This window comes from Rattus rattus, chromosome 3, assembly GCF_011064425.1.
Source record: "Rattus rattus isolate New Zealand chromosome 3, Rrattus_CSIRO_v1, whole genome shotgun sequence".
Classification (NCBI taxonomy): Eukaryota; Metazoa; Chordata; class Mammalia; order Rodentia; family Muridae; genus Rattus; species Rattus rattus.
Window position 1 is genome coordinate 163,563,704 of NC_046156.1, and position 144,179 is coordinate 163,707,882.

General features: G+C 35.3%; 1 non-coding gene and 1 pseudogene across 1 annotated transcript; one reads left to right on the forward strand and one right to left on the reverse strand.

The window, feature by feature from the left end:
• Positions 1 to 56,909: 56,909 nt before the first annotated feature.
• Positions 56,910 to 120,962, reverse strand: LOC116895987 (annotated as a pseudogene).
• A 22,828-nt stretch (positions 120,963 to 143,790) lies between these two features.
• LOC116897392 lies at positions 143,791 to 143,897 on the forward strand. Its single transcript, XR_004387436.1, has one exon. It is a non-coding gene; the product is annotated as a U6 spliceosomal RNA (small nuclear RNA).
• The last annotated feature ends 282 nt before the right edge of the window (positions 143,898 to 144,179 follow it).

Genomic DNA, 144,179 nt, shown 5'->3' on the forward strand with positions numbered 1-144,179 from the left:
GAAAACTGTTAAAGACCTGAAAATGGAAATAGAAGTAATCAAGGAAATACAAACTGAGGAAATTCTGGAAAATCTAGGCACTACAGACATTAGCATAAATAGCAGACTAGAAATGGAAGAGAGAATCACAGACTTTGAAGATACAATAGAAGAAATCTACTCATTAGTCAAGAAAATGTTAGACCTAAATAATTCTAAACAAAAAACATTCAGGATATCTGAGACAGTATGCAAATACTAAATGTAAAAAGTATAAGAAAAAAAGATTCCAATCTCAGAAACGCAGAAAATATACTTAACAAAATGATAGAATAAAAATATCCTAACCTAAAGGTCGACACACCTCTAAAAGTATAAGATGCTTAAAGAACACCAAATATTTTGTACTAGAAAAGAAAGTCCCCATGCCACATAACATTAAACAACATAAAGAGACGTAACAAAGAAGAAATATTAATAGCTGTAAGGAACAACGGCAAAGAAATATAAATATGCAGACCTTTTCAACAGAAAATCTAAAAGCCAGAAAAGTCTGAACAGGTAGATATCTTGCAGAGTATAAGAGAATGCACTACACATCAAATCTTTCAATCAACATAGATATAGCAAACAAAATATTTCATGACCAAATCACAGTATCCACAAATCCAGCTGTGAAGAAAGTATTAGAAGAAAAACCGAACCCTAAGAAGGTTAATTACCCCTACGAACACACAGGCTATAAATGATCACACGTCAGCAAAACCCAAAAAATGGAAATACACACACACACACACACACACACACACACACACACACACACATATACACTATACTATACTACTACTGCTACTACTACTACTACTAATACTAATACTACTAATACTACTACTACCACCACCACTTCTACCTCCATCTCCACCACTAGAAAAACAAAAATTAATAATCATTGGCCATTAATATCTCTCAATATCAATGAACTTAATTCAGTAATGAAAATGACACAGGCTAACACAATAGTTATGTAAATAGGTTCTATCTTTCTTCCATATACCAGGAAGATACCTGAACATCAAAGATAGATATTACTTCATACTTAAAGGTTGGAAAAGGTTTTCCAAGCAAATGGACCCAATAAGAAAGATGGTATAGTTATTCTAATATCTAGTAAAATAGATTTCAAACCAAGTAAACAAAATCGATGGGAAAGGACATTTCATACTCATCAATGAAAAAATCCACCAAAAGGATATTTCAACTCTTCACACCCATCCTTAAGTGCAAAGGCATCCACATTTGTAAAGGAAACATTTTTGATGCTTAAATTACCAATTGAACCTCACATATTAATTGTGGGGAACTTGAATACCACACTCTCAACAATGAACTTGCCATCCAGACAAGAACTAAATAAAAATGATGGACTTAATTGACACTATGATGGACTTAAAAGGTATCTATATGGTCTGTGAATTTTACCTTGGATATTCCAAGCTTTTGAGTTAATATCCCCTTATCAATGAGTGCATACCATGTTTCTTCTTTGTGATTTGAATACCTCACACATGGTGATATTTTCTACTTCCATGCATTTGCCAAGGAATTTCATGAACTCATTTTTTATTGAATATTTTCTTATTTACATTTCACATGTTTTCCCCATTACAGGTTTCCTGTCCATAAACCCACTATCCCATCCTCCTTCCCCCTTCTTCGATGAGGGAATTCCCTCACCCAAATACCCACACCTTCCTGCATCCTGGCCCTAACATTCCCCTACACTGGGGAAGGGAGGTCCTGCCTTGGCAGGATCAAGGACTAATCCTCATATTGGCTCCCAACAAGGACATCCCCTGCTACTTATGAAGCTGGAGCCATGGGTCTGTCCATGTGTATGCTTTGGATGGTGGTTTAGTTCCTGTGAGCTCTAGTTGGGTAGTGTTGAGGATGTTGTTGGGTTGCAAGTCCTTCAGCTCCTTCAATACTTTCTCTAACTCCTCCAATAGAAACCCCATTCTTAGTTCAATGGATGGCTGTGAGCATTTGCCTAAGTATTTATAATGCCCTGGCAGAGCCTTCCAGGAGACAGCTATATCAGGCTCTAGTCAGCATGTACTTCTTGGCATTAGCAATAATATCTCGGTGTGGTGACTGTAAGTATTATGGGCTAGATCCCCAGGTGGGATAGTCTCTGAATGGTCATTCCTTCAACCTCTGCTCCAGACTTTATTTCAATATCTTCTCCTATGAATATTTTTGTTCCCCTTGTTAAAAAGATTGAAGCATCTGCACTTAGATCATTCTTCTTGAGCTTTATATGGTATGTGGATAGTATCTTGGGTAATCTCTGCTTTTGGGCTAATATCCACTCACCAGTGAGTGCATACAATGTGTGATTTTTTGTGACTGGGTTATCTCACTCAGGATGATATGTTCTAGTTCTATGAATTTCCTGAAGTCATTGTTTTTAATAGTTGAATAGTACTCAATTGTGTAAAGGTACAATTTTTCTGTATCCATTCCTCTGTAGAAGGACATCTAGGTTGTTTACAGCTTCTAACTATTATAAAGAAGGATGCTATGAACATAGTGGAACGTATGTCCTTGTTATATGTTGGAACATATTCCTGGTATGTGCCCAGAAGTGGGTCCTTAGGTAGTACTATGTCCAGTTTTCTGAGGAACCTCCAGACTGATTTCCAGAGAGGAAGTATGAGCTTGCAATCTCACCAATCATGGAGGAATGTTTTTCTTTCTTCACATCCTTGCAAGCATCAGCTGTCACTTGAGTTTTTGACCTTAGCCATTCTGACTTGTGTGAGGTGGAATCTCAGGGTAGTTTTGATTTGCATTTCCCTGATGACTAAGGATGTTGAACATTTCTTTAGGTACTTCACAATCATTTGGTATCCCTCAGTGGAGAATTCTTTGTTTAGCTCTGTACTACATTTTTAATGGGGTTATTTAGTTCTCTGGAGTATAACTTCTTGAGTTCTTTGTATATATTAAATTTTAACCCTCTACTAGACATAGGATTGGTAAAGATCTTTTCTCAATCTTTTGGTTGCCTTTTTATCCTAATGACAGGGTCCTTTGCCTTACAGAAACTTTGCAATTTTCTAAGGTTCCATTTGTCGATTTTTGATCTTAGAGCATAAGCGATTGGTGTTTCTGTTCAGGGAAATTTCCCCAGGGCCCATATGTAAAAGTAAGGCTCTACCTCACTTTGTCTTCTATTAGTTTGAGTGTATCTGGTTTTATGTTGAGGTTCTTGATCCACGTGGACTTGAGCTTTGCATAGGACTATACGAATATATTGATTTGCAGTCTTCTACATACTGAACTCCAGTTGAACCAGCACCATTTGTTGAAAATGCTATCCTTTTTCCACAGGATGCTTTTAGCACCTCTGTCAAAGATGAAATGAACATAAGGGTGTGGGTTAATTTCTGGGTCTTCAATTCTATTCCATTGATCTACCTACATTCTTATACCATATAGTTTATATCTCTATTACTCTGTAATACAGCTGAGGTCACGGATGGTGATTCCCCCAGAAATTCTTTTATTGTTGAGAATATTTTTTGTTTTCCTGGGTTTTTTGTTATCCCAAATGAATTTGCAAATTCCTTTTTTTAACTCTATGAAGAAAGGGTTGGAATTTTGATGGGGATTGCGTTGAATCTGTAGATTGCTTTTGGCAAAATGGCCATTTTTACAAAAAAATCCTTCCAATCCCTGGGATCTCTTTCCATCTTCTGAGATCTTCAATTTCTTTCTTCAGAGACTTGAAGTTCTTGTCATACAGATCTTTCACTTGCTTCATTATAGTCACACTGAGATATTCTATGTTATTTGTAGCTATTGTGAAGGGTGTCATTTCCCTATTTTCTTTTACAGACTGTTTATCCTTTGAGTAGAGGAAGGCTTCTAATTTTATACCCAGCCACTTTGCTAAAGTTGTTTATCAGTCTTCGAAGTTCTCTGATGGAACTTTTAGGGTCATTTAAATACACTATCCTATTTTATGCAGATTGTGGTATTTTTACTTCTTCCTTCAAATTTGTAACCCCTTGACCTTCTTTTGTTGTCTGATTGCTCTGGCTAGGACTTTGAGTGCTGTATTGAATAAGTAGGATAAGAGTGTGCAGCCTTATCTAGTCACTGATTTTTATATGATTGTTTTAAATTTCTTTCCATTTATTTAGATGTTCACACTGGTTTGTTGTTTATTGCTTCTACTACGTTTATGTATGGTCCTTGAATTCTTGATCTTCCCAAGACTTTAAACATTAAGGGGTGTTAGATTTTGTCAAATGCTTTCTCAGCATCTAATGAGATGAAAATATGGTTTTCTTCTTTGTGTTTGTTTATGCTGGATTACATTGATGGATTTCTGTTTATTAAACAATACCTGCATCTCTGGTATAAAGCCTACTTGATCATGATGGATGATCTTTTCAATTTTTCTTAGATCCAGTTTGCTGGAAGTTTATTGCATATTTTTCCTTCAATATTCATATGGAAAATTGGACTAAAGTTCTCTTTCTTTGTTGGGTCTTTGTGTGGTTAAGAATAAGTATAATTGTGGCTTCATAGAAGGAACTGGGTAGTGTTCCTTCTATTTCTATTTTCCAAAATAGTTTGGACAGTATTGGTATGAGGTCTTCTATGAAGGTCTGATAGAAGTCTGCACTAAACCCATCTGCTCTTGGCCTTTCTGGGGTGGGAGACTTTTAATAACTACTGCTATATTTTTAGGACCTTTGGGACTGTTTTTATGAATTATCTGATCCTGACTTACATTTGGTAACTTGAATCTGTCTAGAAAATTGTCCATTGTATCCCGATTTCCAATTTGTAGTAGGATCTGTTGATTTTTTTAATTTCCTCAGATTCTACTGTTATGTCTCTCTTTTTATTTCTGATTTTGTTAAAGTAGACAATCTGTGCCCTGTGGTTTGCCTGGCTAAGGGTTTATCTATCTTGTTGGTTTTCTCAAAGAATCAGCTCCTGGTTGTGTTGATTATTTTTTTAGTTCTTTTTGTTTCTACATGGTTGACTTTAACCCTGATTTTGATTATTTCCTGCCATCTCCTCCTCAGATGTATTTGCTTCTTTTTGTTCTAGAGATTTTAGGTGACCGTCAAGCTGATATTGTATGTTCTCTCCAAGTTCTCTTTGGAGGCACTCAGAGTTATGAGTTTCCTCATATTACTGCTTTCATTCTTTCCCATAAGTTTGTATGTGTTGTGCCTTCATTGTCATTAAATTCTACAACTTATTTAATTTCTTCCTTGATCAAGTTATCATCGAATAGAGTGTTGTCCAACTTCCCTGTTTATGTAGGCTTTCTGCTGTTTTTGTTTGTTTGGTTTTTGTTATTGAAGACCAGCCTCTGTTCCTAATGATCAGATAGGACGCATGGGATTATTTCAATCTTCTTGTATCTGTTGAGGCCTGTTTTGTGGGCATTTATATGGTCAATTTTGGAAAAGGTAACATCAAGTGCTGAGAAGAAGGTATATTAATTTGTTTTAGGATGAAATATTCTATAGATATCTGATAAATCCATTTGTATCATAACTTCTGTTAGTTTCTCTGTGTCTCTGTTTAGTTACTGTAGCCATGATCTGTCCATTACTGAGATTTGGGTATTGAAGTCTCCCACTATTATTGTGTGAAGTGCAATGTGTGCTTGAGCTTTAGTAAGGTTCCTTTTATGAATATAGGTGCTCTTCCATTTGGAGCATTGATAGTCAGGATTAAGAGTTCATCTTGGTGGATTTTTCATTTAATGAATATGAAGTGTCCTTCCTTATCTTTTTTGTTAACTTTTTTGTTGGAAGTCAATTTTATTTGATATTAAAATGGCTTCGCCAGCATGTTTCTTGGGACCATTTTCTTGCAAAATTGTTTTCCAGCCTCTTAGTCTGAGGTAGTGTCTATTTTTCTATGCACCAAAATCCTGGGTCCTCTTTCTGTATCCAGTCTGTTAGTCTATGTCTTTTTATTTGGGAATTGAGTCAGTTCACGTTAGGAGATATTAAAAAATAGTGATTGTTGTTTCCTGTTATTTTTGTTGTTAGACGTGGAATTAGGTTTGTATGGTTCTCTTCTTTTGGATTTGCTACAAGAAGATTACTTTCTTGCTTTTTCTAGGATGTAGTTTCCCTCCTTGTTTTAGAGATTTCCATCTATTATTCTTTGAAGGGCTGGGTTTGTGGAAAAATATTGTATAAATTTGGTTTTGTCATGAAATATCTTGGTTTCTCCATCTACGTTAATTAAGAGTTTTGCTGGATATGGTAGCCTGGGCTGCCATTTTTGTTCTCTTAGGGTCTGTATGACTTCTGCCCAGGATCTTCTTCTTTCATAGTCTCTGGGGAGAAGTCTGGTGTTATTCCGAAAGATCTTGCTTTATATGGTACTTGATCTTTTTCCCTTACTGCTTTTTAATATTCTTTCTTTGTTTTGTGCATTTGGTATTTTGACTATTATGTGAAGTTCAATCTTTTTGCACTTCTGTAGGCTCCTTGTATGTTATTGGCATCTCTTTCTTTAGGTTAGGGAAGTTTTCTTCTACAATTTTGTTGAAGGTATTTACTGACCGTTTAATTTGGCAATCTTGGCTCTCTTCTATACCTATTATCTTTAGGTTTTATCTTCTCATTGAGTCTTGGATTTCCTGGATGTTTTGTGTTAGGAGCATTTGCGTTTTACATTGTCTTTGACAACTGTGCCAATGTTTTCTATGGTATCTATGCCCCTGAGATTTTCTCTTTTATCTCTTGCATTCTGTTGGTGATGCTTGAGTTTATTACTCCTGATATCTTTCCTAGGTTTTCTATCTCCAGGGTTGTTTCTTTTGTGATTTTTTTTTTATTGTTTCTCTTTCCGTTTTTAGATCTTGGATGGTTTTCTTCAATTCCTTCACTTTTGTGGTATTGTTTTCCTGAAATTCTTTACGGAATTTTGTGTATCCTCTTTAAGGGCTAAACTTATTGTTTTTGATAGATGAGTAGTACTCCATTGTGTAAATGTACCACATTTTCTGTATCCCTTCCTGTGTTAATAGGTATCTGGGTTCTTTCTAGCTTCTGGCTATTAAAAATAAGGTTGCTATGGACATAGTGGAGCATGTGTCCTTGTTATTGCTGTCCATTAAAGATTAGGCTCACAACCAAAACTGAACTGAGAACTTTTCATATAAATGAAGTGATTTCAACGTCAACATTAAAACAGTTTCCAAACCTCTGGAGAATACAGTTACCACCGAAAAGGAGAAGTGGAGGAAGCAGGTAATAAAATGCAATTGCCCTTTGTGATTTGAATAAGAATGTGCCCCAAATGGTCATATAGGTGAATGCATGGTCCCTAGTTAGTAGACTGTTTAGGAAAGGATTAGAAGGTCTGACCTTCTTAAAGGTAATGTGTCACTGGGAATTTTTATAGTTTCAAATGTTCATGCCAGTGTCAATCTCTCTCTCTCTCTCTCTCTCTCTCTCTCTCTCTCTCTCTCTCTCCCACCTCAGTTAATGGATCAGATATAAACTCTTAGCTATTGACCCACGGGCGGAACATCTTGCCTGTTGCTATGCTTTTCACCATGATACCATTAAGATTATGAACACAATTTCTGAGATTGGAAGCAAACCACAATTAAATCCTGTATTTTATAAGTAATTTTGGCTCTGTGTCTATAGTCATAGGTTTAGACAATGACTAAGACATTCCTTATGGGCAGAGCTAAAGAAACTAGAAAGCTGAGATTTTTGTCATATTTTCTCTGCCCAACATTTTGCTTTAAAGAGCTATATTTGTCTGATGATTTTTAACTAATGATGTTTTTATTGTTAAACAATAAAAATGGTGTCTATAGCACATTACAGCTGATGACAAAAGAATATATCTTACTGTCAGCAGCTTACACATCAGTTCTCCAAAACTGAGAATATACTTGTTCACAGAGCAAAACTCAATAGATATAAAAAAAAATTGAAATAACCATCTGTATCCTAAAAGATCATCAGCGATTAAAGGTGTACTTCAACAAAAACAAGAACAGTAAAAAAGCCTGAAAACTCATGGCAACTGAACAGACCTTCCAAAAAATTTTGTGGTCGCAGCAAAAACAAGTAAGAAATAAGACTTCCTACAATTCAATGAAATGGAATGCACAGCATCCTCAAACTTAAGAGATATGGTACAAAGCAGCCTAAAAAGAAAATTCCTAATACCAAATGCCTTTATCAAGATATGGGACAGGAGGCAAAGTTTAGAACAGAGGCAGAAGAACTCCCATTCAGAGCCTGCCCCACATGTGGTCCATACATATACAGCCACCAAACTAGATAAGATGGATGATGCAAAGAAGTACAGGCTGACAGGAACCAGATGTAGATCTCTCCTGAGAGACACAGTCAGAATACAGCAAATACATAGGCGAATGCCAGCATCAAACCATTGAACTGACAATGGGACCCCGTTGAAGGAATCAGAGAAAGAACTGGAAGAGCTTGAAGGGGCTCGAGACCCCATATGAACAACAAGGCCAACCAACCAGAGCCTCTAGGTACTAAGCCACTACCAAAAGACTATACATGGACTGACCCTGGGCTCCAACCTCATAGGTAGCAATTAATAGCCTAGTAAGAGCACTAGTGGAAGGGGAAGCCCTGGGTCCTGCCAAGACTGAACCCTCAGTGAATGTGATTGTTGGGGGAAGGGAGGTAATGGGGGGAGGATGGGGGAGGGAACACTCATAGAGAAGGGCAGGGCGAGAGGTTAGGGGGATGTTGGCTCGGAAACCGGGAACAGGAAAAACATTCGAAATGTAAATACGAAATACCCAAGTTAGAAAGATGAAAAAAAAAAGATATGGGACAGATCTCATACTAGCAACTTAACAGTGCAACTGAGAGCTTAAAAACAAGAAGAGGAAACCTCACTAGTTGGATATGACATCAAAAAAAAAATCAAACAGCAGGCTGAAATCAATACATTATGAATAATTAATCACTGAAACAGGACTTGCTTCATTGAGAAAGTCAACAGGATAGACAAATTAACTAAAAGGCAGAGAAATAATAATGAAACAAATAAAATCAGAAACAAAAAGGAGCAAAAAACAGGCACTAATGAAGTACAGACAATAATTAGTTCTTACTTCAAAAACCAAGATATCATAAATTTTGCAGGCAAATGGATGCAGCTTGAGTATATCATCCTGAGTGACTTACCTTAGACCCAAAAAGACATCCAGGGTATGTACTCACTTATAAATGGATCTTAGCTATCTAATACCGGTATCATGTTAAATTCTACGAACACAAACAAAGCTAATAAAGAAGGAAAGCCCAAGCAAAGAAGCTTAAATCTCACTCTGAAAGGAGAATAAAATAGTTGTAAGAGGCAGATGGAAGGAGGGATGGGTGATGACGAAGGGAATGGGGGATTCAGGTTCAGGTGTAGTGAAAGACAGGAAAGATGGCTAGATGGATATGAAAATGAATGGAAATCTGCAACTGACATGGGCAAGGAGGTACGGGTATCTCCATGACAAGATAGAGACATAGGATAAGGGAGATGGACAGGATACAAAGGGGATAACTCACTACATGGAGATATGGAAACTGAAGAGGCCATTTCCTGTACCAAAACTGGAACCACAATGAAACAATAGAGACATCAACCTACCCACAAAACTTTCAACTCAGTGTTTATTCTGTCTACAAGAAATGAAAGGACAGGCGATGAAGCAGAGTTTGAGAGAATGGCCAAGCAACAACCATTCCAACTTAAGACCCATCCCATGGGCAAGCACAATCTTTAACACTATTTAATGAGAAACTGTTTTATTTGCAGTGAAGAGCAAGTAGTCCTCTGAGAGGTTCTGCCTAGTAGCTGACTCAAACAGATACAGACACCCACAACTAAAAAGTGTATGGAGCTTGGGGACTCTTGTGGAAGGAAGGAGGGAGGATTGCAGCCCCTGAGGGATAGGAATTTCATAGGAAGACCAATAGAGTCACCTAACTTGGACCTGTGGGGCTTGTAGTGTCTAAAGCATCGATCAAAAAATATTTGCAGGCTAGAACTAGACCTCCCTGATCATAGGTAATAGATGTGCACCTTAACCTTCATGTGAGTCCTGAACACCTGGAACAGAGCCCATCTCAAAGTCTGCTGCCCGCCTGTGGGGTATCTTCTACTAGCTGTGCTGCCTTGTCTGGCCTCAGTGGGAGAGGGAACACATAGTTTTGCAGAGACTTGAAATGCCAGATTAAGTGGATAGACAGGGCAGGCCTACACTACCCTTCAGAGAGGAAGGGGAGATAGGATGGGGGTAGAGTTGTTCAGGCAGGGTAAGGTAAGTAAGTAAAAAATTAAATTAAATTAAATGAGAAAAATAAAAATAAAACTTGTCTTCCACAAAATTGGAAACTCTAAATAAAATGGACAGTTTTTTACACAAATCCCACTTTCCAAAGTTAAATAAAGTTCATGTTTTGATTCAGCATCCAATATATGGTACAGTCTTTCCCATAGCCAAGATCCATGGGTCCAGGAATCGGGGGGGGGGAGGGAATAATTCCACTCACTATCACTCCTGGTGACCCCCTAGGAAAAAATTGCTTCCTCTCCCCAGAACTCTATGTTCTGCAGGCCTAGAAGTTTTGGTTCCAGAGTGGAGAGTGTTCCTACCAGGAGCCACAAAAAATATTCCATTGAATTTGAAGTTCCTACATCCTCCTGGTTATTTTGAGTTTCTAATGCCCTTAAACCAACAGACTCAGAAAGGCATAGTAGTGTTGTAGAGGTGATTGATCTAAATTATCATGGGGAAATTGGATTGCATCTCCACAATGGAGATAAGAAAGATTATGTCTGGAGTGCAGGAGATCCTTTAGGGCGTCTCTTACTACTAACATGTCTTGTGATTAAAGTGAATGGATAACTACAACAGCCTAATCCAAGCAGGATGACATACGAAGCAGACCTATCAGCAATGAAGGTATGGGTCACTCCTCTGAGAAAAGAGCCCTGCTGAGGTGGTTGCAGACAGAGGAAGAAATACATAATTGGTAGTAGAGGAAAGTAGTTATAAATACCAGCTAAGACCACATAACCAACTGTAGAAAGGAGAATTATAAAGCAATAGGATTGCTGCTTTATTTTGTTAAGAACACATTTGTCTTCCACCTTCTTTAACATCAATTGGTATTTAAATTTTGATACTAAAAGAATGTTCCCAAAGAACATTTCCCCAGTGTAAACTTACAAATACTTTTGCGATTGTAGAAGGAATAGTTATATCATGTTAGGTGTATTCATGACCTTGTTATTATTTCATGTGGACATGAAATATTATTTGTGTCAAGTAGAGAAGGGGTGGTTGTAGTGGCTATTCATGGTTGTCAGCTTCTCTACATTTGGAATGAATTACAATCCAGAATTGGAAGGCTTACTGGTGATCCTGATCTTCAGGCTGGGAGGTACAAGTTTCTGACCTGGATCTTGTCATGGAAGTCTTGAGGCATAGTGGCTATGAATCTCAGGAGACTAAGGCAAGGAGATTTCTGAATTCAAAGCTGTCTGGTACAAAGCAAGTCCCACACACAGTCATGGCAGTATTCAACTTTAATCTGGGACACACCTTCTGTTGGATAACTACATAAGGACACTGGAAGAAGGAAGATTCTCTCTCTTCTTTGCTGCCTGCCTTGTGAGACAAAGTAACTGCTAATTACTTGGACTTCCATTTGCAGCTACTACGAACCATTGTTGGGGAGTTGGACTACAGACTGTAAATCATCAACAAATTCCCTTACTACATAAAGACTACCCATAAGTTCTATGACTGTAGAGAACCCTGACTAATACATTTGTCATTCATTTTATGAGAACACAATTACCCTGTAACACAAAACATATACAGATTCAACAATAAAGGTGAATTGTACACCAATTTCCCTGGTGTGTGTGTGTGTGTGTGTGTGTGTGTGCATGTGTGTGTGTGTGTGCAAAAATACTCACAAACTGAATTCAAGAATATATCATAGCATAATGCACCATAATGAAGTATACTTCATCCCAGAGATGTAGACATGGTTCAACATAAAAAAAAAAATATGGCATTTCAATCCACGATAGAAACAACCTGAAAAATAAGCAGCACACATGCACACACACACACACACACACACACACACACACAAATGATAATCTCATTAAACATTGAAAGATTCTTTGATAAAATCAACACCCCTTATCCCTTCATCATACAAATCTTGGAGGGATTAGAGATACAATGCCCATACATAAAACATGATAATGGCTACTTAGAGCAAACCTATACCCAATATCAAATTAACTGAAGGGAAACTAAAGGGAATTTTAATTAATAAATCAGAAAGAAGACAAGGGTGTTCAATCTTTCTGTATGTATACAAAATGCTGTGTAAAGTTCTAACTAGGGCAATAAGAGAAATACAGGACATCAAGAGAATACAAATTAGAAAGCAGGAAATGAATCATCTATATTTTTCTGTATATAGATGATATGATAGTATAGTAAGTGTCCCAAAAATTTCTCCCAGGAAACTCCTTAAGCTGATAAACACCTTCAGGGAAAGGGACAGATACAAAATTAACTTAAAAAAAATCAGTACACAAACGAGAAAGAAATTGGAAAATATAAAAGAAAGAAATCAGGGAGACAACATCCTACACAATAGCTGCAAATAATATAAAATATTGTGGGGTAACTCTAACTAAGCAAGTGGAAGACCTGTATGACAAAACTGGAAGACTTTTAAGAAAGAAATTTAAAAAGGTATCATAAGATAGAAAGATTTCCCATGGTCATGCGTCAGTAAGATTAACATACTAAAAAGAGTGACCCTACCAAAAGCAATTGGGTGAATCAATGCAGCTACTATCATAATTCCATGATAATTCTTTGCAGTCCTTGAAGAAGAATATTCATCTTCATATGAAAAAAATTAAAATTAGAAAATCCTGTATAATAAAAGAATGTCAGGATTTATCACCATCCCTGAATTCAAGCTGTTCTATACAAGTGTATTAATAAAGATTCCACACTATCGAAATAGAAACAGATACCTCAATGAACAGAATCAAATAAAAAGCCCAGACATAAATCCATATAGCTATGAAAATTTGTTTTTTTATACGAAAGCCAAAATTATTCAATACAATAGAAAAATAGATAGAAAGCAGGTTTAAGGAATGGTGCTGAATATATATATATATATATATATATATATATATATATATATATATATACATGTAGATCAATGAAGATCTGAAGTCCAAATGAATCTAAGGCCTCAACATAAAACCAGATACACTCAACCTGATGGAATAGAAAGTGAGGAAAATCCTTGAGCACAGGAGACAACTTTCTGAATAGACCACTAGAATGTTCTGTGTGCATGCTTAGTGTCTGAATAGGGAAGCAACTAAGATGACTTTATGAAATTCATAGGCAAATGGAAGGAACTGGAAAATATCATCCTGAGTGAGGTAACCCAATCACAGAAAAACACACATGCTATGCACTCATTAATAAGTGGATATTAGCCCAAATGCGCAAATTACCCTAGATGCACAGAACACGTGAAACTCAAGAAGGATGACCAAAATGCAAATGCTTCACTCCTTCTTTAAAAGGGGAACAAGAATACCCTTGGGAGGCAATACGGAGGCAACGTTTAGAACAGAGGCTGAAGGAACACCCATTCAGTGCCTGCCCCACATGTGGCCCATACATATACAGCCACCCAATTAAATAAGATGGATGAAGGAAAGAAGTGCAGGCCTACAGGAACCGGATATAGATCTCTCCTGAGAGACACAGCCAGAATATGGCAAATACATAGGAGAATGCCAGCAGCAAACCACTGAACTGAGAACAGGACCCCCTTTGAAGAAATCAGAGAAAGGACTGAATGAGCTTGAAGGGGCTTAAGTCCCCATATGAACAACAATGCCAACCAACCAGAGCTTCCAGGGACTAAGCCACTACCCAAAGACTATACATGGACTGACCCTGGGCTCCAACTGCGTAGATAGCAATAAATAGCCTAGTAAGGGCACCAGTGGAAGGGGAAGCGCTTGGTCCTGACAAGACTGAACCCCCAGTGAACGGGATTGTTGGGGGGAGGTGGGTAATGGGAGGAGGATGGGAAGGGGAACACCCATATAGAAGAGGGGGGGGAGGGGTTAGGGGGATGTTTGCCTGGAAACCGGGAAAGGTAATAACAATTGAAATGTAAATAAGAAATACCCAATTTAATAAAGATAGAGAAAAAAATTAGATGTCATGAAACCAAAAACCTAAAAGATACTGTCAATAGGAAGAAACAGCCACTCCTATCACAGTAAAAGCTTTTCACCAACTCCTCATCTGAAAGAGGGCTAATATCCAAACCAAATAAAGAACTCAAGAAACTAGACATAAAAATTTATGTAATCCAATTTAAAAATGGGTATCGACTTAATTTGAACATTCTCAACGTGGGAATCACAAATAGATGAGAAGCAATTAAAGAAACATTCCTCTTTAGCCATTAAGGAAATGGAAATCAAATGTACTTGAGATTGCATATTATCCCAGTCAGAATGACTAAGAACAGAACCACAAATGACAGTTCATGCTGGAAAGGATGTGTCACAAAAGAAACACTTCCCCATTGCTGATGGGAATGCAAACTCACACAGCCACTTTGGAAACCAGTTTTTTTTTTTTTTTTTTTTTTTTTTTTGTAACTCAAATTGGAAATCAATATACTTCAAGACCCAGTTTTAGCACTCCTGTGCATTTTCCCAAAGAATACTCCATCCTATCCTAAGGACTCTTGCTCAACTATGTTAATTGTTGCTTTATCCATAACAGCCAGAAACTGGAAACAACCTTAGATGCCTCTCAACAGAAGAATGGATAAAGAAAAAGTGGTACAAATATAAAATGGAGTATTACTCACCTGTTTAAACAATGACATTAACAAAATTTAGGCAAATGTATGGAATAACACAAATGTAGACAGGAGGATAAATGTAGTATATACTGGCATATAAGTGGATATTAGCTGTAAAGTAAAAGATAATCATGTTAAAGTCAATGGATCCAGAGAGAGTAAATAACAGGGAAGGTTTAAGACAGGGTGAAAAGATCTTTTGGGGGAGGAAAAATAGGATTGGTTTTTGGTAGACTTGGAAGCAGGTAGGTTTGGGGTAAAGGAGGTATCAGGTTGGGGAGGGAGGGAGGGAAAATACTGGAAGAGATGATTTAAATTAGGTGGTATTTTTATTTTATCATTTTTACTGGAAAAATATTATATAATGTGTTCTAATTAGAGTTTCCACCCCAGATCCTTCTACCTCCCCAGCCACCCAGAAGAGGTGCAAAGATTGGAAGAGCTTTGGAGATGAATGACTCCAAGTAAACCAAATTAGGTTCTCTGAATTATGCATATGAACTCACAGAGACTATGGCAGACTGACTGACTTTCTTTCTTTCTTTCCTTCTTTCTTTCCTTCTTTCTTTCTTTCTTTCCTCCCTCCCTCCCTTCTTTCTTTCTTTCTTTCTTTCTTTCTTTCTTTCTTTCTTTCTTTCTTTCTTTCTTTCTTTCTTTCTTTCTTTCTTACTTTCCTTTCTGTTTGTTCAAGACTATTTAGGCCAGACTGTCTTTGAACTCACAGTTACATAGATTCACCTGCCTCTGCCTCTGAGTGTTGGGACTAAAGACAAGAGCCATCATGCCAGGCTAGACATTTTATCATTTAATCCAAGCAGCAGTGACTATTCCCAAGAGACTCTCAGAAAAATCAGGTAAATTAGTGAGTATTTTTTAAGGGACTGAACATTTCGCATTGGATACCTAAGTATGAAACTCATCCTTAAGTGAGGCTAATTCTCCATCTCCCAGTAGTCACTAGTTGTAGATCTTTCTCTTTGGTAGACATCTTGTAATATTACCTCATTCTACATTAGCATCTATTTTGATAATGCCCTTGAAAAACTTTATTTTAAGTGTTACCTCTTCGTGTAGTAGAAAGTATATATCTCTGAATTTAATTTCTTAGGTATTCACTCTATAGTTTCCTTTCATAATACTCTTCCGATTAAGATATTTGAAGAAGTTGCTTTTTAAAAAAATCTGGAGCCCATGAACAAAAAAAGGTGAGGATAGGCTATCGCAGATTTATGATCTCTCTAGTCTTTTGCTTCAGAATGTTTTAGCTCCCACTGTGTTCTAACCTCTCGGCTGTTAAAGAATCTTCACCAATTTCCTTGTAGGTTTTGTTTTGGGCAGTACTCCCTTGATGTAAAGTCATCTGTATTAATATTTTCACAATTGAGAGGTCTCCACTCTGATTGGCTCAAAAGTGTTTTGTGTTTACTCCAACTGTTCTTCTTTGAGGACAGACAATTTCTGTCTAGATAACTATAATTTGTGAGTTTGAAAGTCATGGGAAATATATATTTTATTTGCTTAGATTGGCTAAACTGCCATCTTCTGGATTAGAACAAACCACTTGACTATATTCACAGGGCTTTGCTTACGTCAGAGTATGCTACCAGTAATATACTAAATACATAATCAGAAATAAATCATTATAAAAATGATCGAATGGTAAATAGACTTTAAATTTATTTTAAGTTTCATATCTATTTTTCATATATATACATATATATAATATATATTATAGATACTAGAAAGAAGAATGTGAACTCCAGTCAACGTGTTGATGGGTAGCAAATCTTGATTAAGTTCTTTCTGACTAGGACTTAGTTTTCTTTAGGCTGTGCAGAACTATGCACACTTACTTAATTTATATTTTCTCATCTCCATGATCATGTCCATGTGACAGAATCCTGAATGAGATGGATGTGTTAAAATTTCCGTGGAAAATGAAATAAGGTATTAGAAAGAGATATGTAATGTATTTAATCATTCTTCTCCTTCTGTCTACCCAGAATGCCGTCATGATCCTGAGTGTCAAATAATAATAACCCTGCCACCAAGAAGATAAAAGTCACATGGTAAGCATGAGTAAACAAGAAGGGAGAAAAACTGGGAGACATCCATAAACACCCTCTGGTCAATATTGTATGGTCCCAGAAATGACACTCTTCCTTAGATATATTTTAAACATAGGCAGTGAACATGAAAGGTTTCAAAGAAGGCAGAGTCATGAAACATGAAAGGAGATGGACCATGAAATGTTCCTTGACAAATGAACTAGGAGAGCATGATTGATGAACAGGCTCCACTATCGTGAGTTCATGCTGGCTCATTTAAAACAGTAAGAACTTGGTTTGTGCCATGGACCACTGAACCCTTCTAGCAGAATGTCATTTTAGCCACTACTTCCGTTTTCACCTTATACTAGTTTTTCAAGAATAAGATAATATGTATCTTCGGGATTTTAAACGGCATTAGATTGTAAAGCAAGACTATAATAAACCACATACAAACAGAAAAAAAAAAGGAATAGCAATCTCATTTGTTGGGAAGGAGAACAATCTCATTTGTTGGGAAGGAGAACATCAAGTAGGAAAAGAGAAATTTCTGAGATATAACCTTCGATGTGATTTTTAGATTCTCTCCTTTGCCTTATCGGTTTACTAAGCTCAATGAAACCCTGAGAAAAATAAACTGATCCTACCCTTTGAGTAATTTGGCTCAATTATTCTGTCACAGTAAAGAAAATAGTAAAAAAGTTACCCTGGAGAGGCAGAAATTGTGGTACAGCAAGTCATACCACAAAAGGTGAGTGTCACATGGCAGAAGGTACAATCGGAGTTGACCCTGAAGAGTTTCCTAGATGTCTGCAATAGAAATGGAAACTTGCCATAAAAAGAAGAAAAGTGATATATGAATGATCATTAATCCTAATATTTTATGAAATTATATGTGTATGAAATAAAAGATTTCTTTATTTCAACACAGTTCAATACTTGATTTAGGAGCATACATTTTGTTGTGTGTCAATCATGTGTTTCCATTTTCCTGGGACATAACAAAATCCTTCTTAATTTCAAAGTTATTTCGTTTGTTATCTTCAGAACTGTCTCAACTGGCTTTTGAACATACTCTAAGCATGCAATATTTCAAAATAACTAAATACGTTTTGATATCTTCTATATCTATTGCAATCTCCATTATTAACTTAATATTTTTGACTTTTCTTTTGTATTCATTATAGCTTTCTTAAGTCTTCTCTCTAAATGACACCTTCTGTTTTAATTATAGAAAATATCTGTCTGCCAATATCTAAAATCATTTATGTTCTCACTTTTTCCTAATCTTCATTATCTTTTAAAAGTTAAATCATTATAACTCAGTGTTAAAAGAGATATATCTGGGCCTGTGTGCCTCTCAGACTGAACCATCAACCAGGAAGTTATATGGTATTGGGCCATCTATGCTTATATTAAAGTTGTATAGTAATTTGGTCTCTAACTAGGACTCCTAACAGGGGGAGCAGGCTTTGTCTCTAATTCCATTGTCAGCCTTTGAGATTCTTTCCAATTGCTGGACTGCTTCATCTAACCTTAGTAGGAGAGAAGATGCCTAGTGTTAATAAAACTTGATATATCAAGGCTGGTTGATACGCACAGGAAGCCTGCCCTTTTCTGAAGAGAAACAGAGAAGCAAATGATAGGAGGACTAAGAAGAGAGGATGGAATTGAAAGTAACTGTAAGTGTAAGACCTGATCTACATAGGAAGTCTCTCTCTCTCTCTCTCTCTCTCTCTCTCTCTCACACACACACACACACACAAACACACACAGAGAGAAAGAGAGAGAGAACACACAGAGAAACAAAGAAATGAAAGAAAAATTATACTTAATGAAGGTGTAACTTTCATAGTTCCCATTTTTAAGTCATAATGTATATGCTCCACATTTGTTTACATTTCAAAATTTCTTGCACAAATTAAACATTATTAAAAAGATGGCATGAAATATTCATTTTAATGTGATTTCTAAAACTATGTATACATATATATATATATAGTTTAATAGTTATAGTTATAGTTATATATTGAAAGTGTTATTCGACCTATCCAAAAAAGCAACTACCAATCTCTCTTATTATTAACGATACTTTGTTATCCTTGCAGACAGGAGTCTAGCAAGTCTGTCCTCACAGAGTCTCTACCCAGCATCCAACTCAGATAAATGCAGAGGCCCAAACAGTGGATGGAGACTGGAGACTCTTACGGAAGAGTTGGGAAAAGGACCGAATGCCTTGAAGTGGGTAGAAATTCCACAGGAAGACCAACAGAATGAACTAACCTGGACACTTGGGGATCTCGTAGACTGAATCTCCAATCAAAGAGCATATAGAAGCTAGACCTAGGACCCACACACATATGAGCAGATGTGTAGCTCTGTCTTCATGAGGGTCTGAAAAAAAACTGAAGCCCTGTTTATCCCCAAACCTTTTGCCTGACTGGGGGATATTTTCTTCTAACAGGGGTACCTTATCTGGCCTAAATGGCAGAGGATGTACCTAGCTGTGAAGAATTAAATTTGCTAGGATGTGGGGGAGGTACACAGGAGAGGTCCAGCATTGAGAAGAAGTGGAGGGGGAAGTAGGGAAGAGGAGAGATTGTGGGAGAATGTGACCAGAAGTGGGGCAGTCATCAAGATGTAAAATTAATTTTAAAAAAGGTGAAATATTTGAGTTAGCATAGTTGGATTCTGCTTAAAATAGAAAAAAAATCTATACCCTAAATCTGTGAAGATGAAACATATTTCAAGGTGAATAGGATTTGGACAATATTACAACAGATGTTCCATTTACTTCTACAGCACCATTCTTATATTTAATTAATATTTTTTCCTAGGGTATGGAATTTAGAAACTCTACCATATGCTGTGGTAGTAAGAGAAAGCTTAGGTTATTAACTTCTAAATGTCAATAAAATCCATTTGAAAAGTTATATTATTACAAACATTACAACATATAACTCATACACTTGGAAAAAATACAAATGTAAATCCATATTTCAAGGAGAATTTTCAATTATACATTCCAATAAAGACTTTAATTAACTGCCTTATCTGGCTATTTTTATATAATGATACTTTAATAGTTATTTGATTATTAATAGAAACAATACTAGACATGTTATTCTGATATTGTATATTTTTAGAAGCATTACTAATATATCCTCTAACCACCATGCACCACACAATATTAAATGAAATTATTCAGGCTGGCGATAAATTGACTATAATTTGTTTTGGGTAATAGATATAATATTTCCTGTTTGTGATTTGAATTTATTTTCATGTTGATGTAGTCAGAATCTTAGATCAATTTGTTGGTTAATGACAAATAGTTTTTATTATAGACTTTCATATATGTTTTTCAGTTTGACAAGTTCACTTGTGATTCTATCATGTGATAAAATCTATCATGTGATAAAAGCTTAGATACAGATAAATTCATTTTATTTTACATAGAAAATGAACATATCTATTTAGATATCTTGTAGGTTGAACTTAGGTAGGAAACTGAACTTCACAGTGAACTAAAATATCTAGTGTGTTTTTCTCCTAAAGGAGCAAAATACCACTGGTGAACCCACTTTGAAATCTTGCTTTGTGCTGACAGTTGAACTATAACTGTATTTCATAAACCATAGCGCTCCCAAGTTACTGAAAATAAATTGATTTTCTGGAAATATGCGACACACAGGTTCTCAGTATGAGTCTTGAACAGTCTGTCCCTAAAGTAGTTATTTCCATTTACACCCCTGACCTGCCAGTATCTTCAGCACTACTGTAGTTTTTCATGTACTTCAAAAGCTACAGATCGGTTTCCATCCCTCTTAATCTAATATAAACTGCACATGCTTCTATCAGTAAAGACCTTCATTTTTATCCTTCTTCGATTTCATGACACCAATGGTTCTATATTTCATAGAAAACGGAGCAGAATGAAATTACACATCGCTCAGATTTCAACAATATCTGCTTTATGTGATTCAGGACCTCCATACAAAGAAGAGGTCATTTTTAATATTTCAGAAAATGTTTCTTTCGGGGGATTCTATATGATAAGCTTTACAATGTGCTGGATACATTTATTTTAGAAATGTGAGAACAATGAAAAACAATTAAAGGATAAAATACAATGTTCAATATGAACTTAGGCAGTTGATAAAGTTGTTGGTCAAAACCATGATATATTGCATTGCTTATACAGCATAAAGACAAAATGGAATAAACAAAGATGCTATATAGTATTCTAGATTTAGAATAGATACCATTGAAGAGTTTAAACCGAGTCAAAAGAAAATGATAAAGAAAAATATAATTCATACAGTCAAAAATTATCGAACAGAAAATTTATTTTATTTCAATACTAGTGGCTCTATTTGCACAATTATTATATGTGTGCACATTTTGAAAAGAAATTTAATTACAATTTTTTAATTAAGATATATTAGGACTTAAAATGTAAGAAGAAAGGAAAGTGGCATAAAATGAAAATAAAATAAAATAAGAAAGTTATGCTAAATGTGAATATTTTTAGATTTTAAATCTAGACTCTAGTGCAAGATAGATTCCTTTGGAAGTAAACTTGTGCAAAATATGGAATGGGCTATTTTCAATCTTCCATTTGACTCACATTTGAATGGGATGGTTAAAAGTGAGAACATTGTCTCAAACTCCAATCCCCACCCCCAACCTCAGAATGGTATTCTTACAGAATTTCTTTGGGTCCATGTTGATATCCTACTAAATTCAATTTATAGCGTTGTATATGGGAGAATTTGTTCAGATGTTCTGGTCTGTTGATCTGAGACATTGTAATGTATTAACTATCTGCCACAGAAACTCCAGGCACTAGAGAGAATGTTAAGGTCTCCGTCATACAGATGGTTGTCAGGGCAAAGATCCAGTCCTGTTGTGAAGGCAGAACTCTGAATATGGATGGAGAACAGAAGAGGATTTGCATGTGCTATAATCCACAAGGCCAGCCAGGGGGAGATTCCATGTCTATAACTGGGTAATTGACTGGAATGGCTTGTCTGAATAGATGTAAGCTGATTTGAAATGATGGAGAATGAAGCCCTGCTGGGAACCGGTAGCAGATCTGAATAAATTCATGGGCTGAGGCCAGAGAGCAGAAATTAAGCCTCCTGAAAACCAGGGATGTGTGACCATGTACCAGGAGCAGGTCCAGAAGCATATGCCAAAGTAAGATCAACAAGGACCAGCTGTCACCATCACAATACAGGTGGAAAAGGAAAGAAGCTGGTGACAAAGAGGACTGAAGCAAAGACATTGAAAGGAGACGTACACATGGGTCATGTCTAGATGCTTCAGTGGTCTGTTATTTATAAATCTTTATTCAACACACCTGCTTTAATTACTAAGGTTTCATTCAAATTCCAGGAATTTCTGGTAGAAATGGCTTGATTTAATATCCATATTCCTTAATAGTGTTTCAGAGGCTCAGCAAAGATAATCTTGCACACGAATATCATCAGGATCTGCATGGGTGAAATGGCATGACTGAGAGGCCTGAAACACACAAAGAACTTTGAAATGTGTCTGGCATATCATTTCTCTTCTGGCTTGAAATAAACGGAGAATGCTCTTGATTGTAAAATGTTGTTTGTTATAGCAAGTATACTAATGAAGGATTTTGGCAGCTATTGTTGCTGCTGTTTTTTGGCTTATTGTTCTAAATGTGGAAGGGATGTGAGGAATAAGTGTTATAGTGAGCTTTTTTGGGTGAATGAATGGTAAGGAATTTATTTATTTATTTTGCTCCAATTATCAGGCTAATGGATCTTCTCTCAATCCTCTGTCAAATCCTCTCATCTTTATTGGAGGCCAACTAAAGGTCCCTGGTTTATGAAATCATTGTTTGGTAGAATGCATTTTAATCACAGTTGAAAGAATCAACTTCATGCTTGTACATTAAAGTGGACAGAAGAAATTTACAAAGAGTTAACTGTGAATTACAAGAATGTGGGCTCTGGCTAAAGACAAACATACTAATAGTTTGTCATAAGCTCTTTGGCAAGTAATAATCACTCTTGGTTATTTGCTTGAACCTGAAAAATGGACAGAGCAATGAAAATCATTTCCATGGTTTTAGTGAAGATTTTGTCTATGTGTATGCAAGATAGTATCTGTGTGTTTAAAAACAATAGAAGCATATATATACACATATACAAACATGTTACAAATATGTATATGTATATATTTCTTAAACAGTGTATAATGTGTATTAAATTAGCAGTAATTATAGCCTGAATTAGTAGAAATATCTGTAATAATGTATTAAAACTTATAACACCAGCAGCAATAAAATATTATATATTTGATATATTTTATAATACATTATACATGATCATTTAGGATATAGCAAGTATTTGAGGAAATGATATTTTAAACAATACAATGTACATTAACACATTAAAATATTCCAACCAACCAGAGCTTCCAGGTACTAAGCCAGTACCCAAAGACTATACATGGACTGACCCTGGACTCTGACCTCATAGGTAGCAATGAATATCCTAGTGAGAGCACCAGTGGCAGGGGAAGCCCTTGGTCCTGCCAAGGCTGAACCCCCAGTGAACGTGATTGTTGGGGGGAGGGTGGTAATGGGGGGAGGATGGGGAGGGGAACACCCATAGAGAAGGGAAGGGGGAGGGGTTAGGGGGATGTTGGCCTGGAAACCAGGAAGAGGAATAACAATTGAAATGTAAATAAGAAATACTCAAGTTAATAAAGATGGAAAAAAATAAAAAAATTAAAAAATAAAAATAAATAAATAAATAAAAAGAAGGTTGGGAAATCTCTCAGCAACATGTAACCTAGTTGGTCTCAATATGTGAGTCATGACCACTTTGACAGGTCTCAGTTTTTAAAAATATTTTAATCACAATTCATAACAGCAATGAAACTTCAGTTATAAAGTAGCAACGAAAACATTTTATGATTAGAGGGGATGTCACCAAAACATAAGGAACTATATTAAAAAGTCACAGTATTAAGGAGGCTCAGAACCACTGACTAACCTTTGATTATGGTTTGACACTGTGGTATACAAATATATTGGGCCACTGTCATGACTATTCCAAGAAGCAGGCGACATGTGCCCTGGAGGTTGGGCATGCCTGGAAGTTTAGAATAGAGAGCTTTGCTGAAAAGTTGAATCATCTTGGGCCTAAGATTTTATAGCTTGGCCCCACTTTCTGATTCCTGTGTCTTGACTGTGAAGGAAGTATGATGTATGTTGCTCCCTCATTGGGGTATCCCCATGCTTTCCCGACAATAAAGGCTGCAAACCTTGAGCCAAAAAAAAAAAAATATTTTTTATTGTTAATTTTATTTATTTACATTTCTTTGTTTTGTTTTTAGTTCTTTTTCTTTTTATTTACATATCAAATGTTATTCCCTTTCCCCCTTTTCTGTAGTTAACCCCATATCCCCTCCCCATTCTTCTATGTGGGTGTTCCCCTCCCCAACCATCCCTGTCTTCCTGCCCTGACATTCCCCTGCACTGAGGGTGTCCAGGTCAAGGACTTCTCCTCACATTGGCAAATGTTGTCCCCCTTCCTGGTTTCTACACACAAACACTCCATCCCATCCCCTCTCCCCCCACCCACCAACTCCTGACTCATCCCCCTATGCTGGGGTATTGAGCCTCCAGATGACAAATGTCTTGCCCTCCCATTGAAGCCAGATAAGGCAATCCTCTGCTACATGTGTCGCTGAAGCCATGGGTCCCAAAATTTTAACCTAGAATTATTCCTGACTAAAGGAGATGCAGAGACAAAAAGTGGAGCAGAGACTGAAGGCTATGTCATCCACAGGCTGCCACTACTAGGGATCCACACACATTGAAATTATTTTGTCAATCAAGTTAATCTATGAACTCATAAGATTTTTAAAGATATAAGAAGAGTTTGTTCTTTAATAAATTCCATAAATTTATACAGTATATTGATTTCATGTTCCATCTCCTTCACCCACTAGCCCATGCCCTACTCATACACTTTCTACTCAATGTTTTTGTATTTCTTTCTCTGACCCTCTGATTTTAACATGCGTCATCTGTGTGACCACAAATTTATAACTGTGCATTGGAGCCTGCAGGTTGCCCGCTGTGTATAAAACTGAATACAATGATTCCTCTACCTCTTAAGAAGAACAAATAGTTCATCAGGGATAATTAATGCTCTTCCATCCAGTACTGAATATTGAATAATGACATTCATGTACATGTCTAGTGCAGGTAATCATAGTTGCTGCATGTTCATTGCTACAATGTTAATGTCGTGCCAAATAAACAGCATTGTACAGCTCATCTCTCTACTTCTGTCTTCATTTTTCTTTTCTTTTTTTTTAAATTTTTATTAGTAATTCCATTCGTTTACATCTCAAATGATAGACCACTTCCCGGGTACCCCTCTACCAATCCCCACTTCCCACACCTACCCTTCTCCCTCCTCTTTGCCTGTATGAGAGTGTTCCACTTCTGTTCTCTACATAGTTTCTAACACCTCTTCAATGTTTTCTGAGTCTTAGAGGAATAGGTTCTTATAGGGCTGAGTGCTCAATGGTCCGTGATTCTCAGCACTTGAGCAGCAATACGTTTCTACAGTTAATACTTTTCCTTGCAACAAACAAACAAACACCAAAAGCAAACAGATATGCAAACAAACAAGAAAACAAAACAAAAATCAATCTATGCTGTTTAAGGCTAAGAAAAGAATTTGATTATGGATATTTATAGAGATAAATAGAAGGCAGTATGAAAGGATTCTATTTTAATGGCACAGCAGTTTTAAAGATTTTCCTAGAGCCTCTGAGTTTTCCAGTAATTTGACTAGTGTAATAATACCACTAAGATGCTTCCTGTAAAATGGAACTTAAAATCTATTCAGAAAGGCATTGGTCACTCCAGAAGAGTTGTGCCACTACTGTGCATGTAGAAACCTAGCAGTTTCTAAATAACCAAGGTCCAGAAAAATCAATTCACATATTTAATATATATAAAGAGTAAATAATATTTGGAATATTTTTGGTCTAGAAATAATTCATTATTTTAACACTGGAGATACACATACATTTTATTGAATATAGTAAGTTTTGTTGAAACATTGTTTATAGGTTATCAGAAATTCACAGCTATTTAGACATACTCTGTTTCATTTGGTAAACATGTAATATTGAAGAGACAGTCTAACTCATTAATTTTGAAGCTTTCAGAGAACAGAGAATCTGCTGGAGTGAATTAATTGCTATTTACAGATAAAACATATATATATATGTCAATACATATTGATAAATGTAAGTATAAAAAGTAAGTAAATGTTCTAAAATTTTAATAGTAAGGTGATATATTTATTTCCACATATCCTATTGAAAGATATATATATGCATATATATATATACATATATACACACACACATATACATATATATATGTATATAATTCTGCTTTAAATGGTACCATAAAAGTGAAAAAAATACTCAGGGTGAAGGGACAATGCTTCACCACTTCTTGCCCATCTTTGTTTATTGAAGTTTCAAGAATCTGTGGAATGAATAACCTTTATGTTTGTCACAGTATCCCATTGAAAATGATATTGAGAGGTTTCTATATTGTGGAAAGCATGTGTTATGCTTAATACAGAGTAAATTAGTCTAAAACAGAATGAAACTATCAGGACTAAATACCACAGTGAAATGAATGGAACTATTGAGGACCAGAGTCAGGGCTAAGTGTGGGCACATTTGTGGACTTCTATACATCTCTTATTGAATTTTTCCAAAAACTGTAACTATCTCTTATTTTTATATGCATGAATTTCTAAGTATTTGTAGAAGAGGCAACCATCTTTGTAAGCCCTTGATAGGACAAAGGCCAGTACTGTTTGATAACTAAAGGATATACATCAAGTTAACTGATGATATTCTCATATAGCTACTTAAATTGATAGATTCATGTCAGTGATTGAGCAATGATATCTTTCAGTAGGATATGTGGAAATAAATATGATATCCCCTTACTTGGGGCTATTAAAATTTTAGAACATTTATTTATTTTTATATTTATATTTATTAATATATATTGACATTTCTCCTACATGTAGGTTCATGGGAATGAAGATACAGATGGTTGAGACCTGGTAATTGTACTTAGGTCCTTTATAATAGTAGCTAGTGAGTGCTCTTAACTACTGAACTACCTCTACAGCCACCACATCAGAAATATTATTTAGTGTTATTCTAGAGAAGAATTCATTATCACAGTGAATATTAGTTGAAGTTTTATAAAACAAAGCCTGTGAAATGTTCACATATGCAAGATTGATTATAAAGTTTACTGGAGGAAAGTCTAATTATAGTGAGTGAAAATGTAACGTTTTTATTTTTAAGGTTTGAGAAAATGTGATTCTTTCAAGCTACTCCCCTTCTCTCCTCCCTCCACCATCCACAGCCCCCTCCATTTCCCTTCAGAGAAGCACAGGTGTCCCAGAGTCATCAAGCCAGCACAACAAAATAAGATAACAATAAAAAAAAAAGGCAAAATCCCTCATATTAAGGCTGAACAAGCTAACTCAATGGTGTGAAAAATGTCCCAAGAGCAGTCAAAATACTCAAAGATACATTTACTTCTTTTCTTAGGAGTCCCACAAAAACAGCAAGCTAACAGCTGTAGTAACATATATGGGGATGGCCTGTTCAGAGAACGTGTTGCAGACTCCTTCAGGCCCCATGCTTGCTCCTTCAGTATTCGTGAATCCATATGAGCCATGCTTAATTGATAAAGTGAACCATGTTCTCTTGATGTCCCTCTATACACTCTGACTCCTACCATTTTTTCTCTCCCTCTTTTGTGGCTCTCCTCAAGCTCCCAGTCAGGGAGAACCACCACCATACAAGACCTTCAAAGCAGCTCTCTCTCCATAACGTCTAGCTGTGGGTTTCTACACTAACTATCATTTGCTGCCAGTGAAAGCCTCTCTGATGATGACTACAAGTACACCAATATGTATAGCAGACTACAAACAGGTATCATTTCATTGATTATTGTTTTGTTTTGTTCTACTTTACTTCTCTGGAACATCTAGTCTCTGATTTCTGTTCATCCCAGTAGTGTAGGGCATAGGCTACTGTTCTTGGCATGGACCTCAAGTTAAATCAAATATTAGTTGGCCAGTACCACAAGTCCTATGTCACTACTGCAGTACAAAACCTTGCAAGAACAGTATTTCCATTACTTGCTGAAAAAAAAAAAAACATAGTCATTATTCAATATTTCACACTCTCCCAGTATATCCTTACCTCTGCCCCATCTTTTACAAAACTATATAACAAACTGCTGCTTCTGCACATACTCTAACAGGAGTCTTTACACATATTCCTCTGTAGCTGTAACTATATACCATATGACAAAAATCTCCCTTTGCCTTCAAACTTCTGCAAGTTCCAAGTAACCATTATCCAAGAATTCACTAAGTAGTTAGTATTTATTTTCATGTGAATGAGATGCTGTGCTTGTTTCTTTCTGGGTTGTGTAACTAGAAATATTATCTTCTAACCTACTTATATTATCAGAGTTGACAGTTTCCTGATTCACTGATTCACTGATTAAGAAACATGCAGCATGATTCCATACGTACTGTGAGTAGTGCTGAAATAGTCAACATTTCAGGTGTCTCTTCGCTATGATAAAAATATTTTTTTCTTTATATCTTCCAAGTAACAATATGGCCAGATCCCCTAAAAGCCCTAGTTATAAATTTTAAAAAAATGTCCACATGGTTTAACATACTATATATCATTTTCTTCACAAATACATTGTGTAAGGTTTTCATTCTATCAAGAATTCTGTGGAGTTTTGAATTGCAACTTCCTGAGAATTAGTGTTGTTGAGTTCTTTTTGTCATGGATATTTATTTATCTATTTTGAGAAATATTCGAGTTGTTAAATTGCATATTTTTACTAGAAATATTTTTTCTTGTCTCTCAACTGCATTCATTAGCTTTATTTTAGAAATTGGCTCCAGATGTTTAGTTTGCAACGCATCCCATCCTTCTAAAATAGTCTCCACATTTGTTTGTGGTTTCATTTTCATGTTTATATTTTTATTTAAAATATTTAAAATTTAAAAAATGTATTTCATCATATTCTCCTCCTTCCCAAGTCCTTTCATATCTTCTTTTCCATACCTACCTGATGACAGGTTGTTTATAAGAAGCAAAACAAATACAACAAAACATAGATCACAAAATATATGAACACCTCCCACTCAGAAAAGAAACAAGAAAAAGCATGGACCAAATAAAATGTAACGAGATGTAAGCAAATAAAAGCAGAAGAAAAAAAACCATATTGATTGTTGAACTCTGGAACATGAGACCTGCATTGCAGTGTTAATATATCCAGTGTCATTGTCTGGAAGAAAACGAAATCTCTCTTTCCTAGTAGGTGAAAGTTCAGTTGTTAATTTTTATCCTAGTGGCTAGATTCCCATTTAAATATTCATTTAATTTTGTAAAAAAATAAAGTATAAGGATGAAAAAAAAAGCTCTGACTAGAAGTTGGACAAGACAGACCAACAGAGGAAACATATCCCAAGAAAGGGCAGAAAAGTCAGAGAGCCACACATTCCCATGATCACGAACCTCATAGAAAGCTAAACTGGAAGTCACAGTATAAATGCAGAGGACCCGAGGAAGACAAGTGCAGACTCACTGTTTCACTCTCTGAGTTCACACAAGAGCTATGCTCAAGTTCACTTAGAGAGCCTTGTTTTCCTGGTGTCCCCCGTCAGCTCAGGCTCTTGCCTTCTTTCTGTCTCCTCTTCGCTGGGGTCCACTGAGCTCTGAGTAGAGGGATTTGAGGGAGAGAGCCCATTTAGGGATGAGTGTTCCAAGTGCTCTCACTCTGCCTAATATCTGGTTTGCGGTCTCTAAATTTGTTCCCATCTGCTGCAGGAGGAATCTTCTCTAATGATGTCCGAATAAAACATTGATCTAATCATATCATTAGCAGACGTGCTATTACTACATTTTTTTAGACCTATCTTATTCTTTCCCAAACTCCCGGACTATCTATTTTCAGGTTCTTGACAACCATGCCGTGTCAGGCACGGGTTTCGTCTCATGGAGTGAGCCGTAAGTCGGATTGTTTGCTTACTACCACAAGCTTTGTGCCAGCATTGCCCTAGCATACTTTGCAGGTATTACACTATTGCACATAAAATGATTGTGACTGGCTTGGTGTTTTCCTTTGTTCCGTTTGATAGCAAGAACCTTCCTTTTCCAAAAAATTCTGTAGTATAGGAGTGAAGGATTTATGGTTTTCCTTTGCAGTTGTTGTTTCTAATACATGATTTGATTTTAATGTATTTGATATAGTTCTATGTGTTTATATTTGCTTCAGAGTAAGTAACTCATAATAGCATAGATTTTTTTTTGTTGTTGTTGATGTCCCTATCCTGGCCCGTGTGTCTCTAAATGCATGCAAATCTCATTACTGTTTGACTATGATGGTTTTATAATATTTTTAAAGTCAGAAACTGACATAGCTTCATTTTTTCATTTTTCTTAAAATTATTTTCGAAGTTGTGCTTGTAGATTATACCTCTTAATCCCAGTACTTTAGAGGCTGAAGGAAAGCTACTACAATTTTGATTTCATCTGTGCTACAGATGAGGTTCTAGGCTAATATTATGTATGGGGTTAAATAAAAAAAAAAGGTATATCCAAAAGATATGCTGGACATATCAGTAAAACTTTATGTTTCCATGTATTTTTATCCTTGATTTAGTATTTTATGAAAAAAGTCTTTGCCATTTTGGAAAGAATTTCTTTCTAAGTACGTTTCACTTTCTTAATCTTTATAGGGGTAACTTTTAATTAATATATGACTTCTTTCATTTCTTTTGTCAGTTTTATATTTTTCATTATTGAAATCTTTTATCTTGTGGTTGAATGACTCCTTTGTTTAATTTCATTTGCTGTTATTTTATAATTGAGATTGTGAGGTTTTTTTTGATAGTTTGCTGTTACTGTAAATTAATTTCATTGAATCTCTTTATTGATTTTGTGCAAATTTGCGTGTATGAGGTCATTCCTTTTTTGAAAGGAGATAATTCAAAGTCTCCATTGATAGTTAAAATGCCTTTAACTTGTATTTCTTACTGAGTTGCTCTAGTTCCACTATCTAGATTTGGTGTCTGGCTTTGTATGCAAAGGAAAATAATGATTTATGGTGATGAACAATGTTTAAGAACTTTCTCGAATTCACATAGTGATTGTTTTGTTGAGAGTTTTTCCATGCATATTTATCAGGAAAAATAATCCCAAGATTATATTTGTTGTGCCGTTGTTGGGTTTTATATTACAGAACTTCAGCTTCTGGGTGAAGACTTTAATGGTGTATTGTCACCTGTAATTTTTGAGGGAATAGATTTATACTAATTTTCTGATTCTTAATAATTTAATTGTTGGAGTTTGAATTAGTTGGCAATATATTATGGCCTGTATCTTTCTTCATATCTGCAATAGTCTCAATGATCTTATTAGATATATGATAATGCATGATTTTGCAACTTTCAGTGTGCTTTCATTTTACCAGGATATTTTAATAAAAAGTTTAATGTTTTGAATATTGAATGTAGTTTGTTCTGAGTTAACATTATTATTTATTCTGTTTATCTCGGTTATTTTGAATTTGCTTTTACTTCTTTGTTCCTTGTGATGGAATGTTGAGTTCCTTATATCTATGCAGGTATACACACTAATTTCTATAAACTTAATCTTAAAATTGTTTTTGCTTTCCTTGGTATAATTAGGAAATTGTATATTATTTGGGACTATTGTGAAGGGTTCCATTTCCCTCATTTCTTTCTCAGCCTGTTATTGGACATTCCACTACCTGAGGACCCAGCTATGCCTCTCGTGGGCATATACCCGTATGATGCTCCAACATAAAACAAAGATACATGCTCCACTATGTTCATAGCAGCCTTATTTAAAATAGCCAGAAGCTGGAACAAACTCAGATGCCCTTCAAGAGAGGAATGGATTAAAAAAAATGTGGTTAAATGATTAAAAAAAATATACACAATGGAGTACTACTGAACAATCAGAAACAATGACTTCCTGAAATTCATAGGTAAATGGAATGAACTAGATAATATCATCCTGAGTGAGGTAACCCAATCAGAGAAAAACACACATGGTATGCACTCATTGATAAATGCATATTAGCCCAAAAGCTCAAACTACCCAAGATGCAATCCACAGATCACAGGAAGCTCAAGAAGGATGACCAAAATGCAGATGCTCCCACTTTTTCTTAAAAGGGGGGAACAAAAATATCCATAGGAGGGGGTATGGAGGCAAAGTTTAGAGCAGCGACTGAAGGAATGGCCATTCAGAGCCTGCCCCACATTTGGCCCATATATATACAACCATAAAATTTAAATAAGATTGATTAAGCTAAGAAGTGTATGCTGAGAGGAACTGGACATGTCTCTCCCGAGAGACACAACCAGAGCCTGTCAAATACAGAGAGGTGAATGCTAGCAGCAAATCACTGAACTGAGAACAGGACTCCCTTGGGGGGAATTAGAGGAAAGATTGAAAGAGCTGAAGGGGCTTGCAACCCCAAAGAACAATAATGCCAACCAACCAGAGCTTCCAGGGACTAAACCATTACCAAATACCATACATGGACTGACCCATGACTCAAACTTCATTTGTAGCAAAGAATAGACTTGTTGGGGCACCAGTGAAAGGGGAAGCCCTTTGTCCAGCCAAGTTGGACCCCCCAGTATAGGGCAATGTATGAGTGTGTGTGTGGTAAGGGGGAGTGGATTGTGCAGAGCACCCTTATGGGTGAGAGGGAGGGGATAGGGAGATTATGGACAGGAAACCAGGAAAAGGAATAATTTTTGAAATGTAAATAAAGAAATATATACAATTTAAAAAAGGAAAAAAATAAATTTTTATGTTTTTATTTTCCTTAAAAACACTGAATTTCTCCTTTAAACATTTTTTTGAGGTGATTGTTAAATTCCTGCATGTGCCTTATGTTACAGTCTTCCTGGTGATTTTTTATAGATAAGATCAATGTTATATTTCCTATTTAAATGTGTTCCTTTGTGTTTAGTGGCTCAATGTTGTAATCCCATGCACTATTGCAGTTGTTGGCCGAAATGTTTGGTAAATATGGCCAGATATTTTTAGTGTAGAGTTTAATTTAAATAACATTTTCTTTGAGTTCTATTCTTTCTTTATGTCCTGTATCCTGACTCTTTCAAACATGATTTGCAATCCCTCTCCTTTTCTTATATTGTACCTGATACATAATCTCCTCGTATGCACAGTGTAGGGTATTGTTTTATTTTCTTTACAATTTTTCGGATTACAACAAAATTTTAAAATGGCTTTAGTCTAACTTACAGCTTATCAGAATGGGTACGAAAGTTTCCAGGGAGGAAAAGGCATGAAAATTAAGAATATTTGCAGCTAAATAGAGGAACGATATCAAAGTATCTCTTTCCAGAATTAAAATTAAGAAAAGAGACAAGCCCAGTAATGAACTTCTCTAACATATATCCCACTATAGATACATTGATTTCTAAGCCTTTCATTGTAGCTATATCTTATAACCAGTGACTTAAGTTATTATTTTTTATGTTGCAAAACAAAATTATTCTTTCTTCCTGGCTTTGTATTTCTTTCTCTTTCTCTGTCTTTCTTACTTATTCTGTCTTTTTGTCTTTCTGTGATGCTAAAGATGGAACCTGTGCAGCTGTATCTATAAAGCAAATGAGAAAGACTGAAATAAGCCTTCAACTCTAGGACTTCCTCCTTACAAGATGGGCTTTATATTAAAGAGGTTCTAGGCATATGAAGTTTCTGTTGTTTATGAAATAAGTTATTATCAAATATCAAACATATATCTTGAATGTTAGCAGATGATAACACATTGATATTTATATATTTCAAGTTTCTGGAAAGCATTTCTTCTGGGGATACATTTCTAGTCCCTTTCCTCCTTCTTGGAATCTCTTCTCACACTCAGATGCTATTATCTGCTTCATATAGATAAATAATGCAATGTTCAGAGAGCATAAATATTTACATTTTTATATTTCTATGCTGTACAGACTCATTTGTATGATTTATATGATTTATATGATTTATATGATTGCTATGTTCTTTACATTTGTTTAGAAAATCTCTTTGTCATGTGCTCAAATTAAGTTTGTTTATGTTCATAAAGGTTAAATTAATTTCTTCTTGGCAAAATATAGTTTTTGTATGTGTATAAGTGAATGCAACTATAAGCTACAATAAACACATGTGAATTTCAGAAGACCACTTGTGAATTTCTCATCTTTACATTATCACTTTGTGATTATAAGATTTTTTCCATAATCCTGTATTTTAATCACTTTTAAAAATTATTGGTGTATGTTAATGTTGGTTTGTGATTCATAAAAACCTCTGAATCTATCATTTAATCCAGTAACTGTGATTATTACTAAATTACTATGCATTATAAGAATTTTGTCATTGAAATTGACAAATATTATGTTAGACATCTCCTAACCAGTGTAATTATTATTGTTACTACTTTCATATTTGTATTTGATAATTTATAAATTATTTACACATCATCAGTTTATTAACATATCCTGAATTTGATGTATTTTTGAACCAATGAGTTTTCTGTTAATAGGGGTTATTTTAATCATTTTTCTTTCTGTCATTATGACTATAATATTTCCAAAATATGGTGACATTTAGAAATCATCACCTTCATAGACCTTAGACTTTATGTGTGGTCTATGTTTGTGTTCTTCCCATGTTTAGAAATATCTTTGTTATTATATTTTAAATATTGTTTCCACTTAGATATGAATTGTTTATATATTTGACTGTTTATGTTATGCATTCACTCTTGCCATCTGCGCATTTCTGTTATTAGATGATCTTGCTGTCTTTGACAGTGGCTTGACCCTCCTATAAGTCTGTGTGTCAGCACTCCTGGAAACCTGCTTTCTCACAGCAGGATATGGGTAGGTACAGAGAGCTGTGGCACAGGGCCAGCACTGGGCCCAGGCAGAAACAGGAAGATCCTATCCCAGACTGCTCTTGGGTTCCTGTGTCCAGAGGGCTCCAGGCTGGTTCATCTTAAGCCAGGAATGTGAGCAGAGGGGTGGTTTTCCCTGTGCTCTCAGGATGGTCTGCACTTCTGAGAATGCAGCTCTCTCCCCACAAGATCTGGGTACAGAGAGGTTTGGCACAGGATCAAATGCCATATATTTGCATATTCATCTCAAAGTATGGTATTATTTACTTTATCTCAATCCCTGCACAAAATTTATCTGCTCTATTCCTGAATTGTTCTAATTTTTACTCTTGATATCTACTAAACTTACTTGAAACATAAATTCATTGATTTTATATCTCTTTAGAAGTTTTGCACTGTTCATATGGAGTTGTTCCAATGAGTACTCTTGATCTTTCCCAACATATATCAGTGATTTTTCACTGATGAAGAAGGTATTTATTTTGGTCTTTGCAATGGCCTTATTTGGAAGATTAGAGCAACCCTAGTCTTAGGCAAGGTTAAGATTTTCTTTTGATTTTCCTTTGAAAGACAACTCTGGCCATTTAGTATTCAAGGACAAATTCTATTGTATTCTCTAAGCAAAAATACTCTGCTACACACCCCATGCTGGACTAGATAGTTGATAAAACTGGAAGTACATATCTGAAATCTAAGACTAGTGTCAATGAGTTGACTGTCTCTGTGGATTATTCTGAGTCCTAAGTTACCATTGTAAGCCCAAGATAATGTAAGCCCATCTTTGATTCTATCTTTCTAGGCTGAAGTCTCTTTTTTACTGAATAGGTAAGTCTACAGACTTGAGCCATGATAATAGCCCTCAGTCAAGGATAATTATATCTGTGTGTTCATGTGCTTTTCCTGTGGCCGATCTGGTATAGTAGATCTAGTACAAACTAAACAAAATGTTGTTGTCTTCACTCTCATTTCTCCAAGAATATCTTTAGATTTTGCTCAATATATTCAAAAGAAGAGTGAACTAAAAAAGGAAGAAGAAGAACCTTTGTATCAATGATTTTTTACTGTTATTCCCTAAAAAGTAATTGCGAGTCTCTCCAATGATTTCCTTAAATGAAATGAAGATATTTTCATCCATAGATAGTTAAACTTGATGCTTCTTTGGGAGCTGCTGTCAATAGCAAAAATTAGAAAATCTCCCCTAGTCCTTCTATCTTTTTATTTTAATTAATTAATTAATTAATTAATTAATTAACTTACTTGGTTAGCATACAAAGTACTCTGTTACCCTGGGATTTCTATGCACACACCACATACTGTTGCGTTCTTATTCAACTCTATCAATGCATTTCGTAATTTCATCTCTCTAGTATCCATTTTTCACTGGAACTTTTCCTGCCTTCAGATAATTCTAGAATATAGACATGAAATATAACATTTTTACTGGCATTTGTCCTGCACAGTTTATTAATCTCCCTGCTTCAACTGTTATAACTTTCTTGTCTCTCCTGAAGGACTTAAGAGATTTTCTTATCTATTAAAAACAGTGTGATTTTTCACAGCACCGTGAATTTGTCTTTACTTTTTTATGGAGAAGATTTTTATAGGATAAGGTCCTTCCCAACCTTGAGTACCTGGCTCATCTTGTATCTGGGGATACAGCCCTATACAGCCACAGGCTGCTACAGTTAATTTTCATTTCAAGAAGAAAATAAAGCATAGTTTCATTCAAAATTTAAATTAAGAACACTACTTTCAATTTTATTTTTAAATGTAAAATTCTATTTTATAGATCGTATTTAACTCTGCAATATCTCACAACTCAAAATATCTGAGGAATTTTCTTAGGTCATTTAAATTCTAAAATATCCAAATATTTCTTGAGCAAGTATGTCAATGGATTATAGAAATTTATGAAGAAATATTTTTGAAAAGGAAAACTTAGCTGTTTTATGTTAGTTGAATATTATGCAGAATGATAGATAACACATTGCACTTTTATTCTCTTTAAAGGCCATTTACATAGGACATTTACCTATCTTTAGAACAGTAAGTTCTTATAGATAATCTCCGTAAAATCACAGGGTTTAAATTACCTCTTACTTAGTCCTGACATATATTAACACATATATAGCAAATTGGAAAAATAAATTCCTGTTTCTCACTCACATTATTTTTTCAACTCAATTGTTTACATTTCTAGAATCCTATTATGGTATTTTTCTAGGATAAAAGCATACACTAGAATAATTTTGCATTATAACTGTGGTAATTGTCAGAATAATAACATTTTATGAATAGTTCCATACTCTCCTACATCGTCCATTTTAATAATTACTTTTCAGAATAAAATACATACAAAAATCCCTCAAATTTACTTTCATATTTTCCTAACTTTTATAAGTAATATTATCAAAATCATTTGTACACAAAAACTCCTGAAAAAACCTGTGGGAGAACATAGAACCTATGGGATTTCTGTGACATATATTTTTTTTCAAAGAATTATGACTATAGACCTAGTTACCTCAGCTTGCTGTAACAAAGGTATTCTAGCAAAAAGAAACAATGGTCACTGATAATTCACAGATAGTGAAGAGAAGAATCACAAAATGAAGGACTCAATGTTTAAGTTAGTGTTGTAGCGCTCTCTCTCTCTCTCTTTCTCTCTCTCTCTCTCTCTGTATATATATATATATATATATATATATATATATATATATATATATATTCCAATTGGCCATTTCTCTGTAGAACAGAGAAGAAGGAGACATAGTGAAACAAGAGTAGGAGAGAGGAAGAGAAGCAGGAAGAAAAAGGGGATACATCTAGATATTTTCTTTTCTTATGTGGACAAGAATGTTACCTTATAAATTTTTTTTCCATCTTTATTGACTTGGTTATTTCTTATTTACATTTTGATTGTTATTCCCTTTCCCGGTTTCCAAGCCAACATCCCCCTAACCCCTCCCCCCCTCTTCTCTATGGGTGTTCCCCTCCCCATCCTCCCCCCATTACCGCCCTCCCCTCAACAATCTCGTTCACTGGGGATTCAGTCTTGGCAGGACCAGGGTCTTCTCCTTCCACTGGTGCTCTTACTAGGATATTCATTGCTACCTATGAGGTTGGAGCCCAGGGTCAGTCCATGTATAGTCTTTGGGTAGCGGCCTAGTCCCTGGAAGCTCTGGTTGGCTGGCATTGTTGTTCAAATGGGGTCTCAAACCCCTTCAAGCTCTTTCAGTCCTTTCTCTGATTCCTTCAACGGGGGTCCCGTTCTCAGATTTTTAAACTCCATAATTTACACAGATGTTGTTGCCTTTGCACACCCCCAACTAAGATTATTATCCAATGGAAATTTAGGGCTTAAGGAGACATATTTGTTAAGAAAACGAATTCAATCCATAAAAATTCAAAGATCTGTTTATTTTACTACTCAGTATCACTCAAGTACTTGTCAACATTAAACATCTAAATGAAATTAAAACAAAATTATTATATTAATGAAGTACCATGTTGTATTTTGATATATGCATAGTGTATAAGCTCTAAATCTGGTTAAACATATGTAGTCTAGCATTAACATATATTTATGATGAAAACATTAAACTTATTTGCAGCATTATAAAATATTCAGAACATTGCAGTTATATATCGTTACCCTACTGTGCAATATCACACCAGGAATCCTTATTTCTTTCTATCTAACTATATTTTTTTATGTTTTCGTATGCAATTATCACAAAATTGTAGTCTTTAAATGACCTTTTCTATAGACATCACTGAAATCAATTATCATATATAACCAAAATATGTCAGATCCATATTTTTATTCACATTTTCTTGTAAAAAGTTATGTTTATTGCTGGAAGAATTACTTTTGTCCATGTAACATAAGTTATAAATAGAAAAGTACTGTTATGTAAGAATTCCCTGCTGTGCAATACCATATACATCTAACTGTAATTACTGACCTCAAATTATAATCATGTCTTACTTATAAATCTTCCCTACTCATCCCACTCCAAAGCCTCAACATTGGGCAGAGATGGCAGATATGCTTCCATGGGATTAAATATCATTGGATCTGCCTGTCTTAGGACAGTCACCAAGCTTAGCTGAGGTTATTAAAAATGTAAAAGCCCAGGCTGTTGGAACAGATCTGTGGGTAGCAGTGTCTAACAGATGTTCCATAAGCCAATTTTCCATGCTGTTCACATACATTCATAGTTGGATTGGAACAAGGACACTGTTACAGACTATGTTTTTCTTTTTCTTTTAATTTATTTATCTTGGGCCTTATATGTATTTACATTTCAAATATCCCATTTCCTCCCTCTCCCATACACCCTGCCCCCTTGCCCTGCTTCTATGAGGATGCTGCCACTCCTACCCACCCACTCCCACCTCAAGGCCCTGCCATTCCCCTACACTGGGGAAATGAGCCTTCACAGGACCAAGAACTTCTCCTCCTACTGAAGCTGGGCAATGCCATCCTCTGCTACATATGCAGCTGGAGTCATGGATTCCTCCATGTGTATTCATTGGTTGGTATTTTAGTCCCTGGGAACTCTGGTGGGGTCTGGTTGGTTGATATTGTTCTCTTACTATAAGGTTACAAACCCCTTCAGCTCCTTCAGTCTTTACTCCAACTCCTCCTTTGTGGTCCCCTTGTACCGTCCAAAAGTTAGCTGCAAGCATCCTCCTCTTTATCAACAGGGCTCTGGCAGAGCCTCTCAAGAGAAACCCATATCCAGTGTCTCTTGGTATCTGCAATAGTGATTGGCTTAGTGGCAGCATAGGGGATGGATCCCCAGGTGGGCAGTCCCTGGATGATCTTCAGTCCCTGCTCCTCTCTTCGTCCTGGTATTTCCTCCTGTGAGTATTTTGTTCTCCCTTCTAAGAAGGAACGAAACAGCCAAATTTTGGTCTTCCTTTTTCTTGAGCTTCATATGATCTGTGAGTTTTTTCTTAGGTATTCCAAGCTTTTGGGTTAATATTCACTTATCAGTGAGTGTATGTTTTTTGTGACTGGGTTACCTCCCTCAAGATGATATTTTCTAGTTCCTCCATTTGCCTAAGAATTTCATGTAGTCATTGATTTTAATAGCTAAGTAGTACTCCATTGTGTAGATGTACCACATTTTCTCTATCCATTCCTCTGTTGAAGGACATCTGGGTTCTTTCTAGCTTCTGGCTATTATGAATAAGGCTGCTATGAACATAGTGGAGCATGTGTTCTTGTTATATGTTGGAACATATTTTGGATATGTGCCCAGGAGTGGTAGGTATAGCTGGGTCCTCAGGTAGTACTAGGTGAGTTTTCTGAGAAACCTCCAGACTGACTTCCAGAGTGGTTGTGCCAGTTTGCAATCTCACAAACAATGGAGGAGTGTTCCTCTTTCTCTATATCCTCATCAGCATCTACAGTCATCTAAGTTTTGTTTTTTTTTTTTTAATCTTAGCCACTCTGACTGGTTTTTGTATATATACCATTGCAATCAGAAACAGGTGATAGTGATTTCCAAAGTTTGTGAGAAACATTGTAATCATTTTATCCAGCAGTACATCAGTTTTACCCAACATCTTCTTCTCCTGGTCTGGGTATAAGAACTGTTGAAATTTGACAAATCTTTGGTTTTATAAGTCTGCTGTTAAATTTCAGACTTTAAGGTGAAACTTTTTCCACACCCCAGCCCTAGTAAATGTATCAGTTAATGTTCTGCTGTGTTGTGTTGAAGTTGTAAGAGTAAAGGCAATATTATAGCTACCAATGTTTAACCGAGTCAAACACGAGTTCAAAATAACCTGTGTAATATTAAAGAAGTAATTTATAATTCAACAGAAATCCATCAAGCCACATGAATCTTCTACTTAAAAAGAGACTGTGTGTGTGATTGTGTGTGTGTTTGTGTGTGTGTTTGTGTGTGTACTTGTGTGTGTGTGTACACATACCCACAAACACAAACAAACAAATACACACACATCTGACCTAGAGAAACAGTGTTTCAATAGCTGAGGAACACTTAGTGGAGACATTTGCATGTCTGAGAAAGGTAATAAAGTCATTTTTAGTTAGGCTTCTCTGAATTTGTCTATCCATGAGGCATATATATGCTTGGACCATAATATTCTACATGTACATTCTAATGCCACCGGAAATATGTGCAAAATCTCACATCTGACCCATCTGCCTGACATTATATCTAGTTTAGAGTCTTTATGGATGGTGGCCAAATTTTGGGTTTTGTTAATGCCCAGGACATCATATCACCATAGCTGCCCTGGCTCTTAGCAACAAGGCAAAACCATATGGTAGGTTTCTTGCCTGGCTCCTTCCACACTCTTAAAGGTAGAGAAATAAAAATATATATAATCTTCTCCCATCTAACACATCTGTTGCATGCCAGTCATTTGATATTGGCATTAGACTTTACCTGGAACTGAGTTTCAACATAGGATTTCCAGTGCTGGATTCTAATTTTAGGGTCTCATTTTTTTTCTCTAAAGGGCTGTGTGTCATAGTTTTGGTTTCTATCCTGTAACTATTGTTGTGGTGACAGAATATTTCAGAAATAAACTCTGTGGCAGGAAATAAAATCAAAAGCTCATATGTTTTATTTTTTCAATTATATGAAAATTATATTTAAAATGATAATTTTAAAATAAAATTATAATTTTAAATTATATTAAATTACAAAATAATGAGTTTCATTATATTTTCACATATTGTAAATTTGCTTATATCTATCTATTTTATTTATTACTCGCCTAGTGATCCATACTTCTTCAGTAGTAGTTGACACATACCCTTTCAGGGAATATGTTGACTCCAGTTCCTCTTCATTCTTTCTTGTATTCTAGTCATCCAGCAGACAGATACATCTACCATAATGTGATGCCCTGCCTCAGGCTAGTAGTGACAGGAGAAAGCAACTATAGATGGAACTATCGTGAACGACCTTTCCTTCCACTCTCCTGATCATGTTTGGAATTGGGACACTGTGACACATGCCGTTTCTTTCTTGCTTCATATTTCAATGTAGCTTTCCTTTATATTATACTAAAATCAGAGAATATGTTTTTCTTGCTGTTTCCTGACCCCTTTCAAAGTCAGTGTACAGCTGTTGTACTTGGTGCTGAGAGGGACAGTCATTGCAGCATCCAACTCAGTTGCACCTTCATTAATCCTTCAGTAGACATGATACATAATATTGTTCTTTTGAAACTGACAATTTACATATGGTTTAAAAAACACTAATTTAAATGAGATTTATTCCACAATAACATTTCATCATTTAATATTAATATTAATAAGTATTTATGTACTTTACATCCAGATTGAAACTTCCCCTCTGTCCTATTCAAGTACTTCCATCTCTATCACCTCACACCCGCCCACTTCCATCCCTCCTCTCTTTCTCCTAAGAAAAGTGTAGAGCTCCTTGAGTATCAAATACCCTTGACATATCAAGTGGCAGTAAGTTTAGACACATCTTTTCCTATTGATACTAGAAAAACTAACCCACTTTGGGAAAAGGAGTCTGCAAACAGGTAACAGTGTCTAAGACAGTCTCTGGTTCCATTGTTTGAAGCCCCAAATGAAGACCAGCTCTCTAGTTGGCAATTCAGTCTCTGTAAGCCCCTATGAGCCCAGCTCAGTTGACTCTGTAGGTTTTCTTGTGGTATCCTTAACCCCCCTGGCTCTGTCAAACTTTCTCCCCTTCTTCCTTAGGATTCTCCAAGCTCCATGTTGTTGGGTGAAGTCTCTATGACAAAAATTTTGCTAGGCTTTCGTCTGAAGAATATCATCAATGTTAGGGATATGATCTCTCTCATGGCATGGTTCTCAAGCTAGGCCAGCCATTCATTAGCCATTACTTCAATTTCTGCTCCCTTTTTACCTCTGCACATCTTGTAGGCAGAACAAATTATTGATCGAAGGTTTCCGGGCCGAGTCTGCATCCCCATTCCTCCATTGGAAGTCTTGCCTGGTAACAGGATATGGTTGGTTCAGGCTTCATATCTCCTATTGCTGGTCTTGTCACCCTCATAGATCCTTAGAAGTTTCCATTGTCCTAGGTTTTTAGTTCATCTCATAGATGACCCCTCCCCCCAAGAATCCACTTGTCTCTTTCCCTATGTCTTCCTCCGACACCTAATTCCTGTTGTTCTTATTCCCATCCTCTACCTGACCCAGTCTTCTCCCTCCAGCACTATCCCCATGTCTGTTATATTTCCCTTCTCTGTGAGATTCAAATATCCCTCCCTTGGGCCTCCCTTGTTACTTAGCTTCTTTATTCCACAATAAAACATCTCATTTCCTTCTGAAAAGCCAATGTTAGTTACCAGGTACATTTAAAATCAAAGAGAATCAATTGAAGACATTCGAAAATAAATATGGCAATATCTTGCTGCGAATTTCTTATATTTTCTCAAATATTCTTCTTTCTTCATGAGCTTTATCTTATTAAATGATTTATATAGCATTGCTTTTGATGAGTTCAGATTAAATATTTGTTCTGAGAATGAATTGCTTAGCCAAATCACTCAGTGCCTCACTATTTATAAAATCATCATTTATAAAATTAATTGAATGAATGACACTAAATTACAATATTCTTTTAAAATTCTGAACAAAACAATTCTCATGAATACTGGACCAAGACACATACACAAGCTGATTTACATTTTTGCTAATTAATTAGTTTGTGGGGAACTGACTCTGTGTGTGTGTGTGTGTGTGTGTGTGTGTGTGTGTGTGTGTGTGTGTGTGTGTGTGTGTTGAAAGAGCCCAGGGATCTGTTGGGATTGAATTTCACTGTTATAACTGGAATGAATATTCACGTACATAGAAAATTTAGGATAATATATTTCATGATTATAATGTAAGTATTATTCAAAATTGAACAGTACTTATACCACAATATCTATGAATTTTTTGTGTTACAAAGTAAGAGGGCATCTTTTATTTTTAATGACATGTGTATAGCTATGTATTTTATATCACAGTTTTAAATTATAAAACATAAACATTTACTGGGTGATAAAAACCTTCACACTTTAGTATTGCATCAAGAATCTATCATATTAACACTTCTTTTATCAACATCTACTAAATCTTACCCTCCTATAATATTGCAATTGTTCTGCTTGTGATGACTAATACTATTCAATTCCCTGTTTTTGGCTACTTTGTAGGTCAGAAATAATATAGGTTGTCAACCAACAGAAAGGATAAAAACAGAAAATCATAACTCAAATTCTGTGGTTAAATAATCCCTGTAACATAGCCTATTTATATTTAAGTCACTGTGTGTAATTGATAAAGTTTTGGCTAAGAAACTTTGACAGCTAATCAATAAAAGTATAACTTCATGTTTGATATTATGCATCTTCTAATTTTTCATAGTTTTGGTGTGAATTATTTCACAGGTTCTCATGTCTCCATTCCATCTCTTTTTGTCATGATTTTCATGGTCAATTATGTTCTTAAACTGAGTCTTCATAATTCTTGGTTACTTTTCATATAATTGTGATAAAAATAACATGACAAACAGTTAAGGGAGAAAGGATTTATAATGACACAGAGAAAAATCATACCTGATATGACAAAGAAATTACAAGGTCACGTGCTAAGGCAGCTAGCTGGTCACACACCATCCACGATAAAGCAATGTTCTGGAAATGCATATGCTCAGCTTTCTTCAAACTTTTGGACCAGGAACCCCAGAAAAAGACACTCCTTTTTAGCAGTGGACATTGATAGCAATCAACCATTTAGGGACTTACCAGCCTAAGTCATTATACTCTGCAGCTAAGTGTGCCAGGAGAGCCAGGTATGTCACAGTAAACCACTCCATGCATCCTCTCCCACATACCAGACCTCTTGCTTTTCCCTGTCTAGTTCACTCTCTCATTCTCTCTCTCTCTCTTCTCTCTCTCTCTCTCTCTCTCTCTCTCTCTCTCTCTCTCTCTCTCTCTCTCTTTCTCTGTGTGTGTGTGTCCCTGCATCTCTCTCTCTCTGCCTGCCTGCTACTATCTCTTCCTCATGTTACCACAGTGAGATAGCCTTTCTCTCATCTTCTCCCCAATAAACCTCTTCAACCAGATCTGTTACATGGACGAATTTCTTAGCAGCATACCTTGGCACTGACCACCAAAGATATCCCCAACCTCAACATTTTATCCTATCAGGCATTCCCATTGTGCCAATCCCACACAAGTGTGGTTGTAATCCTTTATGCCCCAATTAAATTAATTAATTTAGTTTAGCTTTATTTTGTGTGTTTTTAATGATCAAACAACCACAATGTGTTTATGGGCCACTTACAGTTTATATAAATCAATTTATGAATATAAGTTCCATCTATACTAATGCTTATTTACCAATTTATGAACATAATAACATGCAGGAATAATCATAGTAATCGTAGTATGATTAAGAAAAAAATATATTCGGAGAAAGAATTCTTTCACAGAACTGAAAAAGATATTTTTCTGTAATTTGTCCTATTTCACATAGCCAGATAGAAAATCTGAATCTTCTTAAACTTCCTTCAATGTTTTTTTCTTTAATTTTGTGCATGCATGTGTGTATGTTCTTTATTTAAAACAGATAGTTTTCATATTATATATTCCAATTACAGTTTTTCCTTCCCCTACTCCTTCCTCCCTGCTGCTCCTCCCACATATAAATCCAAACCTGTTCTATCCATGATTAGGAAACAAAGGCATCTAATAAATAGTAATAAAATAAAATAAATAAACAAGCAAATATATATATATGTATATATATATGAAAAGCAGTAAAGAAAAAGCAGTAGAAATCTATATGGATACAATTACATACATGTTTGCACACTTTAAAAGTGCAAAATAACCCAAACTGAAAGTCATGACATATACAAAAAGGACCTATAAAATAGAAAACAGATGACCAAATGCCTTAGTGTGATATTTTTTTTTCTTTTTTTTCCCCTCCCCCCTTCCCTTCCTTATGGGTGTTCCCCTCCCCACCCTCACCCCATTGCCGCCCTCCCCCCAACAGTCTAGTTCACTGGGGGTTCAGTATTAGCAGGACCCAGGGCTTCCCCTTCCACTGGTGCTCTTACTAGGATATTCATTGCTACCTATGAGGTCAGAGTCCAGGGTCAGTCCATGTATAGTCTTTAGGTAGTGGCTTAGTCCTGGAAGCTCTGGTTGCTTGGCATTGTTGTACATATGGGGTCTCGAGGCCTTCAAACTCTTCCAGTTCTTTCTCTGATTCCTTCAACGGGGGTCCTATTCTCAGTTCAGTGGTTTGCTGCTGACATTCGCCTCTGTATTTGCTGTATTCTGGCTGTGTCTCTCAGGAAGCGATCTACACTTCTGCACTTCTTTGCTTCATCCATCTTGTCTAATTGGGTGGCTGTATATATATGGGCCACATGTGGGGCAGGCTCTGAATGGGTGTTCCTTCAGTCTCTGTTTTAATCTTTGCCTCTCTCTTCCCTGCCAAGGGTATTCTTGTTCCCCTTTTAAAGAAGGAGTGAAGCATTCACATTTTGATCATCCGTCTTGAGTTTCATTTGTTCTAGGCATCTAGGGAAATTCAGGAATTTGGGCTAATAGCCACTTATCAATGAGTGCATACCATGTATGTCTTTCTGTGATTGGGTTAGCTCACTCAGGATGATATTTTCCAGTTCCAACCATTTGCCTACAAATTTCATAAAGTCGTTGTTTTTTATAGCTGAGTACTATTCCATTGTGTAGATGTACCACATTTTCTGTATCCATTCCTCTGTTGAAGGGCATCTGGGTTCTTTCCAGCTTCTGGCTATTATAAATAAGGCTGCAATGAACATAGTGGAGCACGTGTCTTTTTTATACGTTGGGGCATCTTTTGGATATATGCCCAAGAGAGGTATAGCTGGATCCTCAGGCAGTTCAATGTCCAATTTTCTGAGGAACCTCCAGACTGATTTCCAGAATGGTCGTACCAGTCTGCAGCCCCACCAACAATGGAGGAGTGTTCCTCTTTCTCCGCATCCTCGCCAGCATTTGCTGTCACCTGAGTTTTTGATCTTAGCCATTCTCACTGGTGTGAGGTGAAATCTCAGGGTTGTTTTGATTTGCATTTCCCTGATGACTAAAGATGTTGAACATTTCTTTAGGTGTTTCTCAGCCATTTGGCATTCCTCAGCTGTGAATTCTTTGTTTAGCTCTGAACCCCATTTTTTAATAGGGTTATTTGTCTCCCTGCAGTCTAACTTTTTGAGTTCTTTGTATATTTTGGATATAAGGCCTCTATCTGTTGTAGGATTGGTAAAGATCTTTTCCCAATCTGTTGGTGGCCGTTTTGTCCTAACCACAGTGTCCTTTGCCTTACAGAAGCTTTGCAGTTTTATGAGATCCCATTTGTCGATTCTTGATCTTAAAGCATAAGCCATTGGTGTTTTGTTCAGAAAATTTTTTTTTCCAGTGCCCATGTGTTCCAGATGCTTCCCTAGTTTTCTTCTATTAGTTTGAGTGTGTCTGGTTTGATGTGGAGGTCCTTGATCCACTTGGACTTAAGCTTTGTACAGGGTGATAAGCATGGATCGATCTGCATTCTTCTACATGTTGACCTCCAGTTGAACCAGCACCATTTGCTGAAAATGCTATCTTTTTTCCATTGGATGGATTTGGCTCCTTTGTCAAAAATCAAGTGCCCATAGGTGTGTGGGTTCATTTCTGGGTCTTCAATTCTGTTCCATTGGTCTATCTGTCTGTCTCTGTACCAATACCATGCAGTTTTTATCACTACTGCTCTGTAATACTGCTTGAGATCTGGGATAGTGATTCCCCCTGAAGTCCTTTTATTGTTGAGGATAGTTTTAGCTATCCTGGGTTTTTTGTTATTCCAGATGAATTTGCAAATTGTTCTGTCTAACTCTTTGAAGAATTGGATTGGTATTTTGATGGGGATTGCATTGAATCTGTAGATCGCTTTTGGTAGAATGGCCATTTTTACTATATTAATCCTGCCAATCCATGAGCATGGGAGATCTTTCCACCTTCTGAGGTCTTCTTCAATTTTTTTCTTCAGTATCTTGAAGTTCTTATTGTACAGATCTTTTACTTGCTTGGTTAAAGTCACACCGAGGTATTTTCTATTATTTGGGTCTATTATGAAGGGTGTCGTTTCCCTAATTTCTTTCTCCGCTTGTTTCTCTTTTGTGTAGAGGAAGGCTACTGATTTATTTGAGTTAATTTTATACCCAGCCACTTTGCTGAAGTTGTTTATCAGCTTTAGTAGTTCACTGGTGGAACTTTTTGGGATCACTTAAATATACTATCATATCATCTGCAAATAGTGATATTTTGACTTCTTCTTTTCCGATCTGTATCCCTTTGACCTCCTTTTTTTGTCTGATTGCTCTGGCTAGAACTTCAAGAACTATATTGAATAAGTAGGGAGAGTGGGCAGCCTTGTCTAGTCCCTGATTTTAGTGGGATTGCTTCAAGTTTCTCTCCATTTAGTTTAATGTTAGCCACTGGTTTGCTGTATATGGCTTTACTATGTTTAGGTATGGACCTTGAGTTCCTATTCTTTCCAGGACTTTTATCATGAAGGGGTGTTGAATTTTGTCAAATGCTTTCTCAGCATCTAATGAAATGATCATGTGGTTTTGTTCTTTCAGTTTGTTTATATAATGGATCACATTGATGGTTTTCCGTATATTAAACCATCCCTGCATGCCTGGGATGAAGCCTACTTGATCATGGTGGATGATTGTTTTGATGTGCTCTTGGATTCGGTTTGCCAGAATTTTGTTGAGTATTTTTGCGTCAATGTTCATAAGGGAAATTGGTCTGAAGTTCTCTTTCTTTGTTGGGTCTTTGTGTGGTTTAGGTATAAGAGTAATTGTGGCTTCATAGAAGGAATTCAGTAGTGCTCCATCTGTTTCAATTTTGTGGAATAGTTTGGATAGTATTGGTATGAGGTCTTCTATGAAGGTCTGATAGAATTCTGCACTAAACCCGTCTGGACCTGGGCTCTTTTTGGTTGGGAGACCTTTAATGACTTCTTCTATTTCCTTAGGAGTTATGGGGTTGTTTAACTGGTTTATCTGTTCCTGATTTAACTTCGGTACCTGGTATCTGTCTAGGAAATTGTCCATTTCCTGTAGATTTTCAAGTTTTGTTGAATATAGGCTTTTATAGTAAGATCTGATGATTTTTTGAATTTCCTCTGAATCTGTAGTTATGTCTCCCTTTTCATTTCTGATTTTGTTAATTTGGACACACTCTCTGTGTCCTCTCGTTAGTCTGGCTAGGGGTTTATCTATCTTGTTGATTTTCTCAAAGAACCAACTTTTTGGTTCTGTTGATTCTTTCTATGGTCCTTTTTGTTTCTACTTGGTTGATTTCAGCTCTGAGTTTGATTATTTCCTGCCTTCTACCCTCCTGGGTGTATTTGCTTCTTTTTGTTCTAGAGCTTTTAGGTGTGCTGTCAAGCTGCTGACATATGCTCTTTCCTGTTTCTTTCTGCAGGCACTCAAGCGCTATGAGTTTTCCTCTTAGCACAGCTTTCATTGTGTCCCATAAGTTTGGGTATGTTGTACCTTCATTTTCATTAAATTCTAAAAAAGTTTTTAATTTCTTTCTTTATTTCTTCCTTGACCAGGTTATCATTGAGTAGAGCATTGTTCAATTTCCACGTATATGTGGGCATTCTTCCCTTATTGTTATTGAAGACCAGCTTTAAGCCGTGGTGGTCCGATAGCACGCATGGGATTATTTCTATCTTTCTGTACCTGTTGAGGCCCGTTTTTTGACCAATTATATGGTCAATTTTGGAGAAAGTACCATGAGGAGCTGAGAAGAAGGTATATCCTTTTGCTTTAGGGTAGAACGTTCTATAAATATCTGTTAAGTCCATTTGGCTCATGACTTCTCTTAGTCTGCCTACGTCTCTGTTTAATTTCTGTTTCCATGATCTGTCCATTGATGAGAGTGGGGTGTTGAAATCTCCTACTATTATTGTGTGAGGTGCAATGTTTGTTTTGAGCTTTAGTAAGGTTTCTTTTACGTATGTAGGTGCCCTTGTATTTGGGGCATAGATATTTAGGATTGAGAGTTCATCTTGGTGGATTTTTCCTTTGATGAATATAAAGTGTCCTTCCTTATCTTTTTTGATGACTTTTAGTTGGAAATTGATTTTATTTGATATTAGAATGGCTACTCCAGCTTGCTTCTTCCGACCATTTGCTTGGAAAGTTGTTTCCCAGCCTTTCACTCTGAGGTAGTGTCTGTCTTTGTCTCTGAGGTGTGTTTCCTGTAGGCAGCAGAATGCAGGGTCCTTGTTGCATATCCAGTTTGTTAATCTATGTCTTTTTATTGGGATGTTGAGGCCATTGATGTTGAGAGATATTAAGGAATAGTGATTATTGCTTCCTGTTATATTCATATTTGGATGTGAGGTTGTGTTTGTGTGCTTTTCTTCTCTTTGTTTTGTTGCCAAGACGATTAGATTCTTGCCTCTTCTTGGGTATAGCTTGCCTCCTTATGTTGGGCTTTACCATTTATTATCCTTTGTAGTGCTGGATTTGTAGAAAGATATTGTGTAAATTTGGTTTTGTCATGGAATATCTTGGTTTCTCCATCTATGTTAATTGAGAGTTTTTGCAGGATACAGTAGCCTGGGCTGGCATTTGTGTTCTCTTAGGGTCTGTATGACATCAGTCCAGGATCTTCTGGCCTTCATAGTTTCTGGCGAGAAGTCTGGTGTGATTCTGATAGGTCTGCCTTTATATGTTACTTGACCTTTTTCCCTTACTGCTTTTAATATTCTTTCTTTATTTTGTGCGTTTGGTGTTTTGACTATTATGTGACGGGAGGTGTTTCTTTTCTGGTCCAATCTATTTGGAGTTCTGTAGGCTTCTTGTATGCCTATGGGTATCTCTTTTTTTAGGTTAGGGAAGTTTTCTTCTATGATTTTGTTGAAGATATTTACTGGTCCTTTGAGCTGGGAGTCTTCACTCTCTTCTATACCTATTATCCTTAGGTTTGATCTTCTCATTGAGTCCTGGATTTCCTGTATGTTTTGGACCAGTAGCTTTTTCCGCTTTACATTATCTTTGACAGTTGAGTCAATGATTTCTATGGAATCTTCTGCTCCTGAGATTCTCTCTTCCATCTCTTGTATTCTGTTGGTGAAGCTTGTATCTACAGCTCCTTGTCTCTTCTTTTGGTTTTCTATATCTAGGGTTATTTCCATGTGTTCTTTCTTGATTGCTTCTATTTCCATTTTTAATTCCTTCCACTGTTTGATTGTGTTTTCCTGGAATTCTTTCAGGGATTTTTGCGATTCCTCTCTGTAGGCTTCTACTTGTTCTCTAAGGGAGTTCTTCACGTCTTTCTTGAAGTCCTCCAGCATCATGATCAAATATGATTTTGAAACTAGATCTTGCTTTTCTGGTGTGTTTGGATATTCCATGTTTGTTTTGGTGGGAGAATTGGGCTCCGATGATGGCATGTAGTCTTGTTTCTGTTGCTTGTGTTCCTGTGCTTGCCTCTCGCCATCAGATTATCTCTAGTGTTACTTTGTTCTGCTATTTCTGACAGTGGCTAGACTGTCCTATAAGCCTGTGTGTCAGGAGTGCTGTAGACCTGTTTTACTGTTTTCTTTCAGCCAGTTATGGGGACAGAGTATTCTGCTTTCGTGTGTGTAGTTTTGTCCCTCTACAGTTCTTCAGCTGTTCCTGTGGGCCTGTGTCTTGAGTTCACCAGGCAGGTCACTTGCAGCAGAAAAGTTGGTCTTACCTGTGGTCCTGAGGCTCAAGTTCGCTCACGGGGTGCTGCCCACGGGTTCTCTGCGGTGGCAGCAACCGGGAAGATCTGCGCCGCCTCTTCCGGGAGCCTCCGTGCACCAGGGTTCCAGATGGCCTCCGGTGTTTTCCTCTGGAATCAGTAATGTGTGCAGAGAGCAGTCTCTTCTGGTTTCCCAGGCGTGTCTGCCTCTCTGAAGGTTTAGCTCTCCCTCCCACGGGATTTGGGTGCAGAGAACTGTTTATCTGGTCTGTTTCCTTCAGGTTCGGCGGTGTCTCAGGCAGGGTCCTGCACGCTCCTGGGCCCTCTCCCGGGGAGCCCAGAGGCCTTATACAGTTTCCTCTTGGGCCAGGGATGTGGGCAGGGGTGGGCAGTGTTGGTGGTCTCTTCCGCTCTGCAGCCTCAGGAGTGCCCACCTGACCAGGCGGTGAGGTCTCTCTCCCACGGGGTCTGGGAGCAGAGAGCTGCTGAGGGCCGGGATCCGTGGGTCTAGTGTGATATTTTGAGACAAAGAAGCCCCAAGATGTCAATGAATTCCTTTATAGATCTACCATGGTGGTTTTACAATATTCAGGGATGTTATCCTTGTCACGATATTTCTTTCTGCTAATTTCGATCAAAATCTTGTAATAAGAATTTGTTTTATACCATTGTATGGATGATGTGGGTATTGTAAGTTTAACAAGACAGTTTAAATAGTTCACACTGAGAATATCAGGTGTTAGGAAACAAAGAAATACACGGGATAGAACCCTCTGGTCCATAGCTCCTCACTAAAGCTGGAGTTAGCAAAACTGTGAAGAAATTAATTCACTTAGAAAACATTGAGGGAATAGCACCTCTGGCTGGCTAAGTCATTTGAAAAAAAAGTGAGAGAGAGAGAGAGAGAGAGAGAGAGAGAGAGAGAGAGAGAGAGAGAGCTGAAGATCTGCTGTGATTGCGAATTAGTCCAAGCACCATGAAAGCAGAACCATTACTGTATCACACATGTTACAAAGGGATCATCTCAATTAAAAGTGAGTTTTCCAAAGAAAATACCCTTGGGATATTTGAAGTAAGTTCAATGCAATGATTATTAAGCGTGCAGATCTTCACTGCAGACTTTAGTCCTAACATGGAATGCTTTGAGAGAATTTTAATGAAAGCAGAGAGAAACTATGCTACAATGTAGCTATAATGTAACATTAAAAAAAAACTAAGAAAAACAAAGAACTCAAATTTCTGTTTCTCATCTTTAAAAATAATGTATTAGAGCAAATGATATTGAATAAAACATTATAATTTCCAACCCTGACATCAGGATTTTCATCTATGTTTATTTTAAATAAAGTTAAAACAAGGAATATTAAAATAACTGAAAATGAAACATGTTAAATAAACAATAAATTTGGTTAAAATAATGTACAAAAGCAATACATTAAACTTGAACATGAATTGTGTTTTATAGTGAAAACAAGTTCAAATAGTAAAAATGTAGTTCACCTAAACCAAGAAAAATTTTATTTTCTTTATTATATAATTTGAGAAGATATTTTTCATTTAAGTACAACATAGATTTATGAAATTACTTTGATCAGGTGAAAATTACTATATTAATTATATTAAACATGCATTTTAAAAAGAAAATGTTGTTACTTTATTATATATATTAATGACTAATACTTTTGACATTAGAGAAATTATTCATATATTCAAAAACATTTTTTAAATTTTTAATCTATTTAAAACATATATATTAGAAATGATTATAACATTAAATGTTAAACATTTGAATACTAAAATTTTGTTGTTATTGAAACAACAAGATTTTAAAATGTATTATATAGACTATAGGTGAATTGTGTAAACATATTAATTCTCTGTCTAGAACACCAAAAAATGCTGAACTAATACATATCTCTTTTTTTTTTTTTTTTTGGTTCTTTTTTTTTCCGGAGCTGGGGACCCGAACCCAGGGCCTTGCGCTTCCTAGGCAAGCGCTCTACCACTGAGCTAAATCCCCAACCCCTACATATCTCTTAAACACAGATTCGGGACTCTTTTTGTGTACACTGATTTGCAGCAGATGCAGAAAATTCCTCTACCATATTTCCTCATTTGTAGGCCTTCAGCTTGTACGGCAGTTACTCACCACTGCAAACATCTGGTCCCGTTGCCTGAAGCTTTTTCCAATTTCAATAGCCTGCCTTACCCACAGTTAGACAGGAAGTGTGGGAAAATGCATTTCCCAGGGAGCAGCTTTCAACCAATGACTGATGATGCTAGTTTGGTAAATACTCCAGAAGCTGTCCCTTCAGGCTGGAAGTACCTCTCAGATGTATACTCTGAACCCACTTCTGAAATTTTCTCAGCAAGGTTAAGCTCCCAAAGTCACTAACAAAGGTGGCTGTAATTTCTGCTTGCTTATGATTGTTTTGAGGGCAGAGCTCCTATTAACTGATGAAGCCCTTGTGCATGCTATATATTATCATTATATCCAATGCTGAACTATATCTTCAGGAATCTTTTTGTTTTATTTTGAGAAAATGTTTCATGTAGATTGCCAGGATGATCTAAATTTCTCCCTTCTTGCCTCAGTCTCCTGAGACCCAATGGTATTCTCACATTTTCCTCTTCCTCCTCCCCCTCCCCCCCCCCCCCTCCTCCTCCCTCCTCCTCCTCCTCCTCCTCCTCCTCTTCCTCTTCCTCTTCCTCTTCCTCTTCCTCTTCCTCTTCTTCTTCTTCTTCTTCTTCTTCTTCTTCTTCTTCTTCTTTTTCTTCTTCTTCTCCTCTTTCTCCTCCTCCTCCTCCCCTTCTCCTCCTCCCCCTCTTCCTCCTTCTCCTCTTCTTCTTGTGATTGTAAAACTATTCTTTTTCAAAATTTTATACATACGTATGTATATATAATATTCTTCCACAAAATCTTTGCATTGGGCTTTTAACCTCTACTCCTTTTCTTAGCAATCTACTTCCTTCCTTTCCTCTCTTGAGCTCTACTATAGTCAAGGCATTCCTTCTTTCACCATTTTAATATAAACAGAATAGACAGATTTTAGTATTAAAACATTTCATAAGAAAACCCAAATTTATACATACTTTCTGCCTGTTTTCCGAATTGCAATACAAGTATTACATAGCATGACAGGACTAGACATTTGAAAGAAATACCAAAAGAAAGACTATAATTATTCCTGAGTTTTAATCACAAAACACATAGGAAGGTGACATGAAGAGGACAGTTAGCAACTTACACAAGCTCAGTTTTATAGGTGCTGTCAGGAAATGGAAAAACTTTTTTTTATTTTTTTTTAATTTTATGTAACTCAGTTTTGGAATTTACATTCATCAGTGTGTTTAGTTCACATAACCAGCAGTCATCATAGATTTTCCTGTAGAGTTCTTGTAATGGATGAAACACTGTCATTCATGCTTTGTGTTTAATTAGCATATGAAGTAAGTAGTCAGTTTCCTTCTTTTACCTTCACGGGTATTTAGTTTTCTCTGATTATTGATCTATTCTTTGATTTTCCTCTTTTTCTCTGTACTTTCTCCCTGTTTATACTGTCCCATGTCTTGGTACATTTTTATGTCATAGGTATTAAATTATCGAGTTCATTAAAGTACCCCCTTTCCCTCTCATGCTTATCTTTCTTTCTTTTTTCCTATTTGCCTATTTAATCACTTAGTTTCAGCAGCATGAATTATACCTATTTACTAATATTTGGGGCTGTAATTTATTTATTTTTATTGAATAATTTTTTATTTGCATTTCAAATGTTATCCCCTTTCATGGTTTCCCATCTATAATTCCCCTATCTGGTTCCCTTCCCCCTGTTTCTATTAGGGTGTTCCCTCTCCCCAACCAGCCCTTTCTGCCTCCCTGCCCTGACATTCCTCTACACTGGGGCATTGAGCCTTTGCAGGACCCAGGGCTTCTCCTCCCATTGGGGCCCAACAAAGCCATCCTCTGCTACATATGTAGCTGAAGCCATGGGTCTAGCCATGGCTCTTTCGATAGTGGTTTAGTCCCTGGGGTCTCTAGTTCATTGGTATTGATGTTCTTATGGGGTTGCAAACCCCTTCAGCTTCTTCAATCCTTTCTCTAACTCCTCCAATGGGAACCCCATTCTCAGTTCAATGCTGCAAGCATTTGCCTCTACTTCTGCATTTTTCAGGCTCTGCCTGAGCCTCTGAGGAGAAAGCTTTATCAGAATACTGTCTACATGTACTTCTTGGCATCTGCGATATTGTCTGGGATTGGTGGCTATATGTGGGCTGGGTCCACTCAGCTATCAAAAACAATGAGTTTATGAAATTAATAGGCAAATGGATGGAACTTAAAAATATCATCCTGACTGAGGTAACCCAATCACAATAAAACACACTCACTGATAAATGGATATAAGCCCAAAAGCTCATACTACCCAAGAAACAGTCCACAGACTGCATGAAGCTCAAGAAGAAGGATAACCAAAATGTGGATGCTTCAGTCCTTCTTAGAAGGAGAAACAAAAATATTCACAGGAGGAGATATGGAGACAAAGTTTGGAGCAGAGACTGAAGGAAAGGCCATCCAGATACTTATCTTTCTTCTTTCAAGTTTTTTACACTTACTAGTTCTCACATAATTTCACTACAAATTAGAAGCTAGGAAACATAATTATGGAAATGTCTCAGTGGTAAAAAATGTAGACTGTAATAGCCTGTGATCTTGAATGTAAATCCACAGAACCCTCATAAGACAAAGTAACATAATTGCTTACAATCCTAGAAATCTATGTACGGATATGAGATAGACATAAAGAGTTTCAAAAGCAAGCTATAGACAAACGAGCTTACAGAGAGAGACCTTCTGAGAAATCAAGGCAAGTGCAATCACCAAAAAGTTGAAGCCCACATACCTATCTTGTAATGTACCATCCTTCATCAACACACCGAATGAGTGTACACACACACACACACACACACACACACACACACACACACACACACACACACCTCTCAAAGACAAACTTGCTATACAGATTTGCCTTCTGATCCTAGGTATCCAGTTGATCGTTGTTTTTCAGTCCCATCTATTTGTCCACAACTTCTTCGTTTAGCCTTTTCCTTTAGAGGCAAAGTGTTTCCATCTCCTATTAGACATGAGCATGAGATTTACATGAGCAATTGAATAGTAAATTAAAACAAATTTTATCAACTAATGAAGTGATTAGACAAATTTCTAAGATCAGTTCTTTCTGCAGGTGCATAGCCACTATGCTGTACGAATGCAAAGAATACATATGGGCAATGGAGAAGAACCTTGTCTGGCCTATTGCTATAGGGAAAACAGAAAACTGCTGGGATCTCTGTAAGTTCGTAAACATCACTTGCTTTCTCAGGCCCAGTAAAGTTGAGCTGTTCACTAGAGACACAAACTAGGCTGACCACATAGAAGTTAGAAAATAACATATATATGTTAAGCATTTAATCTACAAAGGAATTTTCATGCAGAAATATTTAACTATAGAAACCAAAGTTGTGGCTTAAAGAGGATGCCTGTTTAAAATAATATTTTAGTCCACAAATAGCAATTGGCAGAGTTTGTTTAATATTTGAGTTTAGCACTACACAAAACCATATTATATAATAGTGATTTCAAATAATGATTAGTCTCTAATTTCAAATTTAAAAATACAAAAATATTATGCTATATAAACTCTATTTTGATTAATATGAAAGGTTACCTGGTTGATTGCACATCTTATAATTATAATAGTATAATTTAACAATGTTTCATGCTATAATCTTATATTTTACTAATTAATTAACAATGTGTCACCCAATATCATGATTTTATAAGGGAAACAATAGCAATGTTTGTGTGTGCGTGTGCGTGTGTGTGTGTGTGTGTATAGTCTACCAAACTGAAAAGCTATTGTATATATATATAAATTTTTGTACAACAGAGTGAGAAATTACATTGGAATGATGTTAAAGTGTCCCTGCCTTGTTTTTCCTGATATGGATATATATATATATACATATATATGTATATATATATGTATATACATATATATTATATGAGTATAATCAAGCTTATATGGAAAAATAAATGAAATATTAACTAACAAAATAGTCATTTACTATGTATTATTAATTATAAACAATTATTGTTAGTATCATTAACTAGAAACAAGTATTATTAATCCCTATAAAAATTTCAAAATACTAATGCTTTAAATATCAAAGACAATTAAAAGAAGAAATTGCCAAATCCACTTTCACTGTCTAAACCTTCTATGTAATTTAGGTCTCATAATTAATCTCTTTAGAAATATTCTTCTTGTACAATTCTTCTATTCTCTTAATAGGTGTATATGACTTTTTTCCTAACAATTAAACTTTTGTAGCTCTCACAAAATTTTTCACAGAAATTCCGCTAGACTCTGCAATACATCCCAATGGAGACTACAGTTGAAAATGATGTATAATTAGAAACTAATTCATCAATGAATACATGAGTCTGTTCAGTGTGGCTATTTTCTTCTCATGATATTTTTCATCATTTTCATCAAGTACAACATTGCAGGAGTGAATTAACTTACTTTTCTCTTTCAGGTTTTTATTTTCTCTCATCCTTCTTACTTGCAAGTTCTATGGTTCTATCTGTTTATCAAGCTCTATTACCTTTGTCTGACTCATCTGTCTCTGTCCTCATCTGTTTTTGTAAGTACTCCAAATCATTCTTGAGGTAACCTCTCTTAGTGCTTCAGAAACAGCTACATCCTAGCATGGAACAATGAAAGTCTTGGTTTCCTGGATAGTAGGCTAACCTCATCTGACTCTAAACTCGATCCTGAGCTCAAAATTTAAAGCAATGGAGTAAAATGCTCTTCTCAGTTTAAAATCAACTAGATTTATCTTAAATGATCTCTGAATCAATCATGGCCTTACTCAACAATGACTTTCCTTTCTTCAACACTGAAAACTTGGTAGATGTCATGAATATATATTTTTGTTATTTTATATATGTAAGTCAGTAGAGTGATAGTTCTGAGACATTTGGGAAACAAAATGCTGAGGTTTTGTTTTCTTTTTATACGTCAAGGGTCAAGGAAGTCAATGTGTTTGTTTTTTACATTTAACATTATCATAATATAAGTATTTTTTTCAAGTAAAGTTTGATCAGATCAATTTATTTTTTGAACAACACATACTTAGTTTAGTAGCTGATATTTAATATTGGTTTTTATCAACTAATAACATATTTTTAATACTATTGTTATCTGTACTAATGTAATACCGAAGTATCAATTGCCACTGAAGAATATGTCAGAATAGGAACATATGTTCTGTACTATATGCCAATATAAATAATGTAGTAAACTCAGAAGGTTCACTCATATTCTTGGTCCCTTTATATCATATCATTTATGGTATTTTTGTTGTTGTTATTGTTGTTGCTGTTGTTGCTGTTGTTGTTCTCAATAACATGAATCACTTGTTTAAATGCCTTTGTTCTAATCCTTTGTTCAAGTTCAGGGCATGGTACTAGATAAAAGAACTATGACTGGACCTAGTATTCCTGAAATGTGTTAAATCATAATGCATTTGTGAAATTATTCTACTCTACATTCTTCAAACACATTAGAATTAAAAAGTGTCTGGGTCTGAGCTATTCATGGTTGAAATGATTTATATTTGTTGTGTGAATATAATCTACAAAGTTATTTCAACATTCTTATTTCCAGTTGTGTTAAGCATGAAAAACAGTAGATAATTTTAAGTTATTCTACACTTCTTCATTTCTCTTTTATTGAGTTATTTATTTTGTTCTGTGTATATTTATAAATACTAGGAGAGGTGTACTGCACTGCATATATTCATCATGTTAGGAAGGAGTAGAAGAAAGAAAGAACCCTTGGAACTAGAGTTAAAGACAGTTGTGAGCCCTCATATGGTGCTGAACCTGGGATTTTAATAGAAAGAGCAAATGCTTTGAAATACAAAGTAATGTCTCCATCTCCAGTTCTGTTTTCTTCACATGAAATATTCACTTAATAACTTGCATCCTTGCCTTTGTTTGCTATTTACACTTAACTGTGAAATATGTCATGCCACTCTAACAACTTGATCACTTCAAAGCATTTCTCATTTGAATGATGTATATCTTCATAGTCTCATGAATTTCAAGACTTAGTCCCTAGTTGGTGATAGTGTTTGGGGAGCTTATGAAACTTTTAGAACATAGAGCCTTAATGGGGTAAGACAACAGTGGGATAAACTTTCAAAATTATACAGCCTCAGGGACTGGAGAGACATCTAAGTAGTTAAGAGCACTAACAGCTCTCCCAGTGGACCTAGGTTACTGAGCCAGTACCCATATGGTAGCTCACAACTATTTCTAACAAATATTTTAGGGTATCCAACACCCTCAAATTCTAGATTAATATTGAGGGTGAAAGGTGGCCCTATCCCTCAATTGTGGGCTTTACCTATCCACTACATATGATCTATATATTTTCTATCTCCCCTGAAATAGCCAACATCAGGGAGATATAACCTGTAGAAATTGACATCTAGAATCATGGAAATTTTTTTTTAAGATGCTAAATTTCTAGATATGCCTTTCTTCTCAAGGCTGATAGTGTGGCTTAACATTTTACCTTTGTCACTTATTTATACAGAATCTGAGTGGACATTGTAGCACAGGAGATTTTGTTATATCATAAACTTGAAAAACACTAGTTTGGGGCACTATTACAAAATAGAATATAAATTTAGATAATATTGGAATGTATATTTTCTAAGTGTGATATAAAAGATTTCAAAATCATGTATTGAAGATATTTTGGAAACTAACTTTATATTTCTGTACATTTTTTTCCTTCCACTTTTAATTACTCCTCAAATATGTAACCGATGAGAAATCACTATGGACCCTGTTGCTGTGCATACTGTCTTTTATGCTTCATGTCAAACGATAGATTTTTATGAAGATTTTTGGTAAGATTGGTGTAGTTAATAAAATAATTAAGAATAAGATTTTATTTCTTATTTTGCATTCCAAGTCATCTTTAATGTTAATAAATGAAACAATTTTTTATTTTTATTTATTTATTTTTTAAGATTTAATTTTTCCTTTTTTTCATAATTATTAACTTGGGTATTTCTTATTTACATTTCAATTGTTATTCCCTTCCTCTGTTTCCGGGCCAACATCCACCTAACTCCTCCCCTTCCCCTTCTCTATGGGTGTTCCCCTCCCCATCCTTCCCCCATTACCGCCCTCCCCCCAACAATCACGTTCACTGGGGGTTCAGTCTTGGCAGGACCAAGGGCTTCCCCTTCCACTGGTACTCTTACTAGGCAATTCATTGCTATCTATGAGGTTGGAGCCCAGGTTCAGTCCATGTATAGTCTTTGGGTAGTGGCTTAGTCCCTGGAAACTCTGGTTGGTTGGAATTGTTGTTCATATGGAGGTAACCCAATCACAGAAAAACACACATGGTATGCACTCATTGATAAGTGGATATTAGCCCAAATGCTCGAATTACCCTAGATGCACAGAACACATGAAACTCGAGAAGGATGACCAAAATGAGAATGCTTCACTCCTTCTTTAAAAGGGGAACAAGAATACCCTTGGCAGGGAATAGGGAGGCAAAGTGTAGAACAGAGGCTGAAGGAACGCCCATTCAGAGCCTGCCCCACATGTGGCCCATACATATACAGCCACCAAACTAGATAAGATGGATGAAGTAAAGAAGTGCAGGCCGACAGGAACCGGATGTAGATCTCTCCTGAGAGACACAGCCAGAATGCAGCAAATATATAGACAAATGCCATCATTAAATCACCAAACTGAGAACGGGACCCCCGTTGAAGGAATCTTAAAAAGGACTGAAAGAGCTTGAAGATTTTATTTCTTAAAGTAAAAAAAAAATTGGAAAGGAAACATGTTGCAGCATATAATAAACCATTGTGTAAACATGTCTTCTTACACAGACATGCAGACTACATATATATGATTGAAATTTTAATTACCAAACTCTTTTAGATTGTCTAGTACAGTGACATGGAAATCATATAAATATCCCTGCAGTGAAGTAATTACCACTAATAATATTAATGTTTTATGGGTTTATAAAACTGTTACTATATAAAAATTATGGGTACACATCTAAAGTAAGCCTCCATGGAGAATACTATTTGTATATTATAATTTGTATACATTAATAATAGTTAATGTGTCAGAATTACACTTGAGGTTTAAATTTGTAGTTAAATACTATATTGCTCTATTTTCTGTTGCTGCAATAAAATATCATGACCTAAAGTAATTTACAAAATGAAAACATATATTTTAGGTTTTGCTTCCAAAGGTTAAGACTCATATCAGCAGCCATAATGTCAAGTGACAGATACTGTAGCATGAGCAGAATGCTGAGAATTAATATATCAAGCACACATAGGTAATTGAGACTGCATAGGGTCCTGAATGTGGTGTGAATTATTATATTATTTTTTTTCTCTTAAAACTATACTCACAAGCAATTTAAACAATTTATTCATTTATACTTTTTTTAGATGGGTGTGTTGCCCCTTCCCTCAATCGGGGTCCTTGCCTAAACTCTGGGTATGGTCTCTACAGGTTATCTTTCCCCTTTGTTGCATATTTCAGCAAATGTCATCCTCATTGGATCCTGGGAGCTTCTTGCTTTCCTGACTTCTGGGACTTTCTAGTGGCTACCCCTTGTTCCCCAGGATTAATATAGTAAAAAATGGCCATTTTGCTGAAAGCAATCCACAGATTCAATGCAATTCCCATCAAATTCCAACTCAATTCTTCATAGAGTTAGGAAGAACAAGTCTCAAATTCACTTGGAATATCCAAAAACCCAGGACAGTGAAAACTATTCTCAACAATAAAAGAAATTCTAAGGTAATCACCATCCCTGACTTATTGTTCTGTAGCTGTACTACAGAGCAATAGTGATAAAACCTGCATGGTACAGGTGCAGAGACAGGCGGGAAGATCAATGGAATAGTATTGAAGACCCAGAATTTTTGTTAAGTACTTCTTTCTATCTTTCAATCAATTATAGCTAGATTGAACTTAACCGACAGAAGCACAACGTCTTGTATTATTTTTGCTTTATTTTCAGTGTCAGTAACCTGCCATAGAACTGACGCTGCCAACACTAACTACAAATTGATTATCATTTTACAGAATACAAGACACAAAAGCATTTCAAAAACACATTAAAATTTTGATGTTACAAAGAATGTAAGAAGCAGTTCAAGAGGTTGTTTGTTGTGTGTTGTTATCAACTAGCACGCTTTTGGCATTTAAATGATGTCTGACTGCCAAATCTTGCCAAGTGTTTTGCATGTAACAGTAAGCAGAAATTATGACAACTGAGCCAATGAAATCAGGTTATAATCCGTGGAATGTTGGTTCAGACATGGGGGACACAACAGTGACAACTCTAGCAACATAATTGTGTTTGAGGAACAGTTTAAATATGAAAGTGAAACCCTAAATTTTGCTATTTGACTTCTGTTAACATTTAAATTTCAATTCTCTCACTTTTCATATTTCCATATGTTGGACCATTTGATAGCAATATTCAATTTTCAATATTCCTTTGCTCATGGTTTATGCATTATGGCGTTTTCTCTGAGTATATGGATGTGTAGCACATATGACTGCTGCATGGATATGACAGAAGAAAGTGTAGGAGCTCTGGAATAGAGTTACAGATGGCTGATAGTGACTCCATGGGTGTAAGGGTCCGCAGAGAGAGCAGCAACTGCTCAGAACTGCTGAGCTCTCTCTTCAGCCCCATGATAGGAGTACTTGTTTGTGACATTGACACGAATGATAGTTTACCTCAATTTTCCTCCCATTTTTACATTAAAACTCAGCAGAATGTGGCAACCAAAATCTATCTTCCAAGTCATTATTTTCTTATGCCATGTTTATCCCATTGTCTTCAGAAAGCTTAATAAAAAATTCTACATATCCTCTCTCTCTCTCTCTCTTTCTCTCTCTCTCTCTCTCTCTCTCTCTCTCTCTCTCTCTCTCTCTCTCTCTGTGTGTGTGTGTGTGTGTGATCCCATCAATTTCAGTTTTTGAGCCAAAATATTAACAGATCAAATTTTTTCTACTGCCTCACATTTCTAATTTGATTTTCATCTTCTTGGTGCATGTTCTGACATGCTCTATCCTTAAGCAGACTTCATCATTACTCCGAGTTAATTTGCAATTAAACATATGTAGCTTTACAAGAAATAGGGATTGCTTAAGTTATTCATAGTGTTTTTTTAACTATATCTTGAGATGAAATTTATATCTGTATATTCCGTTGCACTTCTTTGCAGTTTCTACAACTGTGCAAGTTCAATGACTAGATTATCATCATAAAAACAAATATGAGAATGTACATATTTGAAGATTTCTTTATGCCCGAGCTGAGAAGAACATTTATATTCATGACAAGACTAAGTCAGAAGGTAATAAAATATTTGAAAGAGTATTATTCCTGACAAATTTGTGAAATGTGTTCTAGATAAGAGATTATGTAAAAATGCAAAGTAGTCATAAGTCACACACATACACACATACATACACAGACACATGATATATATGTCATGTAGAAAAAGAATATTCTCCAAAATATTCTATCTCGTGGATGAAAATAAAGAACAAGGAAGAATTAAATATATGTGTAGTATATGTTAGTAATAACTTTGATACTAATGTAATGAACAGAAATTAAAATATGAGATCATTAGGGTGCTATAGAAGTGTATGCTATGGAGATAGTAAAATGATTCAAGTGTCTGAAGAGTGTTTAAAAGAAGTCAATTGTGTATTATGTATATATAGATATAAATAACTTTATTAAACATAAAGTTGGGTATAGAAGTGAACATTTGTAATTTCAACTATTTGGAAGACTGGACAGGAAGAATGGGAGTTCCTGCCAGACTGGACTACATAGGAATTCTCTATAAGGGAAGAAAGAAGTGTAAAATAATAGTATGGGTATTGACAAATACGAGGTCATATTCTTCCTGTATACCAGCAAAGTAAACCTATATAGCACATACATGTCTGTAATAAATATAAATATATAGTTTAAGTGACATTATCCTCGGCTGATAATTCACCTCAAGAACAGTACAAATAACATAACAAAACTATCTAAAAAATTCCCAATTGCTAGCTTGGTAAATCTGCTTTTGAACTGTTGATCAGGATTGTTCAAGATTTCAATCATTAAAGATTGTTAGTATTAAACTTGGCTTTATTCCAGAGTTAAAGGTAAGACACCTATTGCTGAAAACATCATGCCTTTCAAAAACTGGGACCAGAGTTGCAATAACCTGACAGTCTTATCCTCAATGATTGCATTCCCTAGTAACAGAAGGTACTATTCAAGTTTCCAAGTGAGAAAGTAATCAAGAGCCCCGCCTATGAAACACATCAATGACCAGCACTGCATGATCAATCTGATACATGATCATTGCCTTAATGGTTTGTGTGCATTACTGTTAACCAACAGCTCTCTAATAGGACTTAAGACCTATTTAATAAGAAGAAAATCATGAACTTAGCTAAAAATCCAGAGAAAAAAAGTGGACTCAAGGATCTTGAAGGAGAACATACAATTGCACTACTATACCAGCATGAGTCCCAAATATATCCACTATTTATTCTGATAACCAACAATAAGTGTTGCTCTCATTCTTAATCAGAAAATCTTCTTTTTGCAATGAACAGCAGTAAATAAATTCATAAATGATTAAGGTACTGAGAATAAATTATTGCTGAATGGTTAACCCTAACAAGAAGATTTATACCACTTCCTCTAATAATTAGAGACTATCACAGAAGAGAGAAATGAAAGAATATAAGAACAATAATATAAGAACTAGAGTTTCCAGAGACTAAAGCACTACCCAAAGCCTGTACATGGGCTGACCCATGGCTCCAACTACATATGTAGCAGAGGATGGCCTTGATGGGCACCAGTGAAAGGAGAAGCCCTTGGTCCTGCCAAGGTTGGAGCCCCAGTGCAAGGGAATGTCAGAGAGCGGCATTAAGGGGATGGGTAAGGGAACACCCTTATAGAAGAAGGGGAGGAGGAGCAGGGCTTATTGACAGGAAACTGTGAAAGGGAATAACATTTGAAATGTAAATAAAGAAATATATCTACTAAAAAAAGAATAAAAAACTGAACTAAATGTGAAATGCTATTTTCAGGCTAGGAAAGAATAGCCACTGAAAATTCTATCTCATAGCACCTTTCTTAAAATTAATGGTTCATAAAACAAGGTAAGAAGTCATCAATTGGAAAACATTAATTTATTACATGCAAATTTGCTTAAGATTTTTCAAATAATAAAGGATTTTGCATCAATGAAAATTAAATAAAATGAAATGAATGTAAACAAATGCCAAATGTGGAAAAGATGTTCTAAAGCGGAGAATTACAGACTTATTTGAACAGAAAAGAAAATAAACATCACTAGTATTGCATTCCACCTGCAATGCTGACATAAGTTTAGATTGTTTATCAGAGTTTTGGATTTCAACTTACACATATGTATCACTTAACATTTTGAAAACATTCCTTTAAAGTGATAATGAAAACCAGTAAATATGATAACCGTAACAAAACTTAATATTCAATGAATATTAATTGATGCAAGTGCTGGAGAGATGGCTCAGAAGTGAAGGGTGCTGGCTTTTGTCCACAAAAACTTAGGTTTGACTCCTAGCACACAATTGATAATTCAAAACTATCACTAGTTCAAAGTCCATAAAAACTAATACACTCATCTGTTCTAATTGACCACCAGACATGAAAGTTGAATAGATGTGCATGTAAGCCAAACATCTATATACATAAAAATAACTTTAATGATTTCATCACTCTTTTATCTCAGTATGCTTTTGAATTACTACATATTAATGAATTTAAAATTAATAATATAATAAATAATATGTAATTAAACAATATGTCTCTTAGTTTAGAGGAATAGTTTACACTGCATTATTTTATTCTGTCTGTTACCGTGCTGTACAAAGCAAGTTTCCTAAGGAAATATTCATAGATGTATTTTTCATTTTCTAAGCATATGTAAATATTTGTGTTCCATAGTGAAGAAATATCATTTAGCATACATAGAATATGAATATCAAGAAATTAAAATTCTGTCCAGAAGAAAACAAAATAATACTTAGTAAAGCCTATTTTCAATCAAGTATATGAACATTTTGTTGTTTTACATTGAGTCTTAATATCAGAAATTGAAATAAACTTGAAAAATAAACTATAATCTGAAAAGCAACTTTCATATGTTTTTTTCCAGGTTTTTATCTTTTTTCTTTTAATTACTTTTATTTTTTTTACAGTCCAGTTGTTAGCCCCTTCCTAGTCTGCCTTCCTACAGTTCCGTATCCCATTCCTCTCACCCTTGTCTCCAAGAGGATGTTCCCACCCTTAGACACTCCCTCCACCCTCAACTACCCCACTAGGCCTCCCTACTCCCAGGACCCTCATGTCACTTGAGGGTTAGGTGCATCTTCTCTTACTGAGGTCAGGCCAGGCAGTCCTCTGCTCTATGTGTATGGGAGCCTGGTTTCCCCGACATAAGCCCCCTATCTTATCCCCCTTCCCTTCTTCTCTAAGGGTGTTCCCCTCCTCATCCACCCTCCCTTCTCACTCCCCGGAAATTTCCCTACACTGACGGGGGGTGTCCAGCCTTGGCAGAACCAAGGGCTTCTCTTTCCATTGGTGCCCAACAAGGCCATCCTCTGCTACATGTGCAGTTGGAGTCTGTTCATATATAGTCTTTGAGTAGCTGTAGTCCCTACAGCTCTAGTTGGTTGGCATTGTTCTTATGGGATTGCAAGCCCCTTCTGTTCTTTCAATCCTTTCTCTAATTCCTCCAACAAGGATCTCGTTCTCATTTCAATGGTTTGCTGCTAACATTCACCTCTGTATTTGACATGCTGTGGCTGTGCCTCTCAGGAGACAGCTATATCAGACTCCTATCAGCATTCACTTCTTAGCTTCAGTTTTGATGGCTGTATATATATGGGCTGAATTACCCAAGATGCAATCCACAGACCATGTGAAACTCAGGAAGAAGGACGAACAAAGTGCACATGCTTCACTTTTTCTTAAAAGGAGGAACAAAAATATTCATAGGAGGAGATATGGAGGCAAAGTTTGGACCAGAGACTGAAGGAATGGCCATTCTTCATTCTTACAAAAGGGAAAAGAGAATATGTGTGACCTCATATCAAGAGTTATATATAACATCATAAAGTCATATGTTCTTACTATAAAGTTACTGGGTTTTCCCTATATTAATTGTAAGTCATGTACCTATCACTCAATTTTTATTCCTATTGGGGTTAGATTATTTTTGCTTCCTGATGTCCGACTGAAGTACATTATTAACAATTCTACAATATGGGAGATTTCTCTTCCTCTTTTTCTTATAGCTGCTTTTTTACTCAGATGGGCAGGCAATTTACTTTTAGGGTGTACATTGGACTGCAATCAAATCATATGCCTTGTTCCTAAATGCCTACTGGCTCTCAGGAAACTTTCTTTCTTTCTTTCTTTCTTTCTTTCTTTCTTTCTTTCTTTCTTTCTTTCTTTCTTTCTTTCTTTCTTTCTTTATTTTATTAACTTGAGTATTTCTTATTTACATTTCGAGTGTTATTCCCTTTCCCAGTTTCCGGGCAAACATCCCCCTAATCCCTCCCCCTCCCCTTCTTTATGGGTGTTCCCCTCCCCATCCTCCACCCATTGCCGCCCTCCCCCCAACAATCTAGTTCACTGGGGGTTTAGTCTTAGCAGGACCCAGGGCTTCCCCTTCCACTGGTGCTCTTACTAGGATATTCATTGCTACCTATGAGGTCAGAGTCCAGGGTCAGTCCATGTATAGTCTTTAGGTAGTGGCTTAGTCCCTGGAAACTCTAGTTGCTTGGCATTGTTGTACATATGGGGTCTCGAGCCCCTTCGAGCTCTTCCAGTTCTTTCTCTGATTACTTCAACAGGGGTCCTATTCTCAGTTCAGTGGTTTGCTGCTGGCATTCGCCTCTGTATTTGCTGTATTCTGGCTGTGTCTCTCAGGAGCGATCTACATCCAGCTCCTGTCGGCCTGCACTTCCTTGCTTCATCCATCTTGTCTAATTGGATGGCTGTATAGGAAACTTTCTATGTAACTCCCCCTTACCTCTTTTCATCTCTACACAGTCATCAATTTCAACATTACCTTGCTTTCTGTTGCTGTAACATGCTCAATGACCATTTTGTGATGACCCTGCTCTAAACACAGAAGTACTCAGGCAATCTAAAACATATGAAAGCCATGTTACTGATGAAAATAACTGGGAAGCAAGGTACTGGGATAATTGTTTTGGGGCTCCTTTTGAATCTAGCTTTCTCATTGGTCAGAAGATAAACATGTATAACAGGTAATGCTTATATGCACATTTATAATTCCTCTAGTGCCTGCCTGTATCTGCATGCCCATTAAGCTAAACTGTATTCATTAGTAAGCCTTGATTTTATCACAGGTTTTTAAAGATTTATTTATTTGATGTATGTGAATATACTGTTTATCTCTTCATACATACCAGAAGAGAACATCAGATTTCATTACAGACTAGTTGTGAGCCACCATGTGATTGTTAGGAATTGAACTCAGGACCTCTGAAAGAACAGCCAGTGCTCTTAATCACTGAGCCATCTCTCCAGCCCTTCCATCGTGGTTAAAATGTTAGTTTGTTGTTTGTATATGAATAATGTCCTTTCTGACAGCCTTGCTTTTAACGTTAAGATACTTTATCCATTTGATTGCTGAGCAGTTAGGAGCACTGACTGCTTTTCCAGGATCCCGAGATCAAATCCCAGTAACCACACTGTGGCTCACAACCATCTGTAATGGGATCTGGTTCCCTCTTCTGTTGTGTCTGAAAACAGAGACAGTATACTTATATGATTTCTTAAGCTCATTAGCTTTTGCGTATTAGTGTTGCTCATATGTTTTCTATAAACTTTCATTGACTGCTCAGTATCTTTACTTTCTATGTGACTTTAACACCTCTCTTATTCAACATTAAACAAGAATATGCTTGTGGTCTTTGGCTATAGGATACAGTGGAACTGTCTTACTGTTCCTACACTGCGGTACTAACCACTTTTCTAATATTCTTTTAGTTTTAGAAGGCAAAAGAATAGTTTACATTCCAAGACTGACAGTAAGTGGTTACTTCATTGGAGAAGATAAAGGTATTAGAGTTGATGTATCGCAATTTGAGGAGATATAAAACTTGTAAGTTATATTATCACGAGGATGTGGTTCATATGTTCAGTAGTTCATAATATCAAAATAAATGATGAATATACAACCATTTAATGCAAAAGTTGTTGATATCAACTGACACATTAGCAAGCACTGTTTTGTGATAATATTGCAGAGCATCATGTGAAATCTGAGGGAATTGGTCTAGTAAGGGTACAGTAGTTAACAGAATGGCACTAGTATTGAAAGAATAGATCAATTCCAACAGGAAATACACCAATACTAGGAATAATATTTTAATGACCACCTTTTAAAAAGATGGGTTTTAACTTTTTTAAGGAGGTATGTCTGTAATTCATAGAAAGTGTGAATATTTAAAATGTTGATTACTTTTATTTTATTAAATTTGGTCACCACTCTCAACTCTCAGCACTGAGGTAAGGTTCTCATTCTCTCTAAGTGTTCAAAAAAGGGTTTGTTACATAACTAGCTCAGGAAGGTCACAAAACTCATTAATTGAACTTGATATCTTCAAAACAACCATTGATTTATTGAAGAGTTCCACAGTGTAGAAATGACTTATTTAAAATAAATGAATTCAGGAGACTTGAGTGTGATGATTTAAAGGGATAGCCAGGAGAAAAATAGAACTGAGCTTTAAAGATGCTCCATTCCATTTCCCTTGTTGAATATTATCTAGATTTATTTTTACACCCTCAGTGTGATAAAATAATCCATGAGAATAAAGCATTACACTGGGTTTCAAACTGTTTAAAGATGAAGTTGGTGCTGTTAAATTTTGTGAATTCTCATTCAATTTTTTTTTTAAAAATAAAAAAGATCCACCAGGATGTCAGACCTTAGATTTATGTATGTAGAATTATCAGAAGGCCTTCAGAGACACACTTACAGTTCTCTGTGGCTAATATATCTTTAGGAAAGGAGGTTCTGTCATGAAAAAAGTACATGTATTCATCTTCTCGCAGAAAATAGACCTGTTCAAATTCCTAAATTTGTATTTTTCTTATTTTGTTCATGACAGTTATATATTTCTCCTCTATGACTAATGCAATGAGCAGCTCTTTTCAAACATGGCTATTTAATGATTTCAAATATTATTTGAAATACTCCAGTATTATATATAAATGGTATGTTATAATTATTTTCCAGAACATTATTTCAATAGAAAAATTATATTTAATCTCATAAAAATTTGATTTCATTTCTCCTGGCTTTACAAAGCAAATCTCTGCTATCAGTTGAAACTTTTTAAAAGCTTATTCAAACTGTTTTATCCATTGACAAAAGTAGCACTTCACAGAATATTAGGCTGTAGAAAAGTCTAGGTTTTATACAAGGCTAATGGTTCTCACTAAATTCATAGATAGTGAAATTCAAAGGGACACAGGTCTAAAAGCATACTGTTGTTCCCTCCTATCATACAGAGGGATCTGACTTAATGGTGCTTTTCATATCTGAGAAAATAAAAGAGTATACTTCATGACAATGAGATGTGTCAATCTGAGGTTTAAGTAGTGTGTATGAAAAATGATTTCTGCTTATTTAACATAATGTCAATGGTATTATGCAAAAGCAGAGAGCAAATTCACTACTTATCATTAGCAATATACCATGTGATTTGAACCTGAGAGAAAGGAGGAGGATTTAGCAGGGGATTAAAAGAAAAATAAAGGGAATATGCAAAGGCCATATGTGAAGTGACATTTTATAATGCCACAATTCAAAAGAGGAGATTGAAGGAAGTCACCCTATAAGTCTGTATCATGCTGTTTACAAAATCAGTTGATTAGTAAAGTGGTGGCTCACGCCTTTAATCCCAGCACTCAGAAAGCAGAGGTGGGTGGATTTCTATGAATTCAAGGCTGTCCTGTCTCTGGAGTAAAGTCCAAGACCGCCAACACTACACAAAGAAACTTTGCCTCAAAAACATTAATAAATCAATTAAATAATTAATTAATAAGAAAAAACAAGAGAAAAAATAAGAATCAAAAAGAATTCTTAGTTCGAGAATACTACTACAGGATTTTATTTATTTAAAGATCCTTTTTCTCACCAGAACTAGAGGATAAGAACTTATTCCTGAAGAAACCATGGACCATTGGAGTATATAAAGACAGCAATCAAAAAGTTGGACAGAAAATCCCTCTGTCTGGGTTTTCAAAGTACATGAAAGAGCCGCGCAGACTGCTCAGATAGAAAAAGCATCTATCAGTTTAATGAAATCTATAACACACGCTCCAATAACATAACATTCTAGACAAGATGTCTTCACTTAACTAGACTGAAGAACAGATTGAAACATAGATTGTTATCAGGCTAAATAACTACTGTCTAATTGGATCAGAGGTCTGCTTCTTAATAAGAAACTCATTCTGAATGTCCTATGCCCAAGGGACAAACTTAATTGTTCAAACTGACAGTGTATCATGCTACCTTTTATGTTTATGTGTATAGTAATAAAGTAAAGATACTTTTAAGCTTCTTTAGAGAGGATAAACTTTGCATCTATAGTAATAAATAAAGAGATACATTGCACTCAGAGATGTTGACAGTAAGTGATGGTGGAAATGTTAGTCCTAAGTGAGATATTTACATCATCCTTTCTAAAATCTCAGAGAATGGTATTAAGGCTAATTGGCTATGAAATAGCATGTTGACTTAACACTATTATTTCAATCATGAATTCATAGCAACTGCTTTCTTCCCTCAATATGTATTACAAGACTGACCCTATAAATAATTTGTCTGTTGTGAGGGGTCAGTGTGATGTGTTTTACTAGTAAAATATTGACTATTAATAGACTGTTGGAGAGAAGGCATCCTTGTCTTCAGTTCAGAACATACAGTTGAGTCTACCTGATAACAAAAGAATGCCACAGATTCATGGTCTCACAGATAAATGTGACTGAGTTCAATGGTTCAATAATCAAAATAACCAAACATGAGCGTAAGTTTCATTACCTTGAACGTTCACAAGTCTTGGCCATGCTATTGCAGTCTGTGAGTTTGTCTGTGCATCCTTCAACATATTTTGTTCATGGTTTTTCTGCCTCCTACTCTGGATATAACACTGAGCCATGAGGGAAAACATATATTAAGACATTCCATTTATGAACTAATGTACTGAAATTTCTTATTCTCTTCACATTGTTCAGTTGTGGGCCTTTCTGTTAATTCACATTTACAACGAGAAGAAGCTTTTCTGATGAGTATTGTGTGATCGATGTGTACTATTAATATGTACTAATAGTATCACAAGGAGTCATTTTATTGCTATGTTCTTTTAGCAGAAGAATGGGAGTTGGTTTTATCCTAGAAGCTATTGAATCTCAGAGTCTTGGCCTAAATAGCAATGTCAAGTATAAGGTCCATGTAATGGAACAGGTCTCACATCCAAACCAAACATGACTGCTTATTCTAATAATATTTGTGCCATTAATCTACCAGTGACTATCTGAAGCCAGGTGGGTATTGTGACTCACAGGATTTGTAGTTGTATGCAATTGTAACACATTGTTTCTTCAGGCAGTGTGTATATTAGCTTTTAGCACTATTAAAGTGGTTAGCAGGGTTGAAGCTTTTATGATGGTCACTAGCTACATATTTAATAGCAAAAGTATGTGTTTCCTCAGCAATACAGCTTTATCATCTGGTTGCTGAGAGTGATGGAAGCATTGTTAGTAATCTGCAATGATTTGGAGAGCATATAGATCCCTTATCTGATAAGTCTGAAAGAACATGGAGAAAGGTGAGAGGGCACATCATCTAAGCACTAACAAGTAAGCTATTTGCAATGGATAAAAGAAAGAAAACCTTTCTTTCAATGGGGTGACACTGTGTATATTAATCACATCCAAGGCTGGGCACATGCTCAGGAGTAGTTGGCCACCAAAACAAACTAGGCTTCATGTCAGTTTTTGTTTTTTCTTATGCTTTGGTGGTTTTCTTTGATTTTGTTCCCCTTTTGTTTTTGTTTTCTTTTCTTTTCTTTTTTTTTTTTTGAGAGGTAGAGAGATAAATAGTGGATAGGGCAGAATGAAAAGGTAAAGGGATAATTATTATCAAAATGTATTAAATTTATTTTTCTTTTTCATTCATATATTTATTCACTGCTTTACATTTTGATCATACTCCCCTCTCTCCTCCCAGTCTTCTCCCTTCACATGGCCCCTCACTAATCCAGCTTCATCTTCACCTCTGAGAAGGGGCCAGGTCCTATACCAGGCACCGACCCACCCTGGCACATCAAGTCACTGCAGGGCTCAGCACAAAGAAGGCATCCCAGTTATTGAAACAGGATCCACAGGCAGGCAACATAGGGTAAGTCTTTGCTCCAGTTGTTGGGGCAACTGCATGAAGACATAGCTGCATTCAGGATGCTTGTGTTAGGTCAAGAACTTATTTGATATTTGGTTGATAGTTCAGTCTCTGGGACCCCTGACAAGGGTCCAGGTTTGTTGACTCTGTTGGTCTTGTGATGTCTATCCTCTCTGAGTCTCTCAATCCTCCCTTCAACTCTCCCACAAGACTTCCTTAGCTCAATCTAGCATTTGGTTGTAAGTCTCTGCATTTGTTTGGATCAGCTGCTGACTTGAGCCTCTCAGAGGACAGTTATGCCAGGCTCATGTCTGTGAACCCAGGCTGACAGAAACGAACGTAGCCTGAGGCTCCAAGGTAGTTGAAGAAGGAAAGCAGGCCAGTAATATGTCCATGTAGATCTTCAGAGGACAGCTTATCCCATTTTCCCCCAAATTGGCAAGGTTTGTTACAGCATTCGTTTATGTCTGTTTCACACAGAGCACCTGTGTATCCAGACAAATTTGGACAATTATACAATTGGTGTTTTCTCACTTGACATCATTGTGACAAGGCTTTAACCCACAATGAGACATTTGGTCTCTCAGTGTGTCACTGTGAATGCATTACCTATGATGTCACAGTGGTATTTGTTTTCTCCAGCCACATATAGACCTTCATGGTGCCATGGCTGACTGGCACATTCATCAAAGTTCAGTTCATAAGGAATCCAGGTGCACAATCACAGACACAGAAGTGAGACCCAAGGGCATCCTGACAGTCAGCACCATGTAGACATGGGTGGGATCCACATTCATCAATTTCCAACACACAGTTAATACCGGAAGACTTCTGAGGATAGACACAGGTGCGTCTTCCTATTCATTGAAGCATTCAGCCTCATTCATGAAGGGATCAGAAACACAGTCACTTTTTTTTTTTTTAAGAATGTAAGTGTGAGAATAATTTACATGACAGGAGGATTAGGCAAGGGTAAGTGTGGAAAGATAAGGATTAGCATGTATTCTTTATGTTTGACCTTTTCAGGGAACAAAGAACAAATTTAAAGCTAAAAATGCCTATTATGAATGAAACTGCTATAGCATAGTTGAGCAAATGTGTTTGTGGGAAGGTGGAGCATCTTATAGGTATATGCTCAAGAGTGGTATAGCCAGGTTTTGAGGTAGAACATTTCCAGTTTTCCGAGAAACTGGAGAGGAAAGGGTTTATTGAGCTTACACATTCAGCTTACACTTCCATGTTGCTGTTCATCACTAAAGGAAGTCAGAACTGGAACTTACACAGGACAGGATCTTGGAGGCAGGAGATGATGCAGAGACCATGGAAGTATGCTGCTTTCTGGCTTGCTTCCTCTGGCTCACTCAGCCTGCTTTCTTATAGAACCAGGGCTACCAGCCCAGAGATGGCATCACTCACAATGGGTTTGAGGCTCCCCCATTGATCACTAAGTGAGAAAGTGCCTAACAGCTGGATCTCATGGAGGCACTTCCTTAAGGGAAGCTCCTTTCTCTGTGATAACTCCAGCTTGTGTCAAGTTGACAACAACACCAGCCAGTAAAACCTCTAAGTAACACACATGGGATTGACCTAGCCACAATTCCCCCAATATGTATAGCTGATATGCAACTTGGTCTTTGGTTGGTTCTGAACATGACGGCTATAGCAAAAGTGGTTGCGTGTATGTGTGATATGTTCTTTCTAGCTGGTCTGCCTTCCCCAGCATTGGTGGGAGAGGAAGCACCTAGCCATGCAGAGATTTGAAGTGCCATGATGGAGAGATACACAGAGATGGCCCCACCTACTCAGAAGAGAAAGAGGACAAGGGAATGGAAGAAGTATTGTGGAAGGGGCAATGCAAGAGGGGGGCAGTGAGCAGGATATGAAGTGAATAAGTAAAGAAGAGTAACAAGAGGGGGAGGAGAAGAATGAGGAAGAATGTAGGCATGAAAAAATAAAATTAGTCATTGACTCTAAATTATGTATAAAGAATACAGAATAGCATGTTATACAATTACAAAAGTAAACAGTAGATTCTGAAAGTCAAATTTTCTTCTGAGAATGCTGCACATTCTACAATGACAAAGTATTAAGCGAAACAATTCTTTTTTTTGCAACTATTAATTTTTTTTATGAATTTCCTCATATAGTTGTATGCCTAAAAATCTCCATTTGGTGTGACCTCCTATTCCCAGTGATTTTGTCCATCTTGTAGCTATTAAAATAGACAAATATTACATTTACAAAAATGCTTTGACCAGCTAAAAACCTATTAGAAGATATCCAGTGCAGTTTATCCAAGACTTTCTGCCTATGTAAATAAGTATATCTTTCATTCATACTCCCAATGCAACCCATTTGAAAATTCTATTTGATTAATAGACCCACCACAACTCGAAAGCTTTCAGATAGTTTGCCAAATGATATAAAGTTATGAATGTAGTATTTTATTGCAAAATATTTAAATGAAAATTAACTATTCTTGCTACCAAATCATGTGATAATTCGACATATTTTACTAGCCAAATACATTGAACATATTGTGAGTTCAGTCTTTACATTTATTAAATAATATTATTTGCTTAGGTGAGAAATTGAATCCAAGAAGAATAAAGAACTTCCTTATGATATTATATGTTTTTTTTAGTAAAAAGTGACCACTTCAAACAAGATTTTAAGAGAGTGTTACATAAGTTAAGACTTGTAAGAAAAAAGTCTTACAAGTTTCATGGCTTTTTGTCATTGTATTATTTCTTGATTTAATTTTTACTGTACCAGCATATGACCAGCATATGCTTTGCAGAGTTAAACAGGTCACATTAATGTTTTACCAACTTTTCTCAGATAATAACATTAAAAAATACTACCTTAAAAAAACAACTACAATTTTGGCATTTCTGTCTTTATTTGAGTGAAAGAATAATATTTTGTTCCAAGAGTGTATGTACAAAAGTACTAAAACAAGAATAAATAAAGGAAGCATAATTTCCTTGATGAAATGCTATAAGGAAGTAATTTTGAATTGGAGAGATATCAGATCTATCTAGGCCAAGTTTACATTATTATTGTTGCTTTTGCAGGATCTCACTCTGTTACCCAGGCAGATTTGGAAGTCTCAGTGATACTCCTGTCTCAGTTTATGGAGTGTTTCAATTACAGAGAAGAAGCACTATTCTCTGCCCAAATGACATTTCATCAAAAGGAATCAGTATTGTTGATATAATTTTATGAAATATAAGCTATAAATAATAGTTTAAGAAAATGGCTTCAATAATCTATCCAAGAGAGAATTTATCTGCTTCCTCTAACATAGTTTTATATATATAATTTATTTGGTCAAAGTCCTTAAATAATTCAAAATAAAGTGTTCCATTTTTTAATGAATGAAATGTTAATGTGTATTTTAAATGCTATATGAATGTGTTGTTTGACTTAGTATTAAAAATAATTACTTTAAAACATTTTTAAAATAAATATTTCCATCATAATACCATGTTGTTGTTAGAGTTACTGTTTATAATAACATAGAGCATAAATTCTTGTTTCTAACAAAATGAAAATAGACCCAAGAAACTCAATGTACTAATACTGGATGGACATGGCTTCTTCATTCTTCTATGAAGCTATTATAATAGCTATGGCTGTTAAATTTTTATCTTTTTTCTAATATGATCCTTAATGAAATTTAAATTAAACTAATGGATGTATAAATACATATTAGGTGTTTCAAAATTAAGCTTAAATAGCACTAATCTCCTTTCATTTGGTTAATAGGATACCATTAATAATTTTGGAGAGCCTATTGGTTACTAAGCTGTGAAAAGATAGCACATGCTAGGCAACTGACTGAAAAGGCATTTATCTGGCTTAACATCACAGAGGAAGGAGATTCATCATGGGTGCTTGGTGTGATAGGAAGGAGCAGGTGTGGTTTCAAAAGCTTAACCATATCTTTTATTGTAAACACTAGCCATAGATACACAGAACTTGAAGTAAGCCAAAGATACTCTCAAACTCTATCTCTAGAGACATACTTTCAGTAACAAGGTAACATCTAAGCCTCTCCAAACAAGATCCACAACTGTACCAAGTGTTCAAAGACCTAAGACTATTGGAGACATTTAATTTATTCAAACTACAACAAACGGTAAATCTTATCTGTCCTTAAAATGTGTGTTTAAATAGTTCTAGGTGACTGACATGACCGCTGAGTTCTGTACTAATCTGCTTACTTATTTATATATGTAGGAGAGAATGTAAGTATACCAATATTGTTTGGGAGTTTTAAGCTTAACCTGTCAAACTGACTCTTGAGAATAGGAAGAACTGGGTATAAGTAATGAATTTTGACAATGAATGGCCAACATGCTGGTTAACATTATGAAATTATTGAAAGTAATTACAAAAGCCACAAATCAATCAGAAGTTAACCAATCACACTATTTTTAAAAATTCATGCTTTAAATGAGTTGTAAATGTTGTTGTTTTGTTTTAAGATAGCATCTTAGAAAGTCAAGCTCTTCTATAATTTTCTGTGTAGGGAAGAATGTTATTGAACTGTTCTTTTTCCTTCCTCTACCTCTGTCTTCCTGAGATTATATGCTTGTGCCATTATGCCCAATGAAAGGCATTGTTATCTCTTAACCTCTAAGTATGAGTATGAACATTGTTGAGAAAGAAAAGAACTTCTTAAAGTACCTGTTAATTTACTTCTAAGACTTGGTACATAAATTATATGTTGTTTCAAGCTTGTTCTAACTAAAAACCCTGGTAAGTTTTAGTTCTTGGAAGATCTTTAGCAGTAATATCAACGTTGGTATTTTCATCATGTGGCACCAATTAAATGATTAAGTACTAAGATAAAATGTTTGACCAAAGGTATTATTATTTTTGAGTGAGTCAAATGTAGTTTATTTGGGTTTATAGTATGTAGAACAGTTAGGAAAATTTCGCTGAGGCTCAAAACAAAGTACTTGAACCTAGTCCAAACATTCATGAGATCACATAATTGGAGCTAAGAGGCAAGCTACTTATTATTACAGAGGAGGAAAATTTAGCATATCTTCCTGGCAAAACAGATGGGTCCTACAGGTTAGGTACTTGAGAATAAGAGCACTGTCAAGAGGACGTTGTGTAACTCACTGTTCTGTGTACACTGAGATAATGCAGTATTAATTTTCATGTATGCTCAAAGCAGTCAGTCCTAAAACATGAGGTGAAAATTATTAGATTTATACAAAAGAATGTTGAAAAAGGAAAAGAATGTCTTAAAACTCAATCTCCACAATGGAAAAAAACAAGCACTAGCAGAACAGTTTTACATGGTTTAAGATAATTTTAAATAGTTGCCAAAACTTACATAGCCTTTGTGATCATAAAACAGTAAGAATTACTAAATATATCATTATCTTAGGGTACAATATAATGAGGAAATATTTTTATACCCTTCCTAAAGTCACTTCTGACCAAATATGTATAGAAGCTTTTACAATGATATCTAAGTAGTTAAATATTATCTAATTGTCTCAATAAAAATAAGACCAAATTATTTTAAGATATTAAACACAAAGAAACATATATACAGGCTTACCTGTAGTGATGTGTATATTTCAATATGGTACACTTGGCACAAAGAAAACATAATTCTTAGTGATAGAAGTTTTGTTTACTTGTCTCCTGTCTATACCAGACCTTTGACTGCCTTAATACCCTAGATTTAATGAGGCATCACTTTAGTGGGAGTGAAATACCATAGAAAAATCTCACATTCTGTGTGATATTGTCAGAATCATCTGCTTATTATTTTCTCTAGATTTACTAATTAGTCTAGCACATTTTATTAATTATTCAAGAAATGTCATTTCCTAATCTTAATCCAAATTTGATTCCCATATAACTTTTAAACCATGAAATAAGTGAACATAGATGAGAAATCAAAATTTGCTGCTAATATTGCAGTGCCCTTATACTCTGTATTTGAGGGACTCTTCTAAGAGCAAGAAACATTTCATTTATTAGTGTATCTGTATTTAATTGTTCTAGTGGAGTCAGCTAGTAAAAAAATATAGCTTTATAATCTCTTCATCTTGTCATTAGGACAAATGTCCACTGTAAGCTAAATGATGACAAAAACAAAACAGACAAACAGATGTGGCAACTTTTGTGTCATACCTTTCTCTGATCAGCAACTGTGTTTCCATATTAATTAGCCTGCAATACACAGTGGTTATCAATATATCACTTGGTACATAGACATGACTTCTTCAGGAATTTTGAATTGTTTATGTATCAAGAAGAGATAACTCTTCCACTGTTAAAACAAGAAGCTTCATTTCAGAAGTTAACATTAATCTTGAGTAACCTGAACACAACATTTGTTTTCATGGTCTTGGTTCAGTTAACTGAAGTAACCTGATGATAAAGTAAAGTTGCATCCCCTACCAAAATATATATTTTGTAGTGTTAGTATAAAGCATTGACATTAATATTAAAATTATTATATTTTCTCCATAGCAAATTATAAGAGTTATAAGATATTTTATTATAAGCTGTGTACAACACCATAATGCAAAGACAGCCAGCAAAGATAAATTAGATATTGAGATGGGTTTTCATGATAAATTCATTAGATCACAGAGATTGTTTTGTGCCACAAAAATTGTATATTGATCACTGCAAATTTTTGACCCACAGATAGTTACCTTAAGAGTATGATATCATTCGTTAGATGATTTTAATGTTAGCTAATGATCTGGGTGGTGTCTTTGTTAAAGAATCCAAACCCTTTATGCTTCTGTGAAGCTGCATCAAGAACTACCCATGAAAACTAAATGCATAATAATTTTCATCAGGCTAAAATATGTTCTATCTGTCCCGCTACTAGGTTTTATTAATGTTTTCTTTTTTATTAATCATTCCACTTGTTTACATCTCAAAATATATTCCACTTCCCAGTCACCCCTCTACCAGCACCCCCCCCGCATCCACATTCCCCTTTTATTTTAAAATGTGTAGTAAAGAATTTAATCATCCAAACAATCTGAATAAAAACAATAGCTAATTTTTTTGGATAAAAGAGTCCTTTTACCATGTGGAGTTTGGATCAGTGGTTAAGAGCACACACTCTGTTCCTTCTGAGGTTCTTGGTGTGGTTCCAGCAATCTTCTCAAACAGCTCACAACTGCCTATAACCCAGCTCCAGGACATTGCATGCTCTTTTCACTTCCAGATAACACATGTGTGTGCACATGTTATACACTGTACACACACATACACACACATACACACACAAACACACACACATACACACATACATACACACACAAACACACACACATACAAACACACACACACACACACACAAGTCTTTGGTGAAAACTATACATCTTTTTCAATCATGTCATCAAATAGAATTTGAATTGTGTAACTTCTGAAAAATCCTGAATCTGTTCATATTAGCCATGATTAGAGAAACACAAGTTGAGAAACTCCAGGCTCTATCTTAGAAAAAGTAAATGTAATCAAAACTAAATTCCTTACCAGCAAATATCAATTGATTACTGACCTTCATTCATGCCTCCTAGATGAGTTCACAGACAAAGTGTACAATTGTAAATGCTGTCTTCTTCGTCATTATCTTTATGGTGCATGAGAAACAGAATCTTAAAGTGTTTTGGAATTATTGTGACAATGAATACCTGAGATAATCTGGTGGTGCATTTGAAATTGTGACAACTATTACCACAGATCTTGAGGTCAAATATAGAGATAAGCTTTTTGTATAACAGTTAAGAATGCTTTGGTAGTGAAATAAAATATCTGAAATGAAGACACTTTTATTGAACATTTACTTTTATTGTTATCTGTGTATTTATGTGTACATGTCTGAAAGTATTCCCCATGCTTGTATATATTCATGGAAACCAATGAAGGGAGTTACATTTTCTGAAGCTGTACTTACAGGTACTTGTATGCCACTGAGTATAGTTCTTAAGATTAAAATCAGGATGAGTGGAAGACCTAAAGTACTTTCTTGAGTCTCCCAACACTTTAGAAATCCATTTGTGGTTATATCAGGCAGGCATGGTAGAGCCAAGCAGGACTTCTGTTATAGGCTTCAGATACTATCTAATAATAGTCTGAATTTTTGGGCCCATCAAAGCTAGAAGTCTGTTCTTGCTTGTCAAAAAATGTACCTAATAGAAGGATGTTATGTTACACAGGGTTGAGCAGCAAATGTCTAGAGCATAAATAATCAAAGATAATTTGGTTGTTGACCTGCAACATTAGAACTCATCACAGTCATTGAGATTCTAATCAATTGATGGACCATTGACCATGTTTAATGTAGGTGTGTTAACTTTACTTAATGGGTGACCAAACACTTTACATTTTGTAATAGATAGTTACATTTGATTTAAATGTAATGGTAGGTATATTTTGTCAGGTAAAATGTTTAATGGCTATAATCACAGCATTTGATAGACCGATACAAGAGGACTGAAACAGAATCTAGGATAGTCTGAACACAACTTTTACCTTTCAAACTGAAGGGCATACTCTGCACCCAGTTATACCTATAGTGACGGCAGCATTTCTTTGAATATACCATACATTTGCTGTAAACCTTCTCTATTGCCATGTTTCTAAATGCAGTAATATTTCTATCTAAAATGACTTCATAGTTTAATCTTGTTCATAATTAGTAAGCATACTTACATTAATCTGAATGAAGTATTCATGCAGACATTTAAATTTGTTTAGCATTACAAAAATATTGAACAAGTGCTGCAAATATATGGAATATGTCTGCTTCGAATCATTCTCTGATGCTTATGATTTGTTTTCTTTTCCTTTTTGTTGCCAATCAGCAGCTTAATTTTAGGAATGTGCTCTTTTTAATCTATAGTTTTAGTTTTCCCATGAGAAGTATAGAACTTCTTATTCTGACAAAAATCAAAAATAAAAACATAGAAACTATCAAGTTAGTCTTTGATATTAACTGTGATAGGACATAAGAATGAATTCACAATGAGGTACAAGGGAACATTAATGATAAAATGCATTCACTACTATGTTGTTTCATGAGTTTATACCGAGAATGAAAATAACAAGTATGCTAGTTAACACATATGTAGTATTTTTGTAAAACAATAGTACTTTAATGTATGTTAATATATATGTTAATATACTACATATATGTATATATGAATGATCATAACACTATTCTTTCTCATATCCACCAACTTCAATAATCTTTACATGTAAGTTATAAGACAAAAGCAAAGAAATGAGCATAAAGTTGAAGATATCAAATCCAACGGAATGTATGGATTATTCCCATCATTACAGCACTCATGGGCATATATTACCTGATAGTTCTGGATTATTCGATGCAAAGTTTAAACTAGGGTGACACTTGATGGTTTTTTCACTTCTAGCAGGCTGAATAGCACTCTCTGAACTATGAATTATAGTTAGCATTAAAGAATTTTCCAGTTCAACTACAACTTGATCATATATCTCCTACATCACAAGTAACTGAAGAAGCCTGCCTTTTATTGGAAAAATGCAGAAAAGCCTTTGATTGGAGAAGTTACAGCCCTGAAGATCCTATACTAACTGGACACATAGCCATATATATATATATATATATATATATATATTTGTGTGTGTGTGTGTGTGTGTGTGTGTGTGTATCATTATAAACATATATGTATATGAAACTGTATGCATTAATTCTCTTATATTTATACAATTAAAAACTACTAGAAGAAAGTTTTCTAAGGGCTAAGATAATCTATGAAACCATATATTAATTCTCTTATATTCATAAATTCTCTTAGTCTTGCCTAGAAAACTTTCTTTTGCCAGTAGTTTCTGCTTAATAAAAAGACTAGGAAAAATCGGGACAGTAAGTTAATACTGAATACTTTATATGAAATAGAGCCAGATTGTGTGATCCAAGGAGTGGAAATATTACAAATTGAAGGATGAGAAAGAATGCTTTGTGGTTTGAATGAGAATGGCTGCATAGGGTCATATATTTTAATAATGGTTCCTACTTGTTGAAAGTGTTTTGGGAAGATTGGGATGTACACCCTTATTGGAGGTGGGCTCTCGGCCCTTCTTATGCTAGGGCAGACCCAGTCTTCCTTTATCTCTACCTCCAACTTGCACATAAAATATAAGCTCTGAGTTCATGCTCCACCATCATGCCTGCCGTGTTGCTGTCTGCCATGATGACTGTTCATCTGCTGAAATCTCCCAATTAAATGGTTCACTGTTTTAAGTTGTTTTGGTCATGGTGTCTTTTCACATCATTAAAGATAGTAATTGAGATAAAGTGCTATGAAATGCTGTCTTCTGTATATTGCATGGCCATTATAATAACGAACACCTAGCTTTGGCTGTAGCCTTAATACAGTACATTTATTTGCTATATGGACAAAAATGAAAATTGTGACATGTCCTCTTGAAGTTAAAATACAAACTAGAAAATGAAACACAAACAATAGAAGAGCAGAGATACATGGTGTGCATTTGAATTCAGTGGTCCGTGTAAGCTGTCATCTCCCTCAGGAAATTTAGAGAGAAGACCACAAAATCCATGGTGGTAATTTGAGAAAAACACTTCTAACTAACTGGAACCTAGGCACTGTTGTTTTCCTTCCTTTCTGTCCCATAAAAGAACTGTAGAATCACGTGGAGTGCCACAAAGTCCCACTGTGTAACATCTCTTAAGAGGGGTATATTGTGGACAAGGGCATATTCAGAGGCTACCTCTGAGAGAGGATTGAATGGGAAGAGGGTGGAAGAAAAGACACTGGCTTTTTAAAGGGGGAGATAATGCATAAACATTATACTATCCCCAAAAAGTGTGGATATGTGCCACAACTCAGAGGCTGGCAATGAAATGCCTGTTTTTGCTAGGTTACTGAAGTCGGGCTAAGCAATGAGGTTTCCAAACACACATACTCAAAGCATGATTACATATCTGAAAGAAAAATCACTGCAGATACAATGAAATTAATACCTTTTTGACATTTTATCTGAAAGGTCAAACAATTGATATTAGGGGGCATTTTTTTTTCTGCTTTGTAACAAACACTGGAGTGATTATCCACAGAATGTAGGCACATCAATGAAATAACTTTTACTAGTTTTTGATAGCTAATATATGTTCTTAAAGATATAGAAATATGGTGAAAGTATTTTGATTTTACATGTTCAATCTTTGGCTGAATATTTGAATTTTGAATTCATAAAAATAGTTGTTATGTTACCTACATTGAAGTCTACATTACAATATACCATAAGTACATGTTGACTGGTTTAAATTATTTTAATAACAATATGTACAAAAATCTAATTAAATGCAAGCATTTATAAAGGAATGCTACTCTGTATCTTCCAACTTCCTTTTTCAGCCTCCTTAGTTCTAAGACTAAAGGAATACACATTTGGTTCACATTTGACTAACATACACCCATATTTATATTACATACCTCTATGTGCAAAAATTTAACTAAAATATTTCCAATTATTTAAGCAAATTTTTCTGCCAACTGAGATACTAATGGTCACAAAGTGATCATTAGTAACTATCAGTTAGTACTAATTGGATCATAAAGAAAAATCAGTGATTACTTTTGTGTTAATTTTGGTTAGGTTTCTTTATGCTAATATTTTGGCATTGCACACAAGTAATTATAAATGAAACATATGTAAATATCTGTTGAATGTTCAAGTAATTACTCAGTTCAGAATACTTACATGCTTTAGTAGGCATGTATGAAAATTTAAATATTATACAATCATTCACTTCAATAATTACTCTAAGCTAAATTGTGTTTCTTTGCCTTTTCCCCTTATGGTTGCATTAAGAACAACTGTGTTTCCTTTGTTGCAAGACGTTCTGTAGTCTCATTCCCTAAGGACTGCGCAGGTTGATTACGATGGGAAGCCTTGGGCTGTCAGCCTTTATCATAGACTAAGTCATCATGACTAGCTTTACATGTAAGCACTGGAGAGACTAATTCTTGTGTGGTGTATTAAAGCTTTCAACTCTGTTTCTGAATGATAAGTAGCCTTGAACAACAAAATGTATATCTCAACCTTCTCACCCATTATACATAAAAGACAAATGACATTTAATTGCAAGGAGGTGCATGTGAATGGGGCTCTGGTTGAAGAGATTAGGCTATGATTTAGCACTCTGGTGAGGCTAAGTCAGATTCTTGCCAATAAGATCCACCATAGCAATGGAAGGGAATATACTCAAAATTTATTTGTTTGATCCTCTATATAGACATCAATCCACATGTTTTCATTGATAAAATCAGGCAAGCTGTTCTATGTTACTATTATTAAGGTATATGAATGGAAAATTTAAATTTTAATTAAAATTACCAATATAACATCGATGTGTTGTACTGTTCACATCCTAATGACTTTTTTTTAAATAAAGAAACCACCATCTTACATTATGAGAATGAAATTCTCCTTCGATAAACTTTTACTTTCTTGAGATCTCCATAACAACTTGGTATTTTTATCTTGTTCTAGCATCTGAACTTATTCCCAAGGGTGGATAAAAGAGCTTCAGAAAACCATAGCCTTTTTGTACATTTCAGAAAGGCTGCTTCCAAGCACTGGTTGTCAGGAATCGTGATTTAGTCCTGTTTTGATCCAATGAGGTCAGCAGATATACTGGAAAGCGACTAGAAATATTCAACTTCTTCTCACTATCACTTTGTTTAATAAGCACCTTGCTTTCTTTGAAACTATATAAAGATTATTTTTCGTAAGCATTGCTCTAAATTTGATTGGTCATACTTGATTTCTGAGGAAAAAGAAAAATTCCCAGAAGATATAATGCATAACACATTGGCAGTAAGTAAGGGAAAGGCTATGAAAATAGGAGAAATGGAAGAATATTTTTGTGCTTATATATTATGAATCATTAACATAAAATGTAAAGCAAAATATGGTTGCTCAAATCTGTAATTCTAGCGCTTGTAAGCTGTGGGAGAGGAGTTGCAAAATGTTGCAGTTTGTTCTAGGTTATTCTGTAAGATCTTAACATACACACACACACACACACACACACACACACACACACACACACATACAGACACAAAGAGACAGAAAGAAAGAGACAGTGAGACAAAGACAGAGACAGGGAATGGTTAATTAGAACAAGAAACATGAACAAGATACAAAAGATGGTGGAAATTATGTTGTAAAGTAAATACCTGAAAGAGAGGAGGAAAAGTAAATTTTAACACAGGCTTGATATTTGTTTTCCAATACGTTTTACAATTACCATTGAACAAAATATTCACATTTGTAGCAATGTTCAGCTCATTTAGAAAAGTTGTATATGCAAATTTATTTACAAAACACTTTTGAGCAAGTTTTATCAAATATGTAATAGAGCCCCTTGTCACATTTCCTAAAATACCAAGGCAAATAAAATCCATTTTTATAGTTTTAATGAAAAATTTGTGCTTTCACTTATGTCAGCTTAATTGAAAAGATTTAGATTTCCTTTTTTTTTTTTTTAGAAAAGTCATAAAATCAATGTAGTATGAAAGTTCTTAACTGTTGGAGCTAATGACAAAGCCAATTTTACCACATTGCTCATCAAAGACATAGTGATTGTGTTGGAATAATTACTGTGGCAATGGCCATTGATGGTTTTCTCAAAATTAGAAAATGAAAAACATCACCATGCTCTCCTGATGCTCCTAAAGTTTCAAGGAAAAAGTGAATAAAATATCAAGTGCTTATAGCAAAGAGGTGAAAAGATTAAGATAGCATTTATTACAAATGACACATCACAAGTTACATAGTATCTGACCAAATATAGTTTATCTCCCTTGAGATGGAAGTCTATTTATAAAGACATATTAAAATTTTTCTAGGGTTTGGAAGCATTTTATTTTTTAAAATAGCAGTCAGATTACAAAGAGCAGATTATTTGGAATTGAATGTATTATCTATTCACAGTTGTTAATATTTATATCCATCCTTTCATAAAAGAAAGATATGAATTTAGATTCATTGGTCACTATGCCATGGAAAGGAAGCATAGAGCATATCAGTGTTCCATATGAAGGTGATTTGGCGCTGTGCTTATGAACAGTTGAAGCTTCATAGTGGCTCTCTATTATGATAGAAATCTTTATAAATATATAATATATATAACATATATACATATGTGTGTATATGTATGGATATAATATATTATATACTATATTTGTATGGAATAGGATCTAGAAACAATGTTTAATTTATCAGGATTATATGATTTTTTTCAGACTGAATCTGATTTAATCTATTCAAAAATCCACATTTCTAGAAAATCTGGCAATCTATACACATCGTTTTTGAGAAATGTAACATGTACCCTTGACAGATTAGGGTACTGTTACCATGTATTTCTATTTCTTTTTGTTTCTCACTTTAATCCAAGCCCATAACTAGCACTACCTTTTATAATTATTATTATATTTTATCATATGTACTTCTTTTTCAAAAAAGCACTCAAAACTATTAAAGCTTGAAATATATTATCAGGGCACTCATTTCTGGAGAAAACTAATTCTTTCTTGATTAGTAGACAGGAACTGCCTGTTGCTTCTCCTCTAGGGGTAGGGCAATACCATTTTCCTCCATCTCATTAAAATAATCAACTAGTGTTGTCCTTTTATATGTGAGTCTCATTAGGTTACCTGAACACATACACGTTCAAGCAATAGCAGATGAACTCAGCAAGTTCATTTTTGTGATAGTTTCAAAAGAAAAGACAACAAATATGAGAAGTATAGGAGACAAAGCTGGGGTGGAGTGGTGAAAGGGTGAAGTTAAATGGCGAAATATCATTTGCATGACTGAAATTTCCATCAGTTTCTCCTTTCAGGTTCCTGAAATTTATGTACTGACTTCCTTCAATGATACACTGTGATGGGAAAGTGTTTGATGAAATGAAATCTTTCCTTCTCAACATATTTTGGTCATTTTTTCTGCATTAATAGAATCGGAAATTGAGAGACAATAAAACACAATAGGGCTTTTTTTTTATCTGTTGAGTACAATTAAATAAGATAGAATATGCAAATAAGAGTCAAAAATGTCTTACTCTAACCCATATCCATTGCATAGTCATTTTTCAGAAATTACATGAAGGAAAAAAATTGTATATTTAAATATTTCAGAATATTCTAATTAATATAATCTCAACTGTGCAATCCTATATGTGGTTTATATGTGGTTTTTGGTTCATGTAGAAATTTTCATTGCATTCAGAACAATAAATTATTAAAGCAATGTATTTAGGCTAATATATAGTATATATAGTATATACATTGCATGATATATATTTTATAATAATGTGGAATTGTATATATACATGTATACATACATGCATATGTATATATATATATATATATGCGTGTGTGTGTGTGTGTGTTAATTCTACAATTTCAAATGCTGTATTTGGTTAGTGTCTTTGCAGTCATCTTTTTGTGTGTATGTTTGTGTGTGTGTGTGTGTGTGTGTGTGTGAGTGTGTGTGTGTTTTATGAACTTTTCTAAAATCTTAGGTTGAAGCCAATATACCTCAAAGTTGTGGGATTAATTATATAAATCTTCAAATCTCATTTGGAGAAATAGAAACCTTCTTAAATTCAACATTGGCAATAATCCAGTGTATAAAGTCATCAATTGAAATGAATTTATAATAACTGAATGTTATTGAGCATGAATCACCATACAATTTACTTATATTTAAGAAATAGAGATATAGAAGTGAAATGTAGAGACTTCATCAGTGTACCAATGAATTTAGAGTTGTTATTGCTGTGATTACTTGCAGAAGTCAATCTGCAGCCATTAGCTGATTATTCCCATGGATGGTATAGCCTCTGTGCAGTAAATAAATATAATCTGGAGGTGAGTGAGTCTTACTTCTCAGAGGCATTGCATTTAGATTTGAAACCTATTAAAGATCACTTTTATTAACTAAATCAGAATGGCTGAACCTTATGCAACAGTTTAGTATTTAATACTGGCTTTGTCAGATGACTAAGAATTGAGGAGTATGACATGCCATTTTTGCAAGTATACTGCAGCCACATACCAAAACTTCAGTTTTCCATAGTTGGAAGAAATGACATCCATTTGTTATCTAGTTGTTAGATGGTTTTAGCCAAAAATTAAAATTCAAGGCCACATACTTCTTAACACGAGTGAACAGAATGATTTTCATTACCTTCTAAGTCTCCATAAATCAAGCAGTAGAGGTATTATGGTGCCTAACACTCCATTATTTTCTATAGTTTGAATAATCCCCCTATCAGATTTATAAAAAGCCCTGGTGTGTTCCATCTTGTATCATAATCCTTCTCATCAAACAGAACATCTTGCTGCTGCTGCTTAGCTTTTCCTCTCATCTGCTGGGATGATCATCATTACTGCTAAGAGCTTCTTCACTCCTGCCTCTCTTCTCATAACAACAGTGCAGGGTTAGGATTGCAGCAATTGTCATTCTGCAGGGACCCTCTGGTAATGTAACGAACAAAAGGTGGCTGCTGTCACTTAGCTGCTCCTCCAGGAATTGTGTTTATTCTCTATGAAAACTACAAAGGCTTCCAATTTCTGGGAACAATGTCTGTCAAGTTTGTTCTACTCACTAAGGACTTCCCTTCATTTTAAAAGGGAAATATCATATTTTAGCCGTTTTCAGTCCTGAAGGGTGAGCCAGGGTTTTGTTGTATTGTTGTTAAAGTTTCAAAATGCTCGTTCCATGCTGCCTGAACATGCGGATTTCTAAAAAGAATACAAAACACAGCACTACCTTAGACCTTGCTAGCTGAAAAACCTCTGGAGTTTCTCTCAGGATTGATTTTATATGCTCAGCTAAAATCCACTATCATTCAGCTTGTTAATGAATAAAATAATGGTAATGTTATCCCATTACTTCCATTACTTACATTTCAATATTTGTTTCATTTTTCGATTTTACTGGCTTCTAGATGAGTTTAAAAATATCTAAGCAATGTAATACTGAGAAAAATTTAATTGCTACACTATATTTTCCCCTCTATCATAAGCACACACACACACACACACACTCACACACATAGACACATACACACAGACACACACTCACACACCCATACATAAACACACATACACACACACACACATCATAAAACCCATTACCAAGATAAACATCAAAATCTTATTTATTTGAAACTGGTAAATAAATCTAATATAGTGTCTGGCTTGAAAAAGAGAACTAGTACAAATGATGAGAGTATATTCATGCAAAACATGTGAGATGGTAAATCTCCATTAGTTACATGACAGGGCTTAGAATCACCTATGGGGTAACCCTAATTAACATGCCTATGAGAGTCTTGTCAGAGAGGCTTATCAGAACTTTAAATACCCATGCTGAGTGCAGGTGGCACTATTTCAGGGGCTGATGTCCCAGACTGAAAAAAAGGTAAAAGCAAAAGTGAGAAGCAGCATCTTTTCCCACTATCTGCCTATAGATATACTTGGTCTAAGTACATTAAAACCCTAGCATTATGCCTTTCCTGCATTGGTGGATTATAACCGAAAATTAAAAACTTTCCGAAAGTTATTTTTGTCAGGTATTTTGTGACAGCAATAAACAAGTAGTACGACATATAATCAATGAATGGCTACTCTGATACGAATTCAACAGTGCAAAATTGAAGAAGAAGAAGTCATTCTGTCTAAATAAAAAGAGAATGAGGGGTGGCCTGAAGCTCTCTGATCCTGGCCCACAGCTCCCTGCTCCCAAATCCCTTGGGAGAGAAAGCTGATCACCCAGAAGTGCGGGCAATTCTGAGACTGCCACTTCTGCCCACTCATGCCCACATCCCTGGCCCAAAAGGAAACTGCATATAGGACACAGGAATATAGGAGCGGTCACCTGCAGGAACACCATGGTCCAGATCTGAACTGAACTGGTCAAATAGCTCCCTGCACCCAAGTCCCATGGGGGTGAGGACCCTCAGAGGTGGAGACACTCCTGAGAACACTTCTCACATTCTTGACTCAAGAGGAAAATGCCTAGCACCATCTGTGGCCCCTAGGAGCAGTAGGGGCAGGACCTTTCTGGTTGCTGCCCTCAAAGAGAGCTGAAAGCCAGCAACCCAGAGCTACTACATGCCTGAGAACAGAGGTAAGGTCAACTTTTCTGCTCCAAGTGACCTGCTTGGTGGACTCAGGACACACAAATGCAAAAATCCTCTGGAAGAGGGCAATTCCAGTTTCTCGCTGTGGCCGAAACCTGCTCCCAAATTCCGTGGGAGAGAGAGCTAAACATTCAGAAGTGAGTGCAATCCTGACACTGCAGAGCAGGACAAGCTGCCACTTCTGCCCACCTTTACCCACACCCCTGGCCCAAGAGGAAACTGCATAGTGCCTCTAGACAAAGGAATATTGGAGCTATCAGCTGCAGGAGCCCCACGGTCCAGATCTGCACCCGGATATGAACCGAAGTGGTCAAACAACTCCCTGTACCCAAATCCCCTGGGTGCAAAAGCTGGTCCCTCAGAGGTGGAGACACTCCTAAAAACTCTGCTCACATTCCTGACTCAAGAGGAAAATGCCTAGTGCCATCTGTGGCCCATGGGTACAGGGGCCTAAGAGCAGAAGGGGCAGGACCCTTCTGGTTGCTGCCCTCAAAGAGAGCTGAAAGCCAGCCACCAGGAGTGAATACACACCTGAGAGCAAACACTCTGTTCCCATAACTGGCTGAAAGAAAACAGGAAAACAGTTCTACAGAAGTGCTGGCACACAGGCCCACAGAAAGGTCAAGCCACCATTAGAAACAGCAAGAACTGCTAACACCAGACAGAACCAGATGACTAGAAGAAAGAGAAGGAACTGAAGCCACAGAAACCAAGACTACTTGGCATCATCAGAGCCCAGATATCCTACCAAAGCAAACGCTGGGTATCCAAACATACCATAAAAGCAAGATTTTGATTTAAAATCACATTTTATCATGATGATGGAGGACTTTAAGACTGTCATAAATAATTCCCTTAAAGAATTATGGGACAACACAAGTAAATAAGAAGAAGCCTTTAAAGAGGAAACACAAAAATCCCTTAAAGCACTACTAGAAAAAACAAGCAAACAAGAGAAGGATATGAACAAAACCTACAACAAGTTAAAAACAGAAATAGAAACAATAAAGAAAGCACAAGGGTAGACAACCCGGGAGATAGAAAACCTAGGGAAGAGATCAGGAGTCATAGATACGAGCATCATCAACAGAACAAGAGATAGAAGAGAGAATCTAAGGAGCAGAAGATACCACAGAAAACATCTACACAACTGTCAAAGATAATGTAAAATGGAAAAAGCTCCTAGCCCAAAACATCCACCAAATCCAGGACACAATGAGAAGATCAAACCTAAGGATAATAGGTATAGAACAGAGTGAAGACTCCCAACGTAAAAGGCCAGTAAATAGCTTCAACAACACCATAGAAGAAAACTTCCCTAACATAAAGAAAGAGATGCCCATATACATATAAGAAGCCTCCAGAACTCCAAATAGATTGGACCAGAAAAGAAATTCCTCCTGTCACATAATAGTCAAAACACCAAATGCACAAAAAAACCATTAAAAGCAGTAAGGGAAAATGTCAAGCAACACATAAATGCACACCTATCAGAATTATACCAGACTTCTCACCAGAGACTATGAAAGTCAGAAGATCCTGGGCAAATGTCATACAGACCCTAGGAGAACACAAATGGAAGCCTAGGCTAATTTATCTAGCAAAACTATCAATTAATATTGAGGGAGAAACCAAGATATTCCATGACAAAACCAAAGTTATACACTATCTATAGTCAACAATAAAAGAACTTCTGGGGAAAATCACCATTCCTGACATCAAGCAGTATTAAAGAACAACAGTCATAAAAACACTATGGTATTGGTACAGAGACAGGCAGATAGATCAGTGGAATAGAATTGAAGACCCAGAAATGAACCCACACACCTATGGTCACTTGATTTTTGACAAAGCAGCCAAAACCATCCAATAGAAGAAAGATAGCACCAAATGGTGCTGGTTCAACTGGAGGTCAGCATGTATAAGAATGCAGATCGATCCATTCTTATCACCCTGTACAAAGCTTAAGTCCAAGTAGATCAAGGACCTCCACATCAAACCAGATACACTAAAACTAATAGAAGAAAAAAATGGGGAAGAATCTCGATCACATGTACACTGGAGAAAATTTCCTGAACAAAACACCAATGGCTTATGCTCTAAGATCCAGAATCAACAAATGGGATCTCATAAAACTGCAAAGCTTCTGTAAGGCAAAAGACACTGTTGTCAGGACAAAATGGCAACCACCAGATTGGGAAAAGATCTTTATCAATCCTACAACTGATAGAGGGCTTATATCCAAAATATACAAAGAACTCAAGAGATTATACTCCAGAGAGCCAAATAATCCTATTAAAAAATGGAGTACAGAGCTAAACAAAATTTTCTTAACTGAGGAATATTGAGTGGCCAAAAAGCACCTGAAGAAAAGTTCTCTGCATATGTAGCCTTGTTGGGGCACCAGTGGAATGGGAAAGCCTTGGTCCTGTCAAGGTTTGAGCCCTAGCACAGGGGGTATGTGTGTGTGGGGGAACATTAAGGGGGATGGATGGGGGAACATGCATATGAAAGAGGGGGAGAAGATGGGAGTCTTTTGGACAGGATACCAGGAAAGTGAATAACATTTGAAATGTAAGTTAAGAAATATATCTAATTAATAAAAAGAGAAATTAGTGAAACTACACCCTTCACAATAGTCCCAAATAATATAAAAAATTTCGGGTTGGCTTTAACCAAGTAAGTGAAAGATCTGTATGACAAGAACTTCAAGTCTCTGAAGAAAGTAATTGAAGAAGATCTCAGAAGATGGAAAGATCTCCCATGCTCATGGATTGGCAGGATTAATATAGTAAAAGTGGACATTTTGCCAAAAGCAATCTACAGATTTATTGCAATCACCATCAAAATTCCAATCCAATTCTTCATAGAAATAGAAAGAACAATTTGCAAATTCATCTGGAATAACAAAACACCCATGATAGCTAAAACTATCCTCAACAATAAAAGGTCTTCAGGTGGAATCATCATCCCTGCTTCAAGCAGGGATGCAGAGCAATAATGATTAAAAAATGTATTGTCTTTGTACAGAGACAGACAGATAGATCAGTGGAGCAGAACTGAAGACCCAGAAATGAACCCACACACCTATGGTCACTTGATTTTTGACAAAGCAGCCAAAATGGAAAAAAGATAGCATTTTCAGCAAATAGTGCTGGATCAATTGCAGGTCAGCATGTAAAAGAATGCAAATAGATCCATTCTTATCACCCTGTAAAAAGCTTAAGTCCAAGTAGATCAAGGACCTCCAGATCAAACCAGACACTCTCAAGCTAATAGAAGAAAAAGTGGGGAAGAGCCTCGAACACATGAGCACTGGAGAAAATTTCCTGAACAAAACACCAATGTCTTATCTTCTAAGATCAAGACTCAACACATGGGATTTCATAAAGCTACAAAGCTTCTGTAAGGCAAAGGACACTGTCATTAGGACAAAGCAGCAACCAACAGACAGTGAAAAGATGTTTACCAGTCTTACATCTTATAGAGGGCTAATATAAAAAAATATACAAAGAACTCATGAAGTTAGACTCCTGAGAGTCAAATAACCCTATTAAAAATGTGGTACAGAGCTAAACAAAAAATTCACAGCTGAGGAATATGGAATGGCTGAGAAGCACTTAAAGAAATGTTCAACATCCTTAATCATTAGGGAAATGCAATCAAAACAACCCTGAGATTCCACCTCACACCAGTCAGAATGGCTAAGATAAAAAACTCAGGTGACAGCACATGCTGGCGAGGATGTGGAGAAAGAGGAACACACTCCTCCATTGTTGATGGGGCTGCAAACTGGTAAAACCACTCTGGAAATCAGTCTAGAATTTCCTCAGAAAATTGGACATTCCACTACCTGAGGACCCAGCTATACCTCTCCTGTGCATCTACCCAAAAGATGCTCCAACATACAACAAAGCTATGTTCAAAGCAGCCTCATTTATAAGAGCCAGAAGCTGGAATGATCCCAGATGGCCTTCAACAGAGGAATGGATACAGAAAATGTGGTACATCTACATTATGGAGTACTACTCAGCTAACAAAAACAATAACTTCGTGAAATTCATAGGCAAATGGAATGAACCAGAAAGTATCATCCTGAGCGATTCAACCCAATCACAGGAAAACACACATGGCATGCACTCATCGATACATGGATATTATCCCAAATGCTTGAATTACCCAAGATGCACAGACAACACCAAACTCAAGAAGGATGGCCTAAATGCTGATGCTTCACTCCTTCTTTAAAACTGGAACAAAAATGTCTATAGGACGGAATAGGGAGGCAAAGTTTGTAGCAGAGACTTAAGGAACTGCCATTTGGGGCCTGCCCCACATGTGCCCCATACATATACAGCCACCAAACTAGATAAGATGGATGAAGCTAAGACCTACATGCTGACAGGAACCGGAGATACACAACCTGTCAAATACAGAGGTGAATGCCAGCAGCAAACCACTGAACTGAGAATGGGACCCCCTTTGGAAGAATTAGAGAAAGGTCTGAAGGACATGAAGGGGCTTGCCACCCCAGAAGAACAACAATGCCAACCAACCAGAGCTTCCAGGCACTAAACCACTACCCAAAGACTATACATGGATGGACCCTGGGCTCCAACTTCATATGTAGCCGTGAATAGCCTTGTTATGTAACCAGTGGAAGGGGAAGCCCTTGGTCCTGCCAAGGTTGGACCCCCAGTGTATGGTAATGTTGGTTGGGGGCGGTAATAGGATGTTGATGGGGAGGGGAATACCAATGGGAGGGGGAGGGGTTAGGGAACTGACAGTCAAGAAACCGGGAAAGGGAATATCATTTGACATAAAAACAAGAAATAAGAATGAAATATGAAATGACAGTTAATAGATTCTGGTCAAAGTCAAACTAAGCGAAGTAAAAAAGAAGACATAAAAATTCATAACATATAAGTGAAATCTGCAACTTTAATATTGTATTTAGAATATGTGGGGTCAATAGCATATCATTAGAGACAAAAACTGTGATGTGAAAAAGTAGTTAAGACAAATGATTTAATTTTTTTTGCATTTAAGGTAGTTATTACTGCACTTAGATTTTTTTAGAACAACACTATTTGTCATTTATCCTTTTATTCTGCATATCTTTCACTTTTCCTTAATCTCCTTTCACTAAGTATTTTCTTTAGAAAATAATTTGATTTCTACTTATACCTTAGCTCAGTTTACATATCTAATTTTGTATGTAGTTATTAGAGCCTGCAAGATCCCTTTTTAATTTATTAAATAATACCTTAATATTGTTGCCATTTTTATTTTAAAACTTATCTTCCTACTAGTAATTTTCCATGTCCTTTTCACACGTAACAAAATTACTTCCCCATCTCACATCTTCCACTTTCCCATCATGATCCTTTATCTTGTTTCTCAGCATGAATTCAGAAATTTTCAAGAGACTCCCAAACCACAAATATGGATTCTATGTGAGGTGATTTAAGGAAATACCTTGAGACCATTGACGAACGGATCAATAATTTGATTGTGTGTGTCAATGTTGGATGCCTTTTGACATAATTTCTTCTGAGGGGTGCACTTGATTTCCTGTCCATTATGAGAAAAAGAATTCCCTTAACTACCTACCTTATATAATCATGTCTGAGCCAATGATGTTAAAAAAATCAACTAAAGTAACTATGAGACAAAATAAGTACTTCTTTCTTTAAAACATTTGTGTTAGTTGTTTAATGATGGTGACACAAAAAGAGCCATAATATGCTATTGTAAAGTTCTACCAGGATTTAACATTAAAACTGAAAAATTACTTATTCCCAACTATCTTTGATCTTTCACTGTATTTCGTGAGTTTTCTTTTAATTCCAGGAATGATGTTATCCCTACTATTCTTTGGGAATAACAGTTCTTTATATTCATAATATCTATATAAGATATAAACATAATGAAAGAGACATGGACTATTGGAAAGAGTTTCAGTAAATTAGTTAAATTCTAAAACTTTTCAAGCAAAATAGATCAGCTTTACATAGTCGAATGCATGTTTAAAGACTACTTCCAAATCTTTGAATTTTGTCATCAAACTTAATTGTATGCTTGACAAGTAAATGAAGCCACATAGACTATTATTTTCACTGTTTCACAAATCTTCTAAAAGACAACATCAGTTCTCTTTTATTTGAAATGTGACCTAGCTTTAATCAGTTTTTTTTTAAGAGGAAACACAAGCAACTGACCAGTGCTTACAAAAACATTAAAAACCAGAGATGTAGTCTATGTCCTGGACTACTCAATTAGGTCTTCCTGTAGGAGATACTTTTGCGGCTGTGTGGACCCTGGCTTTTACAGTGGTACAGCTATTCCTGCCACACTGACATATATGGAAAACCAAATGAAAACTACTATAAGATTTCATCTTCCACCTGTAAGAATGACCACAATCTTTAAAACCAAGGAAAATTCATGCTGGAGAGTATATGGAGTAAGGGAAAACTCATCTATGCCTGGTGGGAGTGAAAATTTGTACATGTAACATGTAAATCAATATGCTTCTTCTTTAGAAAATTGGGAATAGATGTATCTTAAGATTGATCCAACCATATCACTTTTTGGAATATATCCAAAGAATACTTTATCCTACTTCTGAGACACTTGGTCTGCCATGTTTATTGTTGGCAGATTCATAACAGCTAGAAATTAGAAAAAGCCAGGTTGTTCTTTAATGGATAAATGGATATAATTGTAGTACATTTATACATTGGGACATGATTAGCCATAAAAAATAAAATTGTAATATTCACAGGTAAATGGATGGAACTTCAAATGAATATATATATTCTGAGTGAAGTAACTCAGACCAAGAGAAAAAGGAATGATTTGAATTCACTTAAAGATATATATTATCTTTTATGTCTTAAGCAAGTTATAATCTGTAAAACCCAGAGGCTAGGTCAAGTTTAGGTCAAGGATTTCCCTAATCTCCATAAAATGTATGATTTTTAATGGAATTGATGGGAAGGGACTGGAAAATAAAAATCAAATTGGAGGTTTTGTAGAAAAGAGTTTAGTAAGGAAGAAAAAATAAATCTAATATTCATTTGAGGGCTTGTGTTGAAACATAATACACGCACACATGCACTCACACATGCATGCACACACATGCACACACACATGAATACACTCTTACACACATGAAAGAAATCTGAATGGGATTATGAAATCCCCAACTAGACATCTCTCACCACCAAATGAAATCCCATTTCCTTTAGTTAGTTACACTTGAGCAAGTTGTTGGCCAAAACGGTCCCAGTCAAAAGCATAAAACCTAAGGTTATTACCACAGCTATAAGCTGCTCTTCCAAACTGATGTTACATCTTTTTATTGAAAACAACACCTATATAACATATTGAACATGGAGAAGTCAATCTGGTGCCTACATAGATCCTTTAGCACTACTCTCTATTGTTCAAGGTGTTTGAAAATAAATTGAGCACTATCAAAGAGAAAAGATAATTAACAACTCAGCTAGAAAACCTTTGATCTACAGTGATGACCGACCTACTATATTTGTTGGTACAAAATTGTCTCAAAGGTTGCAGGATTAATAAAAAAAATCATTTTTATGATTTATGGGCCTATCCATGAGACAGAATTCATCCTGAATACTGCCAGGTGGGCCAGGTTTCCGAAACTAGAAAGGGCAGAAATAAATGGACAGAGATGTAGGAAGAAAATAATACTGCTCTGCAGGAGCAACATAGAACTATAAAACTCATAATGATAGTATCATATACTCAATAGTGTCTTACTCAACCATCACCAGGAAAGATTAGATATGTTGTTGATAAGAACAGATAGAAATGAATTTGCAAATGGCTCTTTCTAACTATAGGAAGAGCCAAGTTGGAATTTTGTTGGGGGATTGTATTGAATCTATAGATTGCTTTCTGGAAGGTGGCTATTTTTAACCATATTAATCCTTCCAGTCCGTGAGAACGGGAGATCTTTCATCTTCTGATTTTTTTTTCAATTTCTTTCTTCAGAGATTTGAAGTTCTTGTCATACAGATCTTTTACTTGCTAGGCTAGAGTAACACCAAGCTATTTTGCATTGTTTGTGACTATTGTGAACGGTGTCATTTCCCTAATTTCTTTCTCAGCCTGTTGATCCTTTGAATAGAGGAAGGCTACTTATTTTTTTGAGTTAATTTTATATCCAGTCACTTTGCTGAGTTGTTTATCATTTTTCAGAATACTCTGGTAGAATTTGTGTGTTCATTTAAGTCTACTGTCATATTGTTTGCAGATCCCAAAGCTTCTGTAAGGCAAAGGACACTGAAGATAGGACAAAATGGCAACCAATGGATTGGGAAAAGATCTTTACCAATCCTATATCTAGTAGGGGGCTTATATCCAATATATACAAAGAACTCAAGAAGTTAGACTCCAGAGAATCTAATAATCCCATTAAAAATGGGACACAGAGCTAAACCAAAAATTATCAACTGAGGAATACTGAATGGCTGAGAAGAATCTAAAGTAATCCTTTCATCAGGGAAATGCAAATCAAAACAACCCTGAGATTCCTCATCACATCAGTCAAAATGGCTGAGATAAAATCCTCAGGTGATAACAGATGCTGGTGAGGATGTGGAAAAAAAGTTTGCAAACTGGTACAACCAACATGGAAATTAGTCTGGTGATTCCTCAGAAAATTGGACATAGTACTACCTGAGGATCCAGCTATACTTCTCCTGGGCATATTCCCAGAAGATGTTCCAACATGTAACAAGGATAAATGCACCACAATGTTCACAGCAGCCTTATTTATAACAGCCAGAAGTTGGGATGAACCCAGATGTCCTTCAACAGAGGAATAGATAAAAAAATGTGGTACATTTGCACAGTGGAGTACTACTTGGCTCTTAAAAACAATGATTTCATGAAATTCTTAGGCAAATGGGTGGAACTAAAAAAATAGCATCCTGAGTCAGGGAACCCAATCACAGAAAATCATACATGGTATGCACTCACTCATAACTAGATGTTAGCCCAAAACCTTTGAATACTCAAGATACAATTCACAGAGCATATGATGCTCAAGAAGAAGGAAGAGCGAAATGTGGATCTCCAGTTCTTCTAAGAAGGGGCAACAAAATGCCTGAGGAAGGAGACACAGAGACAAAGTGTGGAGCAGAATCTGAAGGAGAGGTCAAGCAGAGACTCTCCGACCTGGGGATCTGTCCCATATACCAACACAAACTTAGACAATATTGTGGATGCCATGAAGTGCTTTTTGTCAGGAGCCTGATATAACTGTCTCCTGAAAGGCTCTGCCAGTTTCTGACAAATACAGAGGCAGATGCTTGCAGAAAACTATTTGATAGAGCACAGTGTCCCCAGTGGAGGCGTTAAAGAAAGGACTGAAGGAGCTGAAGGTGTCTGCAAGCCTTAAGAAGAACAATATTAACCAACCAGAAACCTCAGAGATCTAAGTAACTAAAGCACCAACCAAAGACTACACAGGGAGAGACTCATGGCTCCAGCCCTATATGTAGCAGAGGATGACCTTGTTGGACATCAATGAGAGGAGAGGCCCTTGGTCCTGTGAACTCTTGGTGTCCCGGTGTAGGGGAATGCCAGGTTCTGGAGGCATGAGTAGGTGTGTGGGTGGGGGAATACCCTCACTGAGGCAGGGTGTAGGACGATGGAGTTGAGGGAGTATTGTGGAGGGGAACCCAGGAAATGGATAACATTAAAAATGTAAATAAATAAAATATTCAGTAAAAAATTATTTAGAAAATAAAGAAGAAGAAAGAATCCTCCCAATATGCCAATGTGCCTCTGGAGAGATGGCACAGTGGTTAAGAGTACTGACAGCTCTTCCAGAGGTCCTGAGTTCAATTCCCAACAACCACAGTGGCTTACAACCCTCTCTTCTAGGTTCTGATACCATCTTCTGGTATGTCTGAAGACAGCTACAGTGTACATAAAATAAATAACTAAACCTTAAAAAAAATAAACAATTCTCCCATACTGATGAAACATTGAAGGTTATGAAAATAATAGTCATTTCAGGGCACTGGAAATCAAATAAAATGTTCATAGCCAACTTTATTCTTGGGGGGAGAGGAGGTTCAGGGACTTCCTAACCAATACTCTGCACAAAGTTAGCTAGATGCAAAGGAACATACATTAAGAGGTTGTATTTATAGGGCATTTTCATTAAATGAAGATTTGCACAGAAGATAGTTGGGTAGTTGTGGGGGACTAGGAACAGCAGCTCCTGACTGTCAAAGGGCACATAGGTTTCCTTTGCTAGGTTATGCAATTGATTACAACTATATAAGTTTGCTAACAGCCATTGAATTATGTATTGAAAACAATTACATTCATAAGTTCCTCAAAATTTGGAAAACATAAAAGATAAATTTAAAAATGAAGAACATTAATAAAAAGGAATAGAAAAATCGACAGTCAGCATCCAGAGAGTGAAACATCTGGAACACTCAGTTAAATAGGATGTCTTCATCAAATCCTTTCCCTAGGGCTCATAGAACCCTAAGGAAGAAGAGGCAAAAAGATTGGAAGATTCAGGGTGGGGGTAGGGCAGTGCAGGATACCAAAGAAACAAAGTCATCTAAGTACAGCAGGAGTGATGAAATTAGGAGCCCATGTGGCAGCATACACATGACCTCTATGAGTCTAAGCCTAATGGAATCCAAGTATCAAAAATGGTTGTGGACACAATTCCACATCCCTAACCAAAAATGTGTATTCAATGTGTTGATAACACACAAAACGTTAGTTTTCTTCAACAATGTCTAATGTTGTATACTAACTAGTCTTAAAGATAGGCCCCACGTCCAGCAGAGCATGGTCAAGACAAAACAAACACAATCATATTTTTGGAGGTTCTTTAATTTTTTACACATTACACGTCTTTTGTGTATATATTATGCGTTCTATTTTGTGTGTTTATAGGAATCTTATGTATGTGAATGTGTGGCTCTCTTTTTTGTTTGTTTTTCCTATTCTGGATGTTGGTCTATCATCATCATCATCATCATCATCATCATCATCATCATCATCATCATCATCATTAATGTGCCTGTTCATTTTCTAATTAAAATGTAAGTTTGTGAATTTGAGTGGTAAAGGAACTGGGAAAAAATTGGGAAGGAGAAACTATCAGAATAGATCATATGAAAAAATCTATTTTCATTAATAAATAAACAGAAAGCAGAATAAAAACAAAAGAAGGAGGAGGAGGGGGAGGAGGAGGAGAAGGAGGAGGAAGAAGAGGAGAAGGAGGAGGAGAAAGAGAAGGAGAAGAAAAGAGGAAATCAGGTTGAAAAATTATAAGGAGAAAGCCAGTATAAATTGTTCTTCCAAATCTCTGCTTGAGGGAGAAACTCTTGATTTTGTTCTTTATGCAATGTGACATGAGAGTTATGAACTTAAATAACCCTGCCTTTCCCAAAACAAAACCAAAACAGGAAAGAAATATTTTAGTTTGCGTATAAAAAGCAATATTGGAAAAGAAAGTTAATTCCTTATCACGGCAAAGGAAGATTTTCCAAATAATTTTTTAAAATATTACTTTAATGCAAGTGAAAATATCTGCTAACACAATTACATTAAGGATGAAGAATTTTCTCTATTATTTACTCACATAATTGACTATTATTTACTCACTAAATTGACTATTCCCTAAATACAGAAGGGCTGGAGTTAATCATCTTTCATATCATTCTCTCTTCCATAGAAATCCAATACTGAATATGTCATTTCTTGAGAGATGTACCTGAACATTCACTCATGGAACTAGTGAATGATAAAAGCAGTCAGTGGGCTAGAAGATGAAGAGAAGAATAAATGATTAAATATGATTTACTTTGCCAATCCCCTAAGGCAAGAGAAATATTTTAGTAGTTTACTAATCACCAGTTTAATCAAAAAACTGTGAATTTGTTGATTTTCTTACAGTATATTTTAAGAAAATTTTTGCAACTGTGGTTTAAGTAAATAGAATGTAATATTTCTGTTAAATTATAGTTAAAACCTGAATATTATTTGACTTTGCAAGTTAACAATTTTGTGTTCAATTTTCTATTTAAGTAATTATTTTAATGATTATTATTCTCAAATAAATTTGATTGCAGTACAGATAATTTTTAAAATTCAAATAGTTGCACAATTTTCCCTCACTTTCTTCCCTACAGCCTCTGCTAGCTACACTTTCTTGAATCCGTTCCATGCTCCAACTCTAAAATGATAGTCTCTATTTCAATTCTTAAGCCTCTATTTCAATTCTTAATACCATTTATACATATATATGTACATATATATATATATGTATATAACATAAATAAATACCACCTGCTCTTCTTGTCTTGCTTCTTGAAAAGAAATGTTTTACAAGTCCTCAAATGTTACTAGCTTTGAATCTATTTTATCCTAATAATACCTTAATTTAAAAACAGCTTTTCCCTTTTTATGTTTGAAGATTCTAGTTATATATATTTAAGAAAGTCGATATTTTCAGTTTTTTCTTTATAAATATTTGAGTTTCAAAGTTAATCATATATACATTTTTAAATTAAATATGAAAAAATTGGAAATTTTAATTCTACCCATATCTAGCATTGTACTCTTCAGTGACTCTGAAATGGATAATTTATATTACTTCCAGAACATTTCATCCTAACACCACCTGGGAAGTGGAATTTTCTGGAGGATTGGTTTCATTTCATTCTGAATGTCTGATTGATGAAATTAAGCATGTAAACATTTAAGAAGCTGAATTAAGAGGTTTGTGAATAGAATAAACATTCTTTTCTTAAGTCCCTTTAGAGTTGTTGCAAGATGAAGCATAAAATTTAAAATAAACGTGGATAATTGCTGGATTTGGGACTTAAAATAGCAACATATAATATTGCAAGTATTGATACACATATTTATTATCTAAATTTAGAATTAGAAGAAAATTCAAAGTTAACCTCATTACATAAAGCAAAGTATTTTATTTTGCTTTGGAGAACTGAGACACTGAAAATTTCTGTTCAAACAGACAAAGACAAATATGAATAATTTTATTATCATTTAGCTCTCAGGTGTTTCTGAGAGTAAAACAATGGGAATCAGCATAAAACATATTAATTAAACTTCATAAAGATATCCCTTTTCCACCAACGGCTGCAAGTGGTTGATTAGCATGACAAAGACTATTCAAAAATTCATAAATACTCCTTGATTTGGGAATTTTTTGTTTGAAATGAAGGAGACAAATACTTTTAAATTGATAAAGTATTTCTTACAAAAGTATTTGAGTGAAAGAAACCTGTGGGAGCGGGTGCATTTCATTAAAATCTAGGAATAAAATTGCTCAACTTAACTTTATATCCAATAAGCTTAAAATCAGTCTCAAATTCATCTTGTTTTACACTCAGATCATCTATCTGAGGTCCTTATTTTATCAGAATCACGTATGTGCCTAGATACTCTGTTTCACGTGTTAGTTCAGACAATTCTTTGTGTGGCATTCTCCTTATGGCAAGTCCCTTGCTCTTTGCGAGTGATTAATTGACAGCATTTGACAGGATATATTAAAAGTTAAAAGTATTTTACTTTATTTATATTTATGTACATATGAGTTTGTACAATACCAAGCTGTCAATATTATTTTTATCCTATGGAAGTTCTTGAAGTTAGTTATTGGTTGTTTTGTGTTTTCTCATTAAATATCACACTGGTTATTCTGGGACTTCTGCACCTCACATAAACTTTAAGACAGTTTGATAATACTTAAAAGGTAACTTTCTGCTCAAAATTTAACCTGATTTACATTGAACCTGCAGATAGGTTATAAATAACTCATTTTGCATCACTAACAATTATAAATCTGATGATGAAATATCTGCTTTTAAATATTTTCATGAACTATTTATGTATTGTCTCATACAGAAGTAGCACACATTTACAAAATTTATCTTCAATACTTTATTTGGAATTTGGTAACATGAATTATCTTGTTTTTATTTTAAACTAATAAAAAATCTATGGGTATATAAAAATTATTAAGATGCATATATTAAAAACTTTGTTTTTATAATGTGATTATTCTAGGATATTTTTGATCAGTACTTTTACATTTTCTATATAGATGATAAGGTCATCTGTGAACAATAGTATTTTTAAATTTTTCTATCTCAATCACGTCCAAACCAATAAATAGTTGCTACCCCATTTTGTCTTATTGTAGCAGTCAATAGTGTTCAAGTGTCAAGTATGTCCTTACTGACATTTGCTCTGGTTATAGTTTGTTCTCATAAAAGAGGTTAGAAGATTCAAAGTATAGAATAAATTTATCCGTTTTTTTCAAATATTTATCAGTTTTTCCTTATGAATTTTAGCATTGCTTACCAATGATGTCATCAAACAAAAAGCTTCTTTGTTTTAGTGTTTTGATTTCTAGCATTTCTTTCTTTTTTTTATGGTAAGATAAAATTCTCAATGTTCCTTCCTTTTTTTCTCAACATAATATCTTTTTGATTCTTTAGCAATTTTATCTTACAATTCACATCACACTCATTTCCCAGTCCCCAACGTTTGGGTACACCCTCCATAAACAAACAAACAAAAAATAAATTAAATGAACAAACAAGTCAAATTTGGGTTATTTATAGCCTCACTGGAGCATGAGTCCAGTGTCCTCCTCCTTAGATAGAAGTGAGTCATTCTCCTCCCATACCCTGGCCAGAAGCCATCAATTGTGAAGAGCTATAGTTCAGCAACCTTACCGTACTTTTTAATAACTTTCTTTGATAGCTTCATTTTGAGGATCCTCAATTGTATTTTTTGTTTTTGCTTTTGTTTCTTTTTTTTTTCTTTTTATAAGAGTGAAGTGGGCCTTGGGAGTAGGGTTGTCACAGAAGCCATTCATGTCTCTCTTTCTCAACTATGCATTTGCAACAATCAATATCACTACAAAACTAGCTTCCTTGCCCTGTACAGTCAGTAGGAGACTATGTCATGAGCTTCAACATGGTTTCTAGTGACAGCAGAGACCATGAACATGACCTGATTGCAGTAGGTCCATAGACCCACACAAGGTCCTTGGAATCAGCACAGAGAATAGACATTACCATGGCCTCAAACGGCAGCTCAGATGGCAAAACTAATCACATCAATGTTTTCCAGTGACAGTTTAATGCACAGATGTCAATGTGGATTCAGGCTGCAGAACAAACCACATACATTCACGTTGTCTTTGGTGGTTAACATGGGCTATAGCCATCAATACAGATCAGGACTTTAAAGCAAAGAGCTGGACATTGCTTTGACTTTAGTTGGCTGTGCAGACCACTTACTTTGGCCTGGTACTCACCAACTTTGTATCCCGTCTCATCTGGGGTTACATTTCTCTCCATGTAAATGTACCAATTCATTTTTCTATCCTTTGCATCTCTCCTTTGTTCATTTGTTAATTGTAATGGTATGCAAAGCCCAGGCCATGAAGACAGGGCAGCCAGTGCTTCCTTTACATGGCCAAATATTCTTGAAATCCGACTACCATATTTATTCATTAAAGCTATAAATGCTTTACTAATAGCCATTTTAATTCATGATATACCATAATCATATCAGTGTAGTATTTTCTGTATCTGATAGCTACCATTTCTCTTCAAGTTCTCCTCTCTCTCTCTCTCTCTCTCTCTCTCTCTCCTTGTGTGTGGGTATGCATTGGTGATTGTTCATCCATGTTTCTCTGTGTTAACCACAATGTAAATTATAAAAAAGAACAGTGAAAGGATGAGAAATCAGGCCTTGGACACTGTGAAAAGTACAGGACAGGAATTCTGTGATTGTGTAATATTCTGTTACTTAGCTAGGGTGCTGAACTCTGAATAGCAGCTACGCTTCTTTCCTGTCAATGTCAAACCTGAATCCATGCAAATTTGGTATGAAAGAAAACACTGTTAGGCTAATGTTTTTCTTTATTTCAAAATGATAATATTCCCCCTCTTCTGTGGTAAATGGTGAAAAATTTTCCTTCACTCTTCACGAACTTGTGGAAGAACAAATTGTGAAGGTGCGGAGTCTGCATGAATTAGTCCTCCTGGTCTTTTAACCAAAGAACCAACTCTACTCTGATTACCTAAGAATTAGCTATAGGCTATATAAACTTACCTGTGTTCCTGTACAGAGTTCTATCACACCAAGTTATGATCTCTGTATTCTCTTTGTGTCATGACAATATCAAAAGTAATGTTTACTCCAGGAACTGTCTTTTTAAACTGATATAAGAAAAATACTGATTTCTCTTCTAATTCGATTATTGGTTAGAATATTATTAACATACCCCAAGCTCTTTAAATGTCATGTTCAAACCAAGAAATATAAGGTCTCTGTTTTTAACTAACTAAAATTCACAAGAATATCAATTCTGTTTTTCTCATATTCTAATTAAAAAATTTCATACTTATCCTTATACCAGATAGCTTAATTACCCAAGTAAGTACATATAAATATTTCTTTCTATGTCTTTCTTTGCTGGGGTCAAATACAACAATAAATCTAGATACAGAGTATTATTAATGCAATAGAAGCCCAGATATCTTGCTATTTATATATAATGCTAAAAGGTACATGTAACACTGAATCAACTGAACGTCTCAAATTTATGATTAGTTAATAATATTAATAGGAAAATATATATGGATATGGAAGCATTTATAAAAAAAACAATTTCCATTTAGCAAGCCTTCCAGAAAGGATGGCAAACCCCTGGAATACATGTTTTCAATTCTGAATCCATGACCTAGACAATTATTTTAAGAGCATTCAACTAATCCTCAATGTTCTGCTTACATATAACCATGTGTAACAATATAAATACTAACACTAATACTACTATTATTAGTAATAATAATAATAAACTTGAATATCATGACATGAAAACTCTAGATAAGTTTTAATATTTAACAAGGATATTGTTTTTCTTTTAATTACTGCATGGATTAATAAAATGCAACAGATAAACATATCAGAACATTTCATAATACTTTCATATTATGAACCTTGGCATTTATGTAATCTGCACTCCACTGGGGAAAGCCTTTTGAAACCAAACTGCTCTCTATAGAGAATTCCATTTTGTAGCAAGATAATAAATTCCCTGAGTTTCTACAAACCCACTTTGTCATTACTTTCTTGTAGATTATGTTGGTACTCCAGAGACAGAGATTGCTACTGTGAAGGATTCAGCACTGAATACATTTAGCAACATGACACAAGATTGCCAAATTTAGATTAAGGAAAGGTGTGTGTGTGTGTGTGTGTGTGTGTGTGTGTGTGTGTGTGCACGCACATGCTTATGCATGTGTATGCCATAAAGTTGCACATAATCAACATGAAAGCAGTATTTATAATTATATTGTAGTAACATACATTTTTCAATTATTTGCAGTATTTTTCAAGTTGACTAGTAGTAATGGAATGCATTTCTGAGGTGGGACCACACTATGTATATATGCAGTAACTTTTTAAAAATACCATGCACATGTCTCTAGCACTCTGGCAGTTAAAAACTGCAGTTGCCTGAAAATGATGTAGCTAGGAAGATGTGGCAGAAGTGCACTTGAGATGCTGGGGAGATGCATGATGATACCTGTTATGCTAAGGCAAACATCAATTGAAGGAGTCCGGTCACTTATGAAACATAAGGTGCAGATTGCAAAGGTTGGCTTAGAAATTATTTAAAACTAAGCTTTCTGGGAAAGGAGAATACCTTGAAGAGGAGGTTCTGCATGTCATCAAGGACAAATTTTCTACTCCTAGGAATCAAGTCTGTAGGTGCATTATACATGCTATCACAAATATCAAAAAAAATTCCAATAAGGAAATAACTGTGTGTATTATTTCAAAATACACCGAAAAATAAGAAATAGGTAATCACTATCAAAATTTGTCCCTATTCAAACATAAACTGAATTAATTTAGAAAAATGCTATTATTTTAAATGGATGTTTCCAGAATTATTTTTATGCTATTACTTTCCTCCTTCTTCTTGAACTTCAAGTCATTATGACCTTAGTAATTCTAGGTAGTCTTCCTTTATTATAGTTGCCATGATAAAAATATCTGATAGTTTTTGAGAGACAGTGTTATGTTTAAAAAATATATTGCTTTATTCTCTCTGCTGCTGAGATGTGGTTTGTAAAATTTTAAACCCTAGATGTGTACTAATGGAAAGCAGTAGGTAGACAAACATTGTAAATTACACTAAAATTTTGATCTTTTATCATTTATCTATCTCTAGTTCATGTATATGAGTGATCATGTGACATGGAGATTGCAGCAATCAGAGCATTGCACCTTAGTTACTTCTTGATTACTGTGAAGACACACCAAGATTAAGACAATTGATTAAAAAAGCAATTAATTGAGGTCTTGTCTACAGTTTCAGAGTCCATTACGATCATAGCTCGGAGCACAGAATGGTCAAGCAGATAGGCTTGGTATTGGGGCAATAGCTGAGTGCTTATATCAACTACACAGTAGAGGCACAGAGAATGACCCTGGGCCTGTTATGGGCTTTTGAGATCTTAAAGTCCACCCAAAAGACAACCTTCCCCAACCCAACAAGGCCACACCTTCTAGTCTTTCCTATTCTCATTCAAACCATCACAAAGTACAGTATCTTCCCTTGTTTCTTTCCAGGTACACTGCCTTAGAGCTTTCTTTTAACTAAATTAGAAGTTTGCTACATTTGCTTACCTAACTGGCCAGTGATCTCTAACCAGAGGCTCCTTTCTCCATTGGTCAGTCCTGGAATTACCTGCAAGCACAGACATGACTGGTGAGGATTTTACATGATTGCAGTCTAACAAAAGAATTATTCTTATGCACTGAGCTATTTCCAGGTCTTTGGTGTTTTTAGTTTAAAGTTTATAGGTATATAGAGATTTGTGTATCAAAGAAATACAAGAATAACTATTCACTAATCCTTTTGTGGATTCCATTATGGAAAAAAATATTTTCAAGTAATACTAGGGAGAGCTTTGTCCAGCTTTCTGTAAAGTGATAGATTAATTAAGAAGGAAAGTCATGGGATCATTAAATTAAAAATGCTGCTGTGATCTTTTACAGACTAGGTTGACTTCTTTTTAAAATTTTTTGATTGTAGTATCAAAAATAGAAATGCTATAAGAAAAAAATAGATGCCCTGCATGAGACAGATATAAATGCTTCTCATAATAGATGTCTGTAAATTAATGACAATAAAAAGAATATCCCCTATTCAGTCTGCTGACATGTTCAACCTGAGTATGACATTTCTGGAGGCACTGCTGGGAGCATATCCCTAGATAAGCTCTCTCAGGGATGGACTATCTGATTGTCATGAATAGCAACAAAAGAAGAGTCCCTGTGTATCAGCTAGCCAGTGTACTAGTCACTGACATGGTGAGGAACCATTGGGGAAGGGTTAAATCAGAATGTAGGACTTTATTCGGCTTGCTTTGTGGGTCATATTTATACTTGTGTGTAATTATTTGAAAGTAAAAATATCTAGCAAACTATACTGTAAAAAGGCATTAGTTTAGTTAAAAGTATAGATCCAGTAGTAAAATGCCTAGCTTCTTATATTTTCATTCTGTTCTGTTGTAGATTGAGTAAGTAGGGTCTACATAGGCTCATAGATTTAAATGTTTATTCATCAGGGAGTGTGGCTATTTCAAATGTATTAGGAAGTTTGGCCATTTTGGAAAGTTATAGCCTTGTTGGAAGTAAAAGAGCAATATTAACTAACTGGTTCACTCAGATCTCCTAGAGACTAAGCAACCAACCAAAGAGCATATGTGGGCTGGTCCTTGCCACCAGCACATAATAGAGGACTTCCTTCTCTGGTCTCAGAGAGAATGTGTCTAGTTCTATAGAGGCTTGATGCCCCAGGAAAGGAGGTCACAGGTCAAGGGGTGAGATGTGGAGGATGAGGATGAGTGAGAAGATTGGGAGTGAGAAAGCACCCTTTCTGAGGCAAAGGGGGAAGACTATGGGGTGAAGACATCTGGGAGAGGGCCTGAGAAGGGGGACAACATTTGAAATGTAAATAAATAAAATAATATAATAAAAATCTTTGCAAAGAAAGAAAGATGTCCTAAAGTTCTGGGTCAAATAACCCTATTCCTTTGTATTAGCAATGATAAATTATTAACATACATATTACTATACGATGATCTCTAACTGAAAATCAACTAATCCCCCAAATGCATAAATGCTTAACTATTGGTACACAGAGTCACATAATAAAAAAATTTAAAAATTAAAATATAAAAATGTATCAAATATAACATGAAAAATCTAATGTATATTCAAGTCTTTTATAAAAGTCATTTGTTGCATTAATAAATATTTACTCCAATGTTCTGAAAATATAAAATTATTGTTTGGGGTGTGTGTAAATTCATAAATTCAGGTAAAACAAGAAGTCTGAAAAGCTGTACGTTGTAACTACGCAAGTTTTTTTTTGGATTGAGGATAAAATATAATGTTACAAGAGATATGAGAAATTTGGAAGTAACCATATGTTTTTTTCTTCTTCTATGGGCATTATCTTTCTTGATTTCTATAGCAAGCCAAGCAATGACATTATATACTGTCAAAGCTAAATTTAGTTCAGGACTGAAGTTTGAAAGAAAGAAAATTTAATACAAGAAAATTTCATTTCACCATTCCATTCATCATATTGTCACATTGTAGGCGAGCTTTATAATAACCTTATCACATTTTTAAAAATTACTCTGTGTGCGCAAGCAGGTAGCAAACACATGCGTGCACACACACACACACACACACACACACACACACACACACACACACACACAGAGAGAGAGAGAGAGAGAGAGAGAGAGAGAGAGAGAGAGAGAGGGAGAGAAACATATATATTCTAAAACCATTAAATATGTTTACTAACAGAAAAAATAAAATGGCATGGAAGCTCTGCTTGGAGAAATATTTTATAATTTGTTTAGTAAATGACATTTTAACTATGAATTTAACAGTCATAAATGGACAATTCCAGTTATATCTGAGAATAAAAACATCCACTCATGTTACGACCTGGGACATCCAGGGTCCTTGGTGTGATTGTTCTCTTCAACGACTTTACTAGTCTATTAATCATTCATTTAGAATTCCTAACTTAATATTTTTCTATTACATGTATACACATTAAAATTTAATTGCATAACAGAACATTAATCATACTAGTTAGCAATACGTAAACAGCTGATTCAATATCTTACAATTTCATAGTATCTGGATGGGAATTTTTCTAGCCATTTGAAGGGGAAACTATACCCAAGCTCATCAACTCTATTACATTTGGTTGTAACTAATAACTGAAATGACTGTTCATGTTCTTTGTTTGTCTGCTTCCTTTTCCTTTCTGTCTTTCTTGATATTGTCGCAGGCTTCTCTCAGATTCTAGGTTGCAGTTTTCCTTCATTGTAGGATTGCCCCACCTTAGAATTGATCACAGGACTTTGACCCTTTATAAAACTTTGAGACCCTTCTCAAACCATTTAATACCATGAGCTACATAGGAAAATTTCCTTTTAAAGGGTTTATTATGCTTAGACAGAACTCAGCTAGATTTATTTCAAAATTAACTGAATGGAAGTTTGGTTTATACATGCTCCATTCATTCATTATGTGATAATTGTCCATGAAAAGCATCATGCTACCATATCTCATCATGTAATAGTTGTATGAATTTAAGGGAGATACCATTACAAGAATTTTCCTATTCATGATAAAATTTTGAAATAAAATCATTATTTTAGAAACTTCCATAACTGTGTTAATGATTTGAGAACAATATTGAGAATATGGATTCTGTCATATTAAATAGCTAAGGAACCTCAGGAAGCAATTCACTTCAAAAGAACTTCTACAGTCATGAAAAAAACATGCAGTGGTATACACATGAAGGGACAGATAAACTTGGAAAAAACAATAGAAGGTTTTCTCTAACTCTACAAAGTGATGGATCTATACATTTGAAACTGATTGCAATATTAGTAATGGCCCTGTAACTTACACAGCACATTAAGTTGAAATATGTTTATTTAGGCATTCCTAGAAGTAAACATCAAAAATGTATTTATTTATTGAAAAGTTTCTTTATGCATGTGAATCTTAGCATGCAAGATTCTTTCAACTTTAGTGGCAAGAGCCTTGCTCAATAAGCATTAATAGGAAATTTTCTATATTGTCAATATGTATGTCCAGTGCACTCTAAGACTCTCTATTCCACTGTCTTCATTACATTTAGTGATTATTCTGGTAGTTAAATTATATGCCTTCTAAATTTTAAATTGTAAAGTCACAGGTTTAAAAAAGTAAAAAAATATGTGACCTTTTTGACAATTTGTTTATTTGAGCTCTCTCTCTCTCTCTCTCTCTCTCTCTCTCTCTCTCTCTCTCTCTCTCTCTGTGTGTGTGTGTGTGTGTGTGTGTGTGTGTGTGTGGTGTGTGTGTGTGTGTGTGATGTTTATAAGTGACTTATAGTTCTCAAAACAATAGGGAATGTAGGGATTGGATTCCTGACAGTAGCAGATCATTTGCTACCTGAAATGCCGTGACCTTATCGTTTTAGTTACCTACAAAAAAACAGAAAAGATTGTGAGGTCAGTTTCTCTAACTTGGCTTATGGAACAGAAAGAGATGGGTGTCTAACAGCTTTCAACACCTCAGAAGTATAAGAAAATAGATATGTTACAGAGAATTTATCTTCCCTTCTAGGAAGACAGGAAACTGCAGGACAAGAGGACAAGTTATTTATCTCATGCTGAGAAATATCTTCAAAATCTCTTTCAAAGAGTTGTACAAACTAATTCATATTGTACTGTGTTTATCACAAGCTTTGAAAGTACAGGGAAAACAGAGGGAAAAATCTACTCTTTTCAGTGTATCCAAACTATATTTATCACTGTATTTCAAATGCTTTTTATTCTACTACAGCTTTCTTTTTAAAGACTATACTTTTCAGTAATCACAAGTTTTATTATATTATTCTAAGCAAAGCACTTTGAAAGTGAGTGAGGCATCTGTGGTGGATAGCAACAATCAAGTCTGTAATTGTTCTGCATTATCCATGCGAACCTGTCAGAACACAACACAGTAATGCTTTCCTTTATAACATGTGATAGCTAAGTTAGATGATTGTAAATCATATAATATAGCATTAATATAGTTCATGAATATAAAGTATGACTATAGTGTCCATTAATGCCTCACTCTGCTTTTATCAGAATGATTTCAAATATACACTTTCTTAGATCTGTGAAAGCTGAGTGAGTTCAAGATCTCTGACACAATGTAGTTCAAATCCTGATGATGGAGGTATAAAGAAATAGCAATATCTACAGGCAATTTTAATAACACTGATATTTACCAAAGTCTAAACAAAGATTTTTATCTCAGTTTGTCCTTGCTATTCAAAATGTATGAGGACAAGAGTCAACTTATGGGTGAGACTTGAGGAAAGAGTGAGGTTCTTTCAAGGGAACATTTACTGCAGTAAAGGTATATGGGAAATTTCTTAATTGTCAAATCTCTTAAATGTCAAAATCAGGAGTAAAGATTGACCACCTAGAGAGGTTTTCTAGTTAACCTACTGCGGCTTTCCACACCAGGAGGATAAAAATGAGGCATAGAATAATGTCACTACATATCATTTTATGATGTTGTGATATTTCTGAATTGGCATGGAATTTACATAATATTTTTAAAAGGAGGTGTACTGCAACATGGTGGTCATTTTAATTTAATGAACATTAAAAAAGTAGATATAATTTGGCAACCTCAGAACACAGTTCTACCACGGCAAGCCCTGGATACCCTGACACACCCAAAGAGCAAGATTCTGACCTAAAATTTGATGAAGATGACAGAAGTATTTAAGGAGGATATCAATAATTCTCTTAAATCAATACAGGAAAATGCAGGCAAACAGGTAGAAACCCTTAAACAGAAAACAATCATGAAAATACAATAAAGTGTGTAAAGAAATTGCATTAAACAATGCAAGGCATAAAACTAAGAACAAAGACAAAAAATGAATCACCAATGGAGGTAAATCTGGATATGGAAAACCTAAGAAAGATATCAGGAGCTATAGATGCATCAACAACAGAATATAAAGGATGGAAAAGAGATTCTCAGGTATAGACGCTATCATAGAAGATAACAACATATCAGTCAAATAAAATACAAAAGGTAAGAAAACCCAAAATGTCTAAGAAAATTTGTAAACAATGAAAAGACCAAACCTAAGAATAATACAAAGAAAAGAGGATTAAGATTCCCTGTTCAAAGGACCAGAAACATATTCAACACAATATAGAAGAAAAATTCCCTAACCTAAAATGATGACCATAAATGTAAAGGAAGTTTACAGAACACCAAACAGATTGGACCAGAAAAGAAATCCTCCCACCATATAGTAATCAAAACACCAAAATACAGAAGGAAGAAAGAATATTAAAAGCTGTGAGTGAAAATGTCCAAGTGACATATAAATGCAAACATTTTACACCAGACTTCACAAGAGAGACATTGAAAGCCAGAAGATCGGGTTGGGGATTTAGCTCAGTGGTAGAGCGCTTGCCTAGGAAGCGCAAAGCCCTGGGTTCGGTCCCCAGCTCCGAAAAAAAAAAAAGAAAGCCAGAAGATCTTGGAAAAGTGTCATTTAAACCCTAAGTGAATACAGATGACAGTCTAGTCTATTATACCCAGTGAAACTCTCAATCACCATAGATGGATAAACCAAAATATTCAATAATTAAACCGAATTGAAACAATATCTTTCTACTAATCCATCCCTACAGAGGATACTAGAAGCAAAAACTCTAACACAGAGAGGGTAACTAGACCAAGGAAAACACAAGAAATTAATCCTGTCATAAGAAACCTAAAAGAAGAAAATTATATACACATAAAACTGCCTCCAACAACAAAAGTAACAATAATTAACAATCATTGGTCTTTAATATCTCTCAAGATCAAAAAACTCATTTCCCCAATAAAAAGACACAGGCTAAGAGATTGGATACATAGACAGGATTCATCATTTTGATGCATACAGAAAATATTCCTCAGCTACGAAGCTACTACCTCAGAATAAAGGGCTGGATTTGCCATTCTAAAATCTAATAAAACAGACTTTTAAGCAAAAGTAATCAAAAGAGATGGGGAAGAACACTTCATATTTGTCAAAGGAAAAATAGACCAAAATGAAGTCTCAATTCTGAACATCTCTGCCCTAAATGCAAGGACACCTACATCAGAAAAAAACAAAAACAAAAAAACAAAACAAAACAAAACAAAAAACAACTTCATGAAAGCTGAATACACAACACTGAAACTCACACAATAATTGTGTAATTTGAAACAGAACATAAACAGACAGTGAAAAAACAGAAGTAAATAACTAAATGGATTTAATAGATCTGTGGACCATTTCACTCCAAAACAAAAGAATATACCTTGTTCTCAGCACGTGATGGAACCTTCTTAAATGCTGACCATATAATCAAACACAAAACAAGAATCAACAGACACAAGAAGATTGAAATAATGCCATGCATTTTACTAGATCTCCACAAAATAAGGTTGGACATCAATAACAACAAAAACAGCTGAAAATCCAGATAATCATGAAAACTGAACAATTCTCAACTCAATAATAACTTGGTGAGGGAAGAAACAAAGAAAGAAAATAAACACATTTAGAAGTCAATGAAAATCAAGTCATAGCATACCCAAATTTATGGCACACAATGAAGCAGTGCTATGAGGGAAATTCATAGAGCATGGTGCCTTCATAAAGAAGTTGGAGAGATCCTGTACTAGCAGCTAAATAGCACACCTGAAAGCTCTAGAACTAAAAGAAGGAATCATACACAAGAGATGGCTGGAAATTGCCAAACTAAGAGTTGAAATCAAACAATTAAAAACAAAGAAAACTAAACAAAGAATCTAGAAAACAAGAGGGTTTTTTTGTTTGTTTTTTGAGAAAATTAACAAGTTAGATGAAAAGTTAACCAAAATAGCTAAAGGCCATATAGACAGTATACAAATTAACAAAATCAGCAATGAAAATGGAGACATAGCAACAGAGCCTGAGGAATTTTGAAAAAAAAATCATCAAAACTTACTACAAAAACCTACCCCACCCCACAAAACTGGAAAATCAAGATTAAATGTGTGATTTTATTAGAGAAATGCCATGTACCAAAGTTAAATCAAGTGCAGGGAAAGAATTTAAACAGTCTATTAACCCCAAAGGAAATCAAAACTGTCATGAAAATCTCCTAGTCGGAGGAAACAAAAGCCCAGGGTCAGTTGGTTTTAGTGCTAAATCCTACCAGGTCTATGTAGAAGACCTAATACCAATACTTATCACTCTATTCCATGAAATAGAAATGAAAGGAACATTCAGTCTAATTCAGTCTATGAAGCCACAGGTACTCTCATATTTATCCCACACAAAGACCCACCAAAGAACTTGAGCTCAATTTCACTTATGAATATTGATGCAAATTTATTCAATAAAATGCTTGCAAACTAAATAAAATACATAGCAAAACCATCATTCACAAAAATCAAGTAGACTCCTTCCCAGGGATGCAGGGATGGTTCAATATATGAAAATCCATCAACTATATAAACAAACACAAAAAATCATATGATTGTCTCATTAGATACTGAAAAAGACTCTATAATAATATATCCCATCATGATAAAAGTCTTGAAGAGATCAGGAATTCATTACATATACCTAAACTTATTAAAAGCAATATACAGAAAACCAACAGCCAACACCAAATTAAATGGAAACAAACTTGTAGTAATCCCACTAAAATCAGAGATATGGGAAGGCTGCAAACATTCTCCTTATATATTCAATATAGTACTCAAAGTTCTAGACAGAGCAATTAGGCAACAAAAGGAGATCAAGGGATAAAAATTTGAAAGGAGGAAGTCAAGACATCACTATTTGCAGATGATGTAATAATAAGCAACCCAAAAAAAAATTCTACATAGAAATCCTACAGTTGATAAATAACTTCAGCAAATTGGGTGAATGTAAAATTAACTAAAAAAAGATTAGTAACTTTCCTTTATACAAATGATAAGTGGTCTTAAGTTTAAGACTAAGTGAATCAAGGACCTCCCTGTAAAACCAGATACACTCAGACTAGCAGAAGAAAAAGTGGGGAAGCGTCTCGAACACAAGGGCACTGGAGAAATTTCTTGAACAAAACACCAATGGCTTATGCTCTAAGACCAAGAATAGACAAAAGGGACCTCATAAAATTGCAAAGCTTCTGTAAAGCAAAGGGCACTGTCATTAGTGCAACCAACAGATTGGGAGAAGATCTTTACCAATCCTACATCCAATAAGGGCTAATATCTAATATATACAAAGAACTCGAGAAGTTAGATGACAGAGAGCCAAATAGCCCTATTAAAAATGGGATGCAGAGCTAAACAAAGAATTCTAAGGGGAGGAATATCGAATGGTTGAGAAGTACCTAAAGGAATTTTCAACATCCTTAGTCATCAGGAAAATGCAAATCAAAACCAGCATGATTTTGAGCATCAATTTCATTGCCCATATCCAGATCCATGTTCTTTATGCTGCCTAGGTTGCTCTCCATTTGAATGCGGTTCTCTCCGGTCTCATCTTCTCTGGCATCATTAGTCATATGTTTAATGTATCCACCGGTGACTGCACTTGTAGTTCGCTGAGGCTGACCATTTGTTATCTGAACTGGTTGCTTAGATACCACATTGCTGGGTGAGTTGTCTCCGCTATCTCCCTATGTTACCTTATAGTTCTTTCCAGACAAAAAGTTATTTGTCCCATTACAAGGGCAGACACAGAGGGGACACTTGTTGAGTTCTATTAAGTCTTCTCTGCCTCTCTCATGTATTTATTTATATGGTCCATGCCCTCTTCTATGTGATTTAGTGGTTCCCCTTGTTCGTCCATCATAGTGATGGTGTTTATTCCTGCATCCTGAGATACAAAGACTAATTTTCCATGTGCTTTCCAGAGACTCATCAGGAACTTGGTGAGCCTGGAGCTGAATTTCTTCTGGTGATAGATTATCCATGGTGAATCAAAACTACTGGACACAGAATTATAAATATGACCCTTGTGAACCTGAGGCAGGAAGATTTCAAGGCTGAGGCCAGTCTGGGAGTAAAAGAAGCCTTCAATTCAGGCGTAAACTATAGTGAAAACCTGTCATATTCTTGGTGTTTGCTGGCGGGAAAGCCTCAAGGTAGGCAGGGAACTTACTAGACAGTGAAACCAGGAGCCTCAGGATCATTCTTCTAACAGCTATTTCAGAACTATGTGTTTATTAGGGCCACCTATATGTTATACTGTCTGACTGACCAGCTCCCTCAGCTACTTTCCAGAAAGCTCTCCTGGCTGCTCTGGCCACTCCTCTCTGGCTCCCACAGGTCTCAGACTCTCCCATTAATGTGTTTGTAATTGTCATACCTGACTGATAGTTGTGTCTGACACCTTACTTTCCTGCCATTTTCTTGTCATTTCCTTTGTCCATCATTGTCTAGTTGGCTCTCTTGATTGAAATTTCTCTTTTAGTTTTTATGACCTGTGAATTTTTTATTGAGCTCTTAAATTTTGCAGTTCTCAAACAGTTGTTTATGTTTAAATGACTAAATACAATATCTCAAAAAGAATCAAGAGAAATTCTTGATTAAATTTACATTTAGTGGCTATTATCCTGGTTGGTATATAGAGTTAATGGTGGAATCACTATTAGAACATTGTCATACATATTGCCAGACTTTAGTGCCAAAGAAATTTAAAATAGACCACTTAAGAATTTTCTATTTGCCCACAAAACTCAAATTGGTGAAAAGTATGACATAATGAAATTTCATTATTAACTCTTTATTGCATTTCCATAATAGATATTATAGGTCCAGTTTCAAAGCCAGGTGGCTTCTAAAATATGTTTTACTGTTATAAATGTAGTGAACTAGTCTGAATATCAAGTGCTTTCCTTATCCAGGCTAGTTTTTACCTCTAATAATATAATTTCCAAAATTTTAAGTGCCAATAAATATTGTTTGCCCTTCTGTTTATTTCTCTAGTACACCATGAGAGAGATACAGACATTAGTTGCAGGAAGTACGGGAAGAACAGAACTGAACTATGATTTCCCCTGGGGCAAGGCTTGCAAGCATACAGCACCAATATCATCCACAGATACGCACACAAACAGTCTGTGTTACTGTTACCCCACTGAAATTGCTGAGATATGTAGGTTGCTTATTAGACATCAAGTTTATAATTAAGATTCTTTTTCTAATAGTAAATACTAATTCTATGATCTCAAAATGCCATACACAAACATTTAAAACACTCCATATTCTTATTGCAAGCAATGAAAACTTCATTTTCTGCTCCCTGGCTTCTAAGTAGTTGAGAAAGGAAATTAAAACTTTGTTTTTTATATTAATAATTTAGTTTATGCCTGTTATTTCTGTGTAGACACATTTTAAGTGGCTTCTTTATTCCAGAATTCCCACAGTCATTTTCTCACCTAACACTCATAAAGTGAAATGACTGCTAGGAAAAGGAACCAAGCTTGAATGATAGCAACAGGGCTTTACCACCTGATAGAATGGATCCAATTGTTGGCCAAGCATTGTTTTCAACCTCTATCACATTTTCCACTAAGTGTTTGTTTTGAAATTCCTTCATAGAAATTTGTCATTATTTTGTAATCTCTGAACTCCATGTGCTATCATTAGAGAAAACCAGTTGCTAATAAGTAACCTTTACAATTATCAGTTATTATCATATACATACTTAATATAATGGTTGGTCATTAAACACAACACCTTATGTTGCCTAATGGAAGAAATATTTTATGGCATCTTTCCTACATTTTCTTTCTGACCACACTATTAGTGTAGCATCCAACAATAGGAAACACTGATAGTAGAAGAAATTACCAATGGGTTTCAAGCATTTCCAAATTTTATGTTTTTCTTTCTGTCTCTTTTTACCCAAAGTTATAATTTGTTACAAAAAATTGTTTGGAAATGTATGCCTTTGGATTAATTATTGATAACTGTACTGCCCTTCTCTCTGCACAGAATCAAGTTTATTTAGATCTTGAAGTGTGAGAAAAGCTAAAATGGTATTTTTCACCTTTGTTTAAAAACTAGCTTCTGTATACTTTAGAGCTACTAAAGTAGATTGGTTTGACCAATAATCATTGCTTGATTATTACATTACAGTGATTTGCTCCCTTTAAGTCTAGGCACATCTGACATAGTTGAAAGTATATTATACAAAAGAATATGTCATAAAAAACATCTTCTTGTTACTTTATTTATAATATTACTTTTATTGAATTTCTGTAACTGAAATATTCACAATCATCTGTTGGCCTAGTCTCAACTGAAACAAGTCATTGTTCATATCTTCTTAACAAATGAAAGTCTTGGAAATTATGACACAATGCAAATATATATCTAAGTTTTTAATTCAGAAAAAGAAGGATAGGATGCATTGTTTGTATTTCTGTTGAAGATGTGGAAGAATATTTTCATTTCCACAACTAAATTCTTGGAAATCATTTCTTAAAATTTTATATATGCCAGATGGCTGTTTGTATTGTTTTGTTTTGTCATTATTTTGTTTCTTTATTATTTGCTTGTCTATTTGGGACTTTGGTGCTGGTTGCAAGCAGGGGCTATGTCTACAATAAGAATCTCCCAAACATTGAGTTTCATCCCGTATCAAAAATTTTGCTTCTGTTTAGTTTTATTCAAACTAAAGCCTGCCTTGAAGTCTCTCTTGCCATGGGGCATATCATCGCCTGTATGATGCTGGTAGGACTGTCATTATCAGCATTTGATCTATATTATGGTGGCTATGCTACCTGTATAAAGTTCTCTAAAAATCCTTTTCTGCCAATTGTATTTGTATTAGTAATTACTCCTTGCCTTAGGACACGAGTTGACAATTGATCTCATCATCAATTCTCTGGGACAGCAATTACCAAGATAATCATTTGATTGCTGTTTGCTTCTAGATCCTTGTATCAAAGAACAAAGACTGAGGTGTCTGATGTCTCATTTACTTAATTGTCTGGGAGTGACTTTTGCCACCTTACTAAAATTTAATTGGGAAACAATGAATCAGTGCATGGAGCCTGTCCACATGTGTTATGTACATGATACTTCACTGTTATGAAGTGAAATCAAGGTGATTCTTGTGCTGCTTCTATCATACACTGTATTAGACACAAACATAATTCTTCTTGTCTCGGATTCTAGGGAAGAAAATCCATTCAATCTCTTAACTGGAAAGTGACTAAATCTCAAGATGTGTGATGATGGAGTGAGTGCTATGGAAAATATATTGTTTGTTGTCATTTGTATGTGCATGAGTTCTTGCTTGTGGCTTAAGCATACTGGTAGGGTGGTATATGCCTGTGTTCTGGAGCAACCACGCACCCTTGAGAACAGGTGAAGGCCAGCAGATGATGAAAGATAACTCTATCTGTCTTATTGCCTGAGAGTGAGCCAATCAATGTCCACAGAGGTTAAGGTATTTTGAGTAGCCTTGCTGATTAGCATGCCACACAGACACTCCTCTTTCTCTGCATACCACATGCCACTAACAGGCACAGGTACAGTATAAAAACTTGGAGTATTAGCGATCAAACAGGCCTTCATAGTTGTTAAGCTAAGTGATTTTACACAGCAAGCGGTGCATGGAGGCCTAGTGCTCTTATTACTACTGTAATCTTTTATTTAAATATCAAAATGTCTTTTTATTTCATTATCATCATTTAAAACTGCCTGAAACTAAATTAAAATCCACCCCACCAAAATTACTGGTCTCATTTAAGAAAAACACATTTTTCTCTATTTGTTCTATGACGTCTTAAAAAAAAAAGATGAGGTTAATTTTCTCAAATTGAATTATTAGCTGATAATCTGTGAAATAATGAATTAACTTCAATGCATATAATTTTATTATAACGGTTTACACACCACTTCATATATTTTCATAAAGAAAAAATTTTATTCAAGCAAAAATCTAAATAGACTTTTATAAATCAAAAAAATGTGTTGTGAGAAATTAAGAGATTTACGAACTTAGCTCTATAGTTAGTAAAATAATCCTTTAACTGGAAAAATTTTGTATTATGAGTCACTATGAAAACTGAGCTTATAAAGATGATTTTAGATGCATTTTCCAAATTGTATGCCTTCATTAGATTCTTGGAATTAAAGTGTAATCACTCCTACTTTAATAAATAATTCATGATCTAATTAAATGTTCACTGTGAATGCTACTGACTTTCGCTCAAATATTCTTACTGGATATTAACTGCAAGTATGTTCTATAAATGAAATTACTTTAAATAGAAACTTAAAATGATATATTTTCATAAAGACAATTGGTAAAAATTCAGTTTCCTATACTTAGGAAAATATACAAACCAATACTTGAGGTTACTAATTATATTTCAACTTGAATATTTACATTCAAAGAAAATAATAGCATCAAATTTAGAAAATATCAAGTTAAATAAACTTTTAGAAAAGGTAGAGCTTACATTTCTAAAATTTTTCAATAAATGCATTCCTCATTTATTTTTAAATATCCCATCCATGCCTTTCTGTCTCTTTGTCTTTGTCTCTATCTCTAATTTGTGTTTTACATCTATGTACATGTATGACACAGCATGCCTATGAAGCTATAAGACAAATCTCTGGGAAGTTTGTTTTCCTTCCTCCTTTTAGAACCAAGAGAGTATACTCAGGTTTTCAGACTTAGTATTAAGCACATTTACACAAACAGTGATCTCTCTATTCTTGATTAAACTGATGATAATATTTGGAATAATAACATGTGGCCCATGCATATACAGCCATCCAATTAGAGAAGATGGATGAAGCAAAGAAGGGCATGCCGACAGGAGCCGGATGTAGATCTCTCCCGAGAGACACAGCCAGAATACAGCAAACACAGAGGCGTATGCCAGCAAAAACCACTGAACTGAGAATAGGACCCCGTTGAAGAATCAGAGAAAAGAACTGGAAGAGCTTGAAGGGGCTCGAGACCCCATATGTACAACAATGCCAAGCAACCAGAGCTTCCGGGACTAAGCCACTACCTAAAGACTATACATGGACTGACCCTGGACTCTGACCTCATAGGTAGCAATGAATATCCTAGTAAGAGCACCAGTGGAAGGGGAAGCCCTGGATCCTGCTAAGACTGAACCCCCAGTGAACTAGATTGTTGGGGGGAGGGCGGCAATGGGGGGGAGGGTGGGGAGGGGAACACCCATAAAGAAGGGGAGGGGGGAGGGGGATGTTTGCCCCGAATAACACTCGAAATGTATATAAGAAATACTCAAATTAATAAAAAAAATTTTTGGAATAATAGATTTCCTGGGAGACTTCAGACCACTTCAGTTAGGAAAGCAGGTAGACTAAATTCTTCATTCACCTTTCCTTGCTCTTCTCCTAGGGAAGTCTCATCCTTAGCTTCTTAGTCAACCATGCTATAGCTTCCTTTTTTCTCTGCCCCCATTTCTATTAGATCACCCAGATCTTCTCCCCTGTTCCTTGCCCTCACCCTTCTTCCCTTTATATCCCTTTGTTTCAGTTCACAGTTCTACCAGGAATTTCTTGAGAACCTGCCTGCCTGCCAGAGAATGTAGGATAGCAAAGGACATAGGTACTTCATACCTTTACTCCTCCTCCTCTCCAAATCTCAGTCTCATCTCCATAATTTTCCCAGCCTGCCTGCTACAGCCTATCCTTCTTTGCACCCATTTCCAGATGAAGAAGCATATCTTGGTGGAACAACCAACTTTTCTCCCTTTTGTGGAACCCCTCAGCCACTCCCTTCTAGCCTAACCCCATTTTTAAGGACCAGCTCCCAGTATTTAGAAACACATTCTGCCTTGAACTTCCAATAACTTTCTGTTCAAGAAAAATGCCTACCAGGTGACAAACAGCTATCACACTCTCCTAGTAACCAAAGAGGGCAACAGAAACCAATGAATACGACTTCCACACAACAAAGACAAACCAAATGTCAGTATCTAGAATTATCTTCTAAAACTCATGTGACTTGAAGTGATGTGAGCATAAAAAAAAAATCAATATCAGCCAAGATAATATGTCTAAATTTAACTTCAGTAACCTTACTGTAGTAGTCCCTGAAAAATGAATTAGTGTTGGCACATGAAACAAAGACCATAAAATAGACTTTATGAATGTAATAGAGGTCCTTTTACTGGTTGTTTCCTGTGTCAACTTGACACAAACTGGAATTATCACAGAGAAAGGATCCTCCCTAGAGGAACTGTCTCTATAAGATCTAGTTGTAAGGCATGTTCTCAATTAGTGATCAAGGGTCGAAGGGACCATTGTACATGGTAATTACTGGGCTGGTAGTTTTTAGATTTCTAAAAGAAATAAAGTTGAGCAATCCAGGGAAAGCAAGCAAAGCATCCCTTCATACCTTGGCATCAGCACCTGCTTCCTGACCTCCTTGAGTTCCAGTCCTAACTTCCTTTGGCGATGAACAGCAATGTGAAAAGCATAAGCTGAATAAACCCTTCCGTCCTAAACTTGCTTCTTGGTCATGATGTTATGTGAAGGAAGAGAAACCCTCGCTAAGATAGTGTTTAAGAGGAAATGAATAAATAAATTCATTAAAGACATTCATAAAAACACAAACAAACAGTAGAAGAAAATTAATAAATATGTTCAAGATCTGGCTGCAGAAATAGAAAAAAGAAAGAAAACCCAAACTTAATGAAATCTCGAAGTGAAAAATTTAGGAGCTTGAGCAAGAAGAAGTGTTACATGTCTCAAAAACAAAATACAAAAGATAGCATCAATAATTTTAGGAATTGAATACAAAGTAGGAGAAATAAATATTTAATTCAAAGAAAATGTTAAATTAAAAATACTTTTATGTACAAACCATAGAGAAAACGCAGGATACTATTAAACACTGATGAAAATAGGAATAAGAAAATCATGTTAAAGGCACAAAGTATTTTCTATAAAGTCATGGAATAAAATTTCCCTAATGTAAAGAAGGAGATTCATATCAACATCTAAGAAGCATAAACAGCAGCATGAAGACTGGACCAGAAAAGAAATTCTCCACACAAAATAAGTAAATCAATAAACTTACAGAAAAAAAGAAAGAATGCCAGAAGTTTCAAAAGAAGCAAACAAAGTAATAAATGATGGCAGAACTGAGACTCTAAAACAAAGGAGGGTAGGGGCAGACCATTGATAATCTCTAAGATATCACAGATCCCAGCCTCGATCTGCTATACTTAAGAGTAGAGAAAAGACCAATCCAAGATGTTTCAATTAAAGCAAGCTGTATTTCAGGGCATACCTAAGACTGACCAGTTGGCTGTCCTATCATAAGTGAGAATATTAGAGGGGAGCCACAGCTTCGGTTCCTTTTAGAAAAGAATAGGTATTCAGAGGAGTGAGAAAGTTACTTGTCATACATAGTCAAAACAATACAATGAAAGACAAGAAAAATGGTAGGGATATACATCAAATGAATGGGGTCACAAGTTTAGTGGAGGTTGAGAATTGTGTTTGCACTTACATTAAATTTGAGAAACATCAGTTTTTTTTCATAATTCCAAATAGAAACTTTCTAATGGAAGGACTTTACACAAGACGAACTGTAACTTATTTTTAACTACAAACTGAAATCTTAACCTACACAGGAGAAACATGAACTTATTCATAATTTTATTAAATACAAACAGAACCTTTAATCTGCAAGGTATTTTTCCTGTTTTGTTCTACTTTTAACTTGCAAGTTATATTGTTCTTAGATCAAGGGAAACTTTTATTCATACTAGGTAAAGAACAAAGGGCATTTCAAGATAAAACAAAATTTTAGCATATAGGCAGTGCCATAATTAAATGAAAATGCCAACCTTAAAAAAGTAAAAGACATCCAAAACAAACAAATCAACAACAAAGAATAAATAATCCAAAAATCTGAGATCAGTAAATCAAAAGAGGAGGGGGGAAATCATAACAGCCAAATAATAAGAAGAAACAAACACCATTCCTTGATAATTCTCAACTTTAAAAATAATGATTCCCCAAGGAAAAAACACTCATGACTGTATTCTACAAAAGGCAAACAAACAACAGAAAATGCAAAGAATCAATGAATCAAATGGTTGGTTCTTTGAGAAACAAAATAATATCATCAAACGCTTAGCCAAATTAATTAAAAAAAGAGAGAAGAATCACATTGAGAAAAAAGTAGCAATGGAAAGGAGACACTGAGGTAATCTAGAGAATCATAAGATCATATTTTAGAAGCATAATTTGAAAACAGTTATTCTACCAAACTGAAAAATATAAATGAAATGGGCAATTTTCTTTGTAACTATATGCTATCAAATTTAAATTAAGATTAGATAACTAATTTAAAGCTGACCAATACTTCCTAGTTTAACAGAAACAGCAAGTAAAGCCCACCAACTCCAAAAAGCACACAGCTAGATAGAGTTAGTGAATAATTTTACCAGACTTTAAAAGAAGAATTAATGCCAATATTCTTCAAGTTAACCTACAAAAATAAATAGAAGGAACATTTAGAGATTCATTTCATGAGTCTAGAGTTACGCTCATAAGGACCAACATAGAAATGGAATTAAATCACAACTTCAACTATGAGCATAGATGCAAAAATAGTCAATGAATTACATGGGAATTGGATCTCAGAACTTATGAAACACCTCGTCGGCTATGGTCAAACAAAGTTCATCCCCAGGGTTGGTTTAACATATGTAAATCAATAGAAGTAATCTATCATATAAACAAACTAAAAGAAAACAAAAACAAAAATACCCTCAAAATATAACATGATCATTTCATAAGATGCAAAAAAAAATGCTTTGAAAAAAAAATCCAACACTTCTCCATCGCAAAAGTCCTGAAGTATTTAAAGACACGAGGGACATATCTTAAAATAATAAAGGCATATAATAAAGGCAAGCATATATTCAACATCAACTTAAATGGAGAGAAAGTCAAAGCAATTCAACTAAATCAGGAACAGAGTTGTTCACACTCTCTGTAACCACTCAATGCAATTCCTGATATCTTAGCTAGGAATAAAAACAACTGAAGTAGATCATGCAGATGCATTTTTGAAAGAGTGAAGTCAAAATATCTTTATTTGCAGCTGTTAAAACAACATGTATATGTGAGCCTCAAATTCTACACAGGAAATCCTACAGTTGATAACCACTGTCAACAAAGTAGCATAGTACAAGATTAATTCACCAAATCAATCACATTTTTCAATAGCCTCAAAATGTAAAGTATGAGATATCTTGGTATAAATCTCATAGAGCAAGTGAAAAATCTTTATAAGTAAAAAAAAATCCTTTCAGACATTGAAGAAGGAAATTGAAGGTATCAAAAGATGAATAGATATTCTATCCTCAACAATCAGTATAGTTAATATGTTTAAATTTGCTATACAATCAAACAAAAACTACAGATTAAATGCAATCCACATCAAAATTACCACACAACTTTTAAAGATACTTAACGGACAATTTTTCAGCTTCATGTCGAAATAAATAAAACAACTCAAAGCACTTAACAAAACAATAACAGAAAAACAAGAAAAGCTAAAGCAGTCCTCAGTAGTTTAAAACTACTGAATATATTACGATTCCAATTACAATTTGTATTATTGGTGTATAACTACCATTATATTGCCACAGAAACAAACATGTTTGTCAATTGAATTCAATTGAAGAAATAGATATAAATCTAACGTTTTTATGGACATTTGATAAAGAAGTCAGAAATACACAATGGAGAAGAACAAACGAAACAAACAGAAGCAGATGCATGTAGCGAAATCTAAATAGATCCATACAAATCAAACTGCATAAAACTCAAATACAAATCAATCAATGAACTTAACAAAAAACAAGATATACTAGATTTAAAAAAGTGAGGAATAGCATTGAACTTTAGGGCATAGGAAAAGACTTTCTGAAAAGAACACCATTATCTCAGGAACTAAGATCAGTAATTAATAAATAGGAACCCATGAAACTGAAAATTTTGACAAGCAAAGGATATCATTATTCAAACAATGTCAGGTTACAAAACTGTTCGATTTTTGCAAGCACATGGTCTATGGGAAGATAATATCCAAAATATATAAATAACTAAAGAACAATATATCACAAAACAATAACCAAATATAAAATGAAATACAGGACTGAACAAATAACTATCAAAAATGAAAATGACTGACAAACACTTAAAGAAATGTTCAATGCTTTTAGCCATAAGAGAAATACAAATAAATGCAACTTTAAGGTTTCTTATAACCTTCAGAATAGTAGATATCAGTAAAGCAAGTGACAGCTCATGTTGGTAAGAATATGAAATAAGAAGAACACTCATATATTACTAGAGGGAGGAATTACTGCTGTAGACATAATGGAAATAAATGTGGTGGGAGTTTCTCAGGATGATTGGAATATACCTCACAATTCAGCTAGAACACTCTTGGGTATCTACTTTGGGTATGCTTCATCCGACCAGATACATGTTACTCCATTCATTGTCCCTCCACTCATAATAGGTAGAATTTTGATATAATGTAGAAGTCTGCCCATATATGATTGATAGAGGAAATGTGATAGATTTATAAAATCTGAAATATTGTAAGTTAAAAAGGTTTATGTAATTGCCTAGAAAAGGCCCTGGAGTAAATCGGAAAAAAATCCAGCTCCAAAAAAAAAAAAAAAAAAAATTAAAAAAAAAATTCCCAGGTTTAAAAGTGAAATCTAGAAATTTTCAGTAAGTAGATGATCTATGAAACAATATATCCTGAAAGAGTTAGAACAAATTCTGAAGGTTGAATAACATATTTGCTTATACGTGGATATAACTGTTATGTTAATGATAGTCAATATATGAATCATAAAGAGGATAAGAATAAATAGGTAGGGAAAAATAAATCTTCCTAGAAGGAGATAAAATATACAAATGTATGGTTAGCCGAATAATGAACTGGAATGGGAGAATCAATAGGAAATGGAATGAAGATGGAGATGTTGGAAGGAATATGTGGAGACATAGCTAAAATCAAGGTCATTTGAGTAGGAGTAGAAAAACTTAAAAGAGTAGTAGTTCCAACAATATACAATTACATGAAGGCTACCTGTAAAAATCGAAAGTTGTGATTACCCCAGAAGTTCTTTTATTGTTGAGGGTAGTTTTCACTATCTTGGGTTTTTGTTTTTCCTAATGAATTTGTAAACTGCTCAAACTCTATGAATAATTGAGTTGGAATATTGATGGGGATTGCATTGAATCTGTAGATTACTTTAGGCAAGATGGCCAATTTTTACTATATTAATCCTGCCAACCCAAGACCTTGGACGATCTTTCGATCTTCTGAGTTCTTTGATGTCTTTCTTCAAGGACTTGAAGTTCTTGTCATACAGATCTTTCACTTACTTTGTTAGAATAAAATGAAGATATTTTATGACTATTGTGAAGGGTGTCATTTACCTAATTTCTTTGTCTGCCAGTTTATCCTTAGAATAGAGGAAGGCTACTGATTTGCTTGAGTTAATTTTATGTACAGCCACTTTGCTGAAGTTGTTTATAAGGCTTAGTAGTTCTCCAGTGGATCTTTTAAGGTCACTAAAGTATGCTATCATATCATCTGCAAATAGTGATATTTTGACTTCTTCCTCTTTGTATCACTTTGACCTCCTTTTGTGGTTTGATTGCTCTGTCTAGGACTTTGAGTACTATATTGAATAGGTAAGGAGTGAGTGACCTCAAGTTGTATTGATCTTTGACAAGGGAGCTAAAACCATCTAGGGAAAAAAGACACTATTTTCAACAAATGTTTCTGGTTCAACTGGCAGGTCAGCATGTAGAAGAATGCAAATCAATCCATTCTTTTTTTCATTTCTTTTTTCTTTTTTGTATATATTATTTATTTACATTTCAAATATTATTCCCTTTCCCAGTTTCCCTTCCAGAAACACCCTATCCCATCTTCCCTCCCTCTCCTTCTATGAGGGTGCTTCCCTCCACACATTCCCACTCACACTGGTGCTGGTTCGACTGGATCATGATCAGCATGTAGAAGAATGCAAATTGTCCCATCCTTATCTCCTTGTAAAAAGCTCAAGTCCAAGTGGATCAAAGTCCTCTAAATTAAATCAAATACACTGAAAGTAATAGAAGCTAAAGTGGGTACGATCCTTGAATACATAGGCACAGGGATAAGTTTCCTATATAGATTATCAATGGCTTATGCTCTAAGATCAACAATCAACAAATTAAACCTCATATAATTGTAAAGTTTATGTATGGCAAAGGACACTGTCAATAGGACAAATCCAAATTGGCCACCACCAAATTGTGAAAAGATCTTTACGAATCCTATATCAGTGAGAGGGCTAATAACCATTATGTACAAAGAATTCAAGAAGAGGGACTCCAGAGAATGAAATTACTCTATGAAAAATGTGGTAAATAGCTAAACAACCAATTCTCAACTAAGGAATTTCAAATGAACAAGAAGCACCTAAAGAAATGATCAACATCCTTAGTCATCAGGGAAATGCAAATCAAAATCACCCTGAGATTTCACTTCACACTGGTCAGAATGGCTTAGATAAAAAGCTCAGTTGACAGAAGGTGTTGGCAAAGATGTAGAGAAAGAGGAATATTCATCCATTGTTGGTAGGATTGCAAGTTTGTACAACTACTGTTGAAATCAGTCTGGTGGTTCCTCAGAAAAGTGCACATAATACTCCCTGAGGACCCAGCTATACAACTCCTGTTCACATAACCAAAATATGCTCCAAAATATAATAAGAACACATGCTCCACTGTGTTTTTAGCAGCCCAAAAAATAAAGAAAAAAGAAAAATATGTTGACAATTAATGTGATATTATGTGCAGGTGCTAACTGTCTTACTATAAACTAATTTTCTATAACCAATGAAAATGAAAGGGAAGGGTTGGGGATTTGGCTCAGTGGTAGAGCGCTTGCCTAGCAAGTGCAAGGCCCTGGGTTCGGTCCCCAGCTCTGAAGAAAAAAAAAAAAAGAAAGAAAATGAAAGGGAAACTGGAGTCTGTTTATCTCTATTAAATTAGTTTGAACTCAATAAGATATTCAGCACAAATTAAAAAAAAAATCTCCCCCCAAATGCATAATAATGCTAGAGACAGAGCACAACTTCTTATCTATTAAAAGCACATGAAACTTCCAGTACCTAAAATGGCTTATATCTAATTGAGTTGATGGCCTCAGAGGTCCCATTGGAGCCCCCAAAGAAGACGGGATGATGCCAAGTATACATGCTGCTCTTTCACATACTGATGGTAAGGATGCATTGTGGAAGTATAAAAGTAACATTTATTCCTCTAATACAATTGTCACCTTCGAAGGTTGAATAATAAACTCAATAAACTGAATAAACTCAATCCTTCTAGCTCTCTCTGAACTCTGGTTGGCAGGTTCAACTAAACTGTTCTGGCTCAATCTCCTCTCCAAGCTGACTGATTCAATATGGTTTCTCTCAGATTTTTCACTATTGCACTGTTTGGCCTCAAAATAGCCCTGCCAATTTGTTCTAATCTTCTGTCTTCTTCTTATTCCCTGGATTCAACTGCCTTTGTTGACCTGCATTGAACTGCATGCACTCACTAAGAAGCTCAACTCCACTGCATTGCATTCAGGGCGAGTCCCAATTGACTTAACTCCCAACTCACTGAGGAACTAAACTCCTTCTTCCTGTGTTGATCCTTAAATACCTTTTCACCTGAGAGTTGGGCATATCATGCCTCTGGCTCATTCTCTCAAAATTATTTCTGTTGATACTTCATAATAATATGTATCATTCTAAAAATGTACTTTTAAAATACTTTATGTTCAGTAATTATTGAAAACATTAGAGGATTTGACATTTCTGTAAAGTATAAAAGGGTATCAAAATGAATTGACAAAGACATTGCATTATATTTTGTATATATGTCTATCTAATATAAATAAGTGGTAAATAGAAATAATATAAATATTCAAACATTTTATTTTTCCTCAAATTTTTTATTGTTGAGTTTTTTTAGTGCTTCATTGCCCAAAGCTTGATCACTTCTTTTTTTTATTTCATTGAATGTTCTTTTATTTACATTTCAAATGTTACTCCCTTTCTCAGTTTCCCAGAGATAAGCCCCCTATCCCATTCCTCTTCCCTTCTTCTTTAAGGGTGTTCCCCTCCCCATATGCTCCCCCTTAGTCATCTGCCCTCCCAACCCCAACATTCCCCTACACTTTTCTCACATACAGAAAAAATGTTTCAGAATTGAATTTGATGGCAATTTGTCACAGTATTGAAAGGTGGCTTTCTTTCATGTGCCTATCCATTAAAATGAATATTTAAAAAAATATTGTGGGGAAGCCAATGGACCTTCTGGTACTTAGACAATGAAAGAAGTCTTCCCTTCATTCGTGAATTACACTGGGTTGCATTGGAATGGGAGGAGGAAAGAGCAGATATTTCCTGTCCAGTTTTAATGTTCTTAATAATGCTTTGTCATTGTTTGCAATGTTAGTTATTGAAACTATTAGGGAATGTTTTTGTGCATTGTGTATTCCAATGCTGATTTCTGTACCTGAATATTTTGGCAAAATCTGAATTTTGTTACTGTCATATCATGAAGCATTTCCTGAATCAGTATTTTGTAAAATATTGTTCTCTATCATCTTCTAATTGACCAATAAAGAGCTAGTCAGACCGCAAGCTGGGCAGGAGAGTAGAAGGTTGGACATTGTGCCTTGAGACAGAAAAAGAGGGTATCAGGGAGTTACCATGAGAGACTGGCCATGAGCAGCTTGACAGCTGAGTTGACAGGAAGACACAGATGAGGAAGGAGATGCCAGTGTGCCACCAAGATGGAAGTTAATGCCAAATGCCTGGTAAGTGACTGGAAAGTAGGCCAGGCCAGCATATTCAGCTTAGATCAAAACCTGTCTAGCTTAGGGCTTGAAACTTTTAATAAGCATACCAGGTCTCTGTGTCATTTATTTGGAGCAAGAGGTGTGTAGAAAAGGCCCAAGTTTATAGAACTTATTGGAGCAATCTACAGCTCTACAGCACACATCTCCAAAAGTCTTATAAATAGTTTTATTGAACCATTTCTTATATATCAATTACAAGTAGCTTTTCTACTTATTGTCTCCAAACTTTTCTTTTTTTGAGAACCACTATAAAAGTATATGTAAATTTGTCTACAAAATAGTTTGCCACATATTTTTCCATACATATTAAATTTAGTTTAATCCTTCACCTCTGTTCTATTTTTTAAACTTTTCTACTCTCAATAGCCAAACTGTACTTTCAAATCACATGTGTCCAACTATTTCCCATCATTTAATGATGCAATTCCCTCCAATAGCCCCTTTGCAATCTCAGTAGACACTGAAGGTGGAAACCACACACAAAAAACTTAAAGCCAGAATTCATATATAAAAGAGATCATGTGGTTTTTGTCTATGTATTTCTGAATTTTCCAAAATGCTATATTTTCCAATACCCACTAGTTTTCAAGTAAAAATTTTAAGTGTATTTTATGATATGCTAGGAAAATTCCTTTGAGCATATATACCACATTCTTTTTACCTATTATTCAATCATTGGGCATTGAATTTGATTCTATACCAAATATTGTAAATAGTGCTTCTTCAAACACATATATGCAAATGTCTCTGTAGTACAATATAAAGTCACTTGTGTTTAAGTTCAGTAAAGGGATAGCTGGTCCTTTTTCGCCCCATAATTAGCTAATTGAGAAAAAGTTCACAGTTGCTTCTGTAAGCATTGAATCAGTTTATAGTTCCATCAAGAGTAAATAAATGAAATCTTTCCTAATATCCTCTCCACAATTCTTTACCATATGTGTCCTTGATGATAACAACATTGGTTGATTGAAATATCAAGGAAGTTTTCATTTACTCTGTGACTAATTATTTATTGTGGGTTTTTTTCTCTCCTTTTTATTCTTTGATCCTTTCATACCTACATACAATTCATATAAATTAAACTAACCCCCATTTCCTCCCTTATTTCAACCTTTTTTTCCTTCTTATCTTTATATGCTCTTTTATTAAATCAACAAAGTCCAATACCTGATGGCAGGATGGTCATGGGTGTATGACCATCTACTGGTACATTAATAGCTTCTCAATTAATACATCCCTGAAGAAAACTGATGCTCTCTCTCTGGGGAGCCATTAGTTTATCATTGCTTCTCAACTGGAATTCAAATCCTTGAGCCTTTCTCCCATTAGTGCTAGGATTTTTGCTAACTTGTTATTATATAGGTTTTGTGTATACACTCATAGGCACTTTGAGTCAGTGTTTGCACTGGCATTGTTATGTTCCTGATGAGCTTTCAGAGAAGCACAAATATATGTGTATATACTTAGAAAATTAGTATTTTGCTTATCAACATAATCATAGCATTGGGATTATAAGCATATCATATGGCATGAGTCCAGAAACCGAAACCCAGTCCTTGATGTTTGCAGGGAAGCATATTACTAAGGTATCTCATGAGGACCTGTAAATTGCCATTCTGATAAGTAATCTGAAATCTTATATCTGCTCATTTTATATTACTTGTGATGAGACTCATATTTCTGGGCAATGTATCCTTTTTGTACATGGAATATAAATATCCTCCAACAGGCATCTATGTTTTTAAAACTTCCTATCATCCAATTGAGGTACCATAATGTCCATCTTTCAGTAATATTTTCACAGTGACAAAAAGCTCTATCATAATGTAAATGTTATTTATTTTATTTATTCTCATAACATAGACATTGTACTACAGCAATAATGAGTACTATAGTACGATGCAAAATTTTGAGAGACTGAAATTAATAATTTTGATAGCAGCAGATTATAAATGTATTATTATTAGGTATTAAAATTACTCTTTGTAACTATTTTATAAGTTAAGTCTCTTTAGTCTGTATCTACTAGAGAATACTATTTTATTTTTTAACAATATTATGTTTAATCCAATGTATCAAAATTTTCAAACATTTAAAAAATTTAAAATATCTTTGAATTTATTTCTGTTCTTTACCATATGTAAGTTTTCTTTTAAAATATTTTTTTTAGTTTTTCTATTTGTTATTTTGTTTATTTACATTTCAAATGTTATCCCTTTTTCTGGGTTTCCCCTCTGAAAAACCCCATTCCACCCTGCTTCTCCTGCATTTCCAAGGATGCTCCCCCACCTACCCCACCACCCTAGCAGTCTCCTACACTGGGACTTCAAGACTTGACAGGACCAAGGGCTCCCCATCCCACTGATGCCTGACAAGACTATCCTCTGCTATATATGCAGCTGGAGTCATGGGCCCTCTCCATGTATAGATATTTTGTAGTAATTTTAATACTTATGGTGATCTATGCTTCAAGTATTAGCACCATTATCTGTTTAAGTATCTTTTTACTCTTCATATGTACTATTCCATCGTCACAAAAGTTTGGCAAAGATAGCATCTTCTATTTTTCAATATATTTCTTTGCATTCAAATCTGCACTAGTTTTCTTTTTGTCAATGATTTAAAATCCTCTGGCAAAAATCTCAGGACAAAAGAATTTATGTGAATTATATTACTTGTTTGACCATGGATGGAAGTCAGGGCAGTAAACCAAGTCAAGAATCTGAAGCAAAACCTATGGGTAATTCCTGCTTCATAGGTCATTACAAACTCTTGTTTAACATATAATTTAGTGCTAGTTGGGACTATAGGTCCAGGGAATGATGCTGCCTACTGTGGGCCAAAAGCTACAGAAATTCACAATCAAGATGACATTCCATTGACAGGACCACAGGCCAGTCTGGCATGAGAAATTCCCCCAATTAAAATACCCTAATGACATGATGTAACCTATGTCTAGTCGACAATTGAAAATAACTAGCACATTCAATTTTTGGCCAGTTTCACAAACATATTACCTTAAGCTGTAAACTTTCATTCCATACTAAATAATATCATGTTAGTGAGATGACAATTTATATTTTCTTTCAATTCAATTGTATCATGTGATATTTTTCTGAAAACTGCCTTGTGAGAGGGCATGTGAAATTTTGCTGAAAACAGACACTTGACAGGGCATGTGATGTTTAGAAAGAATATAAATGAAATCCCACAATGAAATGAGGTTATTGTATTGTGGCACCATACAACACTTTGTTGATCTTCCCTGGTCTTCCTTAGTCTTCACATCATGGAAAGAAATGTAAGAAAGAAGTTCCAAAGAACTTCTTATGGAACTGCAGATGATTCTGGCCACTTCTGCTGGTTTGTGCAGATTAGGCAGACTCTTCCTGTTTCTGCTGGACTGTGCTACCACTACTGATTCATGTTTGACATTTGTTATTGAACTTGACTGCTGATATCCTGACAGCTAAGATTAGAATTACCTTAAGAAATTGCTCCTAAACAGGTCTACAACACCCCTTTCTTATAAACTTTCTTTTTGCCTACCTCTCGTCAGTGGGTTAGAAGGAAGGTTGAAGCATTCAAGAACCCTACATAAAGAAGGTTTTGAAAAAAAAAATTACCCAATTTAGGACCTAGGCATAATGGGTAACTTCTCTTCTAATGTAGTAGAAGAATCAGCAGATTTTGATGGAATGGCACTGTTGTTTAAGGAGGTCAGCAAAATAGAAGTTACTGCCACTTGGTGGTTTCCTGCCTTGCATCTGGAGGGGTATTTCTTGTATTTCATAATTTTCATGTATAACATTTTGAAAAAGATTGGGGAGAAAGCTGAAATATCAGAAGGTTCACACAATTCTCTCATGCTGGAAAGAATAGCAGAGAACTTAGTTCATAAACAACTTCTTAGAAAGCAAAAAGAACCAGTGCAAGAAGAGCAGATCCAGTCTTCATGTCTGAGAGCCAGAATTTATCTTAAGATGAAAGGGGAAAGAAAACTAGGCTGGAAGGCAGACCGCTCTATCCTGTTCCATGTCCTTTCACTACCTGGTGTATAGAGAATCTTCATGAAACAAAGAGACAGGAAGAGCTGGTGGAAGTACAAGGACCACAGGGTCATGTTTAGCCAAGTTCACTGCCATGAAATTCGCCAAGAGCTACACAGGCAAATTCAACCTTCCTTGTACAGGTATAGCTATGCCTGCTAATCATGTGATCATGCTTATAATGAGTTGATATGGCGTTCAACAGAAATGCTAGATCTAAAGCATTGTAAAAAGGCAATTTATTTTGTGGCTTGCATTCTTTATTTGTTAAAGAAATGTTAACTAACTTGGATAGGAAGCATAGAATTATTCCCCAAGTATGCAAGATATTGGTAGCATCTGTGTAAGAAGCTAATCAACAATTACAATGGTTGTCATAGTGTGCCAAGGCACCGGGCCACAGAAATAGAAAAATCTAATGTACTAAATGGGTTAAATATTGCTGAAGACAACTTCTTGGTAGAGGGTGTCCTGTTAGCCTACAAGAACCAATCCAATCTGATGATATCACAATTAAACAATATTACGTTGTAGCTTTAAGAGCTTGGGATATGATTGAGAAGCTGGAGGGAAATGTATTCACCTCTTTTACTAAGAGAATGCAGGGTCCTGCAGAAACATTTACTGATATCTTACAGAGATTTGCTTCATTGAACATAGAGCCATACCAGACTCTAAAAATAGTCCTTGATAGGATCTTTGTATTTGATATTTCACATACTGAATGTAAGAAAGCAGGAGGGTCCCCAATAGAAGAATGGATAAGAGCAGTAACAAGTATTGGTTCTTAGGAGCATCATGTTAATATCTTAGGGCAAGCCATAGCTAGAAGCCAGGATTCAAAATGCAAAATGCTTTAATTGGAAAATTTGGCCATTTCTAAAGAAATTGTACAGCTAAAAGATTTGGAGCTCAAAATAGCAGGTTCATTGACACTGGAGACTATGGTATTCACAGAAGAGAAAAATCAGGTTCTGATAGTTACGAAACAGAAAGGATTCAAGTGTATTGCAGCTACTGCAAAAAGGGCAAACATTGGTTTAAGGGTTGTTGGACGATGAGAAACATAGTAGGTAACCTCTTGCCATCAGAAAATGAATTCAGGGGCCGGTCAGCTTAAGCTCCCATCACAAATGATATGAGCAGTTTTCCTTTGGTCATCAGGGAGGTAGCAAATTGGTATCAAAATCAAAACTAAGTATTTCTGATCTTATAAATGCTAAAGAAGGAAGTGCAACTTTCAATCTGGCCACCTTTTATGCTCTCTCCAATAGTTGAATGTTCCAAGTTAGACCCTGGTATTTATGGTACTCTTTTACAATCAGGGAGAGTAGGAATAATCTTGGGATGAAGAGGATCAACTTCTCAAGGATTTTTTTTTTGTCTATCAAGGTATAATAGATGGAGATAGAAACCAAGATATTAACAGCACATAATATAAAAAAAAGAAGATGCAAATTATTGCAGTGACTAAAACTGCTGAGCTGTTATTAATTTTTATTGGATTTTTTTATTTACATTTCTAATGCTACTCCCTTTCCTGGTTTCCCTTCCATAAACCCCTATGTACTCCCCTCCTCCTACTTTTATGAGGGTGTTCCCCCACCCAACCACCCACCCCTTCCTGCTTCCCTGCCCTGACATCCCCTTACACTGGGGGATCCAGCTTTGGCAGTAGCAAGGGCTTCTCCCAGTGGTACCCAACAAGGCCATCCTCTGCTTCATATGCAGCTGGAGCTATGGACCTGTCTATATGTACTCTTTGAGTGTTGGTTTAATCCCTGGGAACTCTGGTTGGTTAGTATTGTTGTTTTTATGGGGTTGCAAGCACCTTCAGTTTCTTCAACCCTTTATCTAGGATAAGGCTACTCTAGTAGAATGAAGAGGGGCTTTTGGTAGTACTGCAAAATGTGTGCTGGCAAACAGTGGTTAGTGATCAGAGACAACATTTAAAGGTACAAATGAATGGAATTGAAATAGAAGATTTGGTATATATAGGAGGTGAGTTTACTATACTTTCCCAAAATTTTGAAATCCAGATTGGCCACTTCAGAAGGTTTACATATGTTTTATAGGAATTGGTAAACTATCACAAATGGAACAAAGTATTGGATAGATTAAATATGTGGAACTAGAAGGAAAACAAGGACGTTGATGCCTTATGTAACTGGCATACCCATAAATTTATGGGTAAGAGATCTCTTTTAGCAGTTACTATTTCTGCAAATCCAAACAGAGCAAGTAATGAAATTAGGGGTGATATGGTAGATGCTCTAGGGGAAGTTATTCAAATGGGTTATTGAGAAAATCATAAGCTGTGCCATTGTCCAAAAACAGGATATCACACGGATTGAGTTTCCAAATTTATAAAAGGGGCACTCCTAACACACCAACAGCCTTGCCCCTAAAATGGTTATTTAACAGACCTGTGTGACAAGAGATAAATTACAGACACTTAAACCACTGGTATAACAGCAGCTGGAGGCTCAACATATAGAAGAGTGTAGCAGCTCCTAGAATTACTCTGTGTTTGTTTTTAGAAGAGAACACAGGAAAATGGAGGATGGTAGCAGATTTAAGAGGAGGAAATGAAATAATTTAACTAACATCTTCTTTGTAACTTGGACTCCCTTTACATTCCTTTTACATAGATCACAGCCTATAATAATAATTGGGTTGAAAGATTGCTTTTGCACAATACCCTTATATGAGAAGGATAAGAAAATTTTTCTTCCTCAGTACCTCCTCTGAACAAACATGCTCAAAAAATATCAATGGAAGGTACTTCCACGGAGAATGTTAAATTGTCCAACTTTAAGCTAATATTTTATGTAACAACCATTAGAAATAATTCATAGAAAATTTTGTCAATCTATCCATCTATCATTACATGGATGACATTTTATTGGTTGATTCTAAAGAAGATGCTTTAGAAAACACGTTTAATGAAACAAATAATTCTGCAATATTAGGTGTTAAAGATTGTTCTGGAAAACAAAATACAAAGAGGAGACTCACTTAGTTAGTTGGGTTATAAAATTAGTCAATGAAATATCTAACCACAAAAGGTACACATAAGTGGAACCAGTTATAAACATTGATTTTCAAAAAAATTGCTGGATGATATTAATTGGCTGAGGGAAGCCTACAATTTAATTAAGTGTTTATGAGTTAAATATTTTGTTTCAAACCTTACAAACGTTTAATTTAAGCAGTCCAAGATGTCTAACAGGTGAATCCGTGTGTTAATTCTTGTAAAACAAAGACTGTAAGATACATATATATATATAGATAGATATTGATCTTAAATATGATGGCATTTTGTTTTTTTTCTTTCAATTCATATTTTTATGGGGCTCATTATGATTAGGCAATTTGTGTTATGGAATGGATTTTCTTAGTTTATAAACAAATTAAAGAATTAAAGATATATGAATAAAATATACCTGAAATAAATTTAAAAGAAAAATTAAGACTATTTCAATTGTCAGGAACAGATCCCGCAAATATTGTAATACTTCTTACTAGTGTTTAGATTATTTCATTATAGGTAGTCAATGAAGATTGGCAAAGAGCTTGAACTAACTACTTCAGAGAAATTAATAATAAACTAACAAATAGCATAAAAAGAACTAATTGAATTCTTCTACATATTGTAATGAGAACACCAATACCAAAGGTACTAACATTCTATACTGATGCAAACAACATGGGGATGGCATGCTATAAGTCAGACAAACTAAGCAAGATGATCAGAAGTCCACATACTTCAGATCAAAAAATTAGAATTTAGTGCTTGCTTCAGCAGCACATATACTAAAATTGGAACGATACAGAGAAGATTAGCATGGCCCCTGCACAAGGATGACACTCAAATTCGTGAAGCATTCCATATTTTTATATAACAGGAAGCAATAATCACTATTCCTTAATATCTCTCAACATCAATGGCCTCAACAGCCGAATAAAAAGACATAGATTAACAAACTGGATACGCAACAAGGACCCTGCATTCTGCTGCCTACAGGAAACACACCTCAGAGACAAAGACAGACACTACCTCAGAGTGAAAGGCTGGAAAACAACTTTCCAAGCGAATAGTGGGAAGAAACAAGCTGGAGTAGCCATTCTAATATCAAATAAAATCAATTTTCAAAAAAAGTCATCAAAAAAGATAAATC